The 122804-nt window shown below is 41.1% G+C and overlaps 11 protein-coding genes and 1 long non-coding RNA gene across 22 annotated transcripts; 1 reads left to right on the top strand and 11 right to left on the bottom strand.

Annotated features, from left to right (window-relative positions):
* Window positions 1-433: 433 nt before the first annotated feature.
* rbm4.1 (RNA binding motif protein 4.1) lies at window positions 434-6416 on the bottom strand. 4 transcript variants are annotated; one of them, XM_066681732.1, is made up of 4 exons: window positions 6172-6416; window positions 3859-4301; window positions 3728-3752; window positions 3106-3282 (listed from the first exon to the last, which is right to left on the bottom strand). In XM_066681732.1, exons 2-4 carry the CDS (start codon window positions 4268-4270, stop codon window positions 3252-3254), a joined length of 468 nt encoding a protein of 155 aa, XP_066537829.1. In that variant the 5' UTR covers window positions 4271-4301; window positions 6172-6416; the 3' UTR covers window positions 3106-3251. The 4 variants fall into 4 exon arrangements, with proteins under 4 accessions (XP_066537827.1, XP_066537829.1, XP_066537830.1 ...); XM_066681733.1 differs by having other exon boundaries at window positions 3155-3282; window positions 3715-3752; XM_066681730.1 differs by lacking the exon at window positions 3728-3752 and having other exon boundaries at window positions 434-3282; window positions 6172-6413.
* A 457-nt stretch (window positions 6417-6873) lies between these two features.
* Window positions 6874-11138, bottom strand: LOC136707520 (RNA-binding protein 4.1-like). Of its 3 annotated transcripts, none has more exons than XM_066681646.1 (4): window positions 11023-11138; window positions 9561-9996; window positions 8471-9221; window positions 6874-8227 (listed from the first exon to the last, which is right to left on the bottom strand). In XM_066681646.1, exons 2-3 carry the CDS (start codon window positions 9970-9972, stop codon window positions 8488-8490), a joined length of 1146 nt encoding a protein of 381 aa, XP_066537743.1. In that variant the 5' UTR covers window positions 9973-9996; window positions 11023-11138; the 3' UTR covers window positions 6874-8227; window positions 8471-8487. The 3 variants fall into 3 exon arrangements, with proteins under 3 accessions (XP_066537743.1, XP_066537744.1, XP_066537742.1); XM_066681647.1 differs by having other exon boundaries at window positions 10951-11042; XM_066681645.1 differs by having other exon boundaries at window positions 10940-11042.
* Window positions 11139-12078: 940 nt separating this feature from the next.
* rbm4.3 (RNA binding motif protein 4.3) lies at window positions 12079-16531 on the bottom strand. The gene is made up of 4 exons (XM_066682068.1): window positions 16177-16531; window positions 14601-15043; window positions 13795-14475; window positions 12079-13501 (listed from the first exon to the last, which is right to left on the bottom strand). The coding sequence occupies exons 2-3, from the start codon at window positions 15007-15009 to the stop codon at window positions 13823-13825; spliced, it is 1062 nt and encodes a 353-aa protein (XP_066538165.1). The 5' UTR covers window positions 15010-15043; window positions 16177-16531; the 3' UTR covers window positions 12079-13501; window positions 13795-13822.
* A 6233-nt stretch (window positions 16532-22764) lies between these two features.
* On the top strand, window positions 22765-26981 carry tifa (TRAF interacting protein with forkhead associated domain). Its single transcript, XM_066681686.1, has 2 exons — window positions 22765-22972; window positions 24698-26981. The coding sequence occupies exon 2, from the start codon at window positions 24742-24744 to the stop codon at window positions 25315-25317; it is 576 nt and encodes a 191-aa protein (XP_066537783.1). The 5' UTR covers window positions 22765-22972; window positions 24698-24741; the 3' UTR covers window positions 25318-26981.
* Window positions 26982-28766: 1785 nt separating this feature from the next.
* Window positions 28767-37921, bottom strand: ponzr6 (plac8 onzin related protein 6). Of its 2 annotated transcripts, none has more exons than XM_066682051.1 (4): window positions 37860-37920; window positions 34131-34257; window positions 31728-31888; window positions 28767-29246 (listed from the first exon to the last, which is right to left on the bottom strand). In XM_066682051.1, the coding sequence occupies exons 2-4, from the start codon at window positions 34243-34245 to the stop codon at window positions 29064-29066; spliced, it is 459 nt and encodes a 152-aa protein (XP_066538148.1). In that variant the 5' UTR covers window positions 34246-34257; window positions 37860-37920; the 3' UTR covers window positions 28767-29063. The 2 variants fall into 2 exon arrangements, with proteins under 2 accessions (XP_066538148.1, XP_066538147.1); XM_066682050.1 differs by having other exon boundaries at window positions 28768-29246; window positions 34131-34299; window positions 37860-37921.
* Window positions 37922-42431: 4510 nt separating this feature from the next.
* On the bottom strand, window positions 42432-61322 carry fxr2 (FMR1 autosomal homolog 2). 4 transcript variants are annotated; one of them, XM_066681426.1, is made up of 19 exons: window positions 61097-61322; window positions 60988-61024; window positions 60107-60289; window positions 56077-56129; window positions 55131-55224; window positions 54427-54498; window positions 50269-50417; window positions 50040-50133; window positions 49816-49932; window positions 48684-48854; window positions 48289-48367; window positions 47936-48093; window positions 47444-47530; window positions 46392-46608; window positions 46002-46181; window positions 45419-45625; window positions 45223-45321; window positions 44961-45055; window positions 42434-44445 (listed from the first exon to the last, which is right to left on the bottom strand). In XM_066681426.1, exons 3-19 carry the CDS (start codon window positions 60155-60157, stop codon window positions 44335-44337), a joined length of 2034 nt encoding a protein of 677 aa, XP_066537523.1. In that variant the 5' UTR covers window positions 60158-60289; window positions 60988-61024; window positions 61097-61322; the 3' UTR covers window positions 42434-44334. The 4 variants fall into 4 exon arrangements, with proteins under 4 accessions (XP_066537525.1, XP_066537526.1, XP_066537523.1 ...); XM_066681428.1 differs by having other exon boundaries at window positions 42432-44445; window positions 47984-48093; window positions 60988-61322; XM_066681429.1 differs by having other exon boundaries at window positions 42433-44445; window positions 45419-45622; window positions 47984-48093; window positions 60988-61322.
* A 4998-nt stretch (window positions 61323-66320) lies between these two features.
* Window positions 66321-69425, bottom strand: si:dkey-165a24.9 (probable G-protein coupled receptor 132). The gene is made up of 4 exons (XM_066682013.1): window positions 69172-69425; window positions 68908-69041; window positions 68052-68634; window positions 66321-67806 (listed from the first exon to the last, which is right to left on the bottom strand). Exons 2-4 carry the CDS (start codon window positions 68915-68917, stop codon window positions 67404-67406), a joined length of 996 nt encoding a protein of 331 aa, XP_066538110.1. The 5' UTR covers window positions 68918-69041; window positions 69172-69425; the 3' UTR covers window positions 66321-67403.
* Window positions 69426-70543: 1118 nt separating this feature from the next.
* ugt5g1 (UDP glucuronosyltransferase 5 family, polypeptide G1) lies at window positions 70544-82145 on the bottom strand. The gene is made up of 3 exons (XM_066681658.1): window positions 82046-82145; window positions 76243-76433; window positions 70544-73943 (listed from the first exon to the last, which is right to left on the bottom strand). Exon 3 carries the CDS (start codon window positions 73929-73931, stop codon window positions 72348-72350), a length of 1584 nt encoding a protein of 527 aa, XP_066537755.1. The 5' UTR covers window positions 73932-73943; window positions 76243-76433; window positions 82046-82145; the 3' UTR covers window positions 70544-72347.
* An 11897-nt stretch (window positions 82146-94042) lies between these two features.
* Window positions 94043-96252, bottom strand: ponzr4 (plac8 onzin related protein 4). 2 transcript variants are annotated; one of them, XM_066681839.1, is made up of 4 exons: window positions 96138-96216; window positions 95531-95641; window positions 94948-95102; window positions 94043-94808 (listed from the first exon to the last, which is right to left on the bottom strand). In XM_066681839.1, exons 2-4 carry the CDS (start codon window positions 95631-95633, stop codon window positions 94683-94685), a joined length of 384 nt encoding a protein of 127 aa, XP_066537936.1. In that variant the 5' UTR covers window positions 95634-95641; window positions 96138-96216; the 3' UTR covers window positions 94043-94682. The 2 variants fall into 2 exon arrangements, with proteins under 2 accessions (XP_066537936.1, XP_066537934.1); XM_066681837.1 differs by having other exon boundaries at window positions 94044-94808; window positions 96198-96252.
* Window positions 96253-98689: 2437 nt separating this feature from the next.
* LOC136707607 (cornifelin homolog B-like) lies at window positions 98690-100809 on the bottom strand. Its single transcript, XM_066681779.1, has 4 exons — window positions 100693-100809; window positions 100126-100238; window positions 99753-99907; window positions 98690-99470 (listed from the first exon to the last, which is right to left on the bottom strand). The coding sequence occupies exons 2-4, from the start codon at window positions 100226-100228 to the stop codon at window positions 99348-99350; spliced, it is 381 nt and encodes a 126-aa protein (XP_066537876.1). The 5' UTR covers window positions 100229-100238; window positions 100693-100809; the 3' UTR covers window positions 98690-99347.
* Window positions 100810-104482: 3673 nt separating this feature from the next.
* Window positions 104483-108668, bottom strand: LOC136707366 (cornifelin homolog B-like). Its single transcript, XM_066681380.1, has 4 exons — window positions 108524-108668; window positions 107577-107681; window positions 106761-106912; window positions 104483-104921 (listed from the first exon to the last, which is right to left on the bottom strand). Exons 2-4 carry the CDS (start codon window positions 107674-107676, stop codon window positions 104799-104801), a joined length of 375 nt encoding a protein of 124 aa, XP_066537477.1. The 5' UTR covers window positions 107677-107681; window positions 108524-108668; the 3' UTR covers window positions 104483-104798.
* A 4188-nt stretch (window positions 108669-112856) lies between these two features.
* On the bottom strand, window positions 112857-122264 carry LOC136707367 (uncharacterized). Its single transcript, XR_010804211.1, has 4 exons — window positions 122161-122264; window positions 121928-122068; window positions 121146-121300; window positions 112857-113784 (listed from the first exon to the last, which is right to left on the bottom strand). It is a non-coding gene; the product is annotated as an uncharacterized lncRNA (long non-coding RNA).
* Window positions 122265-122804: the final 540 nt, after the last annotated feature.

A 122804-nucleotide genomic window follows, 5' to 3' on the forward strand; every position in this document is an offset into this window, starting at 1 on the left:
GGAGCACCCGGAGAAAACCCACGCAGACACAGGGAGAACACACCACACTCCTCACAGACAGTCACCCGGACGAAACCCACGCAAACACAGGGAGAACACGCCACACTCCTCACAGACAGTCACCCGGAGGAAACCCACGCAGACACAGGGAGAACACACCACACTCCTCACAGACAGTCACCCGGAGGAAACCCACGCAGACACAGGGAGAACACACCACACTCCTCACAGACAGTCACCCGGAGGAAACCCACGCAGACACAGGGAGAACACACCACACTCCTCACACCCGGAGCGGGAATCGAACCCACAACCTCCAGGTCCCTGGAGCTGTGACGGCGCCACTGTGCCACCCATTTAAAAGCACCACAGTCTAAATTTATTTGAAATGGATACTGACTAGTCACACAATTATGCAACATGTAGTTGCGCATTTTAATGAAATGTTAAGACAATCATAAACAGAAGAACACATTTAAACACTTTAATTGAGAACAATAAGGAAATACAATTTAACAATTAATAACACTGCGAAAATTATTTTCAACTGAAATTGAAGTCAGGCCGACAATCATCTTGCATGTGGTAATTAAAATACAAAGCAGTTTACTTGGGTGTAACATCAAAACATTTTGTAGGAATGTAATAATGAGGCTATGTAAGCTATTTTGCACAGAAATCATTGTCAGTTGCTTAGAGGCCTGTATGTCATTATGCCACAGATATCTCTCACAGAACATTTAGTCAATACCTGTACGGGTGAAATTTGTTTATTGTAGAGAAAGCACATCTGGGAAAATAAAGCATACAATAAAACATGAACCCAACGACTTGATTCTAGATTTGACTATGTGTTAATGGCATTTGCACCCTGAATGTCTGCAGTGTATATTCACTCCCTGCAAGCTCTTTGACTGTTACGGTGTGTACTAAAATTCCACATGCAGTAAATCATCATAAAACATGATCATATCCAATGTCATGGGCAACTACTTCACTTCAGTTTTCGCTTCATAGCTAATGTCCATTGGTGTGATTTATCTGCCCTTCCATGCATTTCTGGAATTTGTATTTGGTTATATTTTGATTTATAATTAATTTAGGAACCACTAAAATGCATGTGTCTTAAGTACTAAGTGATGTGACACAATGGAGCAGAACATTTGTGGTAATAGCATAAAAAAATCAATAAAAAGTGGGGCTGCCATTATATAAAAATACCTTAAAATTATGTTTTGTAAATCAAAATAAAAAATGTTAGTATAGCTAGAATACTACTTATTTGACAAGTTAATAATGAAATTCTGGTAAACTTTCTCAGTGAACACGTTAAATAATATAATTCACACTAACCTGAGGACACAGTGCTGGAGGATAACAGTTTATAGTTGCAGTCGTACACTTGCTGAAAATTAACCGTAGGTAATTTTTGCATTGTATCTTATTTTAGAAGAAAGTGTTTAATAAAAAAAAAAGTTAAATAGTGTAAAATTACAAGAAAAAACTGAAAAACAAATACATATGGGAAAGCCTTTAATTTTATTAATTTAAATAGTCTCCAAGTCTCCATAAAAGGATGCAAATACCAACATGGCGTCATTTTAAATGCCAATTATGAAGCGGAAAATGTTAGTAAAACACTTTCTTATAACAGAAATCGCTTTTACTAAACACTGAATGACTGATAAAAACATGACAAACATAACTATGACAAAAGTAAGAAAAAAACAAAACAAAACCACAGATCATTTTCAATGTCACAGAGAAGCCAGAACGTGTGCACTAAGCAAATAACTAAGCCTCTGTAGGTGTTTAATGGACGAAAAGGACAACCTTAACAGTAAGCTGTTGAAAATTCCCACCCACTCTCAGAACCTTCCATTACACTACAATGAGAAAACCGCATCCTCATCACCTTACAGCCTTTTAATACTTGAACACACTTGAGTACCAACTGCCTGGTTTTGTACAGATGCCTGTTATTGGCTAGAACCAAAACTGACAGTAAAGTGGGAAGAACATATCCTTCCCACTCAGAGACCTGAGGAGTCATTCAGACTTAAACCTAATTTTTGGTCCCAATGATATTCCAAGCACGCACACACACGCACACACACACACACACACACACACACACACACACACACACACTGATTTTAGCCATGGATATCTATGCTCGAGTATACATCTCAGAACCACAGTTTTTAAAAAAACCTTTTGTGTATGTTGGCTTCTACTCAGAATCCCTCCACAATCTATAAAATAGTATTTGTTTTGTGTGAATGAGCCCAACTACTAACACGAATCTACCCCAGATTTGCATGGATTCAGTTGCATACAAAAAAGCTATGCACGCCTGAGAGTCCAGAAACATCACTAATTTTAGAGAATTATTCATTGTACTACACAGTTTACTATACATTTCTAATCATGAACAAGTGTAAGGTTAGAACGCGTAGCGCGCCCGCTCGCCGTAAGGATCCCGCGACATGTCGTACGCAGAACTCCGGTTGAGCGAAGGGGAGATGTGCGACCGATCATACGAATATCCTTCTGCCTCTACGGGAATTCGTCGTATCGGGCTCCGATCGCGGGTATAGTATGAAGAGACGGAAGCTGGTGGAGGGGGAACCGGGCGGCGCTCGTATGGGTCAAGGTTAGAGGAGGACAGGCGGTCTCTCGCGATGGTAGAGGACGTAGGGGGAGGAGGGGCAGAAAGAGGGACAGCACGTCTGTCTTCGAAATAACCAGCGGCTCCATACGGACGCGCACGGTACTTTTCGTAGTAGTCCACCACCCCGTACGGATCTCTCTCATCATAGGGCGCTCGCCGCATGGGGTACCCGGGCACCGCGTTGCCGTAGCCCGCGCCGCTGCTGCCGTACGCCGCCTCGCTGCCGTACACTGTACCGATTCCATAGCCCGGCGGGACACTGTAACTCATTGCGCCGTCATAGCCCGTGCCCCTTCCAAACCCGGGGCCACTGGGGTAACTGCCTCCCCGAGAGAAGCCCGGCACGGGTGCATAGTTGGCACTGTAGCCCTGCTCGCCATTGAAGCCACCACGAGGAAAACCGCGACCACCGCGACCACCTCCCCCAGTGAACCTGGGGGAACCGTATCCTTCAGAGCTCGGGCCCTCTCGGTACGAGCCATTCTGGTCAAGTGGGCACTCTTTGGACCAGTGGCCTTCCTGCCCACACCGATAACAACCCGTCCTCGCTCCCATTCCCGGCGCAGTACGCAGGCGGCTAGTCGAAAGCTTCACGCTCATCAGTTTCCCTTGGGAAAAAGAAAGACGCAAGAAAATTTGCCACAATACTTTTTGAGAAAAGTACTAAACACACTATCGAAAGGTAGAGAATTATATGCTCCAGTCAAGCAGGAATTAATCATTTAGATTAACGGACGTCACAGATTGACATATGAAAATATTTTCCAAAGATTTGAAACTAAAATTAGACAAAACAATTAGAAATGTCAAAATTCTCAAGGAAATGCTTAAGAAAAAAAAGCATTTTTTGTAAATTTAACAGCTGTTATGCCAAGAAGTTTGAGGACGTTATGTTTGAACTTGTTATTACTTCTTGCTTTCAAATTCTGTCCAGGTCATGCTCCAATGAGCTGACTACACCTGATCAAAATGTGATTAACTACCAAGAATAAATTATATACACGTGCACCATAATAAAAATAAGCACCAATTTTGCTTACCTGTTTTACTTACCTATGTGCCTTACAGATTAAATTTGCTAAAAAAAAGTGGCAAAGTTAAAATTTCTTTCAATTTTGTGATAATATATATTTGCATTCTTTGCAAAGGCCAATCGGAAGATCTAGTTCTGCATGCTGGTTCACCTTGAAAGGCTGTGTTGTCCAGCCCACTGATGGCTTCCATAGCATCCTCCACTCGTTCCATGTGTACAAAGGCATAGTCTTTCACAATATCGCACTCAACTACAGGGCCATACTCCTCAAACTTGGCCCGCAACTCCTGGTTGGTACAATTACTACTGATGTTCCCCACATGAAGCTTAGTGGAGGCCTTCGGTTTTCCACGGCTCATTTCGACATTCATGGCGAGGCCGTTGAGCATGTAGTGGTGAAGATTGCGAATGGCTTCCTCAGCTTCCGATTTGTCGTCCATGTGAACAAAACCAAAGTTCTTCACAATATCACATTCTGATATTTTACCGTACTGAGAAAACAGGGATCGAAGCTCCTCTGTTGTCGTGTCTGGGGAAAGGTTTCCTACGAAGATTTTAACCATTTTGGCCCTGGGATCTCACTTTCTTTATAACCTATGAAACGACAAAACAGAACTGTATTGTTTTTTATTATCAAAACAGAAATGGTCAAAACATGAGTTAACCTAGAGTTTTAATGTAATTTAAAAGGTTTTTTTTTTATTGTAATTATAGATTGAATAATTCATTTCCAATATTGGCTTTTTGAGTTAACACAGGGCATTATTTTGGCACATTATCACCCTAGTAGCAATATGAGTAAACAGACATTGACAAGGGAGATTACACTGAAGAACTGAATTTTATAAAATTATTCAGTAAAACAACACTTTCATAACTTTTGTACTAGATTGTGATTAATACAACTTTCTATAATACATGCACGGTATTATATATATATATATATATATATAAAGAAATATAGTAGGTGAGTGATTTTGAATAAATCATTATTTGTTAACAAGTTAAACTAGGTATTGGATGATAACCTCAAATAATACAGACTGCAACAAGGAGAGATTTGGAAAAAAGTTAATCCAACACATTCACACACACAATATCACACTCACTGGAATAATGTTATTTCCCAGTAAACAAGGAACGTCCCTGGACGTTCAAAATAGATAAAATATGTCTGAAAGTAGTCTGTCCATCAAGGACATATTTTAAACGTCAATGGACGTCCAAAATCCATCTTAGTTAGTTATCAAGTGGTGACCAATCGATAACGTCAGTGGACGTCCAAAATGCGTTTTATACAAGTAATTTATTTCGGGACCAATTAATAACGTCAATGGACGTCCAAAATACGTCTAATAGTCGTCTTTTCAACGTCTGTGTTTGGACGTCTTTTCAACTTTTATTTTCAACCTTAAGAGAACGTTGATTAGTCGGCAGTCATTACGTTATTTCAACGTTGAATCAACGGCTAAATGTTTACTGGGTTGGTTTTATGCTAATGCTGCGCATTATCTGTGGTTTGTTTGTCTTTTAGCAAACAAACATTTACTGCTCAGATAAATTTCTCTTAAAACTCAATTTCTGGGGCCTAAAACTTCTGCACATTACTTTATTACTTTAATTTTATTAATTTATACTATATAATACTTATATAATTAACACACACCGTCCAATGGAAAACACGCATTTCCTAAAACAGTAACTTTACAAAAGGACAAAAACTTTTAATGGAAGTCAATGTAAGAGGAGTTGACTTTTTTGAAGTAATTTTGGAGCATTTTTATTGGTCATTCATCATCTTCACACAACGTAAAGGACTGCTGCTGTGTTCACATGCTTTAGTGAACTAAAAATCAACAAATGGAGAAACATGGCTTAATTGGACAGCGACAAATACACACAAAACACATAAGGAATAATGTAAAAGGGTTGTAGTTAAATATATATATTTACTGTATAACGTTAATTTTCTGCTTGGGGTTAAGCTAAACGTACGTTAAATTGTTAGAAGTTAAATACTATAAACGCAGTACACAAACCCAAATATTAACAATCGATATGTGGCTTCACCTCGATGTTACGATTAACCGTAGTATCAGAAGGGTCTTTACGGACACTCGGGGCTCGGCCTATCGTTACTCGTGTCGGAGACAATAGAAGAGCACGTTGCAAATGAGAGAACCGCGCTCTGGTTTAGGACACACAAAAAACACTAAATTTATGTTTAAAACACGCACTGAATATGTCACACAGCATTAACTTCTACTACAAATGCATACCGGCGGGTTTATCTGACCACACTGGCATCAGCTAAATTACAGCAAAGCTTAGGTTATAAAAATAATAATAAATAAATAAATCACTTCTATGGTATGAGCACGGACCCAAATCCATGGATCTCCCACCGTCCCCCTCGGCCTTGAAAACGCCTCATTAACATCGATTCAAGGTATTTTAAGTTTACCTTTATTTTGTCGCTGTGAATCTTCCGCCGGTCTGCCCTGAAATGGCGAAGAGACAGCCCAGAAAAGACACGCCCACCAAGGCCCACCCCTTCGCTTTTTAAGAGCCGAGACAACGGTGTACGGAAGCCCCAAAGGGTCGTGATATTGAATACCGATTTACTCCATTTTACCAGGACGGCGAAATCTTTTTTCCCGCGTTTCAACGTGTTAGGAAAATAATTATATTAATTTAGCTGTTTATCTTAAAATCGCGACAGAATGTTTGTCTCATATCTCAAAAACATACGTTTTGTTGTGTTTAAGAAATTAACACAACTGCTACTAACAAGTTACGTTTACACTTTCAGCGTTTGGCAGAGGCTGAGTTCAATAATCTGATTCACTACAGCTTACTTCTAGATGTAATTTTACGCCCAGTTTGTGGGCATAAGCTTAAGGGAGTCTGTCTTTGTTAATTATCTTCTGCAGCAGAACCTTCCACTAATATATTTTGATAACCATCTCACAGCTGTTACTAATACTTTCACACCACAGCCAGTGCTAAGGCATTTATACTCTTCTAGCCAGCACTTGGTATTGGACACTGTGACCTCTGTGCAACTGCTCCAGAACGTCCCATCGTACTGCAAACACGTTTCCACTGAAATTACTCATCCCCACTAACCCTATAGAGATCACAGTCATTACTGAGAAAAATAATGCAATAGAGATATTTTCACCCAAAAAATATTTTTGGTTTATTACAAAAGATAATCATAAAACACACAGCCTCTAAAGGGAAATGAAATTTATAAACAGTTTTGCCAACCTTACCAAGGCACCCATAAAGAAGTTACACCACACCAGCCATCCCCAAAGGTGAACTAAACCCTGAGTGATAGTTGGTCATCACACTTCTATTGCTTATGTACAGCTATATATCAACGTTCATTCCCCAAACATTCACATGACCACAGGAAAACTGATGGTGAATACTGGTTTATGGAACAAGAAAGCACTGACTTGCAATGACATTTTCTTACCAAGTTTTGTAGTCACATGAAAATGCACAAAGTTGTCGTCGTCTATTTTCCTAATTTGTGTCTAGGCAATGAAGAATGAGGCTTAAATTTGTATACAACGCCACCACAATCTCACAGGTGTAAAAACCCCACTTATAACATCCTGAAAACATTAGCCATGTTTGTTTTAGATGCATGTTTAGTCGCATTATCATCATAAACTAAAAAAAAAACATCTGTTTGAAGGGCAAAACGTTTTGATAAGGGGATATTACAATATACAAGTAACTAATTTGTTTGGCTTGGATGAGTGTGACTGAATAGTGTAAATTTGGGTGGGGGCTGGAAAAAAGTTACAGGAATGTTCAATTTAGGTTTCATTCTCTCAATATAGCTTTTAAAAGACATAGGTTTACTCTAAAACATTTTCAGGCTCATTCCATTTCAAAAAACAAAAAAAAACAACAAGCAGACTGCCCTCAAATACATGTAATGCTTACTAAAAAATAAACCAACATATCAAATTATAAAATTACCAGTACATTAGAACCCCCAATCAGACAGAAAACAAAAACTAGCGACTGAGTTATAGATCACGCAGGGGCGAAAGAAAACTATCGGTAAACTGCAAACCTCACTAGAGTGGCTATGCTTCTCAGTATTTAAAGAAAAGCTGATAGTTAAGCAGGACATTATGTATTCTGCATGCCAAAAAGCAAACATACACAAGACTTAACAGGAACCTGCTTAACATTGCAGACTTACACAAGTTTTGTAAGTATTACACAATGTATTGATGCACCAAAAAATGCTAATCAATAAAAAAAATTAAATGATTAAAATTGTGTAATGCAGAATAGACAAAATGTTAACATCTCTGAATTTGATCACGATAAACATATATAAACCTAGCGCTAATAAATGGTAATGAAACCATGTGCCTTTTCAGTCCTGCAACGTTCAAATCCAGTCCTGCATGTTGAAACTGTTTGTTGTTTTAAATCAAAGCAAGTTGGAGGGAATGCACTCAAAGGAAAATCCTGTCTCGTGTCACCTGGAAAAACAAAAGAAAAGATATCAGATTTGGAAAAGACATCTTTCGCAATGCCCCATTTAGAACCTAAATGCACAACCCGAGAAAAGCGTGTTCCCCTTACATCACTTTGAGAGCTTTGAGTGCGACTTATTATAATTCTTTGCTCAAAAAGAAAGGAAAAACCCACACACACACCCACACACAGATCCTGGCGATCAGAATTAAAAACACGTTGAGATTTATGTCCCCCAAATCGCTCACCTTGGCATGTGTGTGGCTTAGTAAGCATATCGCGCCCGCTCGCCGGAGGGGTCCCTGGCCCGCGACACGGCATATGTGGTGCTCCTCGAGACCGGGGAAAGACGCGAGCGCTCGAACGAGTAGCCATCAGAGCCAGTGCCGACTCTTCTGATCGGGCTACGGTCCCGCGAGTAGTATGAGGAGGCAGCGGATGGCAGGGGTGGTGGCAGATGGCGACGGTCATAGGGGTCAGTGCTAGAGGCAGCCAACCGCATCCTTGACAGAGAGGAAGGAGGAGCAGGGGGTGGAGGTGGAATGGAGAGACGTCTATCATCGTAATAGCTGGCGCTAAGAGGCCGAGTACGATACTTTTCGTAGTAATCGACAGCACTGTATTGGCTGTGCTCATATGCAGCTCTCTCCTGATAGGTGCCCACTGCTTTGCTGAGGTATCTCTCTCGAGCATCAGCACCATAATCACGTGAAATCCCGTAGGTGGGCTGGTGGCTCACTGGTGGGCCGGGGGGCATTCCTCCCATATAGCTCCTAATGGGCAACAATCCTGGACCTCCCCTGCTATAAACAGGGCCACCTCCAGGGAAGCCCCTGCCACCATGGAATCCGGGACCTCCCCCATAGCTACCATTCTGACTGCGCCTGCAGTCTTTGGACCAGTGACCCGGTTCCCCGCAGACGTAACAGCCGGTTGTTTCTCCCATGCCAGGCACCGTGCGGAGTCGACTGGTGGACAGTTGCACGATTATCACCTTGCCTTATGAAAGGAAAAGAAGACACGCAAGACAGTGTAAAACCGTTCTCTCACGCCATCTCATTCAAGAGAATGAACAAAGTAAGACAGCCAGAATGCAGTGCGGATGTGGAATCGTCTGTCAGAGTTAAACTGAAGATATTTCATTCACGTACCGATAATATTATATATAATGTTGCAAAAAATGTAACAAAATACAAAAGGCCCGATAACTGTTTAGATTCTACTGCTTCTCCTTCGATAAAAGGGAAGATCTAATTACTACTTATGCTTAAATGATTAAACAGAAAAACCTTTAACTCTGGATAACCATTTCTTTCTTCGTTGTCTGTAAGAGTTCACCTTGAAAGGTAGATTTGTCCAGTGAATCGATGGCCTTCATCGCATCTTCTCTATGCTTCATGTGTACAAAGGCATAATCTTTCACAATGTCGCACTCAACCACAGGACCAAACTCTTCAAACTTCGCCCGCAGCTCCTGATTAGTGCAGCCCTTGCTGATGTTGCTTACATGCAGTTTGGTTGCTCCTTTTTGCTTGCCCCGACTCATCTCCACATTAATGGCCTGCCCGTGCAGCTCATGATGGTGGAGATTGCGAACAGCCTCAGCCGCTTCCTTCTCACTATCCATGTGCACGAAACCGAAATTTCGCAGGATGTCGCATTCCTTGACCTTGCCATACGGCATGAAAAGAGTTTCCAGGTCTTCCTTTGTTGCACTTGAGGTAAGGTTGCCAATAAAGATCTTAACCATCTTTACCGCCGATATATTTTGCTCCTGGGTAGAGAGTATAGTTGCGAAATTCACATTATAGAAAATAGGTTCAGCGTTACGAATTCAGCAATCAAACAAATATGGTAATAGTCAAGGAGATTAAACATTCAATTAAAAACCTCAGAATGAATTAAGAATCAGAAAGTATATTAAGTTTTTGTTATTTTATATTTGAAAAAATATGAACTATCATTAATTATATAAGAGGAATATAATATATATATAGAGAGAGAAATGTCCTTTCTCTTGCAACTCCCCCCACCCCCCAAAAAAATAATAATAATAGTAATAATAACTCAAGGAAGAAATAATTAACGCATTTACATTTAAAAACTAGCATAAATTGAAAATACTGACAAGTAAAATGTATCATTTTTACTTGACCATTATATAACTATCTGTGGTTAGTTTCAGTTTAAACGTTTCCAAGCACACATTTGTTTAAAAAGACATGTAAAATTATTTAGAGCACAAATGTCGACGTTTAAGGGACATTTTTGTTTTTTTAGCAAATGCTAATAAATGTTACCGCTATGAAACTGAAACGTTAAAAGCTCACTCCAAACGTGTAACTCAGACACACACATTATTTTAAAATCTGCTCTTAGGCGCGTTTCAGAGCTAAAGCCCTCGCCGTGTGTTGCTAAGTTAGCGTTAGCTCTGAGGAACCGGACGAGCTGCATTTTAGCCGATCAGGCCTCAAACCGAATCTCGTGGCTACGGCGCTGCCAATCCAACACAGTCAGCGAGGTCCGTTTGGTAAAAATGAGTAAATTATCGAAAGTTGAGCGACAGAACGTTTCGCGTGTTCACCGCCGTTGTGAAGTGTGGTGAGCCGTGTAATGGCCTGCTGCTTCACCCGGGGCCTGACGCAAATTCAAACCGAAGCCCAGCGCTAGCGCTAAACACTCATCAACACACAAAGGAAACAATGCAGAGAACGTACACCACACTCACCTCCACCCTCGGTAGTGAAAAAAATAACAAAATAAATTGTAATAAGAGTGAAGATACTGTTTAAAACCCAACCTGATCTCAACGTCGACTCCAGCTCAAAGCGGCCGCAAGAGGAAATGAATGGAGGCACGAAATGGCGTCGCCAGGAAAACACAGAGCGCTTCCGGTACGAAACCACTGCGCATACCATGAGCCGCGTTCGCTGATATTTATGTACTTTACACAAATCACAACCTACAGTTCGGTCTGTGAAACACTCGTACACTTTACACACAGCTCAGTCCACAGTTGATTTTATTAAACACACACACTTCGCGGTACAGAAAACACTTGTCTACACTTCCGTCAGAAATACACACAGATCCCTGGTCAAACTACACGTAGAGGTATCTTTTTTTGTGAATTTAACAAGATAACACGACGCATTAATTACGGCCTGTACAAACGTGGGGCACATTTAATGTTTACTCCTCAAAATGTCGAACAAATTTGGGCTAAACGTAGCACACCATAATTGGGTTGCTCCCTGTAGACGTTACCTTCTTAATTTCACTGCAATAACTATATAGAGGTTATTAGGAAAAGGGTTGGAGCATATACACGCTGCATTTTCTGTGATTTTTGTTTGTACATCTATACTTCATGAAAGCCAGGTGCAACAAGGTCGTCTGATGCTTCCACGCTTTGGGATGGAGTGTCTCTCACCTGCTTTCCAAAGGAGTTCTCTGTCCTCTAGTTGTGACCGGTCTGATGATTACACTTAAAGCTGCTGCTCAATTTATTAAACACCATTTAAACTAATATATAGTTAATACCTTTCCCGACACATCACTTTACAATATTTTGTCCCCAAATGTTTCCTGTAATTTTCAGGTCTGATTCTGGACTCAGTTGGAGACTGATAGTGCAAACATTTGCATTCTTCTCAATTTTATCTCTGTAAAATGTTTTATAAAAGACAATAGATCCGATCAATAGTAGAAATCTGACTTCAAAGCTTTCACTTTTGCTACAGGGAGAGGGAGAGAAGAGAATGGGGAGGGGAAAAAAACACGACACCATCTTTTTTTGAAAGGGACGAAGGTAAATAAACACCAACAACTTTTCAGAAAATTATTTTTATTGTAAATTGTCATAACTTCTTCTGGAAATTAAATTAACCAAAAAAAAAAAAAACCTACATGTTTTATATATCGTCTTAAAAAATGGGGGGAATTAAATGCATGAAAATATATAGAACACAGAAGTCCAAGGGCATTTCCATATGCCACAGTCTTGCAACTATTTCAGTAGTTGTGAAAAGTTGCCTCAGCAGCCAAATTGTCCAGTCCTACAAACTGAGCTTAATTATTAAAGGAGATGGAAAAATGGACACAATTTGAGCAAACTGAAAAGCCTGTATTTGGAAGAGAGGGGGGCTACAGACCTGAAGTAAATACATATAATTAATAATCCTTGGGAATTCAAAGAACATAAGCAATCATACAATCAATTACTTTTATTAAATTTCAGCAGCATGCAAGAACACCATAACCAACTTACCTGTGCTTGTCATTTGGCCTTCTCAACTCTCTTTTGAGAAAGTCTAATTGAAGTTATAGAAGACAAAATTCTTTCATTTGTCAACATTTGTCAAGGGGGGGTGGGGGTATAATATTAGGATAAGGGTAGTAATGTTGGATGTTAAACACGCACACGTGGATTGGATCCAGAAAAGTTAAGATTATATTTTGCCATTGTGAAGGATGTCGCATTTTTGTCGCAGAAATGCTACTTCATCACGATGTACAATGCTATTTTAGTTCCATTTCTCCAACGTTAGCATGACGAGTTTTCAGCCTCAGGCACTACATGCGAATTAATGCATCCCTCAACTGCAGCGTATTTAGAGAGAACAAAAACAATTGACGCATGTGTCAGACTTTTTATTAAAAACAAAAGAAAATAAATGCTGTTCGAGGAATTGCCAATCTAAAAGTGTAAACTCAACATTTGTCGCCTTTATTGCTGATCTGAATATTTTTAAATCGCAAAGCGCACGTGTGTACCCATTAATTCCACTCTAAAACAAACGTAGAACATGTTTAAATGAACATGTCCCATGGTTCCTTACAGAATATAACTAAATTACAAAAGGATGAGCTCCAAATTAAACAAAAATGTTTTGCTTCTACAGAAACATCACAACTTACATAAGTTCTGATTGCTAACAGTAAAAATGTCACACAGAACCAGTAACAGCTATAATTATAGAGTAGTTTAACAGAATATAAAACTTTTAGCCTGTCCGCTTTATGTTCAATAGTTCATTCACCTGCTCAAGTCTACATAGTAAAAACAAGCAGAACAGAGATTAGGCAAAAGATTACATTTTAAGCAAGAGGACGAAATCGAGTCGAGTAAAAGCGTTTAAGTTTAAACGTGAAGTCCGAAATAGAACTCTTCCAATACGTGAGGCGCAGGCAAACGAACGCATTCCGTCAGACGAAGGGGTGTATTGCGTCATGTGCACCTGGAGACAACAACGACGATCTTGTCGAATAATTTACACCTGAAAAGAGAGCAAACCACATGAGTCAAGAACCTAGCAGAGCAACTTCTTAAAACTGCACTCTTTAAGTCCATCATGTCTTACATTTACGCATATTTAGGTCGCCTATGTGCCTATAATAGGCCACATGGTCACAAAATGATTGCACTAGCACGTTAGTCGATATTGATGTAAATTACGCATTCCCTTCACTTTACGGACAAAACGCAGCGTAAATAAAAGATTGGGTCTTTTATGAAAAACGCCTTTATACTGCCATTTAGAAAGCTCTTACACTGAGAGCCTATCCTCACCTTGGGTACACAAGTGCAGACATTCACTTTAGTATGAAAAGCGTGCAGGTGGCGGTGGAGGCACCCTGTCAGAGTAGGGGTCCCTGGAGCGAGGCGCGTTGTACATTGGGGCCCGTGACATGGAAAGAGGGGAGAGACGAGAGCGCTCATATGAATAGCCATTTCCTGTGGGTGTTGCGGGGGCAGGTGGAGCCCTTGTCATGGGACTACGATCTCGTGCGTAATATGAAGAAGGCGGGGGAGGAAGAGGGCGTCGCTCATAAGCGTCAAGACCGGGGGCCATGCGGTCTCTCATGATTCCAGATGTAGGAGGTGGAGGGGGTGGGGGAACAGAACTCATTCGGCGATCCTCATATGAGGGCATGCCGTAAGGACGAGCACGGTACTTCTCGTAATAATCCACCACCCCGTTACCATCACGTTCACGCTCATACGAAGAATAGCCACGCTCTGTGTAAGGGGGGCGCCTAGGTGGAGGGGGTGGTGGGGGGGGTGGAGGTGCAGGGGGATAACCATGAGCTCCAGAAGGGCCAAACCGGCCTCTAGTATAGCTGGGGGGGCCTGGCTCAGGTCGGTCACCATGGAAATGGGGTGGCCAATAACCTCCACTCTCAGGGGGGCCATAACCATCATCCTCTCCTCGTGGTCGACTCTTGGATATTTGAACATGAATCCTTTTACCTAGAAGTTAAAGCATGGTAGATTTAGAACACAAACTTAAAACTTTGTCGCAAATGCACAGAACTATTATTTAAAAAAATAATAATACATTGAAACTCTGAATGCAAGAATAGGGAATTTCCTACCTTGGAAGTCAGTGTTGTCCAAGCCCTTAATTGCATCCATAGCCTCATCAGAGTTGCTCATGTGAATAAACGCAAAGTTTTTAATGATAGCACACTCTGTCACTGTACCATATTCTTCAAACAAGGCCCTGAGCTCTTCCTCTGCACCCTTCTCTACATTAGCCACATGCAGCTTGACTGGGCCCTGGTTCTTCCCACGACTAGCCTCTACATTAATGGGTGTGCCATGCAATTTGTACAAATGAAGGTTCCGGATAGCCTTGGTAGCAGACTTGCGATCATCCATATGGACAAAGGCAAAATTTTTGATGATGGCACACTCTGTGACTGTTCCATATTGAGAGAACAGTGACTCAAGTTCATCAGTCTGTGCCTGTGCTGGCAGGTTCCCAACGAAGATCTTCACCATTGTTGTGTGCAAGAGAAACCAAGTCTGAAACACACTGAATAAATTGCAAAGGCTTGGTTAGCAAAACAGGAGATCATCTTGTATAATAACACACAACGTAAACTGATCACATTTTAACAAGCCACTAGATTAAAACCAGGAACATAGCAGTGTATATACATTTCTGGCATCTACACACATCACATCTAATACAAGTTCAACACTGAATGTTAGAATAAATTAAACAAAAACTACTAAAAGTAAAGTTGATAAAAATACTAACAGTCAACTACAGATCATGTCCTAGAGTTACTTTGTTTTGGTATTGTATGGACATTCACAAATGTATATTAAACTATTCCTTTAATATAGGAATATAGGGAGGGGGGGCCTATTTATAGCTTAAACAGTTACTCTGTAGGACACATGTTCTTAAGCCTGCTCTACTGCTAACGTCTCTTTAAAGCCCGGGAGAGAAATATGGCGGAGAAAATTCACGAAATATATTCAAAAACTGCCTCCTAAATATTAGCCAATTGTACAATTCAGCTATATGGACGCTTCATATAAATGAACAATACACCGTCGCTTAAAGCAGTTGGTCGTTAGCTTAGAAATGAATGTCGAAACGGCAACAGCGGTCAATTGCTAACAAACCGACTCAAAAAAAAAGAGTCGACTCAAAAAATGTTTGTAATTGACTTGACAACAGACGATGTCACCGGAATCGATACTTCTGAACCGAATCTCTTAATCCGAGTCGTTGCAAAAAACCCGGATTTCCTTCTCCCGTGAGAGTTAACGAGCAGCGACTGAACTACAGGCCACAGAGGTCGAGGAAGTTACGATATCTTATTTGTAACTTAAGAATCTGCTCTAGTGTTCCCGCTGCCTGAAAATCCTCCGTATTCCGTGACTAACACATCTCCCAGATTAAAGTAGCGTAATTAAGGAGGATACTAACAGCGACTGAAACTAATCTTGCTTTAACGGCAGGCTGCAGCTAGCAAGCTAACCAGACACCGTCAAACAAGATTAGCTAACACACAAGGTTATATCACTTAGGCTACATCTGCAGTTACACAAACCTCGTTTAAAACCGGCTACCACGTTCTAAAACAACGTTCATCAACATTATTTACAAAACAAACCGTACACTTAACAGCACTCAGAATCACCGTCACTTACCACTTCCTTCTCCCCGCGCTCGAGCAACCGGGCGGCTACGCTCTTAAACCTTAGCGCTCTAGCCCCGCCCACCGTCAATATCAGCCATTCAGAGCGAGAGAGCTGAGGGGGCAGGCACACGGCTTTTTAAACCTTGATTGAAATGAACAAGAGCCAATCATATTTAACATTGAACTGAAAGAGAAGAGTCACCCAGGGTGCTTTAACCCGTGGTAGTGGAGTGAGATCACTGTCTTTTATGCGAGAGCGCAAAAAAAAAAAAAAACACACTAAATCGAGCAAGTCAGACTCAACGAGCGCACGGAATCATGAAAACCGAGCGAAAACAGCGAGAGCAGAAAATCAAGCACTGTGCTCGCTTCCTGTAGCTCCGCGCTCTCGTTTCACTGTTTTCAGCGCGCGCTTCCGTTTTTCTCTCGCTTCTCGGTTTTAACAGGAAATACGTCACAGATACAGATCCTGGTAACCGATTCCTAGTGATGGCACCCTTGAATCTGAAAATGGTTAATTACTCGAAGCTTCATGACACATAAGTGCTCTCTGGTGGCCAAAACCTCAAAGTGCTTAGTGTATCTCGCTTTTAAAACCATATTTGGGTGCATTACAACAATGTATTTGTTGTTTAAATAAAATAAACCACTAAAACTAAATTGTTGTGTACGTCTTCAATATCTCATTGCTGATTTGGGTTGATTTGGCAGAAAACTTCAATGGATGAATAATATATTGTTAGCTACAATACATAAAACAGTAATGTATTAAAAATAAGTTAAGAATACACTCATAACACACCTTGATGAGGCACACTGGGAAAACTATACTGTTGTAATTACATTCACAGTGTTGCAGGTTGGCACTTCTTGTTACGTAATTATTCGGTTATTATCTAAATTTATAATATTCTTGCACAAACACTTGAGCAGGGCTTTCAATAATACATTAACATTTGTTACAGCGCTAATCCATTGCCTGTTTTGTCCATAGGCGAGGCTCATGTGGGCTTACTTTATGAGGTATTTAACATGAGAGAATTTTGTGTGCATGCTTCAAGCTTCGGATTCAAGGGTGTCATCACTAGGAATCAGGAACCGGGTTTTGAATCTGTGATGTATTTCCTGTTAAAACCGAGAAGCGAGCAGATTTTTGAGAAGCGATCTCAAATTTTTGAAGCGAGGATACTCACAAGCCCCCGGCTGGCGCCTGTACAGCTGGAGTTTGTCCCAGTAAACGAGAGGGTCACCTCAATGCGGCTCCGGCTTGCAGAGAGGAAAACTTTGTTGTGTGTGCGTATGCACCAAACAGCAGCTCAGAGTGTTCAGCCTTCTTAGAGGTAGTGAGTGGAGCGCTAGAGAGGATTCCATGCACTGACTTTATGGTTTTATTGGGGGACGTCAATACTCACATTGGCAATGACTGGGAAACCTGGAGAGAAGTGATTGGGAGGAGCGGCCTCCTGTTCTGAACCTGAGTGGTGTGATGTTGTTGGACTTCTGTGCTAGTCATGGTTTGTCCATAACGAACACCATGTTAGAACATAAGATTGCCCATAAGTGTACTTGGTACCAGAGCACCTTGGGCCAAATCTCAATAATCGACTTTGTGGTCGTGTCTTCTGACCTGAGGCCGTATGTTTTGGACACTCGGGTAAAGAGAGGGGCTGAGCTGTCAATCGATCACCATCTGGTGGTGAGTTGGATCTGATGGCGTGGAAAGCCCAAACGTATAGTGAGGGTGTGCTGGGAAAAGCTGGCAGATGACTCTGTCCGGATGGATTTCAACTCTCACCTCTGAGAGAACTTCTCACATGTTCCGGAGGAGGTGAGGGGGAATGGAGTCTGAATGGAGCCTGTTCTGGACTTCCATTGTGAAAGCGGCTGCACATAGCTGGGGTCAAAAATTGTCGGTGCCTGTTATGGTGGCAACCCAAGAACCCGTTGGTGGACACCGGGAGTGAGTGAAGCTGTCAAGCGGAAGAAGGGGGCTTTTCGGGCTTGGCTGGTTCGGGGAACTTCTGATTCTGCGGATGGGTACAGGCAGGTGAAAAAGGCTGCAGCTGTGGCAGTTGCTGAAGCAAAATCCAGAGCATGGGAGGAGTTTGTAGAGGCCATGGAGAATGACTTCCGGGTGGGCTCAAAGAAGTTCTGGAAAACAGTCCAACGGATCAGTACGGGGAGGAGGGACACTGTCCAAGCCGTGCTGAGTAAGGATGGTGAAACTCTGAACTAGACGGAACGTATTGTTAGGCATTGGAAGGAACACTTTGAGGAACTCAACCTCAGAGACATGCCTCCTGTGCAGGAGGTATGGCCAGAAGTGTCTGGTGTGTCCGACTCCATTTCCTTGGCTGAAGTCACTGAGGTGGTGAAAAAGTTCGCAGTGGCAAAGCTCCAGGAGTGAATGAGATTCGCCCAGAGTTACTGAAGGCACTTGATACTATGGGGCTCCCTTGAATGACAAGCCTATACAATATTGTATGGACCTCAGGAATGGTGCCTTTGGATTGGCAAATGGGGGTGAGAACCTACCCCAAGTGAAGGAGTTCAAGTATCTCGGGTTCTTGTTCACGAGTGATGGGAAGAGGGATTGTGAGGTTGATCGTAGGTTAGGTGCAGCGTCTGCAGTGATGCGATCACTGTACCGCACCGTTGTGGTGAAGAAAGAGTTGAGCTGTAAAGCAAAGCTCTTAATTTACTGGTCAGTCTACGTCCTCACTCTCACCTATGGTCATGAGCTCTGGGTAATGACCGAAAGAACGAGATCGCGGATACAAGCGGCCGAAATGAGCTTTCTCCGACGGGTTGCTGGGCGTACTCTACATGATCAGGTGAGGAGCTCAGTGATTAGGGAGGAGCTCGGAGTAGAGTCGTTGAGAGGTGTCAGTTTAGGTGGTTCGGGCGTCTGATGAGCAAGTCCGACTGGACGCCTCCCACTGGAAGGAGGCCCCGGGGTAGACTCAAGACACGCTGGAGGGATTATATCTCCCAGCTGGCCTGGGAAAGCAAATTCTCCAGTGTTAAATCAACACTGTTAGTGTAATAATTTAACACTCTCAGTGTTAAGTTGACACTAAAAGTGTTGATTTAACACTGGAGAATTTGCTGTGCAGGAGGAGTTGGCGGATGTTGTGGGGGCCAGAGACGTCTGGGCTTCTTTGCTCGCCCTGTTGCCACAGCGACCCTGAAATGGACAAGCAGAAAAATGATGATGATGATGATAAAAAATGCACACTATCTTCTGCAAATGGATGTGCAGAACATATAATAAATACACCAGAAGATAAATGCACAGAAGAATATACACATAAATACACAAAGCCCAGTTTCAATGCATAAATTAGTGTTTTATGGTGAGTAACACATGTATGTTCTTCTTTTTTATATTTATTATTATTTTCTGTGCTATTATTCAACCTTAATTTTGTAAAAGCTACTCCTCCTACAATGTTTAAGGTATCAACACCATTCCTGCTTTGATACACATGTCTTAATTTGGAATAGTGTGCTTGTGTAAAGCTTTGGAAATATTCATCCTCTGACTGCACTCGTTTCTTCCCATTTATTTCTATGAAATTTCTATGTCCACTGAACGTGCCCTTGGCCCCACCCTGACCGGATAATTGACAGGTTTCGAAGACTATGGAAATAAAAATGTTAACAGCTCAGTTTGCAACTATGACACACACCGTGTACAGAAGAAGTTACAATATTTTTAATTAAAATTGCAGAGAGGCACTTTTTCATCCGGTGCGGTGGTAAATCTGAAAATTTAATTTCAAACACCTTTTCACCAAATGCAAATGTATATTAGGTGAATTATGTTTGAATTAACATTTAATTACCATTTTGAAACAGTTGCCACATGATCACATGGAACATTTTAATTAATTTATGAAATACATTTTCATTTAATGCAGATACTAATGAAACATTCAAATCTAAGTGTAAATGAAATATAAATTGAGGTCTACCAAATTAGAAATATAAATACAATTATTTAATTGTATTATTAATTTCGAGCTCAGGTAGTGTCACTGTCACACAGCTCCTAGGGTTATGGGTCTGAGCCCCACTCTGGGAGTTTGGTGTGTTTTCTTCTGTGTGCTCCGGTTTCCTTCCACAGTCCAAAACCACACGTTGGTAGGTGGACTGGCTACTCAGTGTCCATAGGTCTGAGTGAATAAGTGAATGTGTGTCACCTTGTGAAGGACTGGCACCCCCACCAGAGTGTGTTCCTTACTTGCACCCATTGATACCGGGTAGGCTATGGACGCACCACAACAAATGAAGGGACGCGAATGGACAAATTAATGTAAAATAATATTTCCCATTTAAAGTTCCATATAAAGAACAATAGGGCAAACAATTCTCACCTCTAACTCACCTGAACTATCTTTGCTCTTTGTTTCTATGAAACTACGTAAATCTGTGTGGAACATTATAAAATAAAATTACAAGTAGTAATAAAATGAATAACAAATATATTGGTACTGCATGTTATAGGCCCGCTGACAGTAATCCCAGTCGTTACAGAAAGCCATAAGTAAAGCTACTTCCTCATTGGACGCCTTTTAGTGTAGCCTTCAACCCACAGATTGAAACCACTGATAAGTGCAGGCTTTAAGGTCACAACCATAAAACCACTTTATTGGGATTTTGAAATTTTCTTCCTTCTTTCTGGTAGCACAGTTTGCCAGTGGGCACTGGGGGTTGGAATCACACTCACTTTATTCCGAATTGTGCTCTAGGCTGTAAACAAACAGGTTTACAGCCAGGCATCTGCATGGGTTTCATCCAACAATTCAAAAACACACAAGGGTAGGTAGACTGTACAAAATTGCCCACTGGTGTGAGTATGCGATGTTCTGTGATGGACTGGTGCCCTGTCCTGGATGTGTTCCTGCCTTGTTCCCAATGAATATTGGTAGGCTCCTGATGCACCGCAACCCTAACCAACATGACGTGGACCTTTACAATCCTTCATCAGCTATAAACAAGCAAGAAAATAGACAGTATTATGACAATGTTATGTGTTTGATGGTTCTGTTCTCAACATTAATTTACCTTTGCTTATATTTTCAACAATAATAAAAAGAACGCCATTCAACTGTTGACTGACTTTCATGAAATGTTGTCTCAGTGTCGTACCAGACTGTGCACAGTGGGCAAAACTATGTGCTGAATCTGAGCCCTATAGTTTTAATATACGACACAGACATACAACGATGAGTCAAAAGTGACATGGTGGTGTTGGGTTAATGAGTGTTGCACTGCTGCAAGTGAATCAAACACTGTGCTCACTCATTATTCACTGTATTACACCAGCTTGTCTTTCTGGTGCACTTTTTTAGATGTAACATCAGAGATAGTAGCTCATCTGTTGGTACACAGTTTGTATTAGCCAGTCCTTCGTTAAAAAACAGAGGACTCAGCTGTTGTTTGGACATTTCTCGATGGTAAACAATACTCAATAAAGCGCACTGACCACTCATGCAGCACAACACACGCTAATACACCACCAGGTCAGTGTCACTGCAGCGCTGAGTATGATCCACCACTCATATATCGCCTGTGAAAGCCATATCCATTGGCTAATAAAGTATGCACAGCAACATATGAGATACTGTCTGTAAGTGTTGAACCACAAAGTGCACCTACATGGTCAGTGGCACTGATGAAGTGGGCAAATAATGTAGAAACAATGATGTCAATAAATGTTTTGGCACACTGGTGTCTATATATATATTAACACTGTTCTGCCATTTTATCTATAGGTCAACCAGATATTTCCTAAAGTGTCCCACTATATGGAAAACCCTTTTAATTTAAGGTGGTATTATGCAGTAAGTTTCTTCATCTCATATAAAATAAAATAAAAATTAATTAACTAATTTATAATCTAGGGTGACCGGACGTCCTCTTTTACCCGGACGTGTCCTCTTTCTTAGACTTGTCTAAAATGTCCGGGGGGGGGGGGGATTTCACAAACGTCCGGGATTTTGTTTTTCTAGAGCTTACATAGAACTTCGAGAAGCTTCGTTCACAAACTAGTCCCGCCCTCCCCTACTCCGATTGGTTCGCTTGAGTGAGAAGGGGGCGTGGTGAAGTAGCCTAAACTCTTCTGATTGGACGCTCTGACTGTAGCGCTACCGTTATTGGTCGATAACCTTCTCTGTAAACATTTAATTGGTCAGTCTGCACGTCAGTAGTCCTTGTTTACGTCAGGCAAGGCTCATGTACCCACCCTCATCTCGAGCAGCTATGCCGAAACGTAAATGTAAGTTCTCGCGAGAGCTCATCCGAGACGTGTCCTCTTTTTCACCATCTTAGATCTGGTCATCCTACTCCAAACTGACGTCTATTTTAGGCATGACTGTCCCAGTATATGGAAAACCACTTTAATTTAACGTAGTATTAAGCAGTAAGTTTCTTCATCTCATATAAAATAAAAAAAATGAATTAACTAATTTATAATCACTTATACATTTTGTTTACTAGTGTTCCATGGTATAAATGTTCTATTGCTTATTTAACCTAATTGGTATTCTTGGATTGTTTTTCAGTTTTCTGGAGCCAGTTTCATCATGAATGCTAAAGTTGCAGGGATATTGCGCAATAGCGGACTTTCCGGGAAAGTCTTGCTCTTCCGGGATGGTGATGCAATGTTTTTATAGCCATCCTTCTCTCTGCAAACAAAAGTCCCTACTCTGAAGAGGAGAAGTCAGTCGTTTACGCGGTCAGGACGGAGAGGGTGTTCCATCCTGGTGTGGGAGGCTTGTTTTAGTAGAGTGTGTTTAAAGGTGGGTGAAACGAACTTCAGTAACATTTATCTTCTCTCAGCGACGGCTTTTGTTGACATTCAACTCTACAGCTCTCAGATGTCTTTGGAACAACTGTTGTAGCTGATGTTTACATGTTTTGTTTTTAAACCATAGGCATTGCTGTCATTTTCTTTGTTTTCTAAGTACAGAGTAATTGTTATAATGACAATATAAGGTTTGTTATTGTAAGGGTTTATTATGTTATATTCTAACATAGGTTATAACTTACAGATCCTCATAATTATTATATAGTTATTATATAGATATTATATAGATATTATCAGTTGGGTTTGTATCAGGGGAAACTCTTGTTTTCAGTGCAGCTGAGTGTCAAAAACTGAAGAAGTGCCAGAATAATAAAACAGATGGAGAACAGTTATATTTCACTATACATCCCAATGATTTAAGATGGAACGTGAAGAAGAAGCACTTTAGGAAATATCTGGCTGGTCTATAGATGAAACCGTATTTAAACTACAACAAATAAGAGAATATAACAATTAAATTACACACACACATGAAAATAATAAAACAAAATGTACAGTGCAATTTTAAAATGTCTTTAAGTGCTTTAAAATGTCTCTCTGGTGCACCGTAGATAAAAGCAGGTCTAATCAGCTCAGTAAAGAATGTGTAATCAATACACTTGGAGTTTGGCTTGAATAACTGTTATTTACACCTTAAAAATAGCTTGTCATTTAAACCTAAAGTAATTACTTTACGGCAAAAAGTTGCAGAATGGTGTATCTTCAGATTGAATAAAAAATTAAAAAAATAAAATAGATAAACAAAATAGATTTTTTTACACCTCAGAAACACTTGGATTCTGTCATAGTCCCCTTTTATAATTTGATTAACAAAGTTGTACACAGTGCCGAGAAATATTGGAGTTCTAGGTAACGTGATTATGTGGTAACATGCGTTTGTGTTTTGAAAGTAAATTGCTTTTGGTTCCGGAGTTGGTGTTTTCTCCCTGTGTCTGCATGGGTTTCCTCCGGGTGACTGTCTGTGAGGAGTGTGGTGTGTTCTCTCTGTGTCTGCGTGGGTTTCCTCCGGGTGACTGTCTGTAAGGAGTGTGGTGTGTTCTCCCTGTGTCTGCGTGGGTTTCCTCCGGGTGACTGTCTGTGAGGAGTGTGGTGTGTTCTCCCTGTGTCTGCATGGGTTTCCTCCGGGTGACTGTCTGTGAGGAGTGTGGTGTGTTCTCTCTGTGTCTGCGTGGGTTTCCTCCGGGTGACTGTCTGTGAGGAGTGTGGTGTGTTCTCTCTGTGTCTGCGTGGGTTTCCTCCAGGTGACTGTCTGTGAGGAGTGTGGTGTGTTCTCTCTGTGTCTGCGTGGGGTTCCTCCGGGTGACTCTGTGAGGAGTGTGGTGTGTTCTCCATGTGTCTGCGTGGGTTTCCTCCGGGTGACTGTCAGTGTGGAGTATAGTTTGTTCTCCCTGTGTCTGCATAGGTTTCCTCCGGGTGCTCCCGTTTCCTCCCACAGTCCAAAAACACACGTTGGTAGGTGGATTGGCGACTCAAAAGTGTCCGTAGGTGTGAGTGAATGTGTGTGTGTGTATTGCCTGTGAAGGACTGGCGCCCCCTCAAGGGTGTATTCCCGCCTTGCACCCAATGATTCCAGGTAGGCTCTGGACGCACCGCGACCCTGAACTGGATAAGGGTTACAGATAATGAATGAATGAATGCTTTTGTTTCTGTTTTGTAGGTACCAATCTGTGTGAAAATCCTGCAGTCCCAAAAGCAAGCGATATGAACGTGTCTCAAACTATGAAGACGGAGGAGAACCTCACATGTCTCTATGTTAAGCTGTACCATCCTGATCAAGCCACCCAGCCTCTCTACAGCTTACTGCCCCTCAACTGCCTGTACAAGATGAACGCTGAAGACCCTGTCCGACTGGGGCGAGATGGGCAGGCCTGCACTTTTGTCCTGAATGATGCCAAAGTGTCCAGAAAGCAGATTTCTTTCCAAGCTTATCGCAAGGCTCGCAGCCCGGAAATTCGCTTCACTGTCCAGAACATCAGCCAGAGAGGCAAAATTGTGGTCAATGGTTCTGAACTGGGATACCTCGAACGAGCGGACCTTGAGGATAAGGCTCTGCTCAGATTTGGCAGATACGAGCTTCTGATTTGGAGACAGCCTGGCGATTCACAAGACAGTTTTGAGGTTCTGTTTGAGAAGCAGAACTATCCTCCTTCACGAGAAATGGGCTTGGAGATTCCCTGCAGCGTCGCAGTGATGGATACAGTTTTGGGAAACTATCAGAACAATGGACCTCTTAGTCCAGAGCCGCTGGAGTCTGACGAGACTTTAGTATATGAGTAGATTTGGAAAAAAACCTAGTCGTTCTCACGTACTGAAGGGAGGAGTTGACCAAGACGTGTTATTGTGTTTATTGGAGTCTGAATGGAGGACGTTTGTGTTGAATCAGCTTTTTACTGTGACAAAACAAGCAGGTTTTCACATAGTTACTTTTCCAGTTTTTATGTCGTATTGTCCTTATCCAATACAAGTAAACAGTACTTTTCTAAACACTGAGCCAGAGCTTTAGCCTCTCTTTCTCTCTGTATATATCCTCATAGCATTAATCCTAGTGTACATAGCATACTTTCTTTATTCCTAATATCAACCCTATACTAATTTGATGCCTTTAAGTGTTACTGTCACATGTGAAGTGTATATATGGTATAATAATATTTGAATTATGTGAAATGTTATTGAAAGATAAAACTGTATTCTGTTTAAAGCTGTTGGAATTCCTGTTATCAAAACAGAATAGTTCACGTCTTTACCCTAGGTTTAAAGTAAGCAAGACAATGTTTGCACATGCTTTGACCTCCTACAAAAGCATCCAAAGAATCCCGTGATTAGAGATATCCTGTCTGCTGATACAGCACTCTCAGCTTTGTATAAACTCTTGTGAAACTATCACTGCTTTTTGTCTGTGGTCTTCTGCTTTTAAGAATTATATACAAATGGAACAAATCAAGATCCTTCATCACAGTTATTTGATTTAAAAAAAAAAAACATAGTGTGTGAGGACATAAGGTCACTGTTGATATATCCCACGTCCCCCTGTAGAGTGCAAAAATGCACTCACAATTCCCTGACCACACCACAGAAGCAGAAGTGAGAACCTGCTAAACTTTCAAAGCAGAATAGAGCTCTCCGGGCCTAGGCAGCAAGATTTGGTCGTTCGCAGACTCGTTAAACCTCAGCAAGCAGCTGCTATGCAGCCATTCATCCATGAGGGAGGGAGTGGGAAATTCCAGACCGACAGGGACACATGGTGGATAAGCAGGCTCCTGACCATGGGGTGGAGGATAGAAAAAAAAAAAACGAAGCTATTCTGGAAGTGAATATAGAGAGCCGTAGTTATTTATACATGCACCCATGTGTTTCTGAGATTTTCTTGACCATTCCCACACTGTAAAATATTGCTGTAAATTTACAGCAAGTCTGCTACAGTATTTTACTGTACAACACAGTATTTACAGTAAATTATTGTATTATTCAATTACAGTAATATGCTGTAAATTTGAAATACAGTAGTGTTCCTGTAAAAATACAGTAAATGCCTGGGAACTCTGCTGCCAGTATTTTACTGTAAAACTTACAAGAAATTTTTTACAGTGCAGTCACTGTAAATTCCTTCTGAATTATGAAAAGTATGTTCTCACTACTGTGTTTTGAAGATTGATATCTGTAAATAACTTCTGTTCTTCTTGAACCTGTTTTGTCTCGTTCAAATACCAGTCTGTTCTAAAATAGAGCTTTTAACTTTAATAGAGTGTTCTAAACCGCTGGAGACTGAAAACACTGATAATATGTCATCACTGTTGTGACAGCGCCTCAATTTCCAAGTACTAGTTTTACAAGAAATGGAAAAATGCTAGTATTTTTTTCGGCAGACTCATCCTTCAACATGTACCCAATGTGAAGAGCTGCTTGCATTTTCGTATTTTATTATGTAAAATAAAATCACACTTTCAATCCAGTTTTAAATGAGCGCTTCAGAAGTATTGTATTTCTGTAAATAGAGATGGGATACACAGGATTACAAATATGAATCTACAATAAGCTGAGTGTATTAATATTATCATGTTTTAAGGGGAATGTTATGTTTGAACATTGACTAAATAAAACTACAAGGCCGTGTCTGTGTTTCTAAGACCAGGGCCATGTTCAAACAGCTGTGGTAGAGACCTGGATGTTGCAGGAATTGAGAGATGAACATTCTGGACTTTCCATCACTGCGCCTGCAGTGAGCTTTGAATGGGACAATGGCAACAGCAGGGCAATTATTCTTTTGATTTTCTTCTAAAGTGTCACTAATCCAGCGTCACAGTAGAAACTGAAAGCTCTTGTCTCCTGATCACATGCTCTGGTTTAATCACCCAGAAATAGTCCCATACTCCGGGGGGAAGAAATGCTCAAGAGATAATGATCTCTGAGATATTAGTTTCCTTTCTAAGAGGCCTGAGAATGAGTCATGTTACAGCAGAACAGAAACTAAATTTCTACTAAAAAGGTTATTACAAACCAAATGTGGAAAACAGTCAAACGTAAGGGCCATGTCCAGTGAAAATCAAGTGGTGTTTATATGCTAAAGTTTAAGCATCTTAATTGCATTTCATAAACCTTGAAAAGATACACAGTAACCCTGTGGTAGATGAATGTGTCTCTGTAGTGTTATGAAGTGGAGGTAAAAAATTATTAAGCTGCTTTTGTCGTGCATGGACATATAGGTGCTGTATCTGTCTCAGTCCCTAATAGAAGTACTTTTATTTTTACACTATAAAATAATGTACAGTAAAATACTTTAACTCCATAAATACTAAACGATTTATCCTAACATAACAAGGTAGGTGGTGCAGCAGGTAGGTGTTACACAGCTCCAGGGACCTAGTGGTTGTGGGTTCAATTACCGCTCCAGGTGACTGTCTGTGAGGAGTGTGGTGTGTTCTCCCTGTGTCTGCGTGGGTTTCCTCCGGGTGACTGTCTGTGAGGAGTGTGGTGTGTTCTCCCTGTGTCTGCGTGGGTTTCCTCCGGGTGACTGTCTGTGAGGAGTGTGGTGTGTTCTCCCTTTGTCTGCGTGGGTTTCCTCCGGGTGACTGTCTGTGAGGAGTGTGGTGTGTTCTCTCTGTGTCTGCGTGGGTTTCCTCCGGGTGACTGTCTGTGAGGAGTGTGGTGTGTTCTCCCTTTGTCTGCGTGGGTTTCCTCCGGGTGACTGTCTGTGAGGAGTGTGGTGTGTTCTCTCTGTGTCTGCGTGGGTTTCCTCCGGGTGACTGTCTGTGAGGAGTGTGGTGTGTTCTCCCTTTGTCTGCGTGGGTTTCCTCCGGGTGACTGTCTGTGAGGAGTGTGGTGTGTTCTCTCTGTGTCTGCGTGGGTTTCCTCCGGGTGACTGTCTGTGAGGAGTGTGGTGTGTTCTCTCTGTGTCTGCGTGGGTTTCCTCCGGGTGACTGTCTGTGAGGAGTGTGGTGTGTTCTCTCTGTGTCTGCATGGGTTTCCTCCGGGTGCTCCGGTTTCCTCCCACAGTCCAAAAACACACGTTGGTAGGTGGATTAGCGACTCAAAAGTGTCCGTAGGTGTGAGTGAGTGAGTGAATGTGTGAGTGTGTGTTGCCCTGTGGAGGACTGGCGCCCCCTCCAGGGTGTATTGCCGCCCAATGATTCCAGGTAGGCTGTGACCACGACCCTGAATGGATAAGGGTTACTGATAATGAATGAATGAATGAATGAATGAATAACAAGGTAGGAATGTGGTTTATTATTTATTTAATTTAAATAAAGTACATCTGTATAGTATAGTGCTATTGAGTATTGCTAAAATACATGAAATTGTTAGTGTTGACATAGCTTTTCGTGAAGTAGTCATTTTCATATTTGCATTAAATAGTCTTGGCATCTTTGAATTGTAAATATATCCTTGAATACCAAATACATAAGGGCTATATGTGGTTTAACTATTGATAATATAACTATTAAACGATTATCTACTGTGACCAATAGATAATTGATTAAGAAGAATGAGCCTTCATAACGTTGCACAAGCATTTGGCAAATGTTTGATCAGTGTCCCATCATAGGGTGAGGCTCCTGTGGCATGATGGGTACTGGGTGTTGATAAGCTGGATTTAATGGGGCATTTATGAACACTTGGGGCTTGTGACGAATCTTCAGTTCTCTGGCCATCTGACACCACACACACAGTGAACAGCAGGTTGACACACAGCAGTCATCAGCCATTGTACCCTTAGGGGTGAAAACAAATCATGCTAAAGAACTTAGTAAAAAGAGCACATAATGTCAGTGATGTAGAGCAGTTTGTTAAATATGAGTGAGAATGTATGAGAGTTTCAATCCAGTCCCATGAGATGCTTTGCATCCAAGAACCTTTCAATACAATATAGAGAAAATATGTACAGGGTGGGTCATTTATATGGATACACCTTAATAAAATGGGAATAGTTGGTGATATTAACTTCCTGTTTGTGGCACATTAGTATATGGGAGGGGGTGAAACTTTTGTAGATGAGTGGTGACCATGGCGGCCATTTTGAAGTCGGCCATTTTGGATCCAACTTTTGTTTTTTCAATGGGAAGAGGGTCATGTGACACATCAAACTTATTGGGAATTTCACAAGAAAAACAATGGTGTGCTTGGATTTTATGTAACCTTCTTCGTTCATGATATATTTACAAAATCGCATACATATATAAAATATTAAATATATATACATATATAAACATATATAAAAGAATAAAACCGAGCACACCATTGTTTTTCTTGTGAAATTCCCAATATGTTTGATTTGCCACATGACCCTCTTCCCATTGAAAAAACAAAAGAGTTGGATCTAAAATGGCTGACTTCAAAATGGCCACCATGGTCACCACCCATCTTGAAAAGTTTCCCCCCTCCCATATACTAATGTACCACAAACAGGAAGTTAATATCACCAACCATTCCCATTTTATTAAGGTGTATCCATATAAAAGGCCCACCCTGTAGAGAAAGTCGCTGTCCACTTAAAAACAATTATCTCCCAAAAAAGTAATTTTAGAGGAGAAGGAAAAACCTTAACTTTCAATAGAAGTGAATGTAAAAAGATTTTATTCCAAGTAATTTTGGAGCATTTCAATGGGTCCATTCATCATGAAATCCTTAAAGGACGTGAAGGACTTCTTATAGAAAGCCTAAATTTTATCAGCTTTATGAAGTGGCCAGGTATAGAGCCTCGTTCCCAGATCATCAATGTAATGGCTATTAATCTCATACCAGATTCTCTCAGAAGGGGCACTACGTTACACTGATCCAAGATAGATATTTGCAATATGTATGTTTAAAACAACATTATACTGATATTAATGCAGGAGGTCCTCGGGTTACGTCAGTCCTGAGTTACAATGTTTTGTGGGCTCTAAACGTGTGAACACATGCGCGCTAACACGTTATTAAAAATTTGTGTGTTAACACGTAAAACTTTGTCGTGATAACGTGACCAAAAATGACACGTTTACACGCTTCTTAAGGTTTTCGCCAATGGGAAGCCTCAAATCCGGGCGTATTTACATATTCATGATATGATTTACATCACACACTGTAGCTGACACGAAACAAAAATCCTTTGTGAACGTAGTCCCTATGTTTCATCTGAATTATTCATAATTATTCACGAAATACACAAACTTAACGTGTAAACACGTTCATAACGCGTTAACACGTAAATACCTATAACACGGAGAATCCAACACGTTTAGAGACCAACGGCGTTCCATAATTTACTGTATAAAGCCTTATTTCGACTTAAGTGGTTTTGCGTCGTAAACGTCGTAACGCGAACTTGGTGTGTGGTGTGCGCGGTGGAAGAATACACGGTTACGCGGCTCGGGACCGAGGAGGATAGGTGTTAGGATAGGATAAGTGCTTACAGTATGTTATTTACGTACAGTATGTACCTATGTTCTGACTTACACCGAAAATCGGTTTACGACGTGACGTAGGAACGGATCAACGTCCTAAGTCGAGGACCCCCTGTATATGGACGTTTGTGCTTATTTGTAATCTGTATTATACATTCATATAAATGATATATTTGTTATCTGTATGTACTATTTACTTCTGTTTATTATTCACACAATGTATTAATAGCCGTAGTCCTTACAATGTTTTCTACATTAAAAGCTAGTTTGATATACTATGGGAATCATTTAACATTGTTCTGTTTGTTTTTCTCTCTCTCTATAGTTTCAACTTACAGAGGCAGTTTTTTTAAGGTGCCTCCAGTGATTTGCATTGGTTTTCCTTGGTTGATTTCTTTGCATAGATTTTTTGTGCTTCTTGATAAAGGCCTGAGTGTTCCTCTGACCAATGTACATACATTCATACAGACACAAGCAATAATGGTGGAACTCCTATGTCAGTTATAGTTGGTCAATGGCTGAAGCTATTGATACTGATATACTGTATCTCTTGCCTGGTGATAAGTAATATATATATATATATATATATGAAAGAAAGAGTAAAAGCAAAACAGCAAAAACAGTTTTACATAGGCTAGTTAGCTTTTATTCTTAGTGTGAAACCCTTTAATTGGGTCTGAGGTGTCCAGCTTTTGGGTTTCTAATTAAAAATATCTAATTTTGGAAAATTCTGTTCATTAGAGTTTATATGAATTTCATATGTACAGCAAAATGAGTGAAGTGATTAAAAGAAGTCACAGAGCTGTGTACCTGAATGCGGTATCTCTCTCTCACTGAGCTCCTCATGGCGAAGGTCACAGGTGGCACCAAGGTGCCAAAGCAGAATTCCACCAGAGGGAGGCAAAGGCACTCTCCAAACTGTTCAGTTGTTTTACACATCAAACAGTAGGGGCACCAGAATCCAAAACAGCCTGTACACATGCACACACCACATTTGTGTAGCAGTCATTTCAAATAGACTTCATACAATACATTTAGGCCTTTGCTAATAATCATGTTAGAGAGGCAGGCCATTGTTTTAGGAGCCTTGCTGAAGTTTAGCATAGCATGTGTCACGTAGGGGTAAGGTCAAGGGCAAGGACAAGGAGCAGGGAAAGAGGTGAGCACAGGAGAACATATAATAAAATGAAACACAACAAAGGCCAGAATCAATACAAGAAAACAGGAGAAACAAATCTGAGAGCTGTATTTTAAAGAAAGGAAACCAAACAAACCAGATAGAGCACACGATCACAAACCTAAAACATAGAACAAGGGGACACCAAACAGGGAGACTAAACACACTGGGCGAGACAGAGAAAACAAACAAGACTAAAATACGAACGGGGAGACTCGAGGTTAAACAGGGAGGCTAAAGGCTAAACAGGGAAGCTAAAGGCTAAACAGGGAAGAGACTCAAGGTTAAACAGGGACGCTAAAGGCTAAACAGGGAGGAGACTCAAGGTTAAACAGGGACGCTAAAGGCTAAACAGAGAGACTAAAGGTTAAACAGGGAGGCTAAAGGCTAAACAGGAAGACCCAATGTTAAACAGGGATGCTAAAGGCTAAACAGGGAGACTCAAGGTTAAACAGGGACGCTAAAGGCTAAACAGGGAGGCTAAAGGCTAAACAGGGACACTAAAGGCTAAACAGGGAGACTCAAGGTTAAACAGGGACACTAAAGGCTAAACAGGGAAGCTAAAGGCTAATCAGAGAGGAGACAAGGTTAAACAGGGACGCTAAAGGCTAAACAGAGAGACTAAAGGTTAAACAGGGAGGCTAAATGCTAAACAGGAAGACTCAATGTTAAACAGGGATGCTAAAGGCTAAACAGGGAAACTCAAGGTTAAACAGGGAAGCTAAAGTCTAAACAGAGAGACTAAAGGTTAAACAGGGAGGCTAAAGGCTAAACAGGAAGACCCAATGTTAAACAGGGATGCTAAAGGCTAAACAGGGAGACTCAAGGTTAAACAGGGACGCTAAAGGCTAAACAGGGAGGCTAAAGGCTAAACAGGGACACTAAAGGCTAAACAGGGAGACTCAAGGTTAAACAGGGACACTAAAGGCTAAACAGGGAAGCTAAAGGCTAATCAGAGAGGAGACAAGGTTAAACAGGGACGCTAAAGGCTAAACAGAGAGACTAAAGGTTAAACAGGGAGGCTAAATGCTAAACAGGAAGACTCAATGTTAAACAGGGATGCTAAAGGCTAAACAGGGAAACTCAAGGTTAAACAGGGAAGCTAAAGGCTAAATAGGGAGGCTAAAGGCTAAACAGGGACACTAAAGGCTAAACAGGGAGACTCAAGGTTAAACAGGGACACTAAAGGCTAAACAGGGACGCTAAAGGCTAATCAGAGAGGAGACAAGGTTAAACAGGGACGCTAAATGCTAAACAGGAAGACTCAATGTTAAACAGGGATGCTAAAGGCTAAACAGGGAAACTCAAGGTTAAACAGGGAAGCTAAAGGCTAAACAGGGAGACTCAAGGTTAAACAGGGACGCTAAAGGCTAAACAGAGGGACTAAAGGCTAGGCAGGGGGGCTAAACACAAGACAAGAACTTAACAGAGCAAAGAGACTGAAGATCTAAAGGGCAGCATTTGGAATAGGGAACACTAAACACAGAACAAGAATACTGAAAGCTTAAACACTTAACATGGATACTAAACAAACACAGAGAAACCTGGAGACTGAATTACAACACACAATGACAAGACTGACAACATACAATTACACACTGACATGGACTATTTAAAAAAAAAATCAAACACAAAAATACCTGGGAACTAATTAAGACACGTGACACTAGAAACACAAGGGTGTCACATGACCAGGGAACAAGCAGGAAGCAGACACAAACAGGGGAAACAGTCACATGACAAGGGGAGCACATACAAGAAACAATACAAAAACAGGAATGATAGCCCCAGTGGGGAACCAAACCCGGTCTGCTGCATGAGATCTGATCAGTTTCAGCCCCTAGTGTGTGTTCACTGCCACAGATGGGTTAAACAAGGAAGACCTTGTATAATGACAAATATAATTGCACATTATAATTCTGTGTTCTTGAGATGTCAATATTTCAGGGATTGTGGAATATTAGCAGTGATTTTCGTTAGTCAGAATAATATCCAATAACATACGCACACACACACACACACACACACACACTCACAGATTCCAACGTCATCACAGCAGTCACACACTCCGCTGTTCCAGCTGTTGGTTTTTGGACCATCTGGAGACAGGTATGCCCCCGGCTGCACCATGACTGTAGTATTGGCCATCATGATCGCACAGACCTAAAAGACACACACACACACACACACACACACACACACAAACTTGCAAGCCGAGACACAAAGACCACATCCATTGAGAAACAGTGGTGTTTCGTGTCCGATCTCATTCACGGCTTGAAATCCCCTTGTGAAACACAGGCCATTGAGCTCTGTAATGTCAGCATTGTTATATGGGACGAGCCCATTACACTGCAGGGCCTGTTCTGCCCCTGTGTGTAACAATCAGGAGAAAACACCAGTTCCCCTTACACTATATTCATCACTAAGGGAAACAAAACACACATGCTGAAATATGAGAGGTTTGCTTCAATAGAGTCCTTCCAGGTATTCCATTTGCTAACCGGTTTTTCCTTGCAAATTCACTCTTCAAACAATGCTTCAGACAGTGAATTCTACTCCACATTCGACTCAGTTACACTTCAATGCCAAATGTGATTTTTCTGCTTTGCTTTTGTTCCCTTTTTAACGTACGGTAGACAGTGCTTAGTACGTTGAGTTAAATCTATTATTGTAGGCATCATTGCAGTATTGAAAAATCCACTCAGTGGTCAGTGCTGGCAAAATTACAGATAGACACTGTAATAAAACACTCTCCTGTATGAGACACTGAAGAATAAAATTAGAAGCATGTGACAGAACCCTCTTCTAAATATTGCACTATTATTATAAAGATGAAAAGTTATCCCATATAAAGAGCTATACCGAAATTGACATGTTTACTTCAAATAGCACTTTCATTCATTCATTTGTTCATTATCTGTAAGCGCTTATCCAGTTCAGGGTGGCGGTGGGTCCAGAGCCTACCTGGAATCATTGGGCGCAAGGTGGGAATACACCCTGGAGGGGGCGCCAGTCCTTCACAGGGTAACACAGACACACACACATTTACACCTACGCTCACCTTTGAGTTGCCAATCAACCTACCAACGTGTGTTTTGTCTGTCTGTGAGGAGTGTGGTGTGTTCTCCCCGTGTCTGCGTGGGTGTCCTCCGGGTGACTGTCTGTGAGGAGTGTGGTGTGTTCTCCCCGTGTCTGCGTGGGTTTCCTCCGGGTGACTGTCTGTGAGGAGTGTGGTGTGTTCTCCCCGTGTCTGCTTGGGTTTCCTCCGGGTGACTGTCTGTGAGGAGTGTGGTGTGTTCTCCCCGTGTCTGCGTGGGTTTCCTCCGGGTGACTGTCTGTGAGGAGTGTGGTGTGTTCTCCCCGTGTCTGCGTGGGTTTCCTCCGGGTGACTGTCTGTGAGGAGTGTGGTGTGTTCTCTCTGTGTCTGCGTGGGTTTCCTCCGGGTGACTGTCTGTGAGGAGTGTGGTGTGTTCTCCCCGTGTCTGCGTGGGTTTCCTCCGGGTGACTGTCTGTGAGGAGTGTGGTGTGTTCTCCCCGTGTCTGCGTGGGTTTCCTCCGGGTGACTGTCTGTGAGGAGTGTGGTGTGTTCTCTCTGTGTCTGCGTGGGTTTCCTCCGGGTGACTGTCTGTGAGGAGTGTGGTGTGTTCTCCCCGTGTCTGCGTGGGTTTCCTCCGGGTGACTGTCTGTGAGGAGTGTGGTGTGTTCTCTCCGTGTCTGTGTGGGTTTCCTCCGGGTGACTGTCTGTGAGGAGTGTGGTGTGTTCTCCCCGTGTCTGCGTGGGTTTCCTCCGGGTGACTGTCTGTGAGGAGTGTGGTGTGTTCTCTCTGTGTCTGTGTGGGTTTCCTCCGGGTGACTGTCTGTGAGGAGTGTGGTGTGTTCTCCCCGTGTCTGCGTGGGTTTCCTCCGGGTGACTGTCTGTGAGGAGTGTGGTGTGTTCTCTCTGTGTCTGCGTGGGTTTCCTCCGGGTGACTGTCTGTGAGGAGTGTGGTGTGTTCTCCCCGTGTCTGCGTGGGTTTCCTCCGGGTGACTGTCTGTGAGGAGTGTGGTGTGTTCTCCCCGTGTCTGCGTGGGTTTCCTCCGGGTGACTGTCTGTGAGGAGTGTGGTGTGTTCTCTCTGTGTCTGCGTGGGTTTCCTCCGGGTGACTGTCTGTGAGGAGTGTGGTGTGTTCTCCCCGTGTCTGCGTGGGTTTCCTCCGGGTGACTGTCTGTGAGGAGTGTGGTGTGTTCTCCCCGTGTCTGCGTGGGTTTCCTCCGGGTGACTGTCTGTGAGGAGTGTGGTGTGTTCTCTCTGTGTCTGCGTGGGTTTCCTCCGGGTGACTGTCTGTGAGGAGTGTGGTGTGTTCTCCCCGTGTCTGCGTGGGTTTCCTCCGGGTGACTGTCTGTGAGGAGTGTGGTGTGTTCTCCCCGTGTCTGCGTGGGTTTCCTCCGGGTGACTGTCTGTGAGGAGTGTGGTGTGTTCTCTCCGTGTCTGTGTGGGTTTCCTCCGGGTGACTGTCTGTGAGGAGTGTGGTGTGTTCTCCCTGTGTCTGCGTGGGTTTCCTCCGGGTGACTGTCTGTGAGGAGTGTGGTGTGTTCTCTCTGTGTCTGTGTGGGTTTCCTCCGGGTGACTGTCTGTGAGGAGTGTGGTGTGTTCTCCCCGTGTCTGCGTGGGTTTCCTCCGGGTGACTGTCTGTGAGGAGTGTGGTGTGTTCTCTCTGTGTCTGCGTGGGTTTCCTCCGGGTGACTGTCTGTGAGGAGTGTGGTGTGTTCTCCCCGTGTCTGCGTGGGTTTCCTCCGGGTGACTGTCTGTGAGGAGTGTGGTGTGTTCTCCCCGTGTCTGCGTGGGTTTCCTCCGGGTGACTGTCTGTGAGGAGTGTGGTGTGTTCTCTCTGTGTCTGCGTGGGTTTCCTCCGGGTGACTGTCTGTGAGGAGTGTGGTGTGTCCAACAGGGCATTCACTCACACCTACGAACACTTTAGAGTCATTAATTCACCTACCAATGTGTTTTTTTTGGACTGTGGGAGGAAACCGGAGCCAACTTCTTATTTAAATAAAAAAAAAATTAAAAGAAAAATTATAAAACAAATATAGGACTGTATTTATAAAGCGTTATGAAATCTTTAAAAATAGTTTATTGAGCGTTAATATTTAGGACATTAAAAGATCATTAATAACCAAAAAGGCTCCACCTTGATGTTATACCAGATTAATATGAAGTTTTGAAACTGACAGGTATAATGTTGACTAAAGGGGAAGTAAAACAGACAGGCGTCAAACTCTGATGTACTGATAGATACTAATGATAAATTAAGACCACAAACCACAAAATACACAAACAACTGGTCACTGCTGCCCTTTAAAGATGTTTTTTAATTCACAAGTGGTTTTACTGCCCCATGAATGTGGGTTTTATATTTAGTTATATTTAGTTTAGCTCATTTTAACAGTAAATGATTGAATTCTTCTCATTGTTTACTGTAGGTCTATTTCATCAAAGGGATTTCAATATCTATTATTTTTTTGTCACTGTCAGAACAAACACATATATCTAACCCCAGCCAAACCCAAAGGACAAATGACTGTATTGAAAGTATATATCAAAATTTCAGCTTTTGTTCTGTAGGAATATAGAAAGAAATATATTTGTATTGTTGTTTACAAAACAGTTTTAGTATATAGATTAAAGTCCTATAAACACACACATCAATATTATTAGATATATTTTAAGAGAAATGTGAATGTTTGATGAGTAACCTATAAATAAATAAATAAACACAACATACCTGTAGCAGGTGTATGTATCAGGTGGGATGCGTGTGCCTGACTGCTGCAGGTGGAGCTGCTGTCTCTGTGTGAGTGAAAACCAGTTAGAGCAAACTGAGTACAACAGTAGGAAGTGGGTGGAGATCAGGAATGGGCAGACTGAGGATACACAGTGACACATTTGTGTTTTTAATAATGAAGTTTATGTATGGAAATCACACTCTCAGGAACAGATCTTATTAAACGTGGAATAAACCAGGGGCAATTATAGGAACAGAGCTTTAGGGGTGTGCTAAACACCCAGTGAGCTTGACAGCCCTGCAGACTCCACACCAACCATTTCACCGTATTTTATTTGATTTCAGAAGAGTAAGAAATTACAGCATTACAGCTCTCACTGTGGGAGCAGAAGACGTAATCAATATAAAAGGAATTCTACTGGGTATCAACAACAACCATCACAGACAAAGGGAACTAATCTAAACATGAAGGTGACAGAACTCAGAGGACAGAACTTGAGTGGTGTTTGCACATGGACTGTATTCAGACACAACTGACATCACATCCTTCAGGAGGAGCTTAGGAGAAGGTGGTATTGTCAATCTCTCTATATATATATGCTGTTTTTCTATGACTCAGTGTTCAGTCCAGATCCAGCAGTTATTCATTCATTGTCTGTAAGCGCTTATCCAGGGTCGCCGTGAGTCCAGAGCCTACCCGAAATCACTGGGTGCAAGGCAGGAACTCACCCTGAAGGGGGCGGGTACACAGACAAAAACACTACAAACAAAACGGCTAAACAACAAAGCCAAGCATGCAAAACAAACAGAAAGAAAAACTGACACAAAACTGAGATAAATGTGTAGAGAAAGCATGCGTGTATAGTTTATGAACTCAAATCACTCCCCATTCCCTACACAGTGCACTAACTTAATATGTAAAGTACTAAAGGTTAAGAATTGAGTCCTGCAGCCGTGGTTAAATATAGGCAGGTTTATACAGGGTCATTAATTTTTTTGGCTGCCAAATGTGAAAAAGAATTAGTGCCAAATTTAAAACCAACCACTGCAATAGGGCAATGTAAAATGCAGTCCAAGCGGCACGGTGGCGCAGCAGGTAGTGTCGCAGTCACACAGCTCCAGGGACCTGGAGGTTGTGGGTTCGATTCCCGCTCCGGGTGACTGTCTGTGAGGAGTTGGTGTGTTCTCCCCGTGTCCGCGTGGGTTTCCTCCGGGTGCTCCGGTTTCCTCCCACAGTCCAAAAACACACGTTGCAGGTGGATTGGCGACTCAAAAGTGTCCGTAGGTGTGAGTGTGTGAGTGAATGTGTGTGTGTCTGTGTTGCCCTGTGAAGGACTGGCGTCCCCTCCAGGGTGTATTCCCGCCTTGCGCCCGATGATTCCAGGTAGGCTCTGGACCCCCCGCGACCCTAAAATTGGATAAGCGGTTACAGATAATGGATGGATGGAAAATGCAGTCCACACGCATCATTGCTTTTCCAGACTAACATGAAGAATATGTGCCAAAATTAAAAGCATAACCGCTATTACATTGTTTTCATGTTTCACTTCTTTGTTGAAGAGAGTTATATGAGAGCGAATTAAGCATTTGTAATAAACTATAAGCAATGTAGGTTAAATAAACATTCAAAACTAAACTATAAGCAGTTGTAAAGAACATTTGGGTTGAATAAGGTCTTACAACTCAACCATAAGCAGTTCTATAACATATTGGGTGGAGTAGGCCTTTCAAACCAAATTATAGGAAGTTAGATAAAGTAGTATTTAGCGGAATAACCCTTTAAACTGCGCAGAAGTTATATTTGGGCGGAATAAGCTTTTAAAACAGCTGTAAAGTTAGATAAAGTAGTTTTTTGTCGGCTGTCTACGAAGGATCCTTAACATTGGAACAGCCTTCTGTGACGTAGCGGCCGAGAAGTGTAGGAGGGACTGAGACTCCATTGGCTATAGCACTGAATGAAGGGCAGCTAACTCTGGCTGCTCATTGGCTCAACAGAAGTGACGGCCAATGAGAAGCGCGCTCTCTGTTTAGGAGTCGTGGAGTATCCGCCAATCGCTGTGGCTGAGGGAGAGCAAACAAATAACAAATCCGTTACAACAGTTTCAAAGCGCCCCAGGTCTGAATGTGACTCTCGGGATGAGTCAGAAACGAGTTTTTCCGCGAACGTGAACTCGCCTTAAGGGGCAGCCTTAGCCTAATGGATAGAGGACCGGTTCAATCCCTAGGAGCAGCAGGAACATCCATGGCTGAAGTGCCCCTGAGCAAGGCACAGAACCCCCAAACGCTCCCCGGGCGCCGGGATGGATGCTCTGGGAGTGTGTTCATAGCCCCTAGTACACTAGTGTGTGTGTGTGTGTGTGTGTTCACTGCCACAGATGGGTTAAATGCGAAAGACTCCATTCATTTCGTTGTACGTTCCCAGTAAACATTTAGCCGTTGATTCAACGTTGAAATAACGTAATGACTACCGTCTAATCAACGTTCTCTTAAGGTTGAAAATGAAAGTTGAAAAGACGTCCAAACACAGACATTAAAAAGACGACTATTAGACGTATTTTGGACGTCCGTTGACGTTATTAATTGGTCCCGAAATAAATTACTTGTATAAATCGCATTTTGGACGTCCACTGACGTTATCGATTGGTCACCACTTAACTAACTTATTAAGATGGATTTTGGACGTCCATTGACGTTTAAAATATGTCCTTGACGGACAGACCACTTTTAGACCTATTTTGAACGTCCAGGGACGTTCCTTGTTTACTGGGTTATTAATTAGGGGTCCAGGCACTGAAAGGTTAGTGATAGTGCAGAGAGGTGGTTAGTGATAATGTAATGACCCACCTTGCAGGGAACGTTCCCACAACTTTGGCTAACCTTACCCAAAAGTTCAAATGAAGTTGTAAAAAAAGTTTTAGTCTAATGTTCATCAGACGTTTTAATTGTTTGTCAGTTAAAATAAAACCTTAGTTGAACATTTGGCTTTTTAACATTAAGCTTTTTTTTCTTAAAAACTTTATTCAGCGGTTTGAATGTAAGAGACCTGCAGAAGTTCAGTAATCTGAGAACTACATAGTGCAGGTAACTCATGTAGCCAACAGAGGGAGACAGAGCCTGCACAAGACCTCAACAAAATTACTGGAATGAAAATGAATATCTGTTTAAATGTTTGGGTTCTAGAACATCCATAAGCTGGTGCTGTGGGGTAGGGGTGGGGAATGCATGGAATGACTAAAATAATTAGTACAGCCTTTCTTCCTTTTTAAATGCAGCATTTATATGCATTTCAAACTACAAAATCAAATACCCTTTGCCATGCTGTATAATGTTTACATTTACACTGTTTGACTGAATCATGATCAATTATATCCTCAAGAAGAATGCTAAAGAAATATCAACAAATTTATATAATTCTGTGTAGGACTGTGCCATATGGTGTCGTTCATGATAATATCGCTGTCGTTTTTAAAACCATAATAAAAACTGTGGGCGGCACGGTGGCGCAGCAGGTAGGTGTCGCAGTCACGCAGCTGCAGGGGCCTGGAGGTTGTGGGTTCGATTCCCGCTCCAGGTGACTGTCTGTGAGGAGTGTGGTGTGTTCTCTCTGTGTCGGCGTGGTTTTCCTCCGGGTGACTGTCTGTGAGGAGTTTGGTGTGTTCTCTGTGTCTGCATGGGTTTCCTCCGAGTGATTGTGAGGAGTGTGGTGTGTTCTCCCTGTGTCTGCGTGGGTTTCCTCCGGGTGACTGTCTGTGAGGAGTTTGGTGTGTTCTCTGTGTCTGCATGGGTTTCCTCCGAGTGATTGTGAGGAGTGTGGTGTGTTCTCCCTGTGTCTGCGTGGGTTTCCTCCGGGTGACTGTCTGTGAGGAGTGTGGTGTGTTCTCCCTGTGTCTGCGTGGGTTTCCTCCGGGTGACTGTCTGTGAGGAGTGTGGTGTGCTCTCCCTGTATCTGCATGGGTTTCCTCTCAAAAATGTCCGTAGGGGTGTGTGTGTTGCCCTGTTAAGGACTGGCGCCCCCTCCAGGGTGTATTGGATAAGTATTATGGATAATGAATGAATATAAAGCATTAAGGGTCATTTTTGTATGTTTTGCATTTACTGTTTATATGCACAGTTTTTTTCACTGTATTTTTTGGTGTATATTTATATTTTGTTCATATTGCAAATAATATTGCCAAACTACCCTGAAATTGTGATATTATTTTCAGGCTATAATCACCCACCCTTAATTCTGATTGCATTTTTCATGGTCATAAAACTCCCATCTATAGACAAGGTGAAATGTTTTGTAAAATGTATATACATTATTTTTTTTTATTTCCCCCTCACTGAAATAGTGTACTACCACGTCACATCACAGTAAACATTTCAACTTGTTTTTCCACCTCATTTTAAATTCATAACACTATTAGTTTCCTGATTCCTTCTGGTCTTTTGTAAATAAATAGGAATGCCATGTGACTAACTGGATTTAATATAGAATAAGAATGTTTAATAAACATGGTTTGAGTGAAACTGAAACTCCATTCAACTTTGTGCTCACAGCAGACTGAACCCAACTGAAATTTTAAGAAAGCTTCAATGTCCATCACTTAATCCAGGGTCTGTCCAGAAGACAATCTGTAATCATTTAATTAAAAAAAAAAAATAAAATAAATAGATCATTCCAGAAATAATTTATTTCACTTCAATTTATTCATTTTTTTTCTATGATGTGAAAAAAAAAAAAAAAAAGAAAAAAAAAGAAAGAAAAAAAAAGTAAAGTCTGAGAGCAGAACCAAGATGACAGTAACAGCAAGAGCCAGTGGAGAGACACCGGTCTCCCGGCTGCGTCTTTAGCAACTGTAACAATCAGGAACGCAACAGACATCTTGTTCAGTTTAAACAGCGCGGTCTCGCATGGCCTCCGCGCCACATTGTGGAAACTATGTTCAAACTCCTCGCCAAGAGACTCAGGATGTAGTGATAACGCTGGAGTGTACTGTATATTCACATACACGGTGCATGTGCGCGTGTGGCTCTCAACCTTTCTGAGGCTGTGCTATTCCCCCGCAATATGTGCCTTCATGACCACTAGTGTGTAAAAACCAACCCCATTCAGAAGGGGGCAACACAGGAGACGTCACCTTCACTATCCCTCAATGGGCAGAGTGTACACACCACATTCTACTGTGGTAGTAAACCGAAGATGTATGCATTGCTTTCATCACTCTCACACACTTGGTTTCCACACTCCATTTTTCTCCCAGAAACAGTGGTGGATTTAAAAGGAGGGGGGGGGGAGGTTAGAGGCACTAAAGTTTAGATTTCAGAACAGTTTGAGACTAGCACTCTGGGACTGTAAGTGTGTAACCGTTAGCCTGTCTAGCTGTGGTTCAGTCTGTTTCCAATGCAACCATGCCCTTCAGCCCCAGAACAGACAGAGGTGGACACTCTCTCTGTTTGTGGTTTTTCTGGAGGGTCTACATCCCTTACTCCTTGTATATAGGGTCCATGTAACATTTCTCCCAAATGATATTCTATGGCTGCACTGCTAATACATGTACAAACACTCAAACACACGCGCGCGCACCCACACACACACACACACACACACACACACACAATAAACGCCGTCCAATACATGACCCCTACAATGGATGAGCGTTCTTAATTTCATGTTTGGCATTAGTATTCGATTCTCTTTTCATCCTTTTCCTCTTCAAGCATAACCCTTTGATTATTTTCTCTGCCTTCTTACACAAAAAAAAAAAATGAAACAAAGTAAAAATAATATAAAAATGGCACAAAAAAACCTAAAAACAGAATCCTCAAGTTTATTTCCCCCTCCAAATTCAAGGCACAATTTCTCTCCTTTTACTCGCCCGTCTCAAACAAACAAAGCCTCAGCTGTCAGTCATGAGAGGCTCCACCTTACAATAGCCGCCTCTCGGCTAGCTCCTCCCCTCGCCGTTAACACTGTTTCAGAGATGCATCTGTTCTGGGAGTGCGATCGGTATCCCACCCCCGTGATTTGGAGGGGGGACCAACAAAAAACACCCCCCCCCCCTTTCAAAAAAAACAAAACACAAACCAACAAAGACAATGACAATTAAACAAAAAAAAAAAAAAAAACACAAACAAAACAAAACAATAACAGAACCGTTTCTCCAAGAATCAAAAGAAAGAGTCACGTCCTGTGTTCATGTCAGATTTTCAAATCATATCCACCAGCTCTTTTTTGGCAAGCTTGTCTTAAATAAGCACTAAGTACTGATAGATAGGATAAACATACACTGTTATGTGTTTTTAAGTAGATGCGTTTGTCAATTTTTTTTTTGTATCTTTTCTCCTTGTAATCTCGTATTCAAGATTTTTAGTTGATTTTCACTCGTCTGTTTAAAGGTTTACGTAAATGCAAGCAGGGACAGATCGCCGTAGTGTCTTGCTCTAGACGTGGGTCTTGAGGGGTGAGACGATGTTTTGCGTTTTTCCCCCTTTACGAGACGCCATTCACCAGGGTCAGAGCCTCCCCGGACGGTGCCACACCATTGCTTGGGGAACGTTTGGAGGTGACATGCTCTTCCGTCTTCACACTAGTGCCATTCTCCTGTTGACAGATGCTGAATTAAACAACAGGAATTTTTCCCTGCATGGTTTTGGTTAACATACTTATGAAGAGGTAAATTATGTACATAATTGTGCAGTGAAAGACTAACTGGAAACCAAATAATGTGAAACATTCATTCATTCATTATCTGTAACCGCGTATCCAGTTCAGGGTCGCGGTGGGTCCAGAGCCTACCTGGAATCATTGGGCGCAAGGCGGGAATACACCCTGGAGGGGGCGCTAGTCCTTCACAAGGCAACACAGACACACACGGACACTTTGAGTCGCCAATCCACCTACCAACGTGTGTTTTTGGACTGTGGGAGGAAACCGGAGCACCCGGAGGAAACCCACGCGGACACAGGGAGAACACACCAACTCCTCACAGACAGTCACCCGGAGCGGGAATAGAACCCACAACCTCCAGGCCCCTGGAGCTGTGTGACTGCGACACTACCTGCTGCGCCACCGTGCCGCTTAATGTGAAACACACAATATTTTTGTTCGTTTGGTACCTTGGGAAGGGAGGCATGCTGTGTTTCATCTTTCTTCACTGGAAGGTTTTGTCGGCTCTGAGATTCGGCTCGAGAGATGAAGTCCGCCACAGTAACTGCAACAGTAAATGAGAGAGAGGGGGGGGAAGGAAAATCAATCATCTCTCATCCACGGCAGGTTGGAACAAGAACAGATATCTAATACTGATATGATATAATCAATCTTTAAAAGACAAGAAGTCATATACATTTCTACAAACAATCTCGAAACCTGGCCTCTCACCTGGCTGCCTGTCGCGGCTGGCAGAACCTCCCTCAAGACGGTTGCCACGGTTACGGCGGCGCCTGCTTCGATTGCGTCGCTGAGGCTTACCATCATCTTCTGAAAAACAGTACGGGAACATGCTTGACTAAGTACATTTTGTAAAAGGTATTTCTGAAGGTTGATCACCTCAAATTCATAAAAATCCACCTCTTACCCAGTCCGTTTTCACTAGCAGCTGCCTGGCCGTCCGATTCATTGGCGGCCGCGTCCATTATGCTGGGTTCCTGGTCATTGCGGCGACGACGGGAACGTCTCCTGCGCTCATTGCCAGCCATGCCCTCGCTGACATCCGTGTCTCCACCCAAATCGCCCTCACCCTCCAACAGGGAGTAAGGGTTACTGTCAGGATCCCTAAACACTGCTGACAGAATGAAAGTTGTCGTTGTATAAAAGCAGGTAGACAGGCTTCAACTATTCAACTACTCTTCTACACTGCATACAGAAATATAGAGGCACAATGTGACATTTTAAGGCATGGTTTGTCACAGAAGAAACAGCATGGGTTTGGGAGGCGGGACTCGGAGTAGAGGACGAGATCTTAACTGTTTGTACCACAAACATTAACTAGACGGACCTTTGTATTGTATTTCATGGAAAATAATTGAAGGGACAAGTCAGTAGTCACTGGATTGATGTATAGAGACATGTCTATACTGTCCAAATCTACACCCTTGGGCAGGCAAGGAAAGCAAAAGCCTTAAAAAAAAAATATGACAAGAAAAGACTAAGGTAGGCACCTGAGCTAATTGTATTGGTGCTGCGAGTTCCTGGGCCTCCTCTCCCCCGGCCTGTACTGGATCCTCGGCCACGACCTCCTCTCCTGGAGCCCCTCTCCTCAGCTCCCACACCCCGGGGCCTGGGCTCTCGCTCCACCAGATCCTCTGACTCAGATGCATTGGACATCTCAGAGTTTGTTCCTTTATGGACAAACAGGCAAAGCATTAAAGACAAAACCTTAGTGTGCCATGAGCGCTTATTGGTTGGGGAATTGATGTGTTGACACTAGTTGCAAAAGGAACAGAAATGCCATTTTAGGCATTTGGTTTTGGGTAGACAACCAATGCAACCCTGAGCAGCAGTTTCAGAAAATTAATGAATAAAATGTGCCTTCAAGATATAAACCTCACCATAACTAGAGTATGCATTGGTCTTGCGCCCACGCCCGCGTCCTCCATAAGTGCGTGATGCCTGGAGAGAGTTGCTACTTTCATCTGTAAGGTAGCCCCTCTCCCGTTCTGCTGTCCCGGCCGCTCCAGTGCGGCTCGGTGGAGCACGGTAACCCACACCAATCTGACGAAGCTGCTCATCAATTTGCAGCCGCTCGAGACGTAACTGCTCCACCTCCTATCAGTGAAGAAGGAAATAGGTAGAAAGAATAACACAATGGGGCTTGGTCATTACACAAGTATAGATTAGATAGAAATATAGTAGTCCATAGTGGAGACATGTCTATAAGTGATACACAGCTTGAACCTCAAAAGAAAGTGGTTAAGCTTCAGGTGAAATTACAAAGTATATTCACAATAAAGGTGGGTTTTTAGTAAAGGGAACGGGGGTAGTGTATTTAGTAGGAGGGGCATGTGCAGCAGAGTGTGTGTCAAAGAGGCAACGTCAACATAGAATGTGACAGCTGCCTCGTTCAAACAGCTGAAGGCTAAAGGAGGGAGCGGTGCAAGCTAGTGGAGGGGACTAAGGGCCTATTCTTAGAAGCTGAGGGCCAAACAGGCTGAAATCCATCCCCTCAAACAACCCCCACCCCTTAAGTACCCCTGGCAGGGGCATAAAATCTATTATTAGCTATATTTTGTGGTTAAGGAGAGAGAGGTGTGATCAGCAGCTTTCCATGAGGAGGAGGAGGTCAGGTGTCTAAAAAGAGCTGCCATTTCAACTACTACAATTTACTACACTTCAGTGAGTCTAACATGGCTGCCCAAAATCAAAGTATATACACTGATTACACGTGATATAAACTCCCAAGTAACTCATTTGAAATTAAGGGGGTATTTAAATACTGGCTGTTTTTAACTCCTGACCTTGCAGTTAAACCAAAGTCTCAATGAAACATAGCCTGGTTTGAATATGGATAAGGATTACATTTTTTAAAATGCAAAACCCTTTAGTGAGAAAATTGTGGGAAGTACAAATGTATAATGACAGAGTATCTGGACCACTGGCTAACCTGCAGGTAGGCCACATGGTACTCCAACAAAGCCTGGGCATTACTGATGTTTTCCTTGGTTCCTACAAAGATGAATGGAACCATGCCCTAAAGAAAGAAAGGCAGATAGAGAGAGAGAGAAAGAAAGGGAGAAAAAGAAAGAGAGAAAATGAAAAAAAAGAGAGAGAGAAAAGACAAAGAAACAGAGAGAAAGAGAGAAAAAGAGAAAGGAAAAGAGAAAAAGAGAAAAAGAGAGAGAAAGACAAAGAAACAGAAAGAGAGAAAAAAAGAAAAAGAAAGGGAGGAAAAAAAGCACTAGTAAGCATATATACATATTAGGACAAACACTGAATGTAACAGATAAAAACTGACTACAAATAATAAACACAATGTAATGTCTACATTGTGTAGTTTTGACCCATTAAAAGAGACATTAAATTCTCTGTCTCTCTAAACTACTAGGTGATGTAGTGAGGGAAGGGTATTGGAGTACTGGGTAAGCAGTTCATTCACCTCTTGGCTGTCGACAGTGTCTGCACTGCCAGACGCCTGCCTGCCTACCTCCTCCCTGGGCAGCTTTTTGTCATTGTCCCCTTCGATCCGAACTCGTACCACTCCCGATTTGTCCACAATTTCTTGGATGATTTTGCCACTTTTGCCGATAACTTTGCCTGCGTTTTGTGAAATAGAACATTATTAATAGTGAAATACTCGCAAAGAGGTTTCAGAGAAGCTCTAAACTTACACCACTATATTAAACCTTATAGGTTACAGAGCTCCATGATGTCTGGCTGCTCTAAATTCATTCTAAATGATCGCCAGCTGTAGCGCTCAGTTACTCTAAAAGAAGACGGCATGGGACTTACCTACAAGATTCCTGGGTACCTGGAATGAGTCTTCCTTAAACTCCAAATACACTCTGGCCTGCTTCACAGCTTCTGGGGTCTAAACAGTGGAGATACAGGGGTTATTCTGAATTCTAAACTGCCCCATGGCAGAAATAGTAAGTCCCCTTCACATGCATGACACTGAACAAGAGACTGCATCAAATTAAGTTACAGGAAAGGCTGTATAATCTATCAACTTCAGCAATGGCCAACACAGTCATTACCACATAACATCGGACCCATATTCTGAAAGGCACATCATAGTTTTACAAAACATATCTCCAATAAGATCTGACACTAGCGTTTAACAAATGTTCAGAGACACCAAGTCAGAAATAAAGCTGTAGTTACTTTTCTCCCTTATAAGAACACACCTCCCCATAGATCCTGAAGGTGCAGCTTTCTTCCTCAAGTTCAATTGCAGTAACACCGGGGACCTTGCGGGCCTGCTGTATGTTGGCACCATGGGAGCCGATCGCTAAACCCATCAGATCCTCCCGAACTCGCACCTCTTCCTGATAGGCAGATGCCAGCTGCTTACTTGTCTGTGACACAAACAAGAGACAGGAGAGATGTTATTTTACGATTACTTTTTAATTTATGTTTAATCCGACAGCATATTCCAGTATGGGACGTTAAAAAGTTATAGATATAATGCAGATCTCGTAGCATTTGCAAAAAATATTGTAATCGCTGTAGATGCTGCAAACCTGATATCCATTTTAATTGATGAGCTTATCTAGTATTGTGACGTTCTGACAACACAATACACAGTGGAACCTCTACCTACGAACTTGATCCGTTCCGTGACCCGGTTCGTAAGTGGAAAAGTCAGTTTCTCGAGTCAATTTTCCCCGTTTAAAATAATGGAAAAGCAATTAATGTGTTCCAGCCCCCGCCCCGAAAGTCACCCTTTTTGCACTGATCTATGTTTACAACACTCTCAAATTAGTAAAAAAATACATGTAGCGTTACTAAAAAGAGAAATACAGTGGAAACAGTAATAAAAAAGAAATAATAAAGTTGTAAGTGGTTACACATCGCTACCTTGAAGACGTGACGACTGGCTGGAGGAGTAACACAGGCACTGGCTGTATGACGGGAGGTGGGGGGTGGGGGGAATAACGGAGAGTAGGCGGTGAATGTGGGGAGACGAAGCGTAGATACGGCTTAACTTAGCACGAATTTCCATGTCTGCTATTTACACTAATGCTAAATTGCTAAAGCCACAATGTGCTAATCTTAAAAGCTCACTCAAGTCTGGGCGCTGGGAGACTCGCCTATTGGGGTCAGTGGCCATTTCCAGCCGCCGGCTCGGCGGAGACTTGGGTTCATTTCTAGAGTCGTGGTTCGTTGGTGGTTGCAAAAAATATTCAAATGTCCGGTTCATATCTTGGAAAGTTCGTTAGTAGAGGTTCCACTGTACACAGTGAATCCGCCAGGGCAAGGCATACACAAACACACACTCATTTGGCATTTTACATGCTGAACTATAAGTAGGTGTACCTCTAAGTGTTTGGTGGCCTCCTCATTACGCGACATGAGCATGAGTTTAGTGCGGATGCTGCGGAAGTGCATGTCGCTCAGTAGACCTGCACGCTTTACTGTGGACTCATTCGTGGACTGAAGAGAAAGAGCAAATTTTGTTACATTACTGCATAGTTAAAATATATTTATATATAATTAATTAAAACATGAATAACAGGTAAAGGAAAAAAAGATATGCTCACCAGTACAACCAGTTCATTTATGGAATTGTTGTAGAATATGCAGCTGGCTCCGATTGCTTTCCTAAAGTCTTTGTGTATGTTGTCATTTAAACAGCTGCCAAATATAAGAAACCATTTTAAAAATACATTATGGCAGTTTAAATTAACCCTTTTCTTCTACCCCATCAATAATCACCAGAATACCATCAGATATAGGGTGTGTGTGTGTGAGCATAAGAACGTCACTCACATTTCTTTGAGATCCTCAGGCACAGCAATGGTTACTTTGTAGAAGGTGTTGCGAGAGGAGGGGCTGTTGGGGTTGACTGGCCGTATTCGCTCTGAAGTGACTATTTCGTTGTATGTGGCGTCGCATGCAGCATACTCAATCACATAGAACTGAGGGAGTTTAAAAAAAACAAACAAAGACAATGTCATTACATCTCTTTCACACACTCTTTCGCAAATTTAATTTTGAAGATTCTTCCGTGCACTTTTCCCCTTTAATTATTCTTTCTTTCTATTTAACATTGCTGTTTTATATGAAAATATAAACTCGTTTCCTACAGTTTACAGCTGATATGGTGTTTGTTCTTAGACACAGTCTACAGTGTTACCATTAATATGATCTTTGTAAGAATGTCAGCAGATGCATTCAGACTTGTTATTTAGCCTTTTATTGTGGATATAAGAAGTAAACATCAAATGATATTGTCATTTTAAGACCATTTTGTGCCACTAATAATGATGAAACCAGCAGACTAAGCAACAGCTTGTTCCTTACTGAACTTGGTCAGCCCATTAACCCCCTCCCCCATGTCTCCTCCTGAATATAGGCTGTACCACAATAGCATCACATTGTACATCCTACTGTATATTGTGCTCAAACTGTACTGTACATAATTTAAGATGCACACATCCATACATCATGGCACTTAATATATACATGTCTGTAGCACACCTATCTGTATATCGTGTATACTATACATTCAATAATACATTCACCTATCCTACCCACATATCTCTATACCCTCCACTTGCTGTTTATTGCACTTCTGGTTAGATGCCAAACTGCATTTTGTTGATTCTAAATGTTGATTTGAATCTAATCTAATAGAATAATAATGCAGTTGCAGAAGCTATATATGTTTAGTAAAATGTTTAAATTGAGACATTGAAATATAAAAATACATAACAGCTCTCAAACAGAAAGGGCAGAGAGGAGGGGGAGCCTCAACCCCCTCAAAAAAAAAAAGTGGCTAAAATATTGAAGATGTTCCTTTATATGTAAACAAACAATTGTTGATAGAGGCTGACAAATATTAGAGGAAATGGCTACATATTGTATCAGAAGTTGATAAATGCAATTGTTATGACAGGCCTGGGTGTGTTTTTCCCCTCAAATCCCTTTGTAAATGTATTAAACCTGTTACATATTGTAGATGAGTGAATGTACATTGTACATACACATCTTTTGAAGCATGCTTAGTGTGCACTGAACCTTCAACAGCCACATTTCCATAGTGATTTGTGTCAAACTGCTGAGAGTTTTCTAACCTGTACTAAACACAGACCTAAGTGATGTCCAAAGTATTTTCAATCAAAAATGAGTTGGTCCTTATTAATAAAAGGTGGCATGCTGCAGAAAAGTTAACAGGAGCATACACACACACACCTTATAATTCGGGCACTGTGATTGGCCTGATAAATTAAGTATTATACAACATGCTGAGAACTGGCCTGAGAATGCTGCATTGGGATACATACATTTACATGGATGCACAATCTGACCTGTTCACTGAAATCATACAAAAATGTATACAGAGTGGAGAAGGGAGGAGGAAAAACACCCCACAAAACACACACCGTCCAAGACCTTACAATGGTAATCAGTAAAGAGCTGATGCTAAACATGGTCATATTCCTCCACCTGATTCAACACTAAAGCGTGTGTAAATTTGCTCCCACATGTGAAGTCAGAATCTAAGATTTGGATTAATTGGGTCAAAGCAGCATGTATCTGTGCTATTAGGCTAAGATGTTCCCCCAAAAGGCTTGAAACACTGCCAATCAGTATTCCCATCTCAGGCCTTAGGGTTGATCCGGCCAAAGCACAAATCAGCCGTGAGTATGATATGCCTTTTTAGATGGGATTCAGGTTTAAAGCCATTGTGCCTTTTAGAACTTACTTTACATTTAAGGATATACCAAGGAATAAACACTTACCCAGGGTATGTTCAATATATATTTACACAGTACTGCAGTTTTAAAGTTAATGATGTTTAAAAGTTACAAAGAAAATAAATCTTAGCAGCAAGGCCAGGTCAAACAGCAAAATTACTGACACGATATTACCATGACAGTGTAAACAATATGGAGTCCGTAGTGAAGCACTAGTAACAGAACTACTGAAAACAAAATCCCTAAAGTTAGCATGGGCTTGAATGCCCCAGGACTGGTCAAGAGCAGAGAGACAATGAACCGTGGTATACTATGTTGATATGCTATGTTGAACCCCAGTACTGAGGACAAGCATTCTATCCTGCCCCAGTGTAAAAACTGCTAGACTGGCGAAAGAGATCCATTAGTGACATGAAGCAGGAGAGTCCACATGCCACTTATAGAGGCTTAAAAATACTAGCGAGTTGACTCCATTACACATCCTTTGTTAATTTTAATGCAGTCTGGGTGTATGAGTTATCACTGTGTAGAAGTGTAAAACGTTCCCACCCCCCCTCGATAAAGTACCCCAATCCCATTTGGGCTTTAGAAGCAGAATGCGCTGGTTGGCAGTGTCTTAATACTTTATTGGGGTCAGTGAAGTAAACATATTAAGTGACGAGGTCTGCCACAGAAACAAAGTCAAGTAAGCCGAGCTTAGTCCTGCCTAACTCCATTTCTGCATATTGTAATATTTGATATCGCAAGACATATTACATCAAGTGATGCAAACTGAATCAAACATGTCATTCAACTTCTTGTTGCTTGGTACAAATAGAAAAACATGCATGGTTCAGTAATATACAAGTGTAGCCCGTCTGATCTATCACACAATAATAATTCTGAAACTATTCATTCTTTCCAAACTGAGCTATTGACATCTGGTAAAACTACGTATAGTGCAGAAAAATATTGCAACGCGCATTTTTCTAATACTTTAAGGTCCTAACCAGAAGGAATTAGTAGAAGATTAAAATGTGGTTTCAACAATAATACAACTATTTTCTCTTGTTTCCTTTTAAAGGCTAAGCAGCAGCTCTATGAAAGTGTCAAACAAATAAATACAGTGGAATTTGAGTTCCTAACTTGTGTTTATTGATAGTCAGAAAACATGTTATTTCTTACTAATTGAAGGAATAAGGTTTAAAACAGTGTCTTGCCTGTGACGTAGATGGCGGACAACAACTCTAGAAGCTGCACTTAATTTAATGCACAATGAGGAAAAGGTGTGTTGTTTTTGGCTGCAATCATTCAATGTACAGTGGGACATCTGTGAACAAATGGCCCAAAGATCCCAAAATATCCAGAACACGGACTAAATTTGTTCACTTTAAACGGACACTTTGGAAAGGACCGTCCGCTCACTCCGTTATCTGTAGCTCATTTCACTGGCGCTTTTCCAACAATATGGGCATGTAAGGACACCAACGAAAGGTGTTCAAGAGCCTCTGTAACATGGAGGTAAACAGGGTGAGGACACTCACTTCGCCTGTTTTAGTTGGTGTTAGTTAACGTTAGCTTGACTCGCTAAACTCGGTGCTCAGATTATACTCGGCTACGTAGCTGCATTACGGAGGTTTATAGTGTCGGATGAATTCGAGTTCGACTTCGATCATATTTACAAGAATAACGGTACCTCTAAATTTGAGTTTAGCTTATTGCTAGGCTATTGTCATGAATAATGTTGGTTATTTAGCTAGATACTGTCATAACAGTCAGTCATAACGGTGTTTTACCGCGGCGTTGTTCGGCTGTTGTCCACCAGTGACGTCACGGTTGCGTTCGAGAATTTCCGTAGAGAGCTCGGGTTTTTCCATCAATTTAATAAAATTGTCAGTTTTAAAGCAAATTAAGCAGCTATTTTCATTTTAATTCATACTTATATCTGTCAGTAACTACAATAATGTGGAATATTTATGGAGGTCCATTAAGTGGTGCTTAGCCTTTAAGGAAATATCAATAATGATACCCAGCTATCCAGGGCTGACAACATATGAACCAGCACCAGGCTCTCCTCCAGACATGACACTGGTGAGCATTTCATTGCAATATCAGCACTACGGCAATTACATTTTCTGTCCACAATAGAGAAGAGTTACAACTGGCTGCAAGAAACCAGCTTGTGACTTCTACAGCTGAATAAACCACGCACACAGTCCCACACCCCTGTCCCATCAGTCTGACTCACCTCACCCTTCATCATCCTCACCCTCGCCAGCCACCAGCCACATGGTTCCTGCTCGTTGGCTCGGGAGTATACCTGACACACAGCACAGACCCAAAGTTAGTTTGTTTGTATTTAATGCCATATCCGTCCATAGGGCCACGTTCATGTCAAGAAAGGTAGTAAGATAATTGATTTACTAATACAGCTTTATTTTAAATAGGTATTGCTTAAGTTTCGTTAACGACAGAAATTTAGGAGTGCTGATGCTTTCATATAGTTGAATAATTCTATTATGGACTTTGCAGTTAAGATCTGTTGCACACAGAGCCAAAGATCAGAGAAGGTTGTGGTTAACCACAGTGGTTACTGTTTAATCACTGGTGTGTGTGTGTGTAAGAGACCAGAAAATGAACACAAATCTGGGTGCGCTGTTTTAGTGAGTAATAAACAAAATATTTGCAGCATCTGCCATCCACGAAGAAAAGCCAAAACCAAAACAGCAGCTGCAAATATGATCTTCAGGTAAAATCAAAAGCAGCAAGTGTTTAAGTGGCCATATGGTCTTTTTAACAGCATTTCCAAAATGGCAACTGCTCTAGCTTGCCATTCACAAGAATGGTCAAGGTCCAAACCAAATTTGTAACAAGCTGGTGTCCATAAGTATAAGCAGAGATGTGAGAATTACAGGTGTTGTCAAAGGCAGGAAATTTTAGGGTGAGACTTACCTCTACTTCCTCTCCCTCTCCAATGTCCTTGTGGTAGTCAGTTGGGGGTGGCAACCGTACATCGCTAAATGGCAGTTGCCTTTCTGGCTGCCAGCTATTAGACACAACAGAAAGAAATGCACACCAAATACAGTCAGGAAACATGTAACATTTCACTTACAAAATCCTTCATTTGATTTATCACAATGTAAATAGTTTGGTTTTCAGATTTTACGAATAAACTGAACTGACCACAAAAGCAGTCACATTAAGGGTTATGAAATTCTACAGCATACATTGCTTCATTAATTCAACAAGCTGGAACAGATATGATAATCATTGTGCATTCTTATTAAAATAATTACATTAGTATAGATTTATCATAACATCTTGTGTATAAAATGACGACATAGTCATACCAAGACATATCCGTATGACTGCAGTAGTAAGAGTCATAAGTGGGTAAAAGGAACCCTCCCAAGAATGGTAGGGGCATCACACTTCTCCCTTATCCACATACCTCATACAGCTATTTCTAGCTCTCCCTTATGGAGAGAGATAGAGTCAGAGAGAGAGAGAAAGAGACTGTGGGGACAACTGCAAGAAATGACAGAAAAGAGAGAAGGACGTAAGACTACTAAGGGATCTGGTAGCAGAGGGCAGACAGATCGAGAAAGGGACAGGAGTTAGGAAAGAGTAGTGGAACTATAAACAGGTTCTTGGCAGCTGTCTGGAGGCTAGCACAGGTGCCGAGTGTGAGAGTGAAACGTAAAAAGACAAAGAGACAGAGAGAGAGAGAGAGGGACAATGACGCAAAGGAAGGTGTGACACAGGTTTTGGAGATTCATAACACAATGGAAATTACCGTTAATATTCGTGTACATTGTGACACTGTGGTTTTGGCTGCTTGCACAGGTAGCCTCTGTTTGGTTATCTAGCTGAGACCATAGAACTCATGTGAACTTACTTGTTTTCAAAGACTATCGTGAGGGAGTCTTCATGGACATCTTTGACAAATCCCTGAAAGAACACAAAGAAAATAAATTGAGAATGATAAACTTTGCTGACTGTAACACTCCAAGCTTTCATTATAAGGCTAAAGGTTATATAGGAAAATAAATGTCTAACAAACACAGCCAAGCAGTTAATATATGTAAAAAGTAAAAAAAAAAAAACCTTTCCCTGAAGGAAATTTTATTTAGATTTCAACAATAACCAAAATAAATCATAAATAATAATACTCTGTAAAAGAAATACACCACATTGAATAACAAGCAAAATCTTATTATCTCTCAACACTGCTAGCACAAAAATCCATCAAGCAATTAATCAGTAAATCATCCAATGGCTGATATAAAAGGCAGCAGTGAATGTGTCATTTAAATAGATAAGGAGAGCCGTTGTGCAGGACTCTCTTCATATTTATAGACATCCATGTTCTCAAGAGAGTTCCCCCTGTTGGGACCCCACAGACACCAAACTTGTGTCCCAATGAATGGAAACTGAAACACTGCAATATAGCATGTGACCACTGGTGAAAGATAAATATCTATTAGGACAACTTGCCCAAGTTAAGAAGAGACTGAGTGAGGTACCCCTTCATGAACCCCCATTTCCACTCATCACACTACCCTACAAATCCATTAGAACATTCCTCCTACTTTCACAGCACTACCACCCAGGTTGAGTGACAGAACTGGCAGCATGACACTGTAGTAAAGAACAGGGAATCAGGGTAAGAGAGAGAGAGAGAAAGATTCTAAACCAAAACCACACCACCCAAACCTCTTGAAAAATTAGCATCTTATTTGGGGAAACAAAATGGTCAGATACAACATATGCACTATTAGTGATGGTACATACCGAGCCCTCAAACATCTAAAGTACTGACAACCAATTATAACATGAATACTGGTCCTAAATAGCTACCAAGACACGGTTTAATTTCTTAAATAAGAATTGTACCTCAAGTTCTGTTCTTCAAAGCAACATAAATGTTTAAATAACAGCTTGTATGAGCCTTAAATACATGCAAATTTATTTCACAAATACAGTCCTATGAATTAAACTAATCCAATATGTGGCAAAATAGTTCACCTTTTACAAAACCACATGCATTACAGTTGCCACAATGAGACAATGGAACATCACATGCTGGAGTAACAGAGCACTTCAGCATGTCCCTCTCAATAACCCACTGAAAACCTATCCAAACCTTTTTAGTCTCATATCTAAGAACAGCAAGGAAGGGCTGCACAGGCACTGACGGACGAATCAGCAGCAGAGATGCCTGGCCACATGGCTACCTTTTCTGTCCAACCACCATACGGGGCTGAAGGGCAATTAGCCCTAGGAAACCCCGACCTAAAATGTGTCGTGGTGTGTTGGCTACTTTTATTTTTCCTATTTACTGTTTAGGAACAAAGAAAAAAAAAATACTACCAAAATATGGAAAACAACAGAGTGCGTACTGGAGAACAGTGATGTTAATTGAATAGTTATAAATTGATATAATGGTATAAATTGAGTAGTTATTATTGTAGATTGGAACTGGATTCACTCAGTTCAGTGGTGGGGATGTGACTGAGCAGCAGAGATGTGGGGGTGGGGGGTTTCGAAGAGTGTTGAGTGTCAGGCCTAATATCACCTGCTCCTCTCCCACCTGCTCTCGTCCATCAGAATTAAACCTTCAGTCACTGATCGAAAAGCTGTGCAACACTATTACTACTACAGCTAACATAAAACTTATTACATAACCAGTCTAAAGATACATGAGTACATCTCCCTTCATCCACAAGGACTGAAAATGTGAGCCAGTGCCAAACTGTTAGATGCAACATGCACCTCAAAAGAGAAAGCGTTATTGTAAAATACAAAGATACATACAGCCTAGTGCTGAACACAGTAACCGAGTAATGCACTTGTAATTTAGCTTAAGAGTACACGTGCCAGTCTACAATCAGATATTGTGAAAACTGCCGTGATAAATCATAAAAGGACTGTTTTGGATTGATTCTAAAATTGCATGACTTCATTGGTACTCATTGGGTGCTCCAAAAACATGGAGGGTAGGTGAATTGGCTTCTCTAATAACTGTCCTGGTGTGTGAGTGAATGAGTGAGTATGTGAATGAATGTCTGTTTGTGAGTGAATGAGTGTGAGCCCAGATATGGATTGGCGCTCTGTCCTGGGTGAAGCCCTAGTGCCCGATGCAGTCCTCCAGGTGGACGGTCGTTCCTGGTTGAGAGTACGCTGTGCCGCTTCTCACCAGTGTGTGTGTGGATTGAGTGTTCTGAGCAGTGTGGATTGTAAAGCGTCCTTGGGTGTCTAGAAAGGCGCTATATAAGTGTAAATATAGATAGGTATACCTTCTCCACACATACACTTACGTTAAAACGTAACTTCTGTTTGTTCTGGCCTTTCACCCACATGTAAACGTTGCTTTAGGTCACCGATTTTTATTTAAAAACTCCATCAAGAAAAAAATACATTTAGAAACTTTGTTTTCAATGTTGTTGTGTAGTTTTGCTTGACGTCAGAGTGCGTGTCATTAGCACCTTTGTTTACGTTACATGAAGCCAGAATAGCTTTGGTTTTATAAGACTTCTGATAGGCCAACAGGGCTTTAGAATTAACATTGTTGAGCCACCTGCTGGTTTGGCATGTTTCTGACAGCACTGAACAGCATATTTTCATATGTTAAAAACAGTGCTCGCGTGGATCAGAACTAAGTGGCTAACAGCAAAGCCACCTCAGTCACGCTGGCCCAAGTTGGAACCACAATAGAGTAGTTAAAATGGGAAAACTGGTAGAGAAATGAATAACCAAACACTGAACGTGATAGGCCACCTGATGAAGACATTTTCAATAACAAAAACAACAAGCCTCATTTTTTGAAAAGCTTGGACTGGTGTTATTTCCAAGTCTACCGTAATCTGGCCCGAAAGGGAGCCGTGACTGGTCAAATGGATGTAGACACCCCATGAACAATTCTGATGAGACAAAAAGACATTTCACACTGCTTATGGCAACATTTAAAGTAGAAAGAATATCCCCCGTCTTTATGTGACTAAGCAAACACCACATTGTGGGGGGCTTTTGTGGTTTGCATTTTAAACGGTATGTTTTCAGACAAGGAATAAAATATCAAATAGATTCTGTGACCAATATTCTCCACAAAGGCCATGACAACACAAAAATGATTCTCAAAATCACCTCTTACTATATCTCTGATAAAATACTGTGCATGGCTTGTACTTCTCACTCTATACAGGACCTAGCAAACCTCCATTACTGCATAGATGTCTACGTTCCACGTGAAAAGGAAGATTACTTTCACAATTCTAACCAAATAATCCACATAAATCCTCTGTAAAACAGGAGGGCAATCTGATTTATTTTCCTGATTATAAAACGTCATTGTCATGATATACAATGATTTCATGAGAATCTTAAGGATATCAAGAATCATTAATATATGCCGTTTGATCTGCTGCTGTGTCTGTTGTCAGAACAGTGCTACATCATACAAATGTCATTAGACGTCTATTGTAATGGCACACAATATTCGTGATTACATTTACGGCTGTAAACAACAGCTATTACACATTTCTACAGGGCCACCAGACACACATTCACCTCAAGTGATTCAGAATCATCCAAACGTATATCTTACACTTCAGAAAAGTGATAAGCAGCTTCAGGAGGGGGCCTTAAATAAGATTAGAAATAAGAGACGTGGGGGGACGTGATACCAAATATATTATTGCAAGATCTCTGCCGGATATACAGCATGTACTCTGAGGTCTGTTATTTCATGTTTAAAATGCACAGGACTAATAATACCCTTTCTGTAAAAAAGAGTGGGGTTGTTAATTTGTCTTTAATTATCCAATTGTGATGCAGCGATGCTTAGAACAAAGTATAGTGAAGTGGCTTGTCGTGATAACAATAAAACACCCTTAGAGTACTGTGTGTTTTACATGTCTGTACAGCACCTTGTAGAAGGCCCCATTAGAGCCGCGCACCTCCACCGCCAGCCCGTCCATGGTGACCGGCGCCCCGCCGCTGAGTGCGTCCGGGAGCAGACCCAGCTTTGCCGGCGCCCCGCCGCTCTCCGGCCGCTTGAGGACTTCCAGTGTTCCGGATGGAGGGAGAAGGGGCAGCGGGGACCTCGGGAGCTGATGAGAAAGAGGGTTAAGTTAGATAACGGCACCGACGCATCCGCCAAGTGTCAACAGCAACCGAGGCTGTTATTGGCTTCTTATAAGCCGTTCCACCTTAAACGCTGCATCAGTTTGTACAATTTGAAACCACGGGCTAACAGCTCTCAAACGGCCAGGAGTTGACATTAACTGAGGCTGGAGCTCAGTATCTTATTCCAATCCTCCGATCCACCTTTAACGATGAAGCCGTTAACACTGTGACGTGCCAGTATTACGCACGTTAGCCAGACAGACCAATAATATGCTTAGCATAGTAATCACAGTCAAATAGGGCCCCTGCATGTTTAGATATGATGTTATACATGTATAATGTGTTGATATATGTGTGTGTAGCAGTGCTGTAAGCTAACAGGTCACTAGTCTGTGAGGCTCAAATTGGATCCTAATTCTAATTTCCATTTTCCACCTTAAATTGTGCTTCATTTAAGGTGGAAGGGAAGCATCTCAATAAGGAGCAGAGTTCAGCTTCATGTGTGAACTCTGTATAACAACGCTGAGGACACAGATCCCTGAATGTAACGGCACTGTTTATTTAAGGTGGACCGAACATCTAACGAGAAGTCGAATAGAGCGTCACGCGTTACCGTTAGCTCGCTGCCTCTGAGAAAACGCTGTGTATGTCGGTGTAGAGTGAAGGTAAAGGCCATACTCACGGCTGTGTTTGCCGACTGAGGGTCGGACGCCGGTGTGCTGAGAGAGAGAGAGAGAGACGTCGTTAGCGAACAGCTAACGTTAACTCGGCGGCTAATTAACGTTAGCTACCTCCAACTCTCTCCTTTGCCTCAGTTTGCCGGGCTGGTAGCGCAGGTACCGCATGTGCTGGAATTGTTTCAGTTCGGTGAAATTGGAAACCGTCTCAAATCGCTCTTATAACGGTAATAACAATAATAAAGCCTCCTCCCAAACCGTTGTGCTGTGCTATCGCCCGGCAACTCCTTCACCTCAGCTGCCCGTCCCCTCCAACACACGCCGTCAGAGTGAAAATGCGAGTGTGAATGACCCCCCTAATGCCCACCCCCACTACCGGAGGGGCAGTTCACGCCGAGATCTGCCCCCCACCATTGGACTGTGTGCGGGTCCCTCAAAAATAAAGCGTGTATTCATTGGTGAGAGACCTGGAGGCTGGGTCAACACAAAGCCCAGTTCCCTCGCCGCCGATTGGCTGTAGTTTCTTCTTACTAAATTTAGGCGTCTCTTTTTTCGCCGTCCAGGCCAATTCAAAAAACCGTTTGTGTACAACGTTTCTGTGGTACTAACTGGGTGCCCAGACGTCTAAGAAAACCTGAACATTTATAAACTATTGCTACAGTTGCTAGAAAAGCGTTCTGTCCATTATCTTGTTATATTTCTAATTTACTGTATCTATAATTTCCAACCATTCTATACCAACAACTAATCAAGTGTTTTTGTTACTGTAAGTGACTTCTTCTCTAATTGGCTACTGCCTGTTTTGCATAGATCTTTCAAAATGGAGTCCAGTCTGAGCTGAAACATTCCTCATAATGTCAAAGTGAGGTGAATCCTTCAAAATTAAACCAGTCATTCTTGCAGCATAGTTTCCATGAGTACTGAGAGATCGGTACATTTTTCAAATGGTAGTCACATTTACAAATAAAGAAAATTGAGAAGGTTTTAGGGCGGCACGGTGGCGCAGCAGGTAGTGTCGCAGTCACACAGCTCCAGGGACCTGGAGGTTGTGGGTTCGATTCCTGCTCCGGGTGACTGTCTGTGAGGAATTGGTGTGTTGTCCGCGTGGGTTTCCTCCGGGTGCTCCGTTTTCCTCCCACAGTCCAAAAACACACGTTGCAGGTGGATTGGCGACTCGAAAGTGTCCGTAGGTGTGAATGTGTGTGTGTCTGTGTTGCCCTGTGAAGGACTGGCGTCCCCTCCGGGGTGTATTCCCGCCTTGCGCCCGATGATTCCAGGTAGGCTCTGGACCCCCCGCGACCCTAAAATTGGATAAGCGGTTACAGATAATGGATGGAGAAGATTTTATATTAGATTTTTCTAAGCCATAGTTGTTTTGTCAGTTCTTACTGTAATTTCATCATCATCATCCATTTCAGGGTCGCGGTGGCAACAGGGCAAGCAAAGAAGCCCAGACGTCTCTGTCCCTCGCAACAGCCACCAATTCCTCCTGGGGGATCCCAAGGTGTTCCCAGGTCAGCCGGGATATATAATCCCTCCAGTGTGTCCTGGGTCTACCCTGGGGCCTCCTTCCAGTAGAACCAGTTTCCGCTGACAAGTTCCACGACGCCAGAGGCCCCTTCGCCCCCACTCTGTGCCAGATGGGCATTGCACCGCACCCCTACTCTGGAACTTGCGGGTGTTGAGCACACATGATCCTCCCACGTTGCCATTTCGGGCTGAGCCTGGCTGGGTTACGTGGGCTGCCTGGACACCAGGCGCTCGCCGTCGGACACTACCCCCAGGCCTTGCTCCAGGGGTAGGTCCCGGTAACCCTCTCCTGGGCAGGGTACACTGACTTTTAATAGGTGTACTCATAGGGATGCTTTTGGATCATGTTTGTCAGGATCTTAACTCCAGACCTGTTCGCCATGGGAGACCCTACTAGGAGCTAACAGCTCCCGATGACATAGCCCTGGAGGTCATGAGACCACACAAGCCCTTCCGCCGCCACAATAATATATTTTTCATGTGTAGACAAGCATCAACGATAGCAATACATTTCAGTGGTTATCACGGTACATCGGTGGTTATCATTAGTTGAGCGCTGTAGGGATTTTTAATGATAGCATGAAAGTCAAAACAGCGAGGCAGAGGGATAAAAAAAGGACACTCCTGAATGCTACAAACAAAAAACAGATCAAATGTATATGGCAGGAATGTCCATTTAAGACTGTCTTAATGCCCACGCTGCCATATTGTGATCCTGCATTGGGAAATCATTGATTCTCAGCATGCGGAACGGTCCTTCATATCACTTTAAAAGTACTATGTAAGATAGGTAAGATTAAGTTCCACATATAACGAAATAAATACTTTTATGATCATATTTAAAAAATCTGTAGTCTGTAGAAATATTTCAGATCAATCAATCCACATGTCCTAACTTGTTTTAAATAGAGTGTTTATTATTTAATATTTCAAATTAAATTTAGTCATTGTTGAGATATAGGGCGGCACAGTGGCGCAGCAGGTAGTGTCACAGTCACACAGCTCCAGGGGCCTGGAGGTTGTGGATTCGATTCCCGCTCCGGGTGACTGTCTGTGAGGAGTGTGGTGTGTTCTCCCTGTGTCTGCATGGGTTTCCTCCGGGTAACTGTGAGGAGTGTGGTGTGTTCTCCTTGTGTCTGCGTGGGTTTCCTCTGGGTGACTGTGAGGAGTGTGGTGTGTTCTCCCTGTGTCTGCGTGGGTTTCCTCTAGGTGACTGTCTGTGAGGAGTCTGGTGTGTTCTCCCTGTGTCTGCGTGGGTTTCCTCCGGGTGCTCCGATTTCCTCCAACAGTACAAAAACACACGTTGGTAGGTGGATTGGCGACTCAAAAGTGTCCGTAGGTGTGAGTGTGAGTGAATGTGTGTGTGTCTGTGTTGCCCTGTGAAGGACTGGCGCCCCCTCCAGGGTGTATTCCCGCCTTGCGCCCAATGATTCCAGGTAGACTCTGGACCCAACGCGACCCTGAACTGGATAAGGGTTACAGATAATGAATGAATTAATGAATTGTTGAGATATGAGTGTGACTGAATATGATCATTAAAAAAAGGCAAAGCATTAAAATGGATATTGTTTAAATTATAATCAAATATCTAAAATGTTTATATATTATGAAATATTATTAAATGATTAAATATTTATGAATAAAAATGAATACATTTTGGCAGTAGGCATGAATCTGTTAACAATAAAAGCTGACAAATGTGGACTGCCCGTCTCTGAGTCTGAGGCTGTGTTACCTAAGCAGAAACTGTAGAATGAATGTGTGTAGCTGGAACAGCTGAAGGAGGCAGATGTGCGAGGTCATATCATCTGGCTAATGTGACACTTTCTGAGCAGAAGACCTGTTAATGTGATAATGAGCAGAATCAGCACAAGTCGACGTGTTTTGAGTATTGCGCTTATGTGGTACTGACCTTGGCTAATATAGGTTTTAATATTTGGTTTTCCACTGTACACCAGGACTGTGAGGGCCCCCAGGGGCAAAACAGAAAACAGGTGCTGGGAAGTAAAGTCAGTAATCAGCTCTCTTAACTCTCCATAAAAGCTAAAAGAAAGCAAAGCTTCCGTGTGTTATTGCAGCATTCCTCTAGGTGCCAGCTGTGTCAACTTAGTTTGTGATGTTTGGTTCTACCAGCAGAGGGAAGTGTAGCTCCAGCTGTCATGTCCCGGCATAAAGTATAGACCACAGATGTCTAGGTGATGAGTGACTTGTCGTTTTACACCAGTTTAAGATCACAGGGTCATATTCAGAAAGTGGTATTCCTCACTTACAGATTTAAAGTTTAAGTCTAAATTTAGAGATAAAAGATGCTTCATTTACTGCAATTACAAATGCTTTAGTATTGACATGTTTATTTCTATCACAATTCTGAAATGAACTAAGCAGGAAAGAGCATTATAATATGATGATCAACAAGCTAAAAATGTAAATGTGCATTTGTTTTTCATTGTACAATGTAGATCAAAGTTTTTTATCTTCTGCATTCAATCCATACCCAGTGCTCAGGTAGATATTTGGGGTTGGGTTCTTTACTCAAAGGCTCCCGCATGATGTCATAAAAACATGAATGTTGAAATCTAATGTTGACCTTCTAGCCCACAGACTACTCTATAATACATGAAACCATCATTCATTATCTGTAACCGCTTATCCAATTCAGGGTCGCGGTGGGTCCAGGGCCTACCAGGAATCATTGAGCGCAAGGCAGGAATACACCCTGAAGGGGGCGCCAGTCCTTCACAGGGCAACACACACACACACACACACACACACACATTCACTCACACACTCACATCTACTGACACTTTTGAGTTGCCAATCCACCTACCAACGTGTTTTTGGAGCGTGGGAGGAAACCGGAGCACCTGGAGGAAACCCATGCAGACACAGGGAGAACACACCACACTCCTCACAGACAGTCACCCGGAGGAAACCCACGCAGACACAGGGAGAACACACCACACTCCTCACAGCGCTCACCCGGAGGAAACCCACGCAGACACAGGGAGAACACACCACACTCCTCACAGACAGTCACCCGGAGGAAACCCACGCAGACACAGGGAGAACACACCACACTCCTCACAGACAGTCACCCGGAGGAAACCCACGCAGACACAGGGAGAACACACCACACTCCTCACAGACACTCACCCGGCGGAAACCCACACAGACACAGGGAGAACACACCACACTCCTCACAGACACTCACCCGGCGGAAACCCACACAGACACAGGGAGAACACACCACACTCCTCACAGACAGTCACCCGGAGCGGGAATCGAACCCACAACCTCCAGGTACCTGGAGCTGTGTGACTGCGACACCTACCTGCTGCTCCACTGTGCCGCCCTGAAACCATCCTGATACAGCAAATTTTTTATTTTACTTTTCAAAATGTCCAAGCTTTTTTGAAAATCGGGTTTGTATGTAATTATCTTGGTGGCATACATGCTGGTATGTGGATTGCTGCCCTGTTCAGCGTGTGTTCCTGCCTTGTGCCGTGATTCTAGTTAGCCTTCTGACCCACTGCGACCCAGAACAGGATGAAGTGGTTACAGAAATATAATGAATGAGATTTGTAAATTATTTAATTCTATAAGTTGATAGGACTCCTTTAGATTATACAGTTTGTTTAGAAAAACTGCTTTCTGAGTGCCCAGAGTTGTTCTTTATGTTGAGTGAGGAGTTTTAGTTTTATGTAAAAAGGACTTTCTCATACAGCTGTCAACTGAACACAAACTCAACACTTAAACAATTTTGCACAAAAAACACTTTTTATGTAAAAACAAAAACTATTAAATAATGTTTCCAATTAAATAATTGTCTCATTTGCATATCTAACAAACAGAACGGAAATACGTATTTGTATTGTGGCTACCTCATTATGAGCAACCAATGTTGTCCAGTAGACGGCGCTCTTGCATATGTATTAGATCACCAGGTATCAGCTCTATTCCAGGAGACACATTTATAAACAGATTTGTTATTTCAGCTCTAACATAACCCTCAAACGCACTCAAACTATACATCAGCACTTCTGGAGATTAATCAAATGTGTTAAAGAACATTCTCCTGGTTTTTCTGGTTGATCCCAGAACTGAAGATATGTACAAGAGAAGAAAAAAGCTGCAGCTATGTTCTACGCTCAGAGATCAGAGCTGCAGATCAGTTTTCAAAAATGAATGAATGAGATTAAATAGAAAAACTTGACCTAAAGTTTGGGGAGGCCGTATAAATGACATGCAGTGATGAGGGTGCACAGATACATAACACTTTACTGTAGTGTTCACAAGGCTGTGTGGTTCTTAAGGATGTTTTAGATCGCTATGACAACTACAATCTATTGGAATAATTATTTATAAATATCTATATAGTGCATGGTCAGTTTTCATGCTGGGCATATGTTACATAGCATATATATATATACAGAAAAATGTTCCAGGGCCATAAATAAAAGACAAAGACAAAGAAAACACAGATTAAATAAAAGTAACCTAATTTAAATATTGAAAAAGTGTTTTCCACCACTTTCAGCCACTGTAAGGAATTAGGGAATCATTTCCTGTCCTTGCTACAACCCAAACTTGACAATTCAGAAATGTTACAAGGTGAAGTATGTTGCGTTGTCCGTATTCTGCTATCTGTAATGCTTGGCTGAAACCATTTTTCTCAGTTCCAAATGTACAACGCTGACCAGTGCAGCACCTGTAACCTACGTGTATGCCATATCAGCAGCCCCAGTGAACAGGACGATGCGATCAGGGCCTTGACAGGTAATTCGTCACAGATACCTGATAAGGCATTTTGGCGTCATCCCAGAAAAACCTGCAGGCTTCCGGTCCACATACCATTAGAAGCCCTGCGGCGATTAATATCTGCACATGGCAGTTACATATTTGGTCTGCGATTTAGCTGAGCTTTTGGGTCAAAGGTCATGATCCTCAGCCCCGATCTGGCACGAGAACCCCGACCCAGGCAGGGCAGAGACCTCTGGAGCTCTAGGCGGGCATCGTGACAGAGGAATATGTAGAAAAGTGGATTTAGGAGAGTGTTGAGGCTGGTGAGTCCATAGCAGATCCTGTAGCATAGGTAGACAGAGCGTTCCAGCGCACACTGGTCCTCAGTTAGCAGCAGCGCTATGAACCTATAGCCCCCCACCATGTGATAGGGGCCAAAGACCACAATGAAATTGATGGTGATTACTGTGAGGGTGCCCACTATCCGGTGCCGCTCATGGTCGGAGACTGAAGGGGAGTTGCGGAGTGCTACCCCAATTTTGGCAGAGGTGTATCTGCGAGAGAATTGGGTGGGGGACACAAAGGAACAAAGAGTCAGGGAATCATGCAAGTGGGGTAAACAGTTTGTCTACACGTCTACATTCCTTTTAAGAGACAGACATGGTTATATCTGTGTTTTCTATCAAGATAACGGCATTTTCATGTTTTACTGCAACGGCGTGTCTCTTTATGAGGCAAACTCCTTGTGTAGGCCTTGGCACATACATTTAATACAGATTCACTTGTCTCATTCACTTACCCTAATATAGAGCATGGCATCAGAAATCCCAGGGCTACTGTGGTTATTTTAAAGTAGGCATATCTCTGGCTGACAGGATACTGCTCCAGACACAAGAGCCTCTGGGGCTCAAATACTGACGGGTACAGGCCGATTAGGCAGAAGAGTAATATAAGACTCCAGACCACGACTCCGGAGAACGCAGCCAGTCGTATTTTCCTCAGTCCACGACTGCTTAACGGATGCACGATAGCAAGACATCGGTCCACTGCAATGAGGCATAAGAATATGACACTTGCATAGATGTTCACATAGAAGACGTAGCCCACCAACTGGCAGGCGATGGAGCCATAAGGCCAGCGATGTGCTCTCTGTAGGTAGAGGATCCACAGAGGCAAGGTCAGCAGCTGCAGAAGATCTGACAGCAGAAGGTTGAGAATGTACACCAGCTGGCAGCCACCCCCACCCGAGCGTCCGAGTTGGTACAGTCCCCAAAGGGACAGCAGGTTGGCTGGCAGACCCAGAGAGAAGGCCAGGCTGTAGATATAGGTTAGGCCAACTCTGTCTGTGTCCAAGGGGAGATGGCAGCTTCCATTCGTCAGGTCTGTTGAGAGAATGAGGGAAAACCTGTATCCTAACATGAACCCACTTAACAAACGAGTTAAAGTACATTCTGTACTGCTTGACATAAAAGTGGATCTTTATTGCGGTGCCAGGAGCAGTTCTGAAACTAATGCTTTTATGCAAAGCATAAAATTAACTTCCAACTGAAGCAGTAAAAATGCTTCATCGATTTCTTTAACATCCTTGAACACTTATTCAAGGTTTTTTGCAACAACGACAAAAGAAAACATAAACTGCAGAACAATGTACTTACTCAGAAACATGATGTCTATGACTTCGACATGTGAAAGACATTTGAAGCTTTCGTTCACACTGTCTATCAGACCCAAACACTTCAGTCAAAGGCCTCTCGCAGCTGTCTCAGAGCTTGGCTTTATCCAAACGATCCTATGGGAAACACAACCTTTGTGTAACATTTATTGTAGAACTGACTCATTACAAACAACCATCTAAGAACATTGTTATAATCCATAGATGATTAACAACAAGCAGCTGAAATGCGAATGTTTCTCCTTACCATAACTCGGCCCGCGATGGTGGATTGCACCTCGATGTGCAGGGACCTATGTGAATGAACGATCGAGTGAGTGAGGGTGTTCAGTACGTCCCTCTGTGCCTGAGGGTTTTTGTCTGACTTTTTGATCATTTCCCGATGCAGGAAGCCACTGTTACTGGCTTTGAGCGGCTACATCCTGAGGCCTTTCTCCTGCAGAACAAAAACACCCTCCTGCCTGATTGGGAGTGATACGAGTCAGGCCCAAACGGTTCCTGCTGACGGAAGTACTGCTGAGAGACAGGGCGAAACACCCTCACACTATTTTCATTTCCCCTGTGACACCCAGTGCCCACTTTTGAATGGGCTGCTTATATTATGTGAAAGCAAAGTTAATGAACAATAGGCTCTTTGGAAAAACAGTTTAGGTTTTTGATTGTGATGGTCAAGGTGGGTGTCATGTAGATGAATGGATATTTTAAAAATCATCTGTCAGTCAAATTGAAAAGCACAGAAAGGTTTTCTTGGATTCAGATGACTGTATCCTCCTTTTACAGTGTGTAGGGTGTGTGCCTTGCATTTTCGCTCACATGTGCATGCCTGATTCGTACAGTGAGAATGCCACCGATACTTGACTGCAGATAACCACAGCCTACTCAGATGAGATGTGGTATGAAGGAGAAAAGAAAGGGCTCAGATGACTGATAAGAAGTGGATTTGAAACATGCCATTGCAATAGCAAACAGTAATTTAACACAAGTCAGAGTTTAATAGTCTTCAATAGGGACAATTTCTAAAACATTTAAAGAGATAAACTAGAAAAAAATTATGCAAGTTATTATGTATTATTCATATGTTTACCTTAAAGAGAAAATACATAGGAGACACTAAACAAATAAACATGAAACAACACTATATTGAATGTGTACTTTCTTAACACATGAAAAGTCATTAATTAACATTTATGCAAGAAATCACAGAATTTATGAGAAATAAAATGTTGGTTAATTCCAGTGGCTCAGCAAAGGCACTCAAACTGTTCCTATGGTTTACAGAGAATTATAATAATTATATAATTCAGCTACACTGTATGTTTGTTTCCAGGGACCTGGAGGTTATGGGTTTGATTCCCGCTCCAGTTGACTGTCTGTGAGGAGTGTGGTGTGTTCTCTCTGTGTCTGCGTGGGTTTCCTCCGGGTGACTGTCTGTGAGGAGTGTGGTGTGTTCTCCGTGTGTCTGCGTGGGTTTCCTCCGGGTGACTGTCTGTGAGGAGTGTGGTGTGTTCTCCCTGTGTCTGCGTGGGTTTCCTCCGGGTGACTGTCTGTGAGGAGTGTGGTGTGTTCTCCCTGTGTCTGCGTGGGTTTCCTCCGGGTGACTGTCTGTGAGGAGTGTGGTGTGTTCTCCCTGTGTCTGCGTGGGTTTCCTCCGGGTGACTGTCTGTGAGGTGTGTGGTGTGTTCTCCCTGTGTCTGCGTGGGTTTCCTCCGGGTGACTGTCTGTGAGGAGTGTGGTGTGTTCTCCCTGTGTCTGCGTGGGTTTCCTCCTGGTGACTGTCTGTGAGGAGTGTGGTGTGTTCTCCCTGTGTCTGCGTGGGTTTCCTCCGGGTGCTCCGGTTTCCTTCCACAGTCCAAAAACACACGTTGGTAGGTGGATTAACGACTCAAAAGTGTCCGTAGGTGTAAGTGTGTGTGTGAGTGAATGTGTGTCTGCGTTGCCCTGTGAAAGACTGTCGTCCCCTCCAGGGTGTAATCCTGCCTTGCACCCAATGATTCCAGGTAGGCTCTGGACCCACTGTGGCCCTGAACTGGACAAGCAGTTACAGATAATGAATGAATGAAGCTACACTGTGTCATTTATGCTGATACATATACATTGATCAACCATGTTATGACCACCTCCTCGTCCATTCACTGTCCATTCTCTGAGTTCCACTGACCCTACAGAATCACTTTGTAGTTTTATAATTACTGTATGCTTTATTTTCCCCATTTTACCCTGTACTTCAATTGTCAGGAACCCCACAGGACCAGTGTTGTATCATTTACACTGATGTCGTGGTGGTGTGTTAGTGAGTGTTGTGCTCTTACAAATCGGTCAGACACAGCAGTGCTGCTGGAGTTTTTAAACCCCGTGTCCTCTCACTGTCCACTCATTGGTTCACCTTATATCTCTGACCTTGTAAAGTCAGAGACAGTAGCTTATCTGCTGCTGCAGTCTTGTTCTCAGTGGACACAGGACGCTGTAGGCTGGATATGTTTGGTTGGTGGACTACACCCAAACACACCACCACCACATCAGTGTCACTGCAACTCTGAGAATGACCTACCACCCACTCCTCTGACGTGGTCCTCTGGGGGTTCCTGACTATTGCAGAACAAGGTGAACGGAGGTAAACTATGTATCCACAGCAACAGATGGACTACACTCTGTAACTATAGAACTACAACTGGCTCCTGTGGACAGTAAGTGTGGTCATAATGTTATTGTTGTTTATTATACTGAGAAACAGGTTACCTGAACATAGAATAGAGAAATATATACATAAGACATGTGGTGTGTACAGTACGTGTACCATGGAAGATATCCTCCTCTCAGATACACACCCACACTTATATATTCCATAAAGGGGATGTCTACGATAGTGGGGAAACCACTGTTTTCTCTGGTTTGTTTCATGTTCAGAAGCTCCACTTTTTTTAAGGCTGAACAATACCTTTGAGAAAAAAAACAGACGGTTGTTTGTACGTGGCTGAAGTCTAAGTTATGTAGCACTTTTTTAGTGCAGTTAACCTTCTCCCAAATGTGGAGACATTTCACTTAAGTAATCCGTGGAAATGTGTAATCTGAAACAGCACAAATAAGTCAATTACCTACCTATGGAGCAGGAATAGAACAATATCTTCATGTTGGTTAATGCATTTCAACATTTGGAGGTCTCACAGATGTCTATAAACTCCTGATGCCTTGAGCAGGGAGAGAAAACCTAGCAATCAGGCTGGAGAGCTAGCAAATAGTGAGTAATCTCCAAGGTATGTTTTATTATCCTATATTTACTGACCTAAATACAAACCAATATAAATTATATTTGCTATATCTGTGTAGGTTGTGAGATATTAAGGAGGTCTAAGCTGGTCCGTTAACTGTGCACTAAGAATCTGTGGTTGGAAATGCCTGTAAATGTTTGGAGAACTCCGATTCAATTCAATCTATCTTCGGCTTCTTGTTTGATCTGCAACAAAGCTGCCTGCAAAGAGATAATGTGGCCCAGAGAATAGCAAAAATAATGACTAGTAAAAAAAATACGACATCTAGACAGTGGTAGGAGTACCATGGCAGATTGTTCGCCTCTGATCGTAAATGCTGGGCACCTTTATGTCTTAAGACATACTCGATCCAGAAGGTGGCGCTGTCAAGAGGAGAAAGAGGCAAATCACGGTGAAGTGCTCTTAGTTTTTGCATATTCCTTTGGTATGATGGATTCTTGATGATGTCTTTGAGAGCTTCAAGGAAGTCTTCAGCTGTCAGAGTGGCAACCTCAAGCACACGAGCTGCTCCACGAACCTCCAGTCTAAGTGCATTATCAAACTGGTCAAAAAGAAGTGGAACAATCAACACAGGAACTCCATGGTAGATAGCCTCATAAATACCATTGGTTCCACCATGGGACACAAAGGCACGAGTCTTTGGGTGACCCAGGAGTTCATTTTGAGGAAGCCAATCAAGTAACAATGTGTTGTTACCCAGAGAAGAGGGTCGTTCTCCGAGATATCTCCATATGACCTTTTGAGGTAGCTTAGCAAAGGCAGAGGCAATGGCTTCTGTGATATCTCTAGGAAGGGCAGTGACCATTACTCCCAGAGACATGACCACAACCCCATGCTCTCCAGAGCTCTGCATGAAATCCTCCAGCTCAGCAGAAAGGGGTTGGGAAGGGTGACACTGGAACCCCCCAATATAGACGATGTTAGGCATGCTAGGCCGAGGGAACTCAAAAATGAAGTCTACGCGCATTAGCCAAATATCTGCCGAATGCTGCATTGTGAGAAGGTTTGAGTCTGGTGGAAAGTGGCTTTTGAGCAGTTCATCATACATTGGAAGAATAACAAAGTGTACCTGTAAGTGGCTGACCAGATATCTAAAGAAGTTCTCTGTCCTCTGGAGGAAGTCCATAATGTCACTAAACAGCGAGTTGTACATGGGAACAAATGATGGCGGTGAGGGAGCGATGGCCATGTGTGCATCTCCTGTATTGAGCCACCGCACGTTATACACCATCGGTAAATGGAGGTAGTTTGCCAGAAGAACACCAGCAGGGAATGCAGGATCCGTTAGCATTAAGCCAAAATTAGCATCCTGAAGTTGTTTCATTAGTGATGAGTCGTCCAAAATTGTGGAAATCAAAGTAAGAGCTACATTGTGAAAAATTTGCAGTATGGTTGCCACATCCTTCTGCTGCTCAAAAAAGCGTACTATTGGGGTCATTTTACGAAGTGCTATTGAGCGCTGTAATAAGTTCCCAAATAACCCCTCATGAACAGCTTGCGTCTGAGTGATGTTGATGGTAATGACGGTATAAAAGGAAGAGTCGGCCTGGATGAACAAGCTTCTGGAAGATCGTACAACTGTCAAATTATGACCACGGGTACACAGTTCCTTCATTATGACCTGCATATTCACCCAGTGGCTGCCATCTTCGGGAAACACCAGGATCTTGCCACCACTGGAACAGCCAACAACAAAGAGCAGGCAGGAAATGGAGAGCAGCTGATTTGTATTCAATCCCATCTTTTCAGAAAGCTGAGAAAAGCACAGAAAACAAAGAGCAAATGTTACACCATTCCAGCTAAGGGCCACATATACCCACAGCAACACAGCATTAGGTACACTGACTTTATACATGCATCCTATAGGCCCTTAGTCATTAATGTTCGTATTTCCGACCGAGACATTAAGACGTTTAAGGTATTCTAATTTTGGACCTAGTTAGACTAACAGGTTAAAAACTGTTATCCACAATACCATATGTGCTATTATCTTCTAATAACAGACTTTGTTCTTTTTGCTCATGTTTAAAAAGGAGTAACGTATGGAAATTAAATAAATAACAGCGGCCCTATTCTTTCACGCAATACTATTTATTAAATGCCAGTGCAGGATAGTGGTTTATGCATTTAATCATTGTAATTTTACAGTTTTGATAATCAATGATAGTGTTTTTTTTATTTGTTCTGATTAATTCCAAGCAATTTTGGAACATTTTTATTGGTCCATTCATCATGGAATTTTCACATAATGTGAAGGACAGCTGCTGTGTTAAAATGAATGATGTAGTAAACTAAAAATACATGAAATTGGAGATACATTTTCATAATTACACCGTGACCCACACAAAAGTTATCAAATTAATTTTTAATAATGCTCATTTGCATCAGTAAATATTTTTGTAAACTCAGTTTTCTTGTTTGTAGCCTTCACAGTAGAAGTAGGTGAGTGCACACAATTTCCTTGAGAATCTTAGGTGTTACGTGTCTGAAAAGCGAATTAAGAGTATTGTATTAATAGAAATATATATTTCATTCATTCATTCATTATCTGTAAGGGCTTATCCAGTTCAGGGTCGCGGTGGGTCCAGAGCCTACCTGGAATCATTGAGCACAAGGCGGGAATACACCCTGGAGGGGGCGCCAGTCCTTCACAGGGCCACACAGACACACACATTCATTCACACCTATGGACACTTGAGTCGCTAATCCACCTACCAACGTGTGTTTTTGGAGCGTGGGAGTGAACCGGAGCACCCGGAGGAAACCCACGCAGACACAGGGAGAACACACCACACTCCTCACAGACAGTCACCCGGAGGAAACCCACTCAGACACAGAGAGAACACACCACACTCCTCACAGACAGTCACCCGGAGGAAACCCACTCAGACACAGAGAGAACACACCACACTCCTCACAGACAGTCACCCGGAGCGGGAATCGAACCCACAACCTTCAGATCCCTGGAGCTGTGCGACTGTGACACTACCTGCTGCACCACTGTGTCGCCCAATATATATTTCCTTTTTCTTTATTAGGAAAGAGTGATCCCATGTAACAATAAAATTATTAGTAGAGTTTCAAGCAGAGTGTGATATTTTCACCTATTTTATTCCTTGTGGGATTTTCTTTTAATATACAATTATTACAAATTATAATAATATTACTGTATTCTTTGTTGCATGGTTTGTTGTTTCTTTTTAAATACTTTACATTGATTTACCCCGTTACAGTTGCTGTTTTGAGGAGTGGTATGCTCCATATCTAGCCTGAGCATGGGGCGGTTGAGAACTTACACCTGATTTATGGAAGCTGCCAGCATGTGAACAGGGTCGGTCTGAGCTGTATCCTTCTGCTTTTGACTCAGTGGGATGAGCATATGTGGAAATTAGCCAAATTAAACTTCATATATTAATCCAGTCATTCTTCTTCAGATTATGAAATATTTTCCTGACAGTTAGTGCATTAGAGGGTCTGTATTATTGAAAACATGGCCGCCTTCATGTGAATATTTACACTATAGTGTAAATATTCACTTCAGTGGAAGTATTCACTTGAAGGCAACCACATTTTCAATAATACAGACCCTCTAATGCACACAACTACAGACACACAGATACTATTCCACTGCACTGACCATGAACCTGAACAGCTGAGTGGTTACAGACAGGTTTGCTATGATTTTAGTGATTTGATGCTTTTTGTTTAACATTAGAAATGGTTTTGAACACAGTGTTATTCAGGTTATAGCTGACTAAAACTCTCCCACCCCCTCTCTCCAAATAAGTAAACACTGTTTACACATAGTCTACTTTTAATACGGACTTGAAAGGTCTTTTCTTAATATATATATTTTTTTTGCATTGCTAAATATGAGTCTGTGCTCACACATGACAGCAATAACTCAGCAGACAGCAGGAACGAGGAGGATATAAAGTAAATTTCGGCACAACTACGTCAAAGCAAATTTAAAACGTGCCCACTCATTCTCATTGGCATGCAGACATTAAAGCTGTAAGTAAAGAGCAAGCTTAGATGGCATACATACTCACCGGAGGCTCTCTGAAGTTCCAGCCCTGTAGAGTGTAACATGAGACTTGCTCTTGAATGAGAACACTGCGCTGTGATGAAATGGATTGCAAGAGCTCCTGATGTATCTTTTGTTGTTCTTGAAGTGAACCAATTCAAGGAATTAGGCTTATTTATTCACAGCTTGTAGTTGGGGCACGGAGACGACAGAACCCTGCGAAAGACAAAGAAGTTGTTTCCCCAATGCAGTATTGGGGCATTTGGCCAGTGGCTATGATGCCTTTTGTCTTTTACTGTATCACTTACAAAGATCAGAACTGAAAATCTTTTACATTTAAAAGGTTATTTTTTGAAGACAAACATTTATTTGTGAAAACTGTGGTAAATTCATGCAGATCTTTTTTTTCCTCTGTTGAGTTGTTGCAGTCATTTTATAGAGTAACAGAAAGAGGGCTCCGTCAGAAAAAAAGTGTGTAATTATTTCCCCTTTTTGCTCCTCAGTGACACTGAGTCATAAAATGATATGCTTCAAACTGATGTACTGCATGTAATAAAATATATTTGCACAGGTTTAATATCTATATATATTTAAATCACCCAAATGGTCATTCTTTTCTCCAACTTAGTGAAAATCAAATTAATTAGGAAATTATGGGCTTTTTATCTGCTGTTATAGCAAACGTAGCCTATGCTTTTTTGAATGAAGACCCTCTATTCAACCACCTTGTCTGAGCTGGAGCTCACTGCATCTGCTACTCCTCAGTTCTGCAGCCAGAGCCAGGGTAATGGGCTCCACAGGGCTCTCTGTGAACACACCACACTCTTCACAGACAGTCACCCAGAGGAAACCCACCCAGACACAGGGAGAACACACCACACTCCTAACAGACGGTCACCCGGAGGAAACCCACGCAGACACAGGGAGAACACATCACACTCCTCACAGACAGTCACCCGGAGGAAACCCACGCAGAAACAGGGAGAACACACCACACTCCTCACAGATGGTCACCCGGAGGAAACCCACACAGACACAGGGAGAACACACCACACTCCTCACAGACAGTCACCCGGAGGAAACCCATGCAGACACAGGGAGAACATGCCACACTCCTCACAGACAGTCACCCGGAGGAAACCCACGCAGACACAGGGAGAACATGCCACACTCCTCACAGACAGTCACCCAGAGCGGGAATCTAACCCACAACCTCCAGGTCCCTGCAGCTGTGTGACTGCGACACCTACCTGCTGCGCCACCGTGCCGCCAATATCATTATACTTTTTAATTAAGGGTTTCTTTGTATGTAGCTTCTAATGTAAAAGCACGCAAATTCCTGTTCAAAATAAATGTTGGGAAGCTGTGCAAAATGTAGAGTGCAAATAAATGTTGGCTAGTACAGACCACACCCGTAGAGGCTGAAACGGGGAGGTGAACTCAGAAGTCTTTGGGGAGGAGTAAAGGGCGGCTTTTGAATGTGTATGAAGCTGGACCCCCCCCCCCCCCCCCCGTTTTAAAACAGGAGGCTCGGTGGGTTTGAAAATGGCTGAACACGGCTCTGAATATGGGGATGACCCAGCAGGAATGACCCAGTGCGGAGGAGCGAGCTGACTTAGTGAAGCAGTCGAGTCGAGATCCGTCTCTGTGTACTGTGTACACGCCGTGAGGATGTGTCGGATTTTTTGGTTTCGTGGGTCTAGTTTTGCACTGCAATCTAACATTTCCATGCAGAAATGGTACAGAATTCAGCACTCTCACTGAATGTACAAACCGGATTCCAAAAAAGTTGGGACACTAAACAAACTGTGAATAAAAACTGAATGCAATGATATGGAGATGGGAAATATCAATATTTTATTCGTAAAAGAACATAGACGACAGATCTAAAGTTTAATCTGAGTAAATGCAACATTTTAAAGGAAAAAATGTGTTAATTTCAAAATTTCACAGTGTCAACAAATTCCAAAAAAGTTGGGACAAGTAGCAATAAGTATCTGGAAAAAGGAAATTGAGCATATAACGAACAGCTGGAAGACCAATTAACACTAATTAGGTCAATTGACAACATGATTGTGTATAAAAAGAGCTTCTCAGAGTGTCAGTGTCTCTCTGAAGCCAAGATGGTAAGAGGATCACCAATTCCACCACTGTTGCACAGAAAGATAGTGCAGCGATACCAGAATGGTGTTACCCAGCGTAAAATAGCAAAGACTTTTAAGTTATTATCATCAACCATGCATAACATCAAAAGATTCAGAGAATCTGGAACAATTGCTGTGCGTAAGGGTCAAGGCCGTAAAACTCTACTGGATGCTTGTGATCTCCGGGCCCTTAAACGTCACTGCACCTCAAACAGGAACGCCACTGTCAAGGAAATAACAGAATGGGCTCAGGAATACTTCCAGAAAGCATTGTCAGTGAACACAATCCACCGTGCCATCCGCCGTCGCCAGTTGAAACTCCACAGTGCAAAGAGGAAGCCATTTCTAAGCAAGCTCCACAAGCTCAGACGTTTGCACTGGGCCAGGGGTCTTTTAAAATGGAGTGTGGCAAAATGGAAGACTGTTCTGTGGTCAGATGAGTCACGATTTGAAGTTCTTCATGGAACACTGGGACGCCATGTCATCCGGATCAGAGAGGACAAGGATAACCCAAGTTGTTATCAACGCTCCGTTCAGAAGCCTGCATCACTGATGGTATGGGGATGCATGAGTGCTTGTGGCATGGGCAGCTTGCATGTCTGGAAAGGCACCATTAATGCAGAGAACTATGTTCAGGTTCTAGAACAACATCTGCTCCCATCTAGACGTCATCTCTTTCAGGGAAGATCCTCCATTTTTAAACAAGATAATGCCAGACCACATTCTGCAGCAATCACAACATCATGGCTACATAGGAGAAGGATCCGGGGACTGAAATGGCAGCCTGCAGTCCAGATCTTTCACCTGTAGAGAACATTTGGTGCATCATAAAGAGGAAGGTGCGACAAAGAATGCCCAAGACGATTGAACAGTTAGAGGCCTGTATAAGACATGAATGGGAGAGCATTCCTATTTCTAAACTTGAGAAACTGGTCTCCTCTGTCCCCAGACGTCTGTTGAGTGTTGTAAGAATGAGGGAGGGAGGGAGGGAGGAGAGGGGGGGGTGCCACACAGTGGTAAAAAATGGCCTGGTCCCAACTTTTTTGGGATTTGTTGACGCCATGAAATTTTGAAACAACATATTTTTCTCTTAAAATGATACATTCTCTCAGTTTAAACTTTTGATCTGTGATTTGTGTTTGATTCTGAATAAAATATTAGATGTTGGCACCTCCACATCATTGCAGTCAGTTTTTATTCACAATTTGTTTAGTGCCCCAACTTTTTTGGAATCCGGTTTGTATATGGTCTAGACCAATAAACACTCAGCTAAATTATACATTTTTGCAAGACAATTTCAAGGGTGCTTACCATGAATATACACAACTAGTGGCTTTATGTAGCCAAAGGAAAATGTGCTCGAATGGTTTAAGGTGGAACTTTGAAAGCACACTGCTAGAAGATATATTGATGGCGCAATCGCAGAAAAATGGTACAGTAGATAAGTACATTATTGGTCACTAAAATTACAAACAGTGTAAATGTACCCTAAAAGTGTTTGAAATTCCAATTTTGTTCCCTAAAGATGTGGAATAGAGCAGCACCATCCAAGGTGAAGCTAGATTGGTGTAGCAATCTAATGAGCTAACTGATGTTTATGCTCTTCTAAATGTTTGCATGGCAGAAGAAATGCGCTTGTTTAATCATTTCATTTCATATGAATACATTTCAAAATGACTCCTTTCTATAGCCATGTACACATTTATTTAAGAGCATCAAACTCAGTTAGCTCATTAACTTATTGCCTAGAAGAGGCATTTTCGCTTATTGACTGACTGACTGACTTCTAATGTTGAAACACACATGCGCGAGTAGGAACTGTTAGTTCAGCCATACTTCCCAGAGACAACTTAAAGTGGCGCTACTACACTGGCTGTTGTTAGCTTCAGCCATATTTCATTTTCCAGTTTGTGAAATATTGAACCGTTCTGCGTGTTTCCACCGACATAAAATTGTTTGCGAACCAGAAAAAACCTGTTCCCAGCTGGAACCAAAGAACAGTATGTTCTTCAGTTCAAACCATGGCTGAATATTAGGAAATAAGACATAGTGTGTGTTTCTGGTGTTGTATTTGGCGCAACACCATGTACGTTGGCCAGAGCCTTGGCTTGGCGTTGGTTAGTTCACAAGCTCAGCAGGATGACTCAGAACTCATTTACACCCATATTATATCTCACAGAGAGAGGAGGACGGCTGAATTTGTCTTATTATGTGGTGACTCCTAAGAGACAGCACTGGCATTATTGCTAATTGACTGGTATGAGTGTAGTTATCAGCATTTACTCCCAAAGAGTCAAATCTTATTGGTTTAACTGTTGATCAATGACTTGAAATGTGTGGAGCTGACTCAGTCCCAGTTTGAGGTGTGGTTTAATCCTAACTTTATTCATTTATTTATGGCTCTGGCACAAATTATATTTAAAGATAGAGGATTAATTTATAAAAACCTTCAAATGAGACTGATCTTAGGAGTCAACTCAGTGTCCACCAGCAGCAGGAGTGTGGAGTATGAATGGTAATAACATTGTTTACATTGTAATGTTGCAATCACTTTATTATGCCACTCAAGAAATCATAAAAAATTATATATTTGTATATTAATAAGGCTGTTAGGCAGCCCTGCAAAACATGACAAAATCCTTTCTAATTTAATTTAAATAAGCAAAAATTGAAAGCCAATTCTTGAAATCACTGTTTACAGTAAGTGTTTAACTGATTGAACAGTATTTTTTATATAAGCTGGAATCTGGCCCATGGAGTACTTGTGTAAATCTGTTTACTGGACACTGCTTTAAAACATGGTTGACAAGAGAACTCCAGGACTAGAATGATAATGTCTTCAAAACTGGGGTAACCGCTAAAGCACAGTGGAAAATTTTGCCTCATTACACATGCTGTTCCAATTCTGGTTTAAACATCTCATAAATGTTATGGCTTATGCATCAATTTGGTGAGTGCAGAAAGCAAATAGCAACTTTTAGAGCAAACAGCAGAAAGGGGCATGGTGTTTTGTAGATGGGATGGGCACATTTTTTAAACCTTTGCATATACAGATCATCGCAGTTTATACTGATAAAGCACAATGATTTTACTGGAGCATTTTAAAGTAAGCCAACATCACCTGATCACTCATGAAGGGGAATTAGAAGTTAATTTAAAACAATAGTTGATATAATCGTTTGCCAAGCAGGCAACAAACATCCAACAGAATATTGCATATCAGGGCAAAGTCTTAGACTAGGCATGTATTTTAAAATAAGTGATTTTACAGCCCTTACTATACCGGATTATTCTGCAATGTGGGTCTATTGGTTGCAATAAATAAATATTTTATAGCTATTAATATAAAAGTAATTAGATCATGATAAGGGCAGAACTAACTGAATAATTACATTCTTTTTCCCCCAAAATAATTCACTTTTTCTTAAAAGACTATTCAAAAATGCAAAACAAGGCCTAGTAAGTAAACTACAGCTGATCCAATTGTGCTCTGCTTCTATTGGTTCCAGTTGAATACTAGGATTGCGATTATTCTGGAACATTTCTACTTTAATTTCCTCTTCCTTTTGAGGATTTTCCTTTAGAGCAGCTTAAGGGGTGATGCTGAGATCCAGAGACTAACTGCAATGATTACAAAAAGCAGGAGCACCACATCTACAGTGTAGTAGGCGCACCAGAATATACCTTGTTTCTGAGGACAAACTTAATCCAGATAATGGCACCGTCCAGTCCATTCACTCGTTTATTGTGGTGTAGCCATAAAGATTCTAAATACTGATGTTTTATGTGGGATCTTTTATAAGCTCTTTGAGCTTTTGCTTCCTGCTTGTTCCCTGGTCATGTGACACCCTTCCCTTGTGTTTCTAGTGTCATGTGTCTTAATTAGTGCCCAGGTGTTTCTTGTTTGTGTTGACTACATATAGTCCTTGTCAGTGGTTCTGGTTTGTGGGTCATTGTATGTATGTTTGTTTGATGGTCATGGGCCCTAGCCTTGTTCTGCGTTTAGCCTTGTTGTTTAACATGTTTAGATTCCTTGTTTAGTGTTTAGCATTTAGCCCCTTAGTTCTGTATAGTCCTTGTTTAGTGTTTAGCCTGTTTATAGTTTAGCCCTTGTTTAGTGTTCCTCTGTCTAGTTTCTTTTATGTTATTGTAATAAAGCCTCCCGCACTTACCTCCATCCCTTACTCTTACACCCCACCATTATTACATCTTCTAAAGATTTTACAATGATGGAGGTGTAGATTAGAGATTTCTCTGTGGTGTACCAGCTCCCAAAATGAATAAATGAATTCCTGTTGTGTCCAAGGGAATGCAGCTCTTTCTAATATTATCTCCATATTAATTCAATGTCTGCCATCATGAGGTATCACCAAGTTAGTGTTCTGACCAGCTCTAGGATTTGGAAGTAAACTTTTAAGAATAAGGTAAAACCATTCATTCATCTTCATTCCTATAAAATGAGATTCAACACCCATCTCAAGGTTTAAAGGACATAATCTGATTTATTTTAGCACTTTAAGTAGATGAAATGTGTTATATATTTATTACTACAACCCATCTGGGGATTTGGGAAGAAAAAAAATCATACGATGGATCACTTTTTAATTGTTTAATATTAAAAACCTCATCGATGTCACTGTGCCTGATTTACATGAACCAGTGCAACACCCTCCAATGCAACTGGTCTGTCAGCATTGGTTCATCAACTAACAAATGTTTGCTCTGAACAGGTCCTGTGGGTGTTTGTTTCCATTAAAGGATGTGGTAGACTGTGGTGGTTGATGTGGATTCATTTTTTAAACATCAGGGCACAACATCACTTTTGGAGGAAATGTATGTAACTTCAGGGCGGCACGGTGGCGCAGCAGGTAGGTGTCACAGTCACACAGCTGCAGGAACCTGGAGGATGTGGGTTCGATTCCCGCTCCGGGTGACTGTCTGTGAGGAGTGTGGTGTGCTCTCCCTGTGTCTGTGTGGGTTTCCTCCGGGTGCTCCAGTTTCCTCCCACAGTCCAAAAACAAACGTTGGTAGGTGGATTGGCGTGTCCGTAGGTGTGAGTGTTGCCCTGTGAAGGACTGCCGCCCCCTCCAGGGTGTATTCCTGCCTTGCGCCCAATGATTCCAGGTAGGCTCTGGACCCACCGCGACCCTGAACTGGATAAATGGTACAGATAATGAATGAATGAATGTATGTAACTTCATGGGGTGAGGAAGAAGCAATTGTACTTTCAAAGATTTCTGTTATTTCATTTATTATGAAAATTCCGCATATTTTAAAGGACACCTGACATTACCAAATTATGTCAAAAATGTTTTTGTCCTAATTATACTGATAATATGCTGTCTATCGTTTGTATAGATATAAATAGTATGAAAAAGTAAAGTCCTATTTATAGATTTAAGAGAAGAAAGAGATGAGAATTCAGAAAACGCTGTGCTGGTGTATTGTTTATTTTCATCTGTTTAAAGTTCATATATGGGCATATCACACAACTGTAAACATACTGGAAAAGTTTGCACGAGCATAAGAAAAATGACTCTTGCTATAGGACCAAGTATTTATTCAGCAGAGATATTTCATGCTGCTGTATGTATAGTGTTAAATATCCTCTTTTCAAAATTACGATTAAAGTTAACTTCTCTGTAAACTAGCAATAAGAAAAATGGCAAGTTAATCTTTGAATGGAAATACAATTGTGTGTGTGTGTGTGTGTGTGTGTGTGAACATATTTTTGTTCTCAATGGCAATTTTTCTATTTTTAATTACAGTGGTGAGAAATACAGAAGAGAAATGGAGGAGCCAAAAGAAAAACAAAAGCAGCTTTATTAGTGATTATAATTCCAGCCTATGAGTCAGTGCATGAGCTTTATCAGAGAAAGCCAGTTTCCTCCCTCTCCCTCTCTCTATTGCTCCTATCAAGCAGGTACAACCACATCCTGCCCTCAAGAACACAGGCACATGTAAAAATCTCAAACCCCTGAGGATTACCCTATTGTGTCTTTCTGCTGGTTTTAATTATTTTTCTAGAGACGTGTGGTCCTGCCGCGCAGACAGGGTCATATTTCTAGGGAAAATTAAATTTTATCAATATTACAAAAAGTACTGGGGAACATAATGTCACAGTGACATTCTAAGGTTCTTCGGCCAAAGTCTGAGAATATTTCAGTGGCAATAATCTGAAAACACAGGTATTTGGGTTGTTTGTTCATATTGCATTTGCAATGATCAAAAATAGATTGAACACAATACGGTACGTGATAAAATTCAAACTTGGTCAATTTGAAACATTCTTTTCAGGAGAATTGCTTTCATTATTTTTCAGTAACCTGCTTTTCTGGTTCTCATAGTCCAAGTAACACTTTCAGCTTCTTAGATTTGCTATTTAATTTTTTTTTTTTTTCCCCTTTCAGTTACAGCTTCTGCATAGCTATTTTTCTTTTTCTTTGTTTGTGTTGTCCTGGTAACACAGTCACTGTATTTATTAACCGCCCACTCTTGTGCAGACTAAAATTTATCCTCAGCCCACAAGGTATTTTAAATGGACCGGCACGTCTGGTTCAAAGACACAATTCTCACTCACCAATGTGTGTGTGTTTGGGGGGTGGGGGTCAATTAGGGTAGGGTGACCAGACATGTCCTCTTTTTTAGACTTAAAAAAATGTCCAGGTGGAATTTCACAAACGTCCGACATTTTGTTTTTCTAGCGCTTACATAGAACTTCAAGAAGCATTTCGTTCACAAACTAGTCCCGCCCTCCCCTACTCCGATTGGTTCGCTTGAGTGAGAAGGGGGCGTGGTGAAGTAGCCTAAACTCTTCTGATTGGACGGTCTGACTGTAGAGCTACCGTTATTGGTCGATACCCTTCTCTGTAAACATTTAATTGGTCAGTCTGCACGTCAGTAGTCCTTGTTTACGTCAGGCAAAGCTCATGTACCCACCCTCATCTCGAGCAGCTATGCCGAAATGTAAATGTAAGTTCTCGGATGAATTAAAAAAGAAATTCCCATGTTTTCCAATGTGTAGCAAATAAAGGTGTAAAGGACCTAAAAGCACACCTAGGTTCAGCTAAGAATACCCCCCCCCCCAACCCTCTGAGACGTGTCCTCTTTTTCACCATCTCAGATCTGGTCACCCTAAATTAGGGCCCATGGAATGTGTTACTTACCTTTGTGTGAAGGAAGCATTAAAGGAGCAATCTGTAATATATTTATTGAACTTACAGCGGAGCTCTACTGGAATTTCAGCCTCAGATCCTGCCCTCTGTCCAGTCACATTACAGTCCAAACCCACCACCTTGCCAGGTCTACAAAGTGTGTTTCAGCCATTAAATGACCAAGTGAACAGAGTTAATGTTATATTTTACCGGACACAAAAAGCTCCATTGCCCCCCTAAAAATCTCCATGACCAGTGACAGAGTAAAATGAGAGGAAATATTAGCTCTGAGTTTGAAAATTGGAGGCAGTTTAGAAGCAGAAACACTACAGAACGGAGCCAGAGCTGATAATTTTCTCCTGAACAGGAAACAGCAAATCATTTCTGAAAAAATATAGAAGTACAGACGCCTGTGTATAGATTAAAAGGAGTGAACCCCATATGTTGCATGTTTTATATAAAGAAAGTGAGGCATATTGATGTTTGAAAGGTGTTAGGACTGTGTTTGGTGTGTTTTATACGGAAGAAGGTGAGTAACAACATGACTGAAAGTTGTAAATACCTTTGTTTTTTTGCATTTAAGAAACTAAGGCAGACTCATTTGTGTTTCTCCATGGTGTGTTTGTGCTTTAAACAAATTAAACAGTAAGAATTGTTTGAAAAGCCTCGCATTGTCACCTATTTAAGGTGGAATGGAGAAATCAATCTCGGTAGTACACAGCAAATATAAGCTTTTCACTAGGTAGATGTTTTAGTGACACGGTGTACACTTGGTTGTATGATTTAAATGGATAATATGGGAAATAAACAGTGTTTCGAAAGGAGTTTTGTTCATATATCCTAGCGCAAGCTTTAGCTTTGCATAGCTGTTTAAGGTGGAAATGAGTACTAAATGAAAAGTTGAAGAATAAAACTCTTATTTTAAAACCCATTTAAGGTGGAAGTACATGCTTGAATATGAAAACTGTAAATGATAAATAAGAAGCAAGAATCTGCATGCTAAAGTTTTAAGGTGGTTTATACATTTAATTCTTGTAAATGCAGGGGAAACGGCGGTGGATCGTTCCGTTTTTGCCTTCACTTAAGTAGGTAAATATTTGGTGACATCACATACAATGGGTTTGTGTGTTTTAAAAAAGTGGAATAACATTTGCTTCAAAAAACTATAGTGCTAGCCTCAGCTCATAAACTGGAACAGAGAATTCAAGAAGCTGGTGAATAACACCAGTTAAGACTCATAAATATACATATTTAAGGTGGAATGAAATTTTTCACAATAAAAAATTGTGAAGAAGAAGAAGAAGCAAAGATCTGCCCCTTTAACAACATTTAGGGTGGAAGGGAAAATCAATTTTTAAGACTAGCCGTGTCTAGTTGAAATATTTAAGGTGGATCTGGACAGTAAAGGCTTGTAAATGCAGGAAAATGGCGGCCGCTCGTTCACATTTTTTATTTATTTTATTTTTTTGCCTTTTTCTTTTATAGGTAAATGTTTTAGTGAAATGATGAACACTTTTCTGTGTAAATATTATTTATTTAATATATCCATAGTTCTTAAACTCATCTCTTGCTTGTTCATTCAGTTTACCTCAAACTAGCAACCTGGTCAAGCTTCACGTCTGAGGAGGAGGAGGAGGAGGAAGAAGAGGCAGACAGCTCTCCACTGATTTGAAACCGTACTATAGTTCAGATTTTAAACGCCTTGTGTCGGTATTACAGATCACTCCTTTTACATGTATATTGGGATTTCACAGAGACATATGCTGTCATCAAGTAACATCTTTCCTTGGACTTGATGCTGTTTTTCCTTGAATCTCAGCATGGCTATGATTTGTAATATGTATTTCACCCCATTCAGAAAGCCAAGTGGCTGCTTAGTTGATATTGTTTACTGACTGTTTGCTTTTTTTTATCTTAAAATCACCAACTGATGTCACATAACTCGAGGCACGAAAGCCAAAGAAATGTCAACGAGTTCAGTAGTGACAAACAGCTGTCAGAAATTCACGGAACCGGATGACCAAAGAGTACTTTCGGTCATGAGGAAAAACTGTTTAGCAGTTTAGACACATGTAGAATGTTGGAAAAAAATGTGCCAAAGACTTAATTCATACAACACATGTGAAGGAATTCAAAAGAGTTATTGCATATCCAGTCCAGTCTTAAGCCTAGAGAACAGTACAGCCTGGGCAAGTATTCTAAAGTACATAAAATCCTGTAGAGTTCTGGCACAAAGTGCTGTGGGCAGAAAAAATAGATTAAACTGTGCCAAAAGGGATGGATTGGGAATGAAGAAAATGTAGAATGAAGTGTAAATAAAGGAACTATTCATAAACCAAAATTCTAACCGTCTTATCCACGAAATGCATACCTACAAACTGATGTAACTTGGTAAGTAATATGTCTGCAGCCAGCTGCAAGATGAGTTCTGTGAATTGAATGAATGCTGTTCTATCTTTTAGAAGGAAACTGAAAAGAAAGAGTACTACCTGTGGGTGGGTGGGTGGGTCGGGTGTTGGGGAGGGGGGGTTTGTGGGCCTCACAGAAGAATGATCTGACCTGACCTAAACTGATTTGTACGACAACATCATAGGAACAAGTGTCTAAAGCAAGCAACATGTGGGTTTTTGGTTTTTCTGGTGGGCTAATTAAAGAAAAGAAGCAGATAAAGCTGGTTGGAGTTTGTGTACATAGATTATGTTTGTGTGTTCTGGTAGGCTGGATGCAGAGTTTTTGTTGACAAAATTATTCTGTTAAAAGTATTTTAAAACTGCAAGCTATCATTTTTTTGATTTCGCTGCTTGAAAATAAACTGTTTTGTAACTGAGTAATGCATTTATTGATTCCAAATCAATTGGGTTGATAGCTTTATGTCCAGGTCATGTAGGTGTAATACATATACGAGTTCAAGTTGTGTAGGTCTTGTACTTATACTACTTAGTTAATATGTTTTTCATGCTAATCATAGCTTAACTTGTATTTACAGAGGGTGCTAAAATAAATTCCGATTCCTATGACTTCAGTTCACAGCCCACGCAGCTTATTTTACATTATACTGGTACTAAGCTATAATTGCACCGTGCTTATTTGTTAATTACAGGAATGTACCAGATACTAAACTACACTTTCATTTACAGGCTGCACTTCCTATATTACAGGATACTTAATGGTAAGATATAGGAAAGTACCTGATGCTAAGCTGTACTATCATTAGTTTAGTTTGAAGTTAAGTCTGGAGACACTTAACACATAAGGCTCATTCATTCATTCATTCATTATCTGTAACCCTTATCCAATTCAGGGTCACGGTGGGTCCAGAGCCTACTTGGAATCATTGGGTGCAAGGCAGGAATACACCCTGGAGGGGGCGCCAGTCCTTCACAGGGCAACACACACACACACACTCACACCTACGGACACTTTGGAGTCACCAATCCACCTACCAACGTGTGTTTTTGGACTGTGGGAGGAAACCGGAACACCCGGAGGAAACCCACGCAGACACGGGGAGAACACACCAACTCCTCACAGACACTGGAGCAGGAATTGAACCCACAACCCCCTACCTGCTGCGCCACCCATACACATAAGGCTAAGTCTGCATATTTACTTTATTTTCTGGGTTATTCAAAGAATGTTAAATATATAAAAGGAATGATATATGCTGAGGACCTCTTTTGTGAAGGCTGAGCTGAGGAAGCAGGAAAAGTGTGGAAGACAACACTTATGCATATTCCCTGCCATACCCATGTGAGCAGAAGAGAAACCCATTTCCTCATTAGTCAGAGCTATGTACATACAATGTCTTAATACATAGAGGCTAAACAGTGTAACATATCTCTGAAGTATGTGATGATGATTGTTGTGGTAAATCACACGTCCTGAACCTGGTGAGTACAAAGCACAGTGAAACTCTGCTAGTGTCTGTAATGAAAGCAGCTGACCATGTCCTTCTCTGTGTGTGCACTGTAACTCTAAAGGATCTATAATTACTTTCAGAACTACAGTCAATTCAAAATAGTAGCTGCATTCCTTATTTATAAAAATGACAGTAATAATCACATGCATAAACTGTCCTACTTTTAATTCAACATTGTAATCTATAATTACACTAAAAGGTACAATGGATTCGGAATGTAGTTACACAGTAAATTCACTAGTGTAAACCACTGAGTGTGTTAAATTATTACACTAACAGTGTTGATTTAACACTGGTGAATTTACTGTGTTTATTTGTAAAGTTTGTAAAGTTTTTCAAAAATTGTATTGTATTGGCTATATATATATATATATATATATATGGAGACATAATCAGGAGCTGAGGGTTTTAGCATGTTTGTCGGACAGCAAACGTCTAGAGGTTAATGCATTGATACGTGGCTATAGTAATAAAATAGTTAGATTTGTGCACAAAGGGGAATGTTTTTGAGAACGTAGCAGGTTATAAATATTGGTAGATGTGGTGAAGCATGAGATTGGAAATTGCTAGTGGATATAGGTAAAAACTGCAGGTCCCAGAGTGTTAACTACACTGAGCCCAGACATGGTGCTCTACTCTGAATATAAACAGATAGATGATTTCATAGAGTTAACAATTCCATTTGAGGATGCAGTACATGAAACATTGGAAAGGAATCTGAAGTACGTGGACTTAGTGGCTGAGGTGAGGGAACAGGTGGCATGTGGGTGACAGGCACATGTTAGACCAGTGGAGATAGGCGTTAGGGGATTTGTAGCCAAATCTGCCACATCCCTGCTTGTGCAGTTCGCATCTGGGGCCGGAAACTAAGGGCAGCTGTGTAGAGTTAGCTGAAGGGTCTAGTTGGTGCTTGTGGATAAGGAGAGCACACATTACTTAGGAAAATGCACTGTAGATGTGCTATTGTGGTTGTTGGTGATGTAGTATGGTGATATTTATAGTACCCTTTACTTACTCAGTGCTTATATTATCTTATGGCTTACTTAAAAGGTATTGCTCTGTACTAGTAATTAGCAAGCTGTAATTTTAAAGTGTTACCGGATTTGTAGTCCATAAATGAACCAAAATTATGTTCCATAGAATATTAACCTACATATGGGTGTCCATGTTTAAAATGGGCTTAGTAAAGAATCTTTAATATGTCCAGGCCAGAAGTGCTCAGTATAACAGCTGATTTATTAACTGCTTATAAATCACAGGAGAAATTACCATTATAACAACATTAAGTTTGATAACTTCCCCCGGAAACTGTTCCTGACTGGCTGTAATTTATCACAGAGGCTGCACAGTTGCTGAAATCAGTTCTTCTCACTACATCAGTCCTCATTTATACCTCGAAATTATATCAGCGTCAGATATCAAAATGTTTCCTGTTTGTACTGTGACAAATTTTTGAGTGAAACACTATCAGAATACACTCTGTGTTTATAGATTTAGGTGATGATTGGCCAGCTGCAGCATAGTAAACATAATATTACAGTCAGAATGTTTGACGCAGCCACAAGTTGCTTCACTTTATTCAAATTATGGGAAAACTGGGAGTTTGATTTTAAACACAATTATGGGATGATTAACAGAGCATGTTATGACCACAAACATCAGCTAAGAAGGAAATACACACCAAACTGGATGCCCTGTATGTTGCAAATGGAGTCACTCAGGGAAATTGCAGGCTGTATAAGATAAAATCAAAACTCAGGGACATAAAAGTCATGTCATGACAGACCACAGAAATCAGATGGGGGTGTTGCAGGCAAACACTGGGAAGCAATACATAGCAAAACAACCTGGAAAAGCACTTTAGCTTCATTAAAAAGGTTTAATCCAGACAGCCATATTTAATTTAAAAAGTAATACTAATACTAAGATAAATGTGATAAATGTTTGTAGCTGCTGAAAAAGTACACCTCATGCCAGAAATGCCATTGCACACTGACAGACTAAAAAAATTGTAAAATGTTAGAGTCTAATGTGTCATTCCCAAAATTCAAGATGTATATATATATATATATATTTAGTATGTATGTATTTAATACTATGTACTATTACTATGTATTACTATGTAATACTATGTAAAATTTGTGACTGTAATGGTACCTTTTGCCAACAGGTGGTACCTGGGGTGGTACACATAATGAAAGATTAGAAACCTAACCCTCTTCTTCAGTAGAAGTGAATGTAATGTACCTTTAGGGAACACAATTTGACTTTTAAAAACACTGTTATACCTTTAAAGGTACATTTACACTGTTTGGATAATAATGTACCTCTATGGTACCTGAAAGTGAATGAATTTGGTCAGAATAACATCAATGGGGTCATGCTGAATAATTATTTCTGGGTCACAACATTCACTCAAACTCATCCCAGAGGTATTGGATAGTCACCATGTTGAATCCCAACTCTTGGCTAGTGGAATATAGTTTCATGGTGGCTGCTTCAGTGCATCCCATTTCATTTAATTCTTATTTATTTGTCTTAAAATTATTTTTATGTGCTGCATGTGTGAACAGGGCATCTCCAGACCCAATACTCTGGAGTAACTCTAGAAATTCTTTCTACTGCATGGACAGCCCAGGTGATGCGCCACGCTGAAAACATGTTAAATTTCATGCTGAGAGAGCATGCCTGAAACAGAAACTCTCACGGTGTGTGTTGCATGTGTGAACGACCATTCAAGGACATCTCCTGACCCAATAATTTTGTCTCAAAAATCAGGACTGATGGTTGATGGTTTGATCCCAAAGACCTTAAGAAAATTGAGTTGGGGCGTTAAAAAACAGCCTATGGGAATTTTAGTTACATAAAAGTTACAAAAAAAGTTACATAAAAAGGGCACAAAGAAAAATTATTGGTTCGGAGAGATAACCAATCAAACTGTAGTAGAGATGGGGCAAAATATACTAAAATTAAAAAAAAAAAATTGTAGTGCGGCTATGCAACTTAGAAAATTGGAGCAAATGTTCACAAAAGGTACAATTTTTTTATTTATCTTATTTGGTTATCTGAGCTTATCTTGTTTAGCAAACTTCAACTAAGTGGGCGCAAGTTGGCTGATTTACCTTATACTTAACATTAACTTCATTGATGTCAGCTAGCAATATAGCTCACTAGCTTGATTCTATGGAGGACCAAGAAGTGAAACTAGCATTTGAGAGCTTAGTTAGCTATAGCATGATTAGCTAATTGTAATGACAATGAAATATACCATAATGTTGACTGGTAGCTAGCTACATGTTTACATGCAATCCCATGCTAGGCATATATATATGAGTGAGTTATTTGAGCTTAAATGAGTATTGTGCACCAGAGCAAAGTTAGTTAGTTAACTTAGCTCATTAGCCCATATCATACTATATAGTGTGGGTCTTGCTGAGGAGTGCTGCTTATTAGAAGGTTGCATAGAAAGAAATGTTGTTTGTGGGGCATATGGGTGCTGTGTTTTTCGAGGCAAGTCACACTTACTTTAAATGACCTAACTGCTTAATGCTGCTTTTAATGCAGAGGTGTACTGTTTAGTGTAACACTGCTGCAAGTACATTCCCCCTGCCCTCAGAGCAGTACTACATTATACAGTAGCTACATTCCTCCTGCCCTCAGAGCAGTACTATACAATGCAGTAGCTACATTCCCCCTGCCCTTAGAGCAGTAATACCATATAAAGTAGCTACATTCCACCTGCTCTCAAAGCTGTACTACAATATAAAGTAGCTACAGTTCTCCTGCCCTCAGATTAGAACTACACTATAGAGTAGCCATATTCCTCCTGCGCTTAGAGCAGTAATAAAGTAAATTTCCCTTTCCCTTAGAGTCACACAAACATTACATTACATGGTCCTTTTTTTGCTTTCATAGCAGAAATAAGCAGTAAAATGGTCATCAGCCCTCTGGAGTCTGGGGCCTTTCAGAGATATAATATAAGGCATATAAAACATATAAGAGAACTTAGAAAAGCTACACATGTGAGAGAAGAATGTCAAAAAAAAAAAAAAAAAAAAAAACAATCTTCAAAGGTGCTGATATATAGTGAAAAACACAGTGAACATTCTTTTGAGCCTTAACTTTGTAGACATGGGGCTGGTTACACACTGGTGCCTACAGCTTTCTAACATTTTATGTAGTTTTACTTCTATTTAGCTACAAATCAGATGTGACACTATTTTTCTCAATTCCTGAGGCTCACACAAGTACAGTGCAAACTATAGCCTCCGGATTGCTATCTGTAACTGTACCGTAGTTTTCGAAACAAAAAGACGTTTTCTTCTATACATATTTGAATCAGGAATTATGTTTTTAATCATTAATTCTCTTATGAATGGCATACTATGGCAGCACTGGTACTGGAGCTTTGGGGTATAGACCTGCAAAGTAGGTGGGTCTTTTCTGAGTCTTTGTAAATGCTTGTGAGAATGGAAAAAGAAAACTTTTTCCCATATATGCTCTTTCCTTCACATTCAGAATATTATAGCAACTAGGTTTTATTACACAACCAGGTTTAAATAAACAGCAAAACAAACACTTTTATTAATAATACTTTTATTGATATTTGTTGCATAAAATAAACAAACTTTACATCAGTTGAGGAAAATATTCCCTTCAAATTTTATAAAAGCAAAAACTAATTAGAGCAATGAACAAGGGGCAAATACGGGGAAATAATGGCTCGTACGTAATTTCTAAGTAAAATCTAAAACAAGCACCATTCTTTATCTGAAAAAAATATAAGAATGTTTACATTATGCAGAGGATTTAAAAATTTTTTTAAAACGTTCTTCATTCTCACACATTTACAAGTAAGTTCTTTGTTGTTTCAAATGACACTTATGGAGACTCCTTTTTTTACCTGAAAAAAATGTAATATAACATTATCTGACCTGGAAGCTCCAGTCTTCATACATAGCGAGCATTCCTCCACCCAAATGGCCATTAGATGGACTGCTTTGATCCTGTCAAACTGAAAACTGCCCTGAGATCAGTGAGTGTGAGAACGAGGTATGACCTAGAGTTCAGAATTTATCTGGGCATACATGCGTTTGAATAAAACGAACAAGGGGAAGTTACAATAGGCAGAATGGAAGTTGTCCTTCACTTATGCCGATGATAACAATGATGCCAGTGATGAGGATGCTGATATTAATTCGGGTTGCAATTATCCTAGTGATGATGATTATGACGAGAGTTTGGGCCTTTAGCCTGTTGGTCTGTTGTTCAGCAGTGTGACAGGATGAAGTCTGGCCTTCATCTCACGTCTGATTTGGCACCAGCTGCATGGGCCACAGAAGAACGCGTACACACAGTCATTACAAATAGTGTCCTGGTGGGGAAAGAGCAAGAAGAGATACATTTGAGTTGGCAGATTATTCAAGCATCAAATGTTGTACCTGTACTTTAAATAGCATGAAATATATAGCTCTTGAACACAGGCATAAACGAAACAAAATGGCGGTTCTCACCGTAATGCCATAGCGCTTGCGCATTGATACTCTCATGGACAGTGTGATGGGAGGGATGAGGCCAAATGAGTCCAGGAGAGGAAGGCACAAACACTCACCATGATCTCTGGCTGTGATGCAGGCAAAGCAAGGGAAGCACCACACAGAGAAACAGCCTAGAAACATAGAATCTTACTTAGAATCTTACATAGAAGTAGCACTATAGAATTTTACCATTGACAACTCAAAGAAGCATCACAAAACTCAAATGATTGTCTACCATTTCCCCATAAAGGAAAATACTTTTTATCTCTTATCCATGTAAAGAACTAGTTAAAAATTAATTCAGACTATATAAAGGACTGTATGCTCTGCCCTCACTCTCAGCTCATCTATATTAAGTCTTTAAGAACGGTGTAGTAGAATTCTGCTTGGAGCTGAACCAGTTAAAAAACGTAGGTCTGGGGGAAGCTCACAATCTCAGATCTAAATTATTAAGATATCCATATTTGAACACAATGCTATTCAGAGCTTGGGTATTGCACTGAATGTAATTAAGTCAAACTTATATAAAATATTTAAGATTATATTCTTTACAACTTACACTCATTAACACTTTCACATTCACAGATGCTGGTGCTCCACTGGTCAGAGGTCGCTGCCACTACCAGTGGCTTGGGCTGCTGGATCACCATCTTGGTCGCCATGGTGAAGACTTTACGGGTAGAAAAATGCAAAAATATATTTCAAATAAAAAAAATCCACAGAATTTTTTTTTTAATTGGCTTTATTTGCATTTTTAAAGTGTTTTGTTAAGCATTTGGTGACAAGCAGGCATTTTTGTTCCTTCATTTTAAAACATATTCCATTTTCATACTAAAAAAATTGAATGGACTATTATTAATAGAACACAATAGCCCTTTATACAAACTAACGTCATGATTGTTATATTGTTTTCCTTTTTCCTGGAAAGTAAAGCACTTTGAGGTACTTTTTTTTATGTGAAAGCAGATGAAATTAGGAAAAAGTGTTTTCTAGTACATGCCTTAATACTAGTGTAGTACAAGTAATTGATAAAGACATATTACACGAACCATATCATTTATAAAGACTGCTTTAGCCATTTACACTGATATGACAACTTATAAAACGTTTATAGATGTCAATTAAAGTTTAGATCATTAGTTATAAATAAAAAAATATAGTGTTACCAGTTCTTTAGTCTAGTTGCTCTGTGTGATGTAGAAGTGTGCAGACGTCAGGTGTCTTACCTGTGAGTTGAATCAGAGGAGAGCTCTTACAGTGGAATGACAGTGAAAGGCTCACTCTGTCATTTTTATTTAAGTGAGGAGGGCAGGAATGCGAAGATGCTTTCACATGGACACGTAGGTCAGCATTCACCACAGAGACAAACAGACGCGTATGCGCGCGCGCACACACACACACACACACACACACACAAACACACACAGACGTATGAACCTGCTGCGGGATGCTTATCAATTAAACGCTCTACAGTAACTGGTCAAGCCAGAAAGGTACACACAGAGAGACACTGAGAAAAATGCCAGATCAATAGATTGGGCAGGCTGTTGTTTTCTCGTTAAAACTCACAAATATAAGGAGTTTCTGTACAGTCTTGAGGCCAGGGTTTGCGTTCAAGTAAAAAGTACCCAAAGCTTATTACATATTTCATGATCTTGTAAACTGTGGTTTAAATAGCAACCTACAAATGATATCCTCATCCATTGTCACAAACAAAAGGAAACATCTGAATTATTGAGTGAAACTTTTTATCTGTCCACTTGATCAGACAAAGCAATAGACGCACATTGCGTGCTTGTAAGGACAAATAGAAGAACGTGTTCTGAGGGCCCACACTTGGCATCTCTGTCATTCAAACAATTCTTACAAGATGTACATTTGTATTTTTTAAAAGATTATTTTCAGTTAGATATAGATAATATTACATGCTTCACTGGTTGAGGATCACAACCATTAGACACCGGTGTTTTGTGCCATTAAGATGAATCAGTACATATCATAATTTGACACAACTTATTATTCATTCATTCATTTATTATCAGTAACCTTTATCCAGTTCAGGGAATCATCCTGCAGGGGGCGTCAGTCCTTCACAGGGCAACACACACACTCACACCTACGGACACTTTTGAGTCACCACTCCACCTACCAACGTGTGTTTTTGGACTGTGGGAGGAAACCGGAGCATCCGGAGGAAACCCACGCAGACACAGGGAGAACACACCACACTCCTCACAGACAGTCACCCGGAGGAAACCCACGCTGACACAGGGAGAACACACCACACTCCTCACAGACAGTCACCCAGAGGAAACCCACGCAGACACAGAGAGAACACACCACACTCCTCACAGACAGTCACCCGGAGGAAACCCACGCTGACAGAGGGAGAACACACCACACTCCTCACAGACAGTCACCCGGAGGAAACCCACGCAGACACAGGGAGAACACACCACACTCCTCACAGACAGTCACCCGGAGCCGGAATCGAACCCACAACCTCCAGGTCCCTGGAGCTGTGTGACTACAACACCTACCTGTTGCAACACCGTGCCGCCCTATTATTATTATTTCATTTTATTTAGATATACACTATATAGCCAAAGTTCATTATTATTATTAGGTTTGTCTTCGCTTTGCTGCTGTAACTGCTTCTGCTATAGTGGAAAAACATTCTTTTAAATATTGCAGCATTGCTGTAACGATTTGATGGCATTCAGCAATTAAATCTTTAGTAAAGTCAGGCACTCATCCACTGACCTTTACATTCTTGCCAAGGATTCTATTAAAGAATAGTCAGGAAGACACGTTCTGTTCTGATGATTTTCTGCTTACTGTCTCTTCATGACACCTCACCTCACGTGTTTGTGGTGAGAACATCAAGTAAATATCATGTTTTTACTGTGGTCTGTAATGTTTTGGAATAAGTTGTACTGTAATAAAGTTGCCATTCACTAAGAACACTGTGTGAGATTTACTGGCACAAGCTCAAGACATCTGGAAGCACACGCCTGTAACAGGACCCACTGATTTTCTCACCAGAGCGTCCCAAAACATGTGTGCGTTCCAATATACACTCGCTGAACCTCCCAAAAACACAGTCTTAGGATTAATGTTCTAACAGGAAAATGACTAAACACAAATGTTGCTCAACCTTCGGAGAGAACTGTTTTTTGCGTTACCATCCTTGCCATTTTTTAAGACTTTTAAAATAGATTATATTCTCATATACATTTGTATATCAACTTTAAAGGTATACACACACACACACACACATAAAATAAATCATTGTAAATTATTCTAAAATGCCATAGAAATGTTTTAATATTTAACCCATCACAACATATTGAAGTAAATACATAAAACAATGTGTCTGCTTGATCAAATTTATATCTACATCATAAAAATTTAATTGTATATAAAATTATATTATGACAACGGATGGGTTTAGATTGTTAGTCAGTGTAAATAATTTGCTGTCAAAATAAAAGTCAGTTTGTTCATTTATCATTTTTTTTTTTTTATATTTTTGTTTGTTTTTCTTGAAAGCACCAGGTAATTTTTCATTATTATTTTTTTTATTACATATTTTTAACACCCAAACCTATTGGTAATATCATCGTGACCTGGACTTACTTGAAATGTTTTCCTTGATCTATACATCATGCGTACTTTGGTGTTTAAACTGCAAAAGGTTTGAAACAAGGAGAAGATGTTTCATGACAGTGTTGTTTTATTCTTTATCTGACATTCCATTGAGGAACATGGAAATATTCATGAACAGTTTTGTCAATGAATTAGAAAAATGTATAGTGCATTAGTTCATTATTCACAGGCCTGCAGGTCCTCACATTCTTACAAAACTATAAACGGGTTATTATTAATAAGCCTGCTGAATAAGGGGTCAACAAGGACCTTCTGGATTCAGCACAATGAGCAGAAAAATGCTGTTAAGTAAACGTCAGCGACCAAACATCCTGAAAAGTAGGGAAACATTAAAAGGAAATATTGCTAAATATAAAAATTCAAAAAGAATGTTTACAGTATGTTATTTTTAAGGCTCTGGTCTTCATAAGTCATTGGTTATGCAGTTTGACCGAGGGACGAACTCCACATCAGTCTCTCAGACCTCAGATCTGAACCCCAAAGAGCAAGCCATGCTTTATGGAATGTTAAAGCTCATACCAGATCAGTGACATCAGAAAAAAACAAGATGGCAAGATTGGATTAGGTGTGTTTTAGGGTCAGAATGTCCCTGCAGTGATTACTGTACAATGGCTGCTCTACAGTCTTTGTCTACGTTGGCTGTTGAAAGATTTGGCTTGTGATAAAAGTCTCTTAATGATGAAAGCAGCGATGGTCCTGATGTCTGATTATTTGGCTCGGTTGTGGAAGAGAGTGACTGGATGCTGACGGAACTTCAGTTCGCGACGGATCTGACACCAGGAGCACGGGCCACAGCAGCAGGCGTAGACACAGTCATTACACAGAGAGTCCTGGGGAAACAAATCAAAAATCAGCTAAAACAGCACCAACGAGAAGCGTGTAATATAACAATGTCCCACATTAAAGTATCCGTCTTTTACATATATTCAGGTATGTTACAAATTCAAGGAAAAAATGAGAAGACGACGACAAATCTATACAAATACAATAGGGCTCTACACACTGCATCCTTTACCCTAATCATACATTAATGCTCCCTCTAGACGAGCGAAATGTTATGCGAGACATAAAACAGATCAGAGAAGTAGGAGCCGTGCACTGAGTGTATTTACCTCAATACCGTAGGTGCGTCTTATTGATACCCTCATGGCCATGGTAATGGGGGGAATGCAGCCAAAACTCTCCAGCAGGGGCAGACACAGACACTCTCCATGGTCTCTCGCTGTGATGCAGGCAAAGCAAGGGAAGCACCAGAAAGCAAAGCAACCTGCGCATGCACAGGACAGAACAGATTAGCGCACTCAGATTATAAATCTAGACTGTGACCTTGGTGTGTGTTATTATGAACAACATTTTATTGATATATATATATATATATATATATATATGTATTAGTACAATAGACAAAGCACCTTTTATTAGTGTTCCATTAATATTTAATGACTATAATCGCTAATATATCAATTATTTTTAAGTAATACCCACAATCATTGATATTATCACACTCGCAGATGCTGGAGCTCCACTGATCAGCACCAGGAGCCACTACAAGAGGCTTAGGTTGCTGGATGACCATTTTGGTTGCCATGGTAGTTTATCTACAAAAAAAAAAAAGAGCAAGAAATATCTTTCAAAACTGATTATTATTTTAAAAGTTTTTTCAAAGAATAAAGAATTTACATAAAACTAATGAAGCTAAACAATGAAAAATTAAATGGATTTAATGGGTTTAACTGATAAAGTGCTTTAATTAGTTAATCCATTGACTGTGGTTCAAAGAAAAACGAGTTTCCCAACAATGAGAAGGCAAACACCTTGGATACTGCTAATGTACGCTGTGTGAAGTAAGTTTCATACAATGCACATTACATCTCCTGTGCTCAAATGATATAGAAACATTTACAAAAATAACAGAAGGGGATTAAAGTTTATTTATTTATTTGAAAATATTATCTTTCATCTTCTGAACTAATTAGCATTAAATAATCTTCAGTTCTACTGTCTCTCTGTACTGCGCTGTATATTGTTCATTGTAATGTAATGGCGTTTTACCTGAGAGATGCAGAGGAGACAGCAAGGAGGTCAGGTAGACTGAGGCAGAAATGACACAATGACTAAGAGTGGCTTTATATTACAGACAACACACCAACAACAACAGACACGTGCACACACACCGACGGTAAAGTATGTGCTCAAAAGATTAGGATCAATCGATGTCTTTACTACGACGCTGCAGGTCGGATGGCCGAAAATGTTTATCTATAGATTGAGAGGTGATTAGCTGTTACTTTGACGTACAACTGTGACGTACTCTATGAACAGAACTAAATGAACAGAAAACCTTATTTTGAATGCATTGAATTATTGAGTTTTCACTAAAAAACATACACTAAATGTTTAGAGGTTTATAGAATTCAGTTCTTTAAGGTTCAAACATTATGGAGCTGTTTATAGCTTTTATAATCTACACGGAAAATCACAAAATGAAATGATATTCCAGCTGCACACGAGTCTAAGGACACCATTTTCAATGCCAAATGTGGACTAGATGAGTGTAAAACTCACAAGCCTTGAGCTGTAGCTCACTGGAATTGTGTTTATTTATTTATTTGTGGAGTTATTGGGATGAGATCGAGAGCTGTTTGTGAGAATACTCAATAATAATTATCCAACATCAATACCTGAACTCGCTAATGTTCTTTTGGCTGAATTCAATCAAAAAAATCACAAAACTATTCAAACATATACGATATTAAATGTAATATTATAAGTCATATATAAATAAATATTCTATTTTTTCATTAATAGAGGAGAATGTAGTGTTAAAGCAGCAAAGGGACACAAAGTACCTCTTAATACATTTGATTTTGATAATTAGTAACTAAAGGTTATCTTCTGAAAAGCGCCGGACACAGGTCATTTCAAGCCTAGCCCATAATCAAGAAGCTTCTCAGATCAGGAAAGCAGATACAGGATCAGACTCTCCTCCGTTTACTTTGAACAAATGCACAGGTACAAATGCTTCTTTAAGATTCTGTAATAAAACAGCATTTACACTTGGACTGAAGAGTTAATCTATGAATGATAAGAGAAACTATGTTAAGAACCCGTGTTTTATTAAAAGCTTGAGCAAAAATGGCTTTCCCCAATACATCTCTTCGTGCTAGGAATGGGACGACACATCAGAGGAGGATGAAACAATGCTACCATTAAAACGTAAGTACAATATTGTTTGTAGCAGGTGCCATTCTAGACAAACTTATTTTGTCAGAATTGTTCACAGTGATGGTGATAGGAACCAAAAATGTGAAGAATTTAACGCCTTTGCCAGCTCTCTTGTGAAATAGTTTTCATGACTAAGAGATTGAGAATTTTTGCAGATTATTTTTTAATAAATGTTTGTGATGGAGATGTGCATTCTGGGTATTGACTTATTAAGACTTATTAATTATTTTGAAGACTATTAGCTTCATATACAAAAACAGGTGAGACACGTGTATCACTTTGCACTTCGGATAGTAATAAAATCACTAAATTCGCTCTGAAGGCCGCTCTGGTTCTGTTTTAATTTGTAAGTTTCTTTACAATGTTTGCTTTAGCATCAGATCATTCTGAATGTCTCTGTTTGCATCTCTGCATTTCTCTATAAATCTACCTCCTCTTAAATGATGCAGAAATCTGGAAAATATGCGGCATTGAATTCCTATAAACGGTAACTGCTACGTTATGCCGGGGGCACTTCTCGAAGAAATGGTGTTGACTGGTTCAAAGCAGTCGTCAACGGCTGGACAGATATTCTAGGATGTAAATGTAAAAACAGTGTGTTTGAGAGGAACAGACCTAGTTACATTCATTACCCTAATTACATCATTAACTGAATGCGACTATGAAGAAATGTGGAATGTAACGTGACCTTGTGTTTCTCAATCTAAAAATACTAATGAAATACTAAGGAACGTGAGTTTACATGCACTGATTAGAGAGTAAAACTGTCTAAGTCCAGTATCTACAGTGTAATGCCCACAATATGGACACAAGCTCTTAGTAGCTCTGGGAAGGCTTTACACTAGATGTAATACTTCTGTGAGGATCTGGTATGATATGGTCTCAAAGTTTGGTGAGGTCAGGTTCTGATGAGCAATGGTGCTCATTCCGGATCACAAACGGCACTGTAACTCATCACAAATGTATTAGACTGACCTCCATCTCTACAGTAAATGCAGTTCCACTTTCTCAAAGGCCAATGTAGGGGGAGGAAAAATACATCCCTCAAGCCCAGAGTGGACATGGTGACATTAGGATGCAGAGCATTATTTATACTTGGTTTTCTACGAAGACTATCCAAAGTATGAGTGAACTTTCTGTCTTCAATGGATGCACCTTAAAGTAGTTGAGTTCGCTAAGTATAAAATGGGCATATAGAAATCTTTAAACACTGATTTCGACACTGTACATGACTACTTTGGTGCAGGTCACAAACAAGTTGTGTGAAAGTGACTCCATCTGGTGGTTGTTTTTAGTAATACATAATGTAGTTTAAAATTCAAAACACCACCCACCGTCCCCTCCTCCACCTCCTTCTGAGGCCCCGTCCACAAGGATCTGGATATATTTTTTAAATGGAGATGTTCCTCCCAGGTTTTGAAAATATCCCCATCCATCCATCCATTCATCATCTGTATCCCTTATCCAGTTCAGGGTCGCGGTGGGTCCAGAGCCTACCTGGAATCATTGGGGGCGGGACGCCAGTCCTTCACAGGGCAACACAGACACACACACACATTCACACCTATGGACAGTTTTGAGTCGCCAATCCACCTACCAACGTGTGTTTTTTGGACTGTGGGAGGAAACCGGAGCACCCGGAGGAAACCCACACAGACACAGGGAGAACACACCACACTCCTCACAGACAGTCACACAGAGCGGGAATCGAACCCACAACCTCCAGGTTCCTGGAGCTGTGTGACTGCGACACCTACCTGCTGCGTCACCGTGCCGCCCTATCCCCATTCAGACGAATACTAAAACGGTTGCATTATCATTCCAGTCCAGTAGGGGGCTATAGTACCTCTTTAAGAGAGAGATGAGTGTATGAGAGGTAGAAAGAAATTGAATCCCAAATCACCCTTATCTTCTTATGTAGTGTATCTAGACCCTAACAGAGCATTATATCTTTCTAATACAAGGTTATATGTATTTATTCGTGTGGAAATCTAGTACTGTCTGTATGCATACAATGTACATTAATGGCGTATGTAATTTACTATATTTAGGGAGTGGGCAGCTTTTCGGAAATGTTGCGTTTTTCTCATCCACACAAAAACAATGACAACGGTGTTTTCTACAACCTGAGCATTTTTGAAAACCTCTCTGTGGATGGGAAGCCAAAACGCAGACAAAAACCTTAGTTCTTAAAAATATGGGTGGCAAGGTGGCACAGCAGGTAGTGTCGCAAACACAGCTCCAGGGACCTGTCTGTGAGGAGTGTGGTGTGTTCTTCCCGTGTCTGCGTGGGTTTCCTCCGGGTGACTGTCTGTGAGGAGTGTGGTGTGTTCTCCCCGTGTCTGCGTGGGTTTCCTCCGGGTGACTCACCCGGAGGAAACCCACGCAGACACAGGGAGAACACACCACACTCCTCACAGACAGTTACCCAGAGCAGGACTCAAACCGACAATGTCCAGGTCCCTGGAGCTGTGTGACTGTGACACTACCTGCTCCATAATATATATACACAATAAAACAATTATGTTTATATATATATGTTAACATATGTTTATGTTAATTGTTTTAACACAAGTAAAAACAATATGACATATGGTTTAAATAATTATTATATTTATTTGAATATTTATGATATTATAATAACGTAGTGCATGTTGTGTTTTACAGAAAAAACACAAGTCTCAGAACTAAGAAAAAGGATGGCATCTAAAAGTAACATTTCCTTTTATTTGAGGTGAGACGCTGCCCTCTACAGGAAAAAGAAATAACTACAGAGTATTCACATCATGGTTTCAATACAGAAAGTTCCCTCTAGGGGCTATAGTGGTTATAACATATTCACACTTTAATATATTTAACATAATATGTCATTTAGAGCTGAGAGCATTTGGTATGATGAAGATGAGGATGGGGAGGATGACGATGATGAACCTTTATTTTGCATGTCTGTTGATGAATGCAACTGGTTGACCACGTCTGTTCATCTCTCGTGACATTTGGCACCAAACACAGGGACAACAGAAGACTGAATAGACACAGTCATTACAGATAGATCCCTGAGAGAGAGAGAGAGAGAGAGAGAGAGAGAGAGAGACGGGGGAAGAGAGATTTAAGTAATTAACCATTTATTCATTTGTTCATTCTCTGTTACAGATTATCCAGCTCAGGGTCACGGTGGAGTCCGGAGCCTACCTGGACTCACTGGGCACAAGGTGGGAACACACCATGTAGGGGGCGCCAGTCTTTCACAAGGCAACACACACTCACACAATCACACTTATGCACAGTCTTTGAATCGCCAATCCACCTACCAGCGTGTGTTTTTTTTGTCAGACACTAGGGGCAGAGGAAGGGCCATCATTCTACCTAGAGAAAAGCCAAGTGCGTTGTCCTGGACTCCAGCTTCAGATGACAGAGGCATTACAGGGATCATATACACGGACTACGAAATGTAGGGCTAGTGATTAGGACAGCTTCAACACTCAGACAGCACTTTTCTGTTTTTTTTAACCCGGGCCTGGAATGGCTTTAGACAAGAAGCAATGTCTGCCCCATGGAGATCTTAAATCAAATTTTGTTTTTCCCTGTAACTAAGGGAATTCTTTAAAGTTTTGTCCCAGGGTCTGTTTTATTTAATATCTGTGATAATGAATATGCTGCATTAAGTGTGTTTTTATATAGGTGTCCTTTATAATCATTTTTCACTGACTCTGTGCCAATACATTGCCACAAAGCTTTTATTACAGTTATAATAGTTTTAAATGCTGATAAAACAATGTTCATGCTGCTTTGAAATTTGTCAAAAATGTGATTTATTTCTCTGAATATATCCTCTGATTAGATCCAGCATTGAAAGAGACACTAAATATATGAACAAGGAAAAACTTTGAATTGAAATAAAACGCGTAGGACAGGGTCGTTGTAGCAGTGTTCTGGATTATGATGTGATACATATATAAGTTTATACCCTCAAGCTTCAGATTCAGTCTCTAGATTTATCACTGATTATCCATCCATCCATGATCTGTAACCGCTTATTTAGTTCAGGGTCACGGTGGGTCTAGAGCCTACCTGGAATCATTGGGCGCAAGGTGGGAATACACCCTGGAGGGGGCGCCAGTCCACACACATTCACTCACACATATGGACACTTTCAAGTCGCCAATCAACCAACCAACGTGTGTTATTGGACTGTGGGAGGAAACCCACACAGACACAGAGAGAACACACCACACTCCTCACAGACAGTCACCCGGAGTGGGAATCGAACCCACAACCTCCAGGTCCCTTGAGCTGTGTGACTGTGACACCTACCTGCTGCACCACCATGCCGCCCATCACTGATTACAGTAATCATAATTTTTTATTGGTTCTCTGGCTGTAGGTCAGGAAACAATGATCTTTGTTTATATAAATCTATGATCATTCTGTAAATTATGGAAATATCAAAGCTATTCCAGTGACAGGCCTGACCTACAGTTTTGTTCTCAGTCTGCAAATGTTAATTTTTAATTATATATATATATATATATATATATATATATATATATATATGCACACATACATACACACACACACTCTTTGTCTGAGCTATTGTCTAATTTGTTTGTCATTGACTGTTATTACAGACTTTAAAATATCATTTTACTTGAAGGCTTTTGTTGATTATTAGTAGTTTTGCTTGTTTAGCCACTTTTTACAGCTGGCCTGCAGGAAGCTAATGGCCTGGCCAAAGACTGATGTTTATACTGGACTCAAATTTGTACATGATTTACGTGTGAATTAATTATATCAACAGAACTCCGAAAGTGGTGGTCTAGGCTCTGCTGTTGCTATGGTAACTGTTTGTAAAGCAGTCAGCACACACACACACACACACACACCCCGATCATTACCTGAATGCCGTAGCGCTCGCGGAGTGATGCTCTCATGGCTAAGGTAACTGGAGGAATGAAGCCCCACTCAAGCAGTGGCAAACACAAACACTCTCCAAACTTCTTCGCTGTGCTGCAGGCAAAACAGGGCATGCACCAAAACGAGAAGCAACCTGCAGCACACAATATACACATTAACAGATTCAGCCCAGAGATACACACAGCTTTCCTAGTTTTTAATATTACATAATAATCATTAATAAAAGTATTCTGTCTTGAACACAATATGACCAGGTGCCTTTAAACAATATTTCAAGTGACTCTCAGCAGGAAATGCATTTGTTTGCCTCGCTGTTATTTTTAAACACATTTATTACTTCCTGATTCCATTTGGTGCATACTACAAATTATATGATGGTGTCATTGATTATGGAGCACTGAATACCACACATTGTGAAGCTTTTTCAAAAACAGGATGTGAATGAGTGAGTATTATGCAGTAAATATATTTGGGGTGCAACACAGTCCAATGAGAAAAAAATGAACATAAAATGTTCATCAGATGATGACACCTTTTGTAAAGATGTGTTAGAAAGTGAGACTGTGGAAATGCCAAGAGGAATAGTGACTAGGAAATCAGTATTTTCTAATACAGAGTCCATAACCAATCACCAGGACAGGGTTCTTTAAGGTATTGCCCTGCAGTGGTCTCACAATACTCCAGCAGGCAAGCAGAAAGAGAAGAGGTAGGGTGCAGTACTCATTAGCATGAAAATAAGCCTGCATACAGGACCTGCAACACTTATACAACACACACACACACAGAAATGAACTCACACTCAGGTACGTTGTCACAGAAGTCACAGATTCCAGAGCTCCACTCACTGGAGGCCATAACCACAACGGACTGAGGCTGCTGGACCACAACCTTTGCCATGGTGTCTACACAAACACACACGCACAATGACAACACAGTGGTGATAGCACACAGCCATGTGACCCATTACAGCACAGTTTAGTCCATATTGTTTTTGGTTTTAGTAAGTTATGTTTTATGATGTATACAAACAATTATGTTTACTTATAAGATGTTGAGGAGTGTGGTGTGTTCTCCCTGTGTCTGCGTGGGTTTCCTTCGGGTGACTGTCTGTGAGGAGTGTGGTGTGTTCTCCCTGTGTCTGCGTGGGTTTCCTCCAGGTGCTCCGGTTTCCTCCCACAGTCCAAAAACACGTTGGTAGGCGGATTGCTGACTCAAGTGTCCGTAGGTGTGAGTGTGTGTTGCCCTGTGAAGGACTGGCGCCCCCTCCAGGGTGTGTTCTCACCTTGTGCCCAATGATTCCAGGTAGGGTCTGGACCCACTGTGACCCTGAACTGGATAAGCACTTACAGGTAATGAATGAATGAATATAAGACGTTGAAAATGTATATTTATTTTATTCAGATTAGCAGTGTGCAATGTTCCTGAATACACTACTCGTTCTTACACACACACACACACACACACACCCAAATGTGCCAAAGCGTTTTATTGTAGGAAAGCGCAGTACAAATAAATCTCCAGACACCTACATTTATAAAAACAAATATAAACAACATATTCTTGGGTGAAACTGTAAAAATCATCAGTTCTCAAAATGTCTTTGATTTTTTGAAAAATTCACAATGTAGTTTGTTAATGTAAGTTTATGTCATTCGTAGTGTAACTGAATAATATCGAACATAAACCACTCAAAAGATAATACAAGTGTTAGATTGATGATTAAAAGGTTTATGGAAGCACCTACCTGTGTGAAGATCTTGATAGGCCCAGAGAGAAGAGACACACTAAAGCTGATCACACTGTGAGGCTACAGGATGAAGTTTAGGTAGTAGGCTCTCTCCTTAAGGTGGTTTACTTGTCCGACTCGTTGGGTGTGTGTATGTAAGGAGGATGCAATACTGTTGTCAGACTGGATTCTTTTTATTCTTTTGAAGTATTGTTTTTAAATCTGGACCTTTCTTGTTTTTCCTTTTAATTAAATATTCTCAAATATAAAACATCAACATGATTATTTTCACTGAAAACTCAAAGTAATGAACTAGATTGAGTGATTCTATAATAAAATCTATTGAAAAGCTGCACACAGTTCACGTATCTTCAACAATTTCTTCTTTTTTAACAAGAGGCCAGTTTGTGGTTTTAAGTCAAAGTATGATATGACAGATTTAACTGCTCTTAAATGTTATGAGCTTATGCAGCATGACGTCTGAAGTCACAGACGTAGAAGCAGTGAGCAGCAATTTTTGCCGAGATGGTGTATGGTCTGGGGTTCATTTCTTGACAAGTTCATGTGTTCATTTCAGTGCGAGAGTTGGTTGGACACAGCAGGTAGAATCACTATCACACACTGTGGGAGGAAACCGGAGCACCCGGAGGACACCCACGCAGACACAGGGAGAACACACCACACTCCTCACAGACAGTCACCTGGAGGACACCCACGCAGACACAGGGAGAACACACCACACTCCTCACAGACAGTCACCCAGAGCGGGACCCAAACCCACAACCTCCAGGTCCGTGGAGCTGTGTGACTGCGACATCTACCTGCTGCACCACAGTCGCTATTTTGGACATGAGTTTATTAATTTAAAAATATTAAGAAAACTCGTTAATTCATTCATTTATCCTCTTTTCCACTTGTCCATTTCAGAGTCACGGTTATTAAGAAAACTGATTGCCCTAATTTTAGTTAGTTTTGCTAACTTACTCAGTGCTTACAATGTTGAAGCATCCAATGTATGCACCAATGTAGACTATCAAAATGTTATGGTTTCAATAACTTCCAGAATCGTACTCAAATTGCAGGAGTTTCTAGAAAAGAAATGGGAGATTCTTTAAACTCCAAAAGGGTTTCTTACACAATGTTATTTTTCACTGAATTTTTTTTCACTGACTTATTTTTGCTAAATAAATATGTAAAAAAATAGAACCAATAAAACCTTTTACTCTAAATCAAGGATACAGCCACTCAAGATACTGAAGAGTTTCTTGAGTCCAACTCTGTCACTATTGTGATAGCCCCCATGCCACTGGGATGGTCTCCTCAGGAGCATGTCTTCAGTTCTGTGAGTTAAGGAGAATAGCCATATGCTAGAAACTAGATGCATTGATTCCATACACTTTGACTTAAGCTGGGCTGTTTTAACTTAATGTCATTTAAATGTTAATTAAAAAATCTCTGTAGCAATGTCACATTTTGTTCGTATCACTACTTCATGATTAATTGACATCACCCACTATTTATCATCATCTCAGGTATCATGACTTAACAGAAAAATTAAAGATACTTTACTCTGCCGCCCCACCCCCTGCAAATCCTGTTTAAAATGCACAGGAAGCAGCACCTTTTGTTTGAGTTTCTGCGTATTAACCTTTAGCCCACTCTGTGACATTTATTAGACTGAAAAGCATGCTGAGTATAATACGACTACATTCTTCTTAAAACCCAAAAACCAAACATGTGCTATGACCAGCCAACAACTAAGTCCCTTAGCAGCAGAGCAACAATCCTGAACTTTGTTTAGCAGCAGCAGCATATTTCTATGACACACCTACCTGAAACATACCGGAAACCACGTCTAAACCTGAGACGCCTGGGTTAGTAGTTGTTTTTAAATTTGAGAAACTTTTGAATACATTTTAATCAGTAATTCTTACGTATGTTTTACGTATAATTACGTGACTGAAGTGTAAGTGAATTCATTTTTTTTTTTTTTAACTTGTCTGTATAATTAAAAGACAAGGTGTCGCAGTCACACAGCTCCATGGACCTGGAGGTTGTGGGTTCAATGCCCGCTCCGGGTGACTGTCTGTGAGGAGTGTGGTGTGTTCTCCCTGTGTCTGCATGGGTTTCCTCTGGGTGACTGTCTGTGAGGTGTGTGGTGTGTTCTCTCTGTGTCTGCGTGTATTTCCTCCGGGTGACTGTCTGTGAGGAGTGTGGTGTGTTCTCTCTGTGTCTGCGTGTATTTCCTCCGGGTGCTCCGGTTTCCTCCCACAGTTCAAAAATACACGTTGGTAGGTGGATTGGTGACTCCAAAGTGTCCGTAGGTGTGAGTGTGTGAGTGAATGTGTGTCTGTGTTGCCCTGTGAAGGACTGGCGCCCCCTCCAGGGTGTATTCTCGCCTTGCACCCAATGATTCCAGGTAGGCTCTGGACCCACCGCGACCCTGAATCGGATAAGGGTTACAGATAATGAATGAATGTATAATTAAATATAATGAAATATAGTAATTATTCAAAATTGAAACTTAGAAACTGGAGAAACCATTTAAACACGGTTAAATATTTAGACTCCACTTGTAACTAATGAATGCAGTTATTTTAAAAAGGTACAGCACCTGTAAACATTCATGAGGAGTATGAATGGTTTGCCCAACTCTTAGGGAAGTATTGAAACTCAAAAACACAAAAAAGGTGGGAAGCTCTGGAGAGAAGAATCCCCAGCTAGAAACAGGGCGGCCTTGTCAATTCCCACCTTTCAAGTTTTAGAGTTTCAGGAGACCCTTGTGGTCCGGGGGCTGGGTCTGTGGTACCTCACCCGTAACCTCTACCACAAAGTGACAAAAGGAGCTTTAATAATGTAACATTTCTGATGTCTGGTTCCCATCATCATCATTTTGAACACATTATGGGGTGCTTTTCCAGACCCAGTCCTGGACTACATCATCGTTTCAGTGGAAAAAGTTTCCAAACCACTTTAAAAGGCTTTGCTTTCATCTGAAGCAACACCTTATAGCTATAAAAATGTAGAAGTATGGGACATAGAAGTCCCAAAACCTCCTTTCTTATCAGTTAGTTATAGTGTGACTATTCTCGGCCATAAATATTGAGATAGAACCATCAAAATATTTGTAAATGTAGATGTGAAGTCTGTTTTTACTCTCACCTAAAACACGACAGACCAGTTAACCCACAATTCCTGAACTAGAGTAGCATATCTCTTCTTTCATCTATAATATCTTCTCTCCACGCCATTTTACTATCTATTCCTCGCAGTCATTCACTTACTTATTTTCTCTTTTTCCTCTCTCCCTCTCATTTCAAACTTTACAAACCACATATTTCTTCAACAGATGTACTGTTTGGATGCACTTGTTGCTGCTTTTACTCAGGCTGGAATAAGAAAGCTGAGGATCATGGGTGATATTGATCAGCCTCAGAGATTAACAGTGTAGTCAGGTTAAGATCTGAACGCACTACATAAATAACATATAAGCCAATCTGGTGAGCCGAGCTGTTTGACTTTCCCTGAATTGCACATTACCGCAAACGTGTTTGTGGACAGAGACAGGGAGGGGGAATCTTCTTCCCACTGATGGCAAGAGGATCCTGTACCAGAGCTGTGTAAAATCATTTTTTTGTTGGTATTAGTGGGCAGAAATGACTCCAAATAGAGAGCCCACCTCTCAATCCCTGAGGACCTGAAGCTTTTATGGAGGCTCTAGACCATCTGCCCAAGCACTCTGGAGATGTCCAATGGAAGGTCCCCTGCTAATGATTTTTGTGGCATAAATAACTCCAGGTGTGTCATCCCAGTGTTAGTTTTTTTCAGAATCCAGACACGGATTTTCATGCTTTCTCCAACTGTGCATGAAGGGTTTAACTTTGAGCTTCTGGGCCTCAGACTAACTGGTTTCTTGTTTACCAATATCCTACATATTATGGGGCCTTGCCCCCAATGATTCCAGGTAGGCTCTGGACCCACCGCGACCCTGAACTGGATAGGGGCTACAGATAATTGTAATGTGGCAGCTCACCCAGGGGTGGATTGGAACAGGGCAAACCACCAACAGAGCACTAGAGAAATAGGCCTCAAGTGCAGAGACACACAAACAACCTCTGGATGTTAAAGAGTGCCAGGAAAAAAATGAAACACGAGAGGAAAACTTAAGATATCAGGGGAAAACTGATCTCAAAACTGAGCAAAAAAAAACAAAAGGCAAGAGAGTTTCCCCAAAACAAAATGGAGGGACAAGACGAGACAAAAGAAATTAAAGATAGAACACAAATTATTTTATTTCTAATTATTTATTTATACCAAAAATGATAAAGAAAAAAAAATATTGAATCCCAAGAGAAACCAGAGAGAAAGCTCTGGTGGAGAAACAGAAGATAGAGAGAGACCCAGAAGAACACTCAAGAGCCTTTACCAAATTACCGGCCAGGCTTGTGTTGCACTCCGAAAAGAGAGAAACCCAAGACTGAGCACTGAGGTGTGTGTTGGCTTCCATTAAGTAGGAGTAGCCCAGGTGGAACTAATTGCCTCAAGAGTGTCTCTGTCTCCCTCTAGTGACTGGGGGTGGCTTAGCAGGCAGCCTCGCCCCAGCCCCAGCCCCAGCCCCAGGCAAACCTCTTACAATAATGAAATGAATACATATTATGGGCAATCTGGAAGTCCTTCAGGCTGTGCTCAGAAGGAAGTAACTCGTACCAAAAGGAAGTATTGGGTTTGGATTAATTATTTTATGAAATGCTACGCCATATAGTTATGCTAAACTTCATGGTCATATGAGATGAAGAATCAAATTGCTATGTAGTGTCTGAATGAACACGTATATATCCTGCACATTCCCCACTTTCAGGCGGCCATCTTTAAAACAGGTTTAGTACAGAATCTTTAATACATACCACTAATACAGGCCACTGGAGAAAATGAACCACTGCTCTCTACTTTGGTACGCACAGGAACATTTGGAACAAGAGGAAAGAATTTGTATCAAAAAAACAAATAAAAACTAAAAACAAACCCATTACTAAGAATATTAACAAACGTTCAAAAGATGATGAAACTTTCCCTGTGGTTTGTGTTCAAATGTTCTAAACGAGGTGAGCGTGGTCCAGACGGAGAAGGGGCTTACGGCATGTTCTATATGAAGAGGAGGACGGTGAGGAAGATTGGGCTCGGGACACTTTGGCTCTTCTCTTTTTAATCTCTCTGGATATCTGACACCAGGAAAGAGGATAACAGCAGCAGCCATAAAAACAGTCACTGAACACATTACCCTGAGAGAGAGAGAGAGAGAGAGAGAGAGAGAGAGAGAAGAGATAATAATGATTTACGTCAAGTAATATGATGCTACCACTAAGTCTCTCAGTTCAGTTCACATCTATTGAGTCTGCCGCCTGCCTTAAAAAAAAAAATCTCTGAATAATTCACTGCGTGTAATGGAGCAGACACAGTGTAACTGTGGAATGCAGTGAGTTGCTGAAGTCATGCTATGGTAGAGATTTCAGGAATAAACACTCAGTTCTCTTCCACATCAGGACCACAGTGTGATTAGTGTTTAAACCCTGAATCGGTGCACAAACCCATGGCATGTAGTTTTACAGGATACAATTAATGATCACAAACATGACAGATCCAAAGCAGGTGGAACTGCGGCGTGCCCATGAGGCTCCATCGCGTTACGGCTCTGACTCGTACAATGAACTACAGCCGTATGCATCACAGTCAGAAGCTGCACTGACGGGGGTTAGTCATCATGTCGCGTGAATGCGTTTAATAAATAATTCTGTTCGCTTCACTGACTGCTTCTTTCACAACTCACTCAAGGCCCACAGAGTGTGAGTCTGTCTGTCTACATTTTATAATCAATAACAACCCAAACTGTGTTTCTCTAAATACACTGATTATATTCTAGAAATTATACAGACATTTTTTACTCAATTATCCTCAGATTATTTTCAGGAAATTATTCCGAGATTTTTTTTCAGAATTATTCCGAGATATTTTGTTCTCAGAATTATTCCGAGGTTTTTTCTCTGAATTATTCTGAGATTTTTTCTCAGAATTATTCCGAGATTTTTTTATCTGAATTATTCCGATATTTTTTCTCAGAATTATTCCGAGATTTTTTTCTCAGAATTATTCCGAGATTTTTTCCTCAGAATTATTCCGAGATTTTTTTCTCAGAATTATTCCGAGATTTTTTTCTCTGAATTATTCCGAGATTTGTTCTCAGAATTATTCAGAGAATATTCTCATAATTCTGACTTTATTCTCTGAATATTTTTATTTTTTTTTTTTTACACCGTGGCCCTAAAACTCCATTGTAGCCCTCTATTGGTAGTTTATAGTTTATGAAGTAAACAACAAGGATAAGAACATTGTTTAAATAGTGCCTTTTCAGTAGATGTTTTGAAAGACTTAACAAGGATAGTATATCATATAACATTAAGAACATTAATTAATAATAATAATAAAAATAATAATAATAATAATAATAAAGAATGAATTATAAAGCAAACGTGTGACAATTTAATCATACAAGCCACACCAAATTTTGTAATCGATGTCACAGGTTCCCTCTGGACTGTAATATCCCACCCCCTGGGTAATGTTCTGATTTGTCCCCTGGCAAAATTCCCAGCTGCTGCCATTCAGAGACACATCACGTTTACTACTCGAATCCCTGTGCTTGTGTCAGTCTTTGAAAAGTTTCTGCACATTCAGTTGTATGAGCATTGTTCTTATTGCCTAGCAATTGTTTTCGACCTTAGCCTTGTTTTATGTATTTATATATGTATTTATTTGTTTGTTATTCAGGTTACAGATATCTGCAAAAAGACGGGTTCCCTTTAATCTGACCTCTGCTAACTGTAAGCTCCAAATACAATTATTCTGCATGATGCCACATGAGTAACCTCCTGAACTGTTGTCACTGAACTTGCTGCAGTGTGCCCCTTATATTTTCTATTATGTGGCACATTGGTGCACTTGGTGTGAGCCACACACACACACACACACACACACACACACACACACACACACAAACACACACACAAAAGAAAACGCACAAACCTCTACTGTTCTTTCTCATGCTCTGATGTCAAAGTGTGTTGTACGGTTTCACACTTGGGGCCAATCAGTTACCAACACTGTAAACACCACTGCTTCAATAACACTAAAAAAAACAGGCTCTATATCTGACACTTCTGGTGTAAAGATCAAAAACAGATTGTGTTGGAACAGAAAAATTAACTAACGTTTTTTCAGTTTGGATTTAAACTTGCATTCAACCAACACAAGAGTCGAAGACGGTTTCTTTGAGGTTTTTACACAATTAAACCAAAACAAATCTCATTTCAGTTAAAGTACATGCAATTAAACAATGTCCTTGTAGGCCTGTAGGTATAGGTCATCATCTTGTCATATGTCATTAGCATTTTGGTTGGGCCCTGGATCTAAAAATTCATCCAAAAATGGCATTTATTAACATTGTCTTTAAATTAGAAGAGTGAGTCATTCATTCATTATCTGTAACCCTTATCCAGTTCAGGGCAGCGGTGGGTCCAGAGCCTACCTGGAATCATTGGGCGCAAAGCAGGAACACACCCTGAAGGGGGCGCCAATCCTTCACACATACATCCTTCACAGGGTGACACACACGGACACTTTTGAGTCACCAATCTACCTACCAATGTGCATTTTTGGACACAGGGTGAACACACCACACTCCTCACAGACAGTCACCTGGAGAAAACCCACACCGACACAGGGAGAACACACCACACTCCTCACAGACAGTCACCCGGAGGAAACCCACACCGACACAGGGAGAACACACCACACTCCTCACAGACAGTCACCCAGAGGAAACCCACACAGACACAGAGAGAACACACCACACTCCTCACAGACAGTCACCCGGAGGAAACCCACGCAGACCCAGGGAGAACACACCACACTCCTCACAGACAGTCACCCAGAGGAAACCCACACAGACACAGAGAGAACACACCACACTCCTCACAGACAGTCACCTGGAGGAAACCCACGCAGACACAAGGAGAACACACCACACTCCTCACAGACAGTCACCCGGAGGAAACCCACGCAGACCCTGGGAGAACACACCACACTCCTCACAGACAGTCACCCGGAGGAAACCCACGCAGACCCAGGGAGAACACACCACACTCCTCACAGACAGTCACCCGGAGCAGGACTCAAACCCACAACTCCCAGGTCCCTGGAGCTGTGACAGAGACACTACCTGCTGTGCCAATTGCTGGTTGCTGGTTTGTTGCAGAAAAAAACCCTGAAGTTACCCTGGGTTTAGACGCCCCAGACAAGTCCTGAGAGGGGCTGGTAATGAAACTGTATTTTTACCCACATGTGCAGTGAAGGCGGCCCACAGCTCCGTGTTTGTTTGCGTGTATACTCAATGCCCCTAGTGCACTAGTGCATTCACTGCCACGGATGGGTTAAGTACAGACGCACAACTTCTTTGTACATTGTGCAATGACATCAAAAAGCATGTGTGCGATTTGTGTACTCTTTACCCCATGATCTACACTGCCCCAATGAAGTGGGACATAAAGAAATGTTTTAGACAAAGACTGTGCAGGGCTGGAACTTACAGGGGAGCCCCCCACATACGCCGCATATCCCCAGGACTGTTCTTTTTTGTTGTATTTGGTGCTTATGTTGTTGCTGTTTTTGTGTGTGTTTGTTTGTGGGTTTGTGCTTGTTGTTTAGAACGATGTTTTGTTCATTGGGAGCTCACCTTCAGGTCTTCCTTTCTGCACTGGTGCCATTTTTGAGGGCATAAATACAGGTCGCTTGTTTCCAGTAAAGATAATTAGTGACATCATTTGTAAAAAGCACTATACAAATCAATTGTGATTGAATGTTGGATCGCCATAGCTGTGTCTCAATACCCACCTTCCAGTATGCTAATTAATCAATGAGCTAGGGTGACTAGGGAAATTTTTTTTTTAATTCATCCGAAAACTTACATTTACGTTTCGGCACAGCTGCTCGAGATGAGGGTAGGTACATGAGCGTTGCCTGACGTAAACAAGGACTACTGACGTGCAGACTGACCAATTAAATGTTTACAGAGAAGGTTATCGACCAATAACGGTAGCTCTACAGTCAGACCGTCCAATCAGAAGATTTTAGGCTACTTCACCACGCCCCCTTCTCACTCAAGCGAACCAATTGGAGTAGGGGAGGGCGGGACTAGTTTGTGAACGAAACTTCTCGAAGTTCTATGTAAGATCTAGAAAAACAAAATCCCGGACGTTTGTCAAATTCCACCCGGTCATTTTTTTAAGTCTAAAAAACTCTTTTTTAGACTTAAAAAAATGTCCAGTCTTTTTACACGTCCGGGTAAAAGAGGACGTCTGGTCACCCTAAAATGAGCTAACCATTAAACTCTATTTTAGACCGCAACGTAACACAACAATTTAATTTATGATCTTTTAACAGGAGACTGGAGGATATGTTTGTCCAGAAATCCAGTAGTCCAAACTGAACTGAAACTCAAAAGAATCAGTTACCCCTTCATACACAGATGCGTCCCCACAGCTGGAAATATTTTGTGTGGTTCAAACATGGGGAGGTGCATGTGTAGCACATGTAGGAGGCACAGTACGATTCTCTGGAACATTACATTCTCTGTTCACACATGGGCTGAAAAAAATAAAATAAAATGCATTTGTGAAAGGGGTTTCCAGGGGCTTTAACTTGAGGGAACCAAAAATTAGTCCTGTCCTTCAAGGATCATGAGCTATGTATTAGCCGCCGTTAAGATGCAGTTGTTAGATTCATGTGAGCTACACAGTGTTTACAAACTGATTTGGTCTCAAGTATTACAACTACCATCACAAAGAGCATTAATATTTATGAAACAGAATTCTCCTGCAACATTTCAGCTACAAAATTTGGAGGCAACAGTGGTCTAATGGTTAGAGAAGCGAGCCTGGTTTTATCCCTAAAGTCTGAAGTGTATATCACAAATGCATTAAATGCAGAGGTCAAATTTTATTGTGCTGTTGTCCAGTGATGAAATATGACTTAACATTTCATATACCATTAAACCTTCAATGAAACATGAATGAAGGGGATAAATATCTTATGGTGTTATGTAATGCTTCTAGAACACAGTAAGACAAGTAACTTACGTGATTAGGCCTGTACATTTTTCCACAACATTCTTATAATATGCTAATATATATCAAGTAATTATGATTCTAATAGTGGGGATGTATGTATAGTGTCACGGAGAGATGGAGAGTGTCACATACTTAAATAAGGCCTGGGTCTAAACTGTTTCTCCAAAAATGGTATTTTTTAACATTGTCTTATCACACTTCTTATCGACTGAGTTTTTAAATATTTTAAATAATGACAGTACCCTGGACCCACTGTCCAGAGAGGTTAGGAAATATGTTGTAACAATAAAACTCAAAGATGTAAACAGGAAACCTGTAGTGGAAACTGTTCATTCTTGTTATACGAAACACTAAGTGCGTAATAGAGCCCTGGGCCATCAGCCAGTCCCAGCCTCAGGCCAGCTTATCTCTGAACCCCCATCACAAACAGCACAGCTTATGAAGGTGTTAAATGTGAAAATGTCAGTTCCTTGGGGGTTGAAGGACTAGGGTAACTGTAGTCAGCCTTGAGTCACTAACTGTCAAAAACTTTCTCAGGAGCTGAGGCACTAGGATAAAGATGTTTATCAAAATCCATGAAAAATGAAAGTGATGTTAGAAAAGGTTTTAAAACAAACTGGATAAAGAGGGAGATGTTGTTATACACACACACACACACACACACACACACACACAATATATATATATATAAGTTCTAGACCACAAACCTCACCCAAGAAAATGTAGATCTACTCCTCCTCAGTCCAATGTTGGGAGGCTTTATAACATTCTAGCCCACAACTGACACTGACATTGTTAACCTTAGAATCATGTGTCACTGCTCCAGAGTTTCCCACTTTATTAGTCAATACTTTTCTACTGAGATTATACAAAATGTTTGTGCACAGTTGAATACCTGCTTGTGCAGTAGGTGTAATCAGCAGAAATCACTACAGTTACCCTAGCTCCTAAACCCCCAACAACTTTTGTAATTACAGCTTCAAAGTCATTGTGATGCTTCACTGACCTAGAATAATACTCTGGGATCAGCACGGCAGAAACTGCACTATGTAACATTCGTAACTTCCCCTCCCTACCAGTTTCAGTACAGTTCTGTAAAAGTTAATTGCACTAGGGGGAGCCCCAGGAGCAGAAAAAACCCAAATCTTGCCTAAACTTCCTAAATGAGTAAAAAACTATGTAATGCACAAGTGACCTATGTCATTGTGAAAGTTTATATAGGGTGACCAGATCTGAGATGGTGAAAAAGAGGACACGTCTCAGGGGAGGAGATGAGGGTAGGTACATGAGCTTTGCCTGACGTAAACAAGGACTACTGACGTGCAGACTGACCAATTAAATGTTTACAGAGAAGGTTATCGACCAATAACGGTAGCTCTACAGTCAGACCGTCCAATCAGAAAATTCTAGGCTACTTCACCACGCCCCCTTCTCACTCAAGTGAACCAATCGGAGTAGGGGAGGGCGGGACTAGTTTGTGAACGAAACTTCTCGAAGTTCTATGTAAGCTCTAGAAAAACAAACTGCCGGACGTTTGAGAAATTCCGCCTGTACATTTTTTTAAGTCTAAAAAAGAGGACGTGTCCGGGTAAAAGAGGACGTCCGGTCACTCTAGTTTAAACTTGTGTGTTTGCATCTGCGTCGCTCTGCAATTACACCGAAAAAACAACTAGGACTGAATTTCAAACATCTTCTTCAACCCTATGCAGTACACAATGTAGTGGTATTAGTTTTATGAATTTTTAAAGTGCACTATTTAGGGAGTGTAGTGTAGAGGAGTTAATATTTCTGAACTTCTTGATTTGAGCAACTTCAGCCATGTTTGTTGATCTGAGCAACCTGAGCAAACTACGGCACAGGTCCAACAGCGACCTTGGGTGTACGTAATAGTTGATATAACATAATTCATTGTATTTAATAAAAATGGCTATTTCTGCTGTGTTCAGTGTCAGACTAATTAATGACATTCTATTAAAAGACTGGGGAACCAAGAGTGACACTAGAGTCTTTTCACCTACGATGTGTTACACACATTAAAAAAACGATCATTTTTGTACATTTGACTTTTTTGAATTTGAATTTTTGTAAATTTTTGACATTTGACTCATAATATGTGATGGTACTTTTAATTATTATACTTAACTACATTTGATGGTAAATACTTTTGTACTTTTACTCAAGTAGAGATCTACAATGAGGACTTTTACTTTTACCTTGAGTATCTGTACTTTTACTGAAGAACGTGGTTTGTGTACTTTGTCCACCACTGTGTTTGTGTGGCAGGATGCAATCAAATCCTAGTATAGCAATATTCCAGTATCAAGAGTAAAGTATCCAGAAGAGCAGAAGTAAGAAGACAGAAACTCTGGTGAAACATGAACTGAGAAATGTGAACATGTTCAGTGTATTTTTACATAACCAGTAATATGGATAGTGTGTGTGTGTGTGTGTGTGTGTGTTACCGGTATGCCATATTGCTCTCTCACAGCTGCACGCATGGCGAGGGAGGCTGGAGTCATGCAGCCCACACAGTCCAACAGAGGTAAACACACACAGCCTCCAGCAGCTCTGCTTGTCTTACACACAAATACAGGCAAACACCACAAAGCCAAACAACCTACACACACACACACACACAGCACATTTTCACATTATTTTCTTTGTGTTAATAGTCTAACCTCTAATCTTTGCTGTCAAAATTCAGATTAACTTTATTAACACACTGCATGCAACATTTCATTACAAAATGTGACCTGTTACTACTTTGGAAAAATCTACAAAACAGTAACAATGAAGTAAATGAGTGTGCATCTGGTGTTTATAAAGATGTGGTGTTAATAACCAAGCAAATAGCGGTTGGTGGTAGATCTAGAGCTGTGGTGTCTATAGAGTGAAGCTAAAGCTGGTTTAGTTTGGTAAAGGCGAACAAATTAATGTAAAATGCTGGGTAGTACATTACCGTATATTACCAGGACTTTACCATTCGCTGAACTGTGAGATTTATTTACAATTTTTTAGCTTTTGTGAGTATTTGAGGATTTATTTTTAATAAAAGCATCCCAAACACACAAATGCATTACCTCCTATTTACTGTTTAAAATTACTGTTGAAATGTGTGAAATGACATAAATGAAGGTTGTTCTTTAACTTTCGTGAAGTAGTGTTCTAATAAAAAAAGTTTAAACATGAAAAAACAGAGACTTGCTTTTGGGTTTGGCCTGAAGAGGACCAGCAGACTACTCACAGTCATCCATGTCCTTATAGCATTCACACAGTCCAGTGCTCCACTGCCCGTCCTTGGGGGTTGGACCAGGTTGAGACTGTACCACTCTCAGGTTCCGTGGGAATCTTTCTCTATCCATGGTCATGCACAGGTCCAAAATCTCTAAAATATATAGAAGATTACCATCATTTTGAAGAACCATCCATAAATAACATTATAGAATGTCTTCTTTTGTTTAAAGCAGTTAAACATACCTTATTAAGACCTCATGTCGTTACAAACTCGATCAAATAGTGGCTTCTTACAGGATGGACTGGACAATAGTGCTGACCTATGTGCTTCCACTGATCATGTGCTGTCTACTGTAAGCAACCGTTGGTCTGAAAATCGCTTGACACCGGTAATGATTGCTGAGTGGGTCTTATTTATTTAGGTAAACAGTTTTCCTAGCACTACTTTTAAATGGTAACTTTTACAATCTCAGACATATTACATCCTGTAACACATTGTTCAGCAATTACATGACTATTTGTTACTGTCTAAGAACATTTAATATTAATTTACTGGGTTTACTGGAAAACTGGTATGTTGAATTATTGACTATACTTCTGACAAGTCAAAAGTAGCTACAGTTGTTTAGTTATTTATTCATTCATTCATTATCTGTAACGCTTATCCAGTTCAGGGTCGTGGTGGGCCCAGAGCCTACCTGGAATCATTGGGCGCAAGGAGGGAATACACCCTGGAGGGGGCGCCAGTCCTTCACAGGGCAACACACACTCACACATTTACTCACACACTCACACCTACGGACACTTTTTGAGTCGTCAATCCACCTACCAACGTGTGTTTTTTGACTGTGGGAGGAAACCTGAGCTGTTTAGTTATTTAGAATGGA

This window comes from Hoplias malabaricus, chromosome 9 (assembly GCF_029633855.1).
Source record: "Hoplias malabaricus isolate fHopMal1 chromosome 9, fHopMal1.hap1, whole genome shotgun sequence".
NCBI classification, from domain to species: Eukaryota; Metazoa; Chordata; class Actinopteri; order Characiformes; family Erythrinidae; genus Hoplias; species Hoplias malabaricus.

Coding starts and splice junctions, on each gene's coding strand:
- ugt5g1 (XM_066681658.1), bottom strand. CDS start 73,931: ATGGGATTGAATACAAATCAGCTGCTCTCCATTTCCTGCCTGCTCTTT.
- fxr2 (XM_066681426.1), bottom strand. CDS start 60,157: ATGGACGGGCTGGCGGTGGAGGTGCGCGGCTCTAATGGGGCCTTCTAC. Junction 46,182..46,391: donor CAATGCATACTCTAGTTATG/GTGAGGTTTATA, acceptor TTGTCCATAAAG/GAACAAACTCTGAGATGTCC. Junction 44,446..44,960: donor AGCATGCCTCCCTTCCCAAG/GTACCAAACGAA, acceptor ATCTGTCAACAG/GAGAATGGCACTAGTGTGAA.
- rbm4.3 (XM_066682068.1), bottom strand. CDS start 15,009: ATGGTGAAGATCTTCGTTGGGAACCTGCCAGCACAGGCACAGACTGAT. Junction 14,476..14,600: donor GGACAACACTGACTTCCAAG/GTAGGAAATTCC, acceptor TTTAACTTCTAG/GTAAAAGGATTCATGTTCAA.
- LOC136707366 (XM_066681380.1), bottom strand. CDS start 107,676: ATGGCAAAGGTTGTGGTCCAGCAGCCTCAGTCCGTTGTGGTTATGGCC. Junction 106,913..107,576: donor CTGTGACAACGTACCTGAGT/GTGAGTTCATTT, acceptor TGTGTGCTGCAG/GTTGCTTCTCGTTTTGGTGC. Junction 104,922..106,760: donor GCGAGCGCTACGGCATTCAG/GTAATGATCGGG, acceptor TCTCTCTCTCAG/GGATCTATCTGTAATGACTG.
- LOC136707607 (XM_066681779.1), bottom strand. CDS start 100,228: ATGGCAACCAAAATGGTCATCCAGCAACCTAAGCCTCTTGTAGTGGCT. Junction 99,908..100,125: donor GTGTGATAATATCAATGATT/GTGGGTATTACT, acceptor GTGCATGCGCAG/GTTGCTTTGCTTTCTGGTGC. Junction 99,471..99,752: donor GACGCACCTACGGTATTGAG/GTAAATACACTC, acceptor TTGTTTCCCCAG/GACTCTCTGTGTAATGACTG.
- LOC136707520 (XM_066681646.1), bottom strand. CDS start 9,972: ATGGTTAAGATCTTTATTGGCAACCTTACCTCAAGTGCAACAAAGGAA. Junction 9,222..9,560: donor GGACAAATCTACCTTTCAAG/GTGAACTCTTAC, acceptor TCCTTTCATAAG/GCAAGGTGATAATCGTGCAA.
- rbm4.1 (XM_066681730.1), bottom strand. CDS start 4,270: ATGGTTAAAATCTTCGTAGGAAACCTTTCCCCAGACACGACAACAGAG. Junction 3,283..3,858: donor GGACAACACAGCCTTTCAAG/GTGAACCAGCAT, acceptor CTTTTTCCCAAG/GGAAACTGATGAGCGTGAAG.
- ponzr4 (XM_066681839.1), bottom strand. CDS start 95,633: ATGGCGACCAAGATGGTGATCCAGCAGCCCAAGCCACTGGTAGTGGCA. Junction 95,103..95,530: donor ATGTGAAAGTGTTAATGAGT/GTAAGTTGTAAA, acceptor CTATGTTTCTAG/GCTGTTTCTCTGTGTGGTGC. Junction 94,809..94,947: donor GCAAGCGCTATGGCATTACG/GTGAGAACCGCC, acceptor TTTCCCCACCAG/GACACTATTTGTAATGACTG.
- tifa (XM_066681686.1), top strand. CDS start 24,742: ATGAACGTGTCTCAAACTATGAAGACGGAGGAGAACCTCACATGTCTC.
- ponzr6 (XM_066682051.1), bottom strand. CDS start 34,245: ATGATGGCCAATACTACAGTCATGGTGCAGCCGGGGGCATACCTGTCT. Junction 31,889..34,130: donor CTGTGATGACGTTGGAATCT/GTGAGTGTGTGT, acceptor GCATGTGTACAG/GCTGTTTTGGATTCTGGTGC. Junction 29,247..31,727: donor GAGAGAGATACCGCATTCAG/GTACACAGCTCT, acceptor TTCACCCCTAAG/GGTACAATGGCTGATGACTG.
- si:dkey-165a24.9 (XM_066682013.1), bottom strand. Junction 67,807..68,051: donor ATGCCATGCTCTATATTAGG/GTAAGTGAATGA, acceptor ATTCTCTCGCAG/ATACACCTCTGCCAAAATTG.